Below are 142,479 nucleotides of genomic sequence, written 5' to 3' on the forward strand. Positions count from 1 at the left end.
GAAAAACATGTCCACAAGACTCGACTTAATGGCATTTTGGTCATGAATGAACCTGATAACATCTAATTATCTTGTGAAAATCTCAGACATCGCTCCGTTTGATTTTCAGAAACGTTGGCTTGGATATCAACTGGTTTGATATTCAATTACAACTGCATGGTTTTGGTTTTGTTTTGCCCAAGGTATGCCGCTCAACGTTATGCCCTCCTTACCTCTGCTGCTAATATTCTCCATGAAATATGGTCATCGAGAAGCGACGCTAGGAAACTAAATTTGTTTTATTATACGGTGTTTAGTCTGCCAATTGAAAGGCCACGTGCAAGAACGTCCCCTAGATTTTTTGGCCATTTTGAAAGTGTTCAAAAATAGCTGAATTTTGGCATGTAGGCTTCGTTGTACCTGAGAAACATTGCTCCAAATTTTTTTTGGCTGGGGCGCTCTTCGTTCTCGAGAAATAACGTATGCAAAAAGCTCAGTTTTCCAAGCGGCATCTTTTGGAGATCTTTTGTTGAACAAAAAACAAAAGAAACATTATTTTGTTGAACAGCAAACAGGCAGACTGTTTATAGTGTATTCCACTGAATCTTAGCTGTCTTAAAGTCAAAGGAAAATAGTATATAGAGCGGAAATCTGGGAACAGATTGTTTACATCGGTTATTGTGACGTAAACACAACACGTGAATCGATCGAGCGGCAAACGAAATACTATCGAACGAAAAAGAGGTGTGCCGCATTAGAGCTCTGTCAACTAATATCTTAAGCATTGTGTTAAAGTACCTTGTGTGCCTGCCTGGTGGTTGAGAGGCATCATAAAGCCTCGATAAACCCGTAAGTCATCAGCACGTTTTAAAGAATCAAAATGTGTTTTGAAACTTCGAAGGTAGCTGATATACCGTAATTGTGTTATTGGCATTCGAAGTCAGATCGAGCCAGGCAGCAAAGTCCAAGAGCAGTTCTTGCCCAAGAAAAATACCCTCTCACGAGTTGTGACCCATTTGCCAAGCGTTGCTAGTGTCAAAGTTTGGAAAGCGAGAACTGGTTTTTGAGTGATAAAATTTGTCTTGTATCGACCGCCATGTTTTCCCGTGCACGAGGTGTAAAGACCCTTTCCGGCATGCATTGCGATCACATTCTGCGCGAGTTTCTCGAACTGGTAACTAGATTGTTTCGGCTTTTTTCATTTAAAGATAATAATGGCCAACAAGTAGCGATCGATTGTAACATAGATCTGTGATCCAGGTTGCATTGATTTTGTTTCATATCGGCATGATTTGTAGTGTTTTGAACTTCTGGGATCAGCGGACATGCAGATGTATGGAGACCCGTACATTGCGCAGAAGGGTTAATTTGTTAATCTGTTAGGCGGTGCGTGACATAAAGCTACGATCGCGTTGGTCGAAAAATATGTATTTATCTCGTGATTTTTAGCCATTTAAGACGTTGCTGTATTTGGAAAAGTGCTTATTTGATGTTTATTTGTTCAGTGCAGATAATCATTGTCCCAGATAACCAAAGTAAGTTCCAGATGTTAACACTATTTTCCGGCCGCCATATTTTACCTATTTAAACCTGAAATCAACATTTTTGAGCTTATACGTTGCGTGATATTAACATTTTGCTGTTTTCTAAGTGAAATCAACGTCCTTTCCGTCACGCGTTACGTGAAATCAACATTTTTACCTATTTAGACCTGAAATTAACAATTTTTAGCTTATTCTCGGTTTTCACCAGTCATGTGATCAAAACTAAAAATCGTAACCATTCAATAAATAAATTCAAGAATCTGGAATATGATAGATGATTGCTATATAAACAACCTCGCCAAGAATCAGGTTTCTGCTGTTTTTCATTCGCCCGTTATTCGCAGAAGTGTGTCATCCAAATTTATAGAGCTTTGTATGGAGACGCCATGTTTGTGCCCTTCGGAGGGGCACAAACATGGCGACCGTAAAATAACAAAAACATCCGTCATTGAGTTTTGCTATTGAAACGAAAATTTTTACTCTAGTTCTCCGACACATTGAAATAAATGCTTCTTCTAGTGCAAGCACCGTTTATTTAACAAAAACTAAAGCGATAACTCGTCTTTTGACCTACGCGACAGTCTTTTCTGGCCGCCATTTTCATGTCACGCAACGCAAAAGCTTGGAGTGCTCTGTTACAAAAAGAAGAACTCTGTCGAGCTAAAACATTGTCAAACGTCACGTTCCTACAGGGTCTTTTATCTGAAACTAAAACCTCAGAAGGAAGGATAATTTCTAATTTTGGAATATGACTACGTCACATGAAAACCAAGAATACGTTGCGTGAAATTAACATTTTGCTGTTTTTTAAGTGAAATCAACATCCTTGCCGTCACGCGTTAACATGAAATCAGCATTTTTACCTATTTAGACCTGAAATTAACAATTTTTAGCTTCTAAGTTGCATGAAATTTACATTTTGCTGTTTTCTAAGTGAAATCAACACCCTTGCCGTCACGCGTTAACGTGAAATCAGCATTTTTACCTATTTAGACCTGAGATCAACAATTTTTAGCTGATAAGTTGCGTGAAATTAACATTTTGCTGTTTTCTAAGTGAAATCAACATTTTTGCCTATTTAGACCTGAAATCAACATTTTTGAGCTTATACGCTGCATGAAATTAACATTTTGCTGTTTTCTAAGTGAAATCAACATCCTTGCCGTCACGCGTTAACGTGAAATCAGCATTTTTACCTATTTAGACCTGAAATTAACATTTTTGAGCTTATACGCTGTGTGAAATTAACATTTTGCTGTTTTCTAAGTGAAATCAACATCCTTGCCGTCACGCATTAACATGAAATCAGCATTTTTACCTATTTAGACCTGAAATCAACATTTTTGAGTTTATACGCTGCGTAAAATTGACATTTTGCTGTTTTCTAAGTGAAATCAACATCCCTACCATCATGGGTTAACATGAAATCGACATTTAAACCTTTTTTGACCTAAAATCAACATTTTTGAGCTTTTACATTGCGTAAAATTGACATTTTGCTGCTTTCTAAGAGAAATCAACATCCTTGCCGTCGCACGTTAACATGAGTCAACATTTTAAGCACTTTTGACCTGAAATCAACAAATTTGAGCTTATATAAGCTGCGTGAAATTGACATTTTGCTGGTTTCTAGGAAAAATCAAAGTCCTTGCGGTCGTGGCAGGCCGATGCTTTGTTATAATAAACCGAGGCGAGACTTCGACTTATAACAAAGGCTTGGCTTGGCTATTATAACAAAGGATCGGCTCTGTTTATCATAACAAAGGCCCAGCTTCGTTTATTTGAAGGACTCGGCGGGAAAAGGGCATCAGGTATTTTAATCAAAGGTGAACTTTGTCGAAAACGCTCCAACTTTCGCATGCAGTTTTGTTCATGTATGTTAAGCAATGTCCCGTAGTTTTCGCGCTAAAGTTTGCTTCGTTCTCGAGATATTGCGTATGCAATAAACCACTCGGTTTTTCCAACTTGTGTGCCTTTTTTGCATACGTTATTTCTCGAGAATGAAAAGCAACCCAGCGAAAAAAACTTCAGAGCAATGTTTCTCAGGTGAAACGAAGCCCACATGCCAAAATTCAGCTAGTTTTAAGCACTTTCAAAAATGGCCGAAAAATCTAGGGGACGTTCTTGCACGCAGCCTTTCAATTACGTTGTCAACTGTTTTTTTTTCGAGAAGTACAAAGTTTTATAATTGATACTAATCGCTTTTCAGTGGCCACTGTTTGATTGTTAAAATAATTGCGTTCGACATTTAAGGTCCGGTAATACAGGCAACATTTTTCTTCAACTTGTCTCGCAACATTGTTGCATTGCAAGTTGAAACACTCTTGCGTGTATTACCACTTTTGTGACCAACTTGTCTCGCAGCAAATGAAGTGTTGCAAATTTGTGGAATCCTGGGCATATGATTGGTCAGTTGTGTGTAAACAAAGATTGCGGCTGCTCAACTCTTTCTTTGTCAGAAGAGAGCACTTGCCGCTCTCTGTTTGGGCCTTTTGCTCGGTGAAGACGAGGAAAGGCCTCGAAAACGAAAGCGAAAAGTTTACATGCAACAATGGATTTCCCGGAGAGAGGAGAGGGGCGTTTTTCACCAGTTAATTAGAGAGCTTGAAGTAGGGGATGTCCTGGTATACAAAGAGTTTTTCCGTATGACGAAAGAGCAATTTTCTTTTCTGTTGGGAAAAGTATCCCCTCTGATCCAAAAGAAGGAGCAACCACCGCCTATCAATGCTGTCCAGGCGACAATCCAGCCAGATGAACACCTAGCTGTAACGCTACGGTATTTGGCAACGGGAGAAACGTATCATTCCCTCAAGTACTTGTTCAGAATTTCACGCCAAACAATTTCTTCAATCATGTCAGAAACAAGCCGTGCCCTGTACAAGGTAGGCAGCTCTTAAAATCTTCTATTTACTTATATAACAACATCGAAATTTACATACTTGACATACATTTTAATGTCCTATACTACAGGTACTCATTCCAGAATATCTAAAAGTACCAAACACAGAAAGTGGAGGACACAGTGGCAGACAAATTTAAGGCAAGATGGAATTTTCCGAATGGTATCGGAGCTATAGACAGGAAACATGTCATCGTTCAGCAGCCATCTAATTCTGGCTCACATTATTATGATTACAAAGGGAACAACAGCATTGTTCTCCTTGCTGTATTTGGGCCTGACTACCAGTGCCTTTGGGTGAGTGCTGGGACAAATGGTCATTCGCCAGACTCTGCCATATGGCAAAATTGTGACCTGAAAAAAGCACTGAGTTCATGTCAAAACACTTTGAATTTACCAAAGTCAAGACCCTTGCCAGGGAGGGCAATGCCAGTACCCTATGCCCTGACAGGACACAATGCCTTTGCCTTAACAAGATTTTTGATGAAGTCTTTCCCGCTTACAGGATTGTCAAGAGCACAGAGGATTTTCAATTACAGGTTGTCACGCATGCGGAGAATCTCAGAGAATTGTTTTGGTATCATCGCGAACAGATGGAGGGTATTTCGTGCTCCAATTCTCCTGCCTCTCGACACAGTCGTCGACTTGATTTTGGTAGCACTGGTGCTGCATAATTTTCTAAGGTAGGGCTATAAAATCAAGCGTTACAAACCATATTCCTTTGTTGTGTATATCAGTAGCTCAAAATGAAAACTACTGAATGCTACCCAAAATAGAATTTATAAGCAGTGCATCAGATTGCATTTATGTACTGTACCTAAAAACAATTTTTTTTTTTCTAGATGACCAATATATACAATCACAAGCTTACGAAAGCCACTACATGTACACCATTTTTTTAATCTGATGCATCGAAGGGAATTTAATAGCACATGGTGACATCAAATCTCTTAGCCGATCAACGTTCAGTTCAATCATGCAGACTTCATCTTGTGCAGTCTGGTTATATCATACACACCATTTTCATTATTTGTTAACAGCCTGCATATCATGATCATCAGAGTTAGTTGACAAACAAAGAATCATGATTGCTCAATTACATAAATACATAAATATATGCTAAATTTAAAATACGAATTATGCCCTCAAATTTTCCCTTCAGAATAAATGGACTGACAGATCAGGAGGATGAGGAAGGCAACGTGATCCCTGGGCCTTGGAGGTGCAACAGCAGTGAGCTGTCATCATGATTTGACTATCATCCCAATACAGCAACAATTATTCAACTGAAGCTAGGGCAATATAGAGAAGAGTACATGCATTATTTCATGAAGGAGGGAGCAGTGCCATGGCAGTGGAGACTGTGTGGAGAGGGCACTGTTTGAGCTGGTGTGAATCAAGTTTAGTTACATTTCCTATGTACAATGAAAGCCACTAAGCCATGAACACAACATTTTTCAGAATTATGTTTATTGTTTTGCAACCAATCTGATGTGAGATGAAAGGCTTGGAGTAGACGTGCTGTCTGGCAGTGCCTGATCATGTCTACTCAAGCTTAAAGTGTTTATGACAGATGTTTTTTATCTTCATAATGGTATCTATATGGGATACTGACATGAAAATCAAAAAAGTTGGATTCAGTTTTTTCATTCACTGCATTTAGTCATTGTCCTCCAAAAGAGTCCAATTTCACTTCTGGTTGGATCAGATAAAACACGAGGTGGAGGACTGGGACTATTCTGTCTGTAATGTCAAAAAAAGAATGCTTTTCCCTGATTTTCCTGTTTCTCTTGTCATGTTATTTGTTTCAGTGGGAAAGATAGCTGAAAATGGTCTAAAGATGTGTCATGTATGGCTGCAGCAATGTGAAAGACAACAAGGAAATTATTTTCTTTTCTATTATTGTTGTTATGACATCACGGGCTGACTAGTCCCAGGTTCCCACCTCGCGCAGTTTCTGACCCAACCGTAAGTGAAATTTCATTCTTTTGGATGACTAAAATGCAGTGAATAAAAAACTATATCAAATTGTCTTTCGATTTTCTTGTCATGATCCCATGTAGATTCCTTCAAGAAAATGATAAAATATATCTGTTAACATAAGCTCTGAAATAAAATCTAATCAATTTGTGGTGGTTACAACTTGTGGTTTCATCTCACATCTGATTGGTCGTGAACCTACATTCCAGAAAACTTAAAGCAAAAAAACCATTGCTCAATGCTGACTTGATTGACCATGCATTTGATTAGAGCTAGTATGAACAAATATCAAAATTGAAAATTATATGTATATGAAAGTGGCGGATCTAGGGGAGGGACCCAGGGCACCCCCACCCCCAAACGGCGGAACATTTTTTCAATAGCGGGGCCTTTCCTTATCTCAGGGTCTGGACTAGTACTTAAGCCCCCCTCCCTACCTCAATGTCTGGATCTGCCACTGTATGAAATTCACAGGTTCTTTTCATAGTGCCCTCTGTAACTGGCAGTCTTGTTTGCCAGAGAATTGAATTTTTAGGGACAATATTGTGAGTTTCTTATATTGATAATTTTGTCTAAAAATGTTGTGTCTTGTGGTTTCCATTTTATGGTGTATAAAGAAATAACATTTTCTGTGAGTTCATAATAATTTTGGAAGATTAGATTTGAGCATTTCATATAGCACATCTTTGTGTTTAACAGATTTAATGCACTTGTCATTGGCTTTCCCCTGAGGGGCAGAGGCCATTATGTGCTGGCACTGGAACTTTGTGGGGACTCTCAAAATTCCAGGTGGTGGAAAAATGCAGATACCTTGCTTGCTTGCATCAAAGCAAACAAGTGGATAAATCTAAGGATCCAGAGGACCGCTGAAAGGTGTTGTCTTTGGAACAATCAATTGAACAAACTGTATTGTTATACCTCCCAACTCAAGCACGTTTTTCAGTAGGAGAGCATGTCACATGTCATGGGTCAAAACTCACTAACTCCCTAGGAAAACAAAAACTTTCGCCTTGCACGTGATCAGGTTGTGCTCCTTGAAACCGCAGCAAATTTGTGAGCCAGTCGGCATCAAGCAAATGATTGCTTCGCATTTTTTCCTATTTTTGAGTTGGGAGATATAACAAAACAAAACAAAAACAAAACTGTGGACCGCAATGTGAGGCTCTCGGGGAAACAAAACTCAACATTTCCCTTGGGGCCAGTCGTTAAGTGCTTAATAATTTATTGGACTTATATTGCTCTATTATTATTTATTCTGAGAGCCTACCATGTGACCTACAAATAACTGGCTAATAATAATGGTCTGCTCACGCCCATTAGCTAATTTGCTGCAAATAGTATTGTGCTCATGCATAGTTGTGTCCACGTCCAATAAAAAATGGCAAGAAAAGGGCAGATCACTTTCCTAATTATGAACAACAAACTTGGTGATTGAATGATAAAACAATTATTGGACGAGTTTGAGCAAAACTGTTGTGATCAATTTGTCAGTGTCATTGTCAATTTTCTGCTCTCCACTAACAAATCACAATATTTTGGTCAAACTCGTCCAATAATTGTTAATTGTTGCCACCAGCAGGGTTATTGACCAGGGCCCCCCTCAGCAAAGAAGCTGATGACAAGTAAATTATATAGGTAAATTTGTAAAGTCCAGCTCATTTTGCTGAATGATTTCCATCAATCTCACACGGTTCATGTCAATAACTTCATCAAGACATTTAGATTCATGACAAACAGTGTGTTCGCTATCTGCACAGAAATGCATAATGATATTGATATTTGATGTTCAGGAAATTACAAATTTGTGGCTAGAACCACAATTTTTATCTTTCACAGTTTCATACATAATATAGACTGTATTATAAAGACACCATTTCAAGCCCTTTTCCAGGCACCTTGTTGTTTTAACTATTTTTCCATTCCAAAAGGCAGATGGAAAGATACAAATTAATAATTAGATCATGCTGTAAATAAGTCAAAATTTATTGTGTTAATTTATAACATTTGTGTTGTACAGCAAATCTTTCACATGACTTAATTAGGAGTGTTGAGTACATATATGTGTACCATTTGAACAGGTACCAATGACTATAAATCATTTGATACATAACTTTTGCTGATCTGCAAGACTTTTGGAAGCAATACATATTGTAAAATACTTCAAGAGACCATAATAATTTACTCAATTAACTGTAACTTATTACAAATGAGACCTTTAAGGTCCTTATAAGCATGTACCATTTCAATAAGGTAACCATATGTCTTACAGGAAATGGACTTCACATCATGCTATTTATAAAGGTATTAAAGTATGGTTTCATAAAAAAAAGGACCAGAATAATTTATTTAATTAACTGTATAACTTATTTGAAATGAGATTTTTAAGATCCTCATAAGTATCAGTGTACCATTTTAAAAAGGTATATATAATGAAATAAAATTTTTTAAAGAGGAGTGTATATTTGTAACCATATATCTTTTAGGAAATGGACATAATTTACATCATGCCATTTTAAAAAAGTATGAAGGAATACATACAAATATGTTTTAATAAAATGTCAGTAATAATTTTTCTACTAGAAATGACCTCATTTTGAAGGGTACATTTCTTCAGTATTTAAATGTCTGGCTTATTAGCTAGGGCACTCAACAGGAAAATCAGCTCAAGAGACCCAAAGTTATGACTACGAGAACGAAGACATGCTAAATTGCTCTTACAAGAGATGTTAACCTCCATGTTAATTAATCCCAGACAGTGCTGAAAAAATTAAGTTGACTACAAAAGGTTAAAAGTGTCAGTGAAGAAAATTAAAATTTAGTGACAACAGAAGGTTAAACTTTGTTTTTGTTTTTTTTTACATATTCTAATAACTTAAAGTAAACGAAAAAATGGACTGTGGACTGAGGACTGCTTGCAGATACAGGTGTGGATTGTGGAGTAAAGCATTCCATTTCCAAATCAAAAATTACATCGTTGATTCTTTTCTTAGCAATAGCCAGGTGGCAACCAGAAAACTGTCGTAATGTAGACTTGAGCGATTTTACAATGGTACTGATGGAATCGTTACGATTTTCCACATTTGGCTGACCAATTGCAAGTGGCAAAGGGGTCTGCCGGCATTTTATGGCTTCTTTGTAAAGATCCAGTTTTACCTTATTCAATAATAATAACAATAATTAACAATTACTTACCAAAGTGAAGGTGAAGAGTGAAATAGGAAGAGTTATTTAAGGACGCTCTTCGTTTTGCCTAAATTACAATAAAGTAAACGTCTATAGCTACCTCTTCAACATCTTTCGCCTTCTCAGCTTTAATTTTCTTTGCCGGTCTCTCATTTTCTGTAGGATCAAGTGTTGAAACAGCAGGGTCGACGTCGTCACTTCCCTTGATAAACATCAAAGATTTTAAATATTTCCACTGCGATGTGTACACGACGTCCGCACCGGTTCCACTGACCTTGCTGTCTTCTTTTTTGACCTCGGTTAAAAATGGTCTTAAGCACATTCCACCGATTTTTAATGTCGTCGTGGCTTCTACCAGTGAGAAGCTCGGAAAGCTTTGTGTAGCTCAGTTCCTTCAAGTTTCTGTTTTGGTAGGATGAGAGCCTGTAATTCCATAGGATGTCATTTTGTTTATGGTACTCTATCAACTGCTCTGTCTCGTTCTCCGTCCGCTCACTTTCTTCTTTTGCCCTTAGCGAACGAAGAACATCTTCTTTCATATAACTTAACGTTTCGAAGAACTTCCACCTGGACTTCTGGTCGTCACTTTCCTTCTTAATTTCCCGTGCCAACGAAGTCCTCGCCGTGTGAAGCTGTCGTTTCAGATAGGCCGGCGACAAGTTGAATTTTTGTGAGAGTTCCTCCAGGCATTTTTCCTCTTGCTGCTTGTTTTGCTGCTTGTTTTTTGAAGGGACATAGGAGGTGTCCCAAAGGCTACGATAGCCCTCGAGTTCTTTGTATAGGGCAAATTTCTGACTTCCTGAGAGTTTCTGGTCTACTTCAACAGCTTCTATCTCGTCTTCTCCATCCGCCATGTTTTTTATTAAAATTTGCCGCGAAGCCGCGCTCCGCTGACAGCCAATCACAAGCGTTGAATTCAAACTTGCTGCGAGGCAAGGAGAAGCTTCAGTGGTAATACGAGCAACAAAACTAAAATTTGTTGCAGAAAGTAGAACTCAAGTCTACTTTTCGCCACACGTCGCCTCAACTTGCAACACTATATTTTGCTGCGAGACAAGTTGGTCACGCACGTGGTAATACGCGCAACAGAGGATTTCAACTTGCAATACAACAATGTTGCGAGACAAGTTGAAGAAAAATGCTGCCCGTATTACCGGACCTTTAGGAGAACGGAACATAAACTCAACGCGCAATAGAACTGGGCATGAAAGCCTGAGCGAAAAAAACAACTCGATTTTTGGTAGATCGGGTTGGCTCCCGGATACGGAAATACGTATCTTGGTACGTTTGGCGCACATGGCCTCGGTCTGATGCATTGCCTCGCTTTGGTTTACCCAGACGTCGTGTGTTTCCATGTGCTTTTCTTCGTTCATTGTCCTACGCGGGAATCTTCGCAGTTTTCCCCAAGGTTAATGGAGTTGTGTTGATTTATTCGAACTACTATTAGCTAAAATGGCTTAAGGTACTTATCTGAACACCAGAAAGCTGTGTAGTGTCGTATTTTCTCCGAAACTGCGTTGGTAACACACGGATTTGTGATCTGTCAAGTCAGCTGCTTTCCTCGGCGATTCAACTTCTCTGTGGGAATAATCGAGAATAAAGGCTCGACTGTAATAGCTCGAATAAAGCGTGGTTCACACTAGCGACATAACGACATAAAGAAAAGATCAGTTTTATCTTTATGTCGTTATATTCATGCTGTTATGTTGCTACATGTTCACACTACAAACATAACGTCCTTTTTACGTCGAGATAACGTCCTTTTTATGTCGTTCGTGACGATGTCGTTATGTCGCTAGTGTGAACCAGGCTTATCAGCGCAACTTCACTAACCTTGTGAAAGACTGCGAAGATTCCAATGTAGCACAACAAACGACGTAAAGGAAATGGAAATACACACCGCTCAAGGAACTTCACTGCACGTAAGCTAATGGGTGTACATATAAGGTAAAAACGGTCATATTTGGAAATAAAGTGCAATATACTGTTATTCTTTTCTATAGTTATACACAATACGTAACCTTACTAAATGATGCGCCAATAAAATGATGCCAATAAATGACACAAAAGTTAAACAATTCCCCTAAAAATACACAACTCGGCAAACCCTGGAAGGGAAATGACATAAATGGGCTTAAATATGCGCTGCTGTTAAGGGTAAGCTTTTCAAGCAGTCTACTGTGGGTATAGGAATCAGGATTTTGGTGAACAATGGGGAATCTTGATATAGAAAGAATTGGAGTTTCTGATTTTTTATTAAGTTTATTTAAATAGCCAAATTTATGGTATGTAATTTTAATAGGGAAGGTATTTCTGGTACTCAACCTACAATCAGATGTCCAAATACCAACTGAATATCCTCTGTTTTAACCCAAAAATTTCATGTTCCCAGCAACACATCCCGTTGACAAATTCCCAGAGTTCCCCTTCCCCCCGGGTATCGAACGCACTTCACTTGTCTCTGATTACCACTAGTATATCTCTATATATCTAAGTTTAACTCGTTTTCAGTGCAATTGTTGTGTTGTTCAGTTTATGTGTGTGTTTGTGTGAGAGCCTGAATAAATGAAGTGAAAATTGTAATATTGTAATCCCCCTTGATAAGCCTACAATCGTGGACAATAGTCTTGGGACAAATTTGCACTTTTGGCGCTTTTGCGCACACGCCAGACGCGAATACAACTTCACCTGCCTAACCTCGCCCCACGCCACACATACAATGTTGAAAACTAGTATCTGCAATTTCTCCTAGTTTTCAACATTGTATTGGGTGGGGAGGGGACACAACATCGCGATTTTAAAAGGACAGCGCGCTTTTTTCAAACTTCTGTCGTGAAACACGGGAAAATGCGTTCGACAGAACGCAGTTCTAATCGCGTAATGCATAAAAATTCGAGATCTGTGTATCTATCTATCAATCTATCTATCGGGGGACACCAATTTGCCCCCCCCCCCCCCGCCCCAAAAAAAACGAAAAAAAAGTCTTCAGGGGCGAATGATGTCATGTCCATGTGCTGTCTTTCGAGTGTTGTGCAATATCATGATTTCGGACTTTCAGGTGTCGAGGAAGCTTATTGTGGACTGCAGCGGATAGTGAAGTTGTTTATTTAAAGTTCGAAGTCAGTGTTAATGGCATTTAAAAACCTTGTAGACATGTCTTCACGAAATGTGTACGACTTTTCGAGGCAGCCTACTGAAGACTAGCGGATAAGTTGTAACGTTTACGCTGCTTTCTGCTGAATAAATCAAAGGAAGAAATGAGTTTCACTTCGCTGGCCCAGATTTCTGTGCGCAAACTATGTAACGTAAACTCAACGAAAGTGTTTACATAGGATATGAGTTCAACACTCACAGGGTTGCTTTGGTACACCAACATGTCCTCCGTTTCATTGTTTCGGAAGTGAAAATGCCCTGTAGCTGTTACCCCAAAGCCAAGGCGATTCAAAGTCGTGTTCGTAAACAAAATAATTGCCCTAGTTTTGGTACTAAAAGCACGTCGTCTCGCATACCGACGGAACAAACATGGTTGGTATCGATTTACACGGTCAGTATAAAACACGCGCTGCGGACTGCAGACTACGGACTACAAACTGGGTATAAAACACAGACTTATGTAGAAAACGCGGACTAAGCATTACGGACTGGGCATAAAACGCACGCGGACTCAGGTATAAAATGGGGACTGCGGACTAAATGCGTCCTCCCGACTGCAGTCCTTGTTTTTTTACTGACCGGTCGTAACTAATATTACACAATACATGTATAAACGAGAACAAACCCTCTCGTATGCAGGTGCTTTGCGAGCAATTCATTTGTTTCCGCCCCTGCTGAAGGGAGACCAATTCCACGCCTACCTAACAACTCAGGCACAAAATTTTCTCCCTAGAATTTTCGTTTTTTTAACAAACCAAGCCTACCAAAACTCGAACGCACCCTTCAATCTACGATTACTACTAGTTCATTATGTTACATAAGTATCCCAAGGACTTTTGTCCACGATTGTATGTGCTTTAGGGGAAAACAATATCAATCATGTTTACATTTGAAAGAAAAAAAAATGCTTCGGAGTGTAAGTCGTGGATTTAAAAAACAGTCGATTTTTTTAAGGTCGCTAAGTTTTAGTCTAAACTCGGTAAAATGTTGCGCTGATTTTCATCTTTGTGGTTTTGAGGTATGTCATTAAGTCAGAGAATGTTCACTCTGCAAACATAACGACATAATGTCCTTATGTCGGTGCACCTGTATCGTACAACTCATAGTTTGGAAGCCGTTAAAGCCTGATTTTTTTTTTTTTCAGACTTAGTTTCCGCAACCGCTATGGCGCTTTGTTCTCCACACTGACTGAAATAAGATTGACTTTCTTTATTATGCTCCTTCTCTCAGTACGGCTTACCTCATCTCATTAAGTTTTTGCCAAGTTTCTCCTAGCTGCCAATCGATCTTATCAGCATGGCTTGGTCACTATTGTCGACTTTTCTGCTAAAGGTTATCTCTAGTTTATATTCTTCATCGGGTTTATGTTTAATTTCAAGCACTTTCGTAGCACAAGTACATTGCATTGCAGCGCTATCTCGAATTAGGCTAGCTGACAAATACGCGGGAATTTTGGAAACAAATTCGCAGGAGAGTATGCGATACAATTTCCATTCAAAAAGATTTAGCCTTGAAGGCTGATTATGGATACTAAATACATAATTAAATCGATAAATTAGCGAAGAGAAAATTTATACATCAATACTCAACACTCGATAAAAGGAACAACTGTGGCTTACTTAGCCACAACCCTAAAAAGATGGGGTTAACAAGTTTGTTTCACTTTTACTCAAATATGCTTTCCTACCTGTAACTGTGTAACTGAAACTTGGGATTGTATAGCTGTAGTTGTAAACCAAAAAGGTTATTTTATGAACTACAGTGTAAAGCAGTCTTCTACTTCTGGAAATGTTTTTTAGTGGTAAATACAAGTGAAGTTCTTACTATTAATGGAGACCTCATACATAACGTATGCATGGAATAAAAAGCATTTGAACCCGCTTTCAGTGTTACGTGCATAGACGACGTCTTTCAACATGCCGTCTTTTGACATGCTATGTAACCTTGCCTACGTCCAAAACGTAAGCACAACGGACTTCTTTCACGGTCCAGCTCGAATTTTGGTGATGAAAGATGGGTTTAATTGACGTCAAACTAAGTTAAGGAGTATCAAGAAGTCATTCCAGGAGAACTAAATCGACTGTTTTGAATGATTGTACCTTGCGAATATTAACTAGTGAGACAATCTCAGATAATGCGGAGTGCAATGTATAGCTCTGGCACGATAGTCACACATGTCGTATTTACTTTGGTACCTAGGGCTTTTCCCCTTGCAGAATAGGGAGTTTTAGCAAACCACGACGGCGACGGCGACGAGAGTGTCACCAAACAATTAGCAGAATAATGGCTGTGCACGTGCGTTTTGAATCTTGGTACTTTTCTTTGCCGTCCTCTGTAAAACAACAACGTGAAATGACTAAATTCTACGTATTTTGGAGAACGCGAACCGCAATGGCTAATTTTTCGTATCTTCTTTTGGAATTGAACGATGTCGGTGCATGTTTAGCCTGAGCAAGTTTTTAGACCGATAGGCGTACTGAACTGATTTACACAGTTGCGATATTCGAAGGTAGAATATTAATTCATTTTTTACAAGGCGTCGTCCCCGCCGTCATTGCTAAAACTCCCTAATATGATCAGACCGAAACCTTGATAAGACGTGATCTTGTCACAATCTTAGCAGTGCGTACGTTTCATGTCTTTACTTTCATTCGATGTTCAACAATAACTTACAATTGCTGTTTGTCAAGACCGCTTTCAAATTTTACGCTGGTGTTTAACGTTGATTTTGTTCATTTCAAAATTAGTAGCAAATGTGACAATTTTACTTTTCACGCCAACGTTTGTTACTCGATACTTTTGTTTTCCTCGCAAAGGTATGTAACATAAAACCCTTGTTTTCTCGAAAACTTAAGAGATAAATGGAAGAAAGTAAATATCTTATGAGGAAATGGAACAAAGTTAAATATCTTATGAGGAAATGGAAGAAAGTAAATATCTTGTGAGGAAATGGAAGAACGATTGTGTTTCATTCAAAACGCAAATTTTCTTTTCACCGATAAACAAGAAGTAATTTAATCATCAAATAGTCACGAAATACCACGTTCTTATACAGTTTCCACCTCAGTGATATTGATTATTAGTATAATTTCCAGAGGTGAATATAACAATTGGACATTCTGATTGGTCGAAAAGCTCATCATATGACGCTATATTCACCCCGCTAGAGCTTGGTTACTAAGCTCGCCATTTTTGCTATCTCGGCAAGTAAACATGGCACACAGTTGCTGAATTAAGTTTTCATTTATTCGAAAGACACCACTCCAAGTCCAGGATATTTGAAAGGATGGATAATTTTTGAAATGACTGCTGCCGCCCTTGGACCAAAAATCTTTTCAAGAACTCGTATTCAAGACTTTTAAGAATCGTAAACGCAGTGGTTGCGTCGATTTCCAGCAGGTCAGATCGACTGACCGAAATTTATTTTTCTACACACTAAAGTTACTCATTTTTAGGCGATGATGACAACTGTGAATGAAGTCAACAAAGATGAAAAAAAGGTACGGGATGAATTTATTTTTCGTCGTGTTTCGCTCGTTTGTTTTACTGTCGAACTCCATGAGTAAATTGATTGACAATGTAGGCAGGTAGGCAGGCAGGCAGTTGTTGAACTCGGGGCTACCGAGAACAACATCAGCTAGCGGTTAGAACGGGATTTGAACCTGGGACCTACGGATTTCAAATCCGGCGCTCTCAGCACTCGGCCACGCTGCCTCCACAGCGACAATCGATGTACATGTAACTACTGCTGCATACGTGTATGCACAATTGCGTCTTTGTTTTTTGGTTTTATGTTTTAGTCCGTTATTTTGTAGTTCTTGATATTGGCCTCTCAAAATTGTACTAAAACAATTATTCACCTCAGGCTCAGTGAACATTGGAGAATATTCACCAATGTTCACTTCGCCTTTGGCGAATAATTGTTAAATACAACTGAGAAGCGTTAGCGTTTCAACAAGAAGTATTGAAGGTCTGCGCTACTCGGTTGACCGAGATTATGTATCCTACATCGGTAAACGAGTCCATTCAAAGACTGATTAAATTAATTTACGCTTTCATTACGTGTCACGGAATTTGCAGCAATATTTGAACACTTCCCTGGTTTCTTTTGTCACAATTTACAATTACAAGTTTTAATGCCACTGAATCGGGAAAGTTAGGCTAGATATGAACTTTTTGGTCTCTTTCATAGAGACAATTGAAAGGGAAATAAATAAGCCGCTGGGGAGAAGCAAAACGTTTCCATTCTTACTTTGAACTCTGGCAAAGTTTGATGATACAAAGATGATATTTGTTGAGCCGAGATAGGGGTAATTCTAAAAGATACTCAGTCACAGTAGCGTTTTTTGCGCTAAGACGGGAGAAGTGACGTTACCCGAAAAAAAAACTGCTGTCCTCGATCATATCACACGACATATAAAACACCACGTGGCTCTGGGAATGAAGACGGAGTATGTGTGATCTCAAATGAAATGCATCTTTCACCTAATATATAGTCGGCACGAACGCAAACTAATCTGCGCATGCGTTTAGGGAAAATTGGTTTTGTTGTAAAGAGAATAGTACCACAAGGAGGACAAGGGGTTTCCGAAACCAAATAAATAGCTTTGTGATATTATGATTACAGTAAGGTAGGCGTCGCACGTCTTAACGTAGTGCACACAGACAACTACCCTCCCCATCCACTTTCTTGCTTGAGGACTAGGTAAATGATAATTAAACAAATATTAAAGTTTACACCCTGTTATCTAATTGCCTCATTACCTTATTGCCAATGCGGACATCAACCCCCAAACCATCCCAATAGTGCACTCTGCACTAAAAAGCAATACCGGCCCAATTCTACAGAAAGTCACTCTTGAGAACCGATGGACCACATTAACATCGTTTGAATAGGCTTCTTTCCATATATTAACATTCAGTTTGGGAGTGAGGCCTAGAGAACACAAGCAAAAGAAATTGAATGAGCGTGTTTATTCATTTCTTTTGTTTCTGTCCTCTAGACCTCGCTATCAAGCTGAATTTTAATATATAGAAAGTAGCCTATTTTCCCGTAAATTGGGAAACATGCACAGTCCACAATCTTCTTCAACCATTTTAGGCCAATAATTATCATTTATTTGTCATTTCTTTTGCTAATAACCGGAAATATTGCCAGTTTCACAGTTAAACGTTCTTTCAGCCGTTTATGTAGCATGTCGAAAAATGGACGAAAGATGTCGCCTCTGCACGTAACACTGCAAGCGGGTGTAATAGTATAATAATGTACGGTATAACTTGTAATGGTGTATTATTCTCCTGCAGGAACCCGACAGTCTTCCTACTGCACAAACATGCTTTTTTCAGCTACGTCTGCCAAGTTACACAAGCTCCGACAAACTGGCAGACAAGCTAAGATATGCCATTAACAACTGCCGATCTATTGACCTCGACAATTACATGCTTATCAGAAACAATGCTGAAGAAGAAAGAGATCACGAGGATGAGTTTTAGATGACACCTCAGCATCTAATATCGCTGAATAATAAGGATATTGACGAAAGAGGAAAAATCATTTTTTACAAGTGCTCTCCTGTACACAAAAACTAAACCTCCGCTGTATTTTAGGAAATATGCTGTTTTCATTCATTTTGTGACCCTTTCAAGAAGCTTGTGCATATTACAAAAATAATTTTCGTGCAAAATAAAGCCTCTAACTCCTTGTCACCTTTATTCTATTGACTCTCTGTGCTCCAGCTTCTATCCCTCCAACCAGGTGCCTACACTAAAATATAGATGGGTTATTTCAGTCATAGTGTGAATACGCGGGTTGACGAAAATCGACGAAGCAGTGTGTTTTATGTATTGGAGGAAATGGTTAAAATGTACTGCATTCGTATAGAAAACGAGATGAGATAGGAATACCAACTGTCTCGAAACTGGCGCTTGAAATTGCACGAAATATCAACTGTATATAACTATAAGGTGAGCTACGCAAATGAATAGACCATGAGTGGTTGAAAATTTCATTTTATTTAAAAATAGGTTTCATATTTCTACTGCTAACAGAGTGCTTACAGCTTGCATTCTGAATGTGTTGAATAACCACTGATTAAATTTCCTCACTCTAGGCAATTGGCGGCAGGAAAAATCTGGATCTAAGTTATTTGAAACTCCTTTAATTTGCGCTCGAACGGGGAGCTTTCGGTGGTCCGCCCTTTTCTTCAGGTCTTTGACTTTTGAATAGAAGGTAGCCAGGTGTATTGATGGTTATTCATTGCCAAATTTAATGGTAGAGGGTATCTTACGAGGAACTTGTATCGTACTTATTCAGGCTTGTTGCAGTAGTATAGAGCGCACCGAATTAACCCCTTTTTTACTGTGGTTTCTCATTAATCTGCTGTGGTATCGCTGTGGAATAAATTAACTTGATCTAAAATTGCTGTGGAATACATTAACGGGAGTGATGTCATAGGCTATTGTCTATTGTCGTGCTGAGGATGATGTCATGTTCTATCTTAGGCTTAGTGACAGGTTCTGAACCGGTTTGACAGGTTTATCAATGATGTCATGTTCTATTTTTATCTTACGGCAGTCATGGTCGGTATTACCGGTTTGACTGGTTTTTGAAGTTATTTTTGGATACATTTTCCTTAAGCCTATGAAAGCGTGATCGCTACAAAGCGATGGATTTCGATACCATTCTTTTTTTTTTTTTTTTACTTTTTTTTATTTTTCGTATTCCGCTTAGTCGTAAGGAATATTAAAATTGCAGTGGTTTCTCATTAACTGATTTATCCAGACTAACCAGTCCCAAAAACTGGTTTCTTCAGAATGCCACATTGAACTCGCATGGACTTGCCCCATTGTTTTGACAAAACCTTCAACACTGATTGGTTATTTGAGAATCTATTATGTTTCCAAAATAAAAGCGCGCTTCCATTCGGTCAAGTCATTCTTGTCACAAACTCGAGTAAATAATCTTTTTGAGCGGATAGCGTGCAAACATGCAAGTCGAATCCACATCTAAACCTATGTTAACCGTGGACGAAGTTGAGCAAATCCAACGCAAGAAAGTAGCCACAATTATTGGTCATGCTTTCTAACTTACCTATACCGCGTTCTATGACAAGCTCATTCCTCAAGAGAAAGTAAATCGATGATATGGCTGCGCTATTCATCACCCAGGCCAAAGGGAACACTCTCGCTTGATGATTGATAATGAAGACGCGTGGTACTATTTTCATGATGAAACCCGTGAGCAAATAGATCTTGATATCGTGATGAAGACTGTGAAAAGTGTTTGCAACACTCTGGGGTTGAAGATTAGCCAGACATGGGAAAGTCATCTGACGCAGTTGCCTAAGTTGCCTTGGACCACAATCTTTCTCACTTCTTTGGAACTGGAACATTATGATCAAGAAATGAAAGAACGCGTATTGCATGCTCTTTATTATGGTCCTTGTGGCCTCAAAACGAACGATTTCAGTAGTGTGGAAATCCACAAAGATGATAACGCTGAAGAATTTATAAACGTTGACCCGACAGAAGTGAAATGTCCTGAGAACATTATCAGAAAAAAAGAAAAACCATTGGACCTTGATTATGTAAGTAATGAAATTCAAAGTAAATTTTATTTTTGAAATAATAAAGTGTGTTCGTGACGTGACCTTAAGTCAGTGTGTGCTTGACGCTATTCGAGTTAACATGGGTCTAACGCTCTCTATACTTCGAATCTATTTTTACCGATATCGCCTCATAGCGAGAAATCTAACTACACCTTCAAATGAAATAACTTCTATTAGAGAGAAATTTTGTGAACTTCCAGGATCGATGCTAGACAAGTTGAAAGCTCTCCATTCGGAAGTCTTTTCAAAAATCAATTGGGGCCGATTGGTGGTCTTTTTAAATTTCGTGGAAACATTAGGATTGACCGAGGAAGAAAGGGAACAATTTGATTTCCTCGTTCCCACCCTATGTCAGATTCGAGAGTAGCTATATAAATGAAACATGGGAAAAATTTCATTCGAGCTTCTACCTTGGTAGTAAACACAACTGTGATGGGTTGTTGCCCACCTTCGTCCTCGATCGGATTTGAACGGATCTTTAATCGCATCATCCGCTGTGTTTTAGCCTGTTGCGGCGGTAAAGTCATCGTGAAAAACTCCGAGTTTTGTGTTGGAGAAAACACTGGCCAGCATTTATCTGGATCCAAGTCATCCCGCAAGTTTCGGTGGTTTGGATGCTGTGTGCAGAGCAGTCAAAGAGAAGGGGAAAACTAAAATTTCTCGCAAACAAGTTGAAAATTGGTTGAGTCAACAAGACGTTTACACCCTCCATAAACCTGCCCGAAGACATCACAAACGAAGTTGAGTGATTGTTCCTGGCATAGACGCACAATTTCGGCGCTGTATTCGAATGGCTCGATGGAAAACTAAGTTTGATTATTTGATCGAATGTCAGATAACGATCTGCACGTGAAGTTGAACTAGCGTTGAATAGATTATAGCCTGCTGTAAAAATATTTTTAATTATTTAAGTATTAACTTGTACTGGAAAAAACTTTTTCCAGGAAATGCATTTGAACTGTTAGCGACACTTAGAATTCAATTTCTGATCGCCAACACTTGTAACAAATAGCTCTTGACACAATAAAGTTTTGACCAGCGGCCCCGCAAGACAGCGCGCGCGTCGCCAAATGTTTTTAAATTTTGTGTTTGTATTTGTTTACACTGTCATCAGAGCTCGAGCAGTCCGAACTAGTTTAGACAAGAAACTCAATGCCGAAGAGTTTTTATTTCTATCTCATGGGGAAACTAATTCTTCATGAGAAAGCGAGTAAACGCATATCTTTGTATTGACATAATGAATTGAATAAAGAAATCACACTCGTGTACCCATATTTTTAGGTCTGATTAAGGAGTTCGAACGCCACTACCTTGGTTTTCAGTGAAGAACGAAATCTGGGAATGAGGGACAGTCACGTGATTAAATTGACGGCGAACGACTGGAAGGAATGGATTACTCTTCTTAGTTGCTAACCTTCACTCATTGCAGTCACTTTCATTTTTCGTTCTTTTTTCCTTTTTTTTCGTTATGTTTTTGTTTTGTTTTTATTTTGCGAGCTGCTACCAATTCATTTTTGTTTGATTTCATTTTTAAAATAAAATTTAATTTTACATATTGTTCGTATAATTATTATAATCATTCGATGTTTCGGAATGAAAATAATATTTCAGTAACGGGTTGTCTAATGGGTTAATCGTGGACGGCGAAATTTCGAACTTTACATTGTTCAAATGTAAGAGGGTCTTAATGGGGTAGTGGCTTTTACGGCTAACGGTTACATTTTTGGCCCTTTTACGGCTAACGGTTAATTTTTTCCCGTTACGGTTAACTGAAATGTTAATAATTGATTTCCATTATTTTACATTATTGCGTTCGACAGAACGCAGTTCTAATCGCGTAATGCACAAAATTTGGAGATCTAATCTATCGGAGGACACCAATTTGGCCCCCCCAAAAAACAAATTCTTCAGGGGCGAATGGTGTCATGTCCATGTTCGTCCATGTGCTTTCTTTCGAGTGTTGCGCAATATTGCGGACCGGTTTCGAGTGTCGAGGAAGCTTATTGTGGACTGTAACGGATACTGAAGTTGCTTATTTAAAGTTCAAAGTCAGTGTTAATAGCATTTGAAAACCTTGTAGACATGTCTTCACGAAATGTGTGCGACTTTTCGAAGCAGCTTGTTGAAGACTGTCGCGGATATTCATAAGTTGTTTATTTAAGTTCGAAGTCAGAGTTAATGGCATTTAAAAACCTTTCAGACATGTCTTCACGAAATGTGTACGACTTTTCGTACGAACAGAAAGCTGTAGTTTGGCTGCTTGCTGTGAACTCTCTTCTCTTCGACCGAAACCAATGCTGCTTTCTGCTGAATAAATCAAAGGATGAAATGAATTTCACTTCGCTGCCTAGATTGGCTGGCTGGCTGGATATACAATACGCGATTAGAACTGCGTTCTGTCGAACGCAATTAACTCTTGTAACAGTGTAACACAGTGTATGATCAAAGACTAGCATAGTACTAGGATATTTAAAAGATAATAACGCTGTGGTACATTCTGTTGATGGTGACATATTTTACGCAGTGATTCACCTACAACTTCATGCATGATGACGCATCGATGACGAGGTGTGATAAGGGATTGTGACAAAAAAGCACAAAGTTTTAGTTTAAATTCATGTTTGGATGAAAAGGAATAGATCGCAGCATATATGGAATTAGCGTGTTCTACGGTTTTCGTTTGTTTTACTGATTATTCTACAAGCTTTAGGAGCGACGATTTCTCTTCATTTACTAATTCGGCCAAGGAGGCGAGACTACTAAGAAATCACATACTAAGTTTAAAAAATTAATCGTCCAGATTTACAAACTTTCACATACTGCATTAAGAACAAAAGCAAGAGTTGTGAAAGCGTGTGAAACTCAGGCACAATTTCCTTCTCGTCGTTTTACAGGTAAATCAGAGCAAAACATAACCACTAATCTTTCACACTGGAGCCTACGCGAAAAGGACGACGGCTCGATGTCCTCGTGTTGTTCGTGGCGCAACGCACTCTGGTAAAAAGTAGCGCAGCGCACTCTGGTTCAATGCAACGCATTCTGGTAAAAAGTGATGAATTCGAGAATTCATACCACATTCTATATATTCTTCTTAAATCCTGATTATGAGTCAATCAATGCATCCTGATTATGAGTCAATCAATGCATCACTCTGGAATAATCACTTAGCTTTAGAACGACATCGCTGAACAACGTTAAAGGAGTTTCAACTGAACCTTTTAGACGTAAAAAGCCCTTTAAGTGTCCCCTTATTACAGGTTTCGTGCAACAAAATGGCTTCATATTGGTGTCCGCTGAATGCAGGTTTATTTTACAGTAAATGTGGGAAGGAAATTTTGAGACTTCAGCTGGTGTCCACTTAATAGAGGATGTCCACTTAAGGTCATTCCTCACATTTGCGTCGCGCATCCTTATTGCGGATAATTTATGGCGTCATTAGCGCGCGCTCGTGCACGCGCATATTGAAAACATGACGGATTTGCCCTGATATTGAGCTCTGTCAGTTGAAAAATGGCTCTGGCTCACCAACGAGCACGGGCACCCCAATTTTTTTTCCAGTCATTGTAATCAACTAATCATAAGCTTTGCGTGAGAAAAGACTGATCTAATTTCTATCACTGAAAATTGAATAAATAAGAAAAATAGAAGATACACTGTGGTCTTTACTATTTTGTAGTCGGTAACCACATCAAGAAAATTGGTTCAAATTTTTAATCAAGGATTTAGCTTTCTGTCTGAACCAAACTTAAGATGTTTATTTGTGTCCGACACAATGTATTGACTGTAGTTTAATGCGTGTTCTTATGAGTCTGGGCTCACAAAGATTTTACAATTACTAGGGATGCGTTCTTATAATAAGCATTAAATAATGCCAAAATGAGGCATTTTCAATGCCTCATTGCTCCTTAATGAGCATGGGCACGCCCCTTTTTTTATTTCAAAATTGAAGTTATCATATGGCAAATATTCAGTGGACAAAGTTTGAACAAAAATCTACCGTCACTTTTATTTCAGAGGAATTACCTTAATATGGGGTCCTCTTAATACAGGTTTCACGGTATTACAACACGGGGTATTCGTATTTGGTAACCCACCCATGCATGAACCCCGCCGAACAGGGCTTAACTTTGTTGAGCGGACAAGACACGTTGGATAAGTTTTTTTCGCTCAAAGGTAACAAAGAAAGAAAAAAAATCACTGATATCGCCTGGGAAAATAAAGAACGAAAAAAATAGGAATGAAAATGAGAATCCGATTATGCTTGCTTTGCTGATCGGACAAGAAACCCTACTTTCTTTATACAGTCGAACCCTTATTAAGCGGCCACCTATTAAACGGCCACCCCTATTAGGCGGTCAGTAATCAAAGTCCAGATGAGGTTTTTTCTATTGTTTTTACCTCCATTAAGCGGCCAGCCCCTTTTAAGCGGCTACTATCCATTTCCCCGAGGGTTGCCGTTTAATAGCGGTTGAACTGTAATTGACTCGGACATAACCTGAATTTCAGCCACCTCCTCCGCTCGCTGAGTCACTCGGGGAGGGAGACGTCGTCTCTCTCCCCGAGTGACTCATCGAGCGGAGGAGGCGGCTGAAATTCAGGCTAACTCGGACGAGGATCACCAATAACTTCATGTTTTCAACGGTATAACGTCTCCTCGTGTATCCTCTTAAATTGTCATGCAACGGTAGCGAGATTGAGCAAATAACTTCACAGAAACTACTTGGGGTAAAATTAGACAATCACTTGAGTTTTGCTGAACACATAGATGACATTTGTAAAAAAGTGTCACAACGTATTGCGGTGCTGAAGAAGATTAAGCGTAACCTGCCTCTCGCTGAGGGTAAGCCTTATTTCAACGCCTTGATCAAGCCGATAATGTTGTATGGCTCATGTGCATGGTGCACATGGTCAGAAGAGAACGTTAACCGCGTATCCAAGCTGCAAAAGCGAGCAGCTCGAGTAATCTTGGATGCGGATATCGGTGAAAGAAGCGAGATGCTTCTCAGACGACTTGATTGGCTGCCACTTAAGGAAGAATGAAACCTTAAAAGGACTAGTTTAATATTTAGGCGCATCAAAGATGAAAATAATTGTCCGAGCTATATAACAGAACTTTTAACGAGAAACTCAGACCGACACACCAGAACCAGTCGCTATGGAAAATATAACTTAGTGTACCCCTCTTATAACAGAGAAACGGAAGGGGGGCGAACTTTCCAAGCCAATGGAGCAAAACTATGGAACAGCATCCCTTTAGACATTCGCAAGAAAGACTCCATTGGCTCCTTTAAATCTTTTGTTAGAAAATATTTTTTGTCCAAAAACTCTTAGCTTAGTTTTTAGTTGCGCATATCTAGATTTAGATTTTTTAAATTTTTAATTTTTATCATATCTTTCAATTTTAGCTGTATTCTATTTTGTAATTTTTACTATCTTATAAGTGTAAATAGTTTTTTATTTTTAACTTAGGATAGAGGGCCACTGGTTCGTCAGTTTTTTACTGTTATGTGTTACGCTCTGTAAATAAAGTTGTTACTTACTTACTTACTTACTTACTTACTTACTTACTTACTTACTTACTTACTTACTTACTTACTTACTTACTTACTTACTTACTTACTTACTTACTTACTTACTCACTTACTCTTACCGTTGCGTTTTGCCAGTGGGCTTTAACTTTAACTATAACTTTAACTAAGCCTACGGATTAAAACCTCAAGTCAGTGGCATCAAAATTGTCACTGTTTTACAGACGATCCATTTTCAAGTTGAGTGGCTCATAGCCACTTTGATTGTCGAATGCAGTCAGAGTGAAAAACCAGTTCAAAGAATCGGAAATAACGAAAGGAGAGAACAGAATGACTTAGCAGATTGACACGAAAGCCCCTCAAAAAAGCTAGAGGGACGGAAAACATTGTCAAAGTGGCTGTGGAACCACGAGCCGCAGGCGAGTGGTTCCGCAGTAAACTTTGACAATGTTATGACGCAATTTATCATCAATAAGAGGACAGACGCATAAAAAATTGACGTCAAGGATGCTAGTAGCTCCCAGGGCCTTCGGGTCTACAAAGGGTGCGGGTGGTTATGGGTAACTTTGGTGTCTCTTCGGTGCGCGGGTATTTTAACTACGTACAGCTTTTGTGCCCCTGGGAAAACGGAGAAACTCGGACAAAAAACGCTGAAATGATGTTTGACGAAGAACAGGTGTTCAAAGGATTGTTGGCTTGGTTTTCGGCAAGTGTACCTACAAGGCTGCGGTCTCAATGGGGTAAGCCGCGACCGAACCTTACCGTCTAACTTAACTTTTAAGCTGTAAGTTGTTCAATGCAAGACCAGTTTTGATTGTAGATTTACTTTTGAACAATTTTTAATTGAAGGATTCCTTAGTGATCAACGAATGTTGTAAATATTTAGTAAAGTCGCGTATTTATAGCTTTTGGCGCCGCTGTTGGGTTTTTCAGTTGCAAGCGTCATTCCACCTTGTGAAAAATTTATGATACTGGACGAATTTAGCTACTGAATGCTTATATTTGATATTGTTTGCAAGAGGTTGTTATGCATTTTATAGCGCTTGTTCATTCACTGTTCAATATCAGTTCATACTCTGTAGACAACAACTGTTATTTTCAGCAGATTTCCTGTGTGCCGACGTGCACCACAGGTCACGCAAGCGTAATATAAGAGTTTGTCGGAGAACTGTGGCCCAAATATGGAGATCAGGAGTTGACATTAAATTTGTTCAATGTATGGGTAATTAATTTAAAGACTCTTTATAACAGAGCCTTAGTGAAGTGTACATTCTGATTGGCTAATATGCTTGATCCATTTGCCTGGGGGGGTTGCATGCTGATATCAGTTTGTTTATTTGTACTTTTTCTCAGCAATTTTCTTTATCGATGGTGACACTTTTTAAAACATAATTCTTATTTTTTCTTCTCCTAAAACAGGAAAAAAATTAATAATTCTTCCAGAGATGAGGAAGATTATTTCTTTGAGCTGAGTTATTATTATTATTATTTCAAAATTTTGAGCTCAAGTTTTTTGCCGGGCCTCCACCTAAGAGATTTGCTAACTTATGCGAGCAGGGGTTCAATCAGCTGGTTGAACAAAGGCATTTGGCACTCAGAGACGGACCAAAAAACAACAAACTGGTCTGTATCAACCTTTCAAGGTTACTAATGTGTAGCAGGAATTTTAGAGAGAATTTTTCAGCGATTTAGCGACAATAAAATTCAGTACAAGCTTTCATTGTAAAACTTTTCTGGTGTTAAAAGCCATTTGAATGCTTTCGGTGAGCAAAACTTGTACACGAGAATTTTAACAAACTTCTGTTTTAACTGTAGTCTTGCATACAGAATCCTTCTGTTCCAAAAACTTTAAAGATAATAGTTTCTCTGAGCTTTAATAAAGGAAGTTTTGTCAAATATTGGTAGCCTCTGATGAATTATTTAACTTAAGTTCCTGGGTTTCAGTTTTGCTCGATCGCTCGACTTGATCGATCGTAAATTGAACTCTTGAAATTGAAGAAACAGCAGCTCGAAGGAACAACTGCATTGTACACAAATATAAGCTCACATCTCTGACATTTTCCTTAAAGCATCAGTCTTCTGTTCATTTAAGCTTATTTTACCGAAGAATGAAAGTGACAGAGATCATTTTTAAAAGCCATTCATGTGTTCAAGTTCAGCCTTAGACGTGCAACTCATCAATCGACAAAGTGGAAAGGAAAACGAAACCCACAAACCTGCTATTGAATAAGAGCATCTCAAACAGCTCAAAGCCAGGGGTGTTTGTTTGCTTTCTTGTCCACTCTTGCTTTTAAGAAATGTCTGGTTCCATATTGTTCTTTTCCTTTGCTGAAAAGGCCGTAAAGGACAGAGAGCTCAGCCACCAAAAGCTTCAACCATGTGCAGTTTGTTTTCAATTTTTTGGAAGACTGATCTGAAATTAAGCTAACTAACTTTTGAGAAACGCTTTTACCAACTGCAAGTTTCGTTTGTTGTCAGCTTGATATTTAGGTTAACCAAGCAGTTTGAAGTTGTTTGTTTGCCCAAGATTGAGAAAATGTAAACTATAAACTCGCCGTGATCCAAGAAAAATTTTGATTTGTCCCTTTGTCAGATTTTTGAATGAACATTTGTGTATGGTTTATGGCACTTTTGACTTCATGTAAGCCAGATGAGATTCAATATATACTATCTCAATAGTCTCAATGTTATAAAAGAAATGGTAAACATGCAGTGTGCAACTATCGAGTCATGGATGCACTTGGGAGGTTTGCTAAGCACTCAAGAAGCTAGAGTCGCACTCGGCTATCATCTTCTGCGACTCTTATGCTTCTCTCATGCTTAGCAACCTCCTGCATGCATCCATAACTCGATAGTTGCATGCTGCATGCTTACCATTTCTTAATTAACATTCAATGATGTCATTTTTTTTTATCTTGGAGAGTTTAAACAAGATTTGAGTGAATTTTGATAAATTTATCCTACGGTGTTATAATAAGAGACAAGGTAGGAAACTTTGGCTAGTTTGATGGCAAAACACTCTTTGGAAACAAGTCAAATTTGCACACAAAAATAGCATTTACTCATACTATTTCTCGCTGAACTTACAATGTAAGGCCTGTAGTTTCTCTCTCTGCAGTCCAATAAAGTACATGTTCAGGTTTCACCATGTTAGCTGGGCAAAAAGTTGAAATATGAAGGCCAAAATAGCGACAACTTGACACCACTAAGTTGATCAGTTTTCTGTCATCACCGCTCAGCTGAGACTGGGAATGTGGTCAATTATCACCTCATGTGTGGAGGGCAAGAAATTTTTGATCCTACAAACTATGCCTCACACGTCTGCTGGTCAGGATAACTTTTGTCGTGGCTGTTTTCTCTTTTTGTGCCAATCATACGACATGATGGCGAAAGCCCTCCAAAATTAAAAAAGTACGTGAAAGGGCCACCCAAAAGTTTTTTAGCCGCAACAAAGATGTTGTCAACTCTGAAGCGGCTTGCTGTGGCCAAGGAGCGTTAGAAATTTCATACCTCTATACAAGTGTAGCAGAACTTTTGCCACAAACCAGTGGGAATTTGGTCATGGCCAGGTGTGTATGATTGAATTAATTAGTTGAAGTGATAATTATTGTTGCACAGATTTGACAAAGACCGTTAAAATCACTCCAATTACCCGTAGAGTTTCCCAAAACTCACCATCGTGTTGTTTGAGTTATTGTAATTAAAATAACATTAAATTTTTCAAAATAGATATATATTGTCTTGAGTATGTCAATTTGAAATATATTGTAGCTGAAAATAGGAAGGGATTTATTTTTAATTTCAATTACAAATGTTTAAATTAACAATTTTACCACAATTGCTACTAATCTTGCAATTGGATTGGCTAATTTGCTGTTGTCGATAAGAGTCCAGACAGCACTGCGCCTCTTGAGTCCACAACATTTTGACCACTGTGATGAGGCATACTTGTTATCGATAAGAGTACAGACAATGCTAAACCACATTCGATTTGTTGACTTCATGAAGGTTCACCAAAAAAGGGCCTTAAAAAAAAAAAAAATAGGTCAAATAAAAAAAAATTAGAAATTTAGTGCAGTACAGAAGGCAAAAATGTCAGTTTTCTTGTGAATATATTTTGGTTATGATTCCCCAGACGATTTTGTGCTTGTCAACATCATAACCATGATTTTTGGACAAGTATTGTTAAGGTTATTATTCAAGAGATGATGCCCACAAGCTTTCAGGCACCACCACTATGATATAATAGGTTGCACAATTGGGGTGATGATTCCACAGATGGTTTGATGAAGTCTTGCAACATCAAGGCTTTGATTCCATATACTTACATAATTTGCTGATCATTTCATGAAGCCTGGGTAAACCAGGGGTATGATTCCCCAAGCACATAAGTTGAACACTAGAGTCATAATAGGTGATTCATTAGAATGAATTCCTGTACCATTATGGTAGCCTGTAAATGCAGACGTATTTTCGGCTGTCAACTAAACCAGAATTTTTGGTCGACAAAGATGAAATTTTAGCCCTATTGGTGACCGTACCGTTCACAATTGCGAGCCTTTTAACAATGTATCTATAAACTAAATTTTATGGATGGACAATAACATGGTGTTGGTGAAATGTCGGGACATCATGTCCAATCATAATGTGACATTGGCCGAACATATTTAAAATTTGGTCAGACAATGTCCGTTGACCGACTGTTATTTCCAGCCCTGCTTATGTTTATGCTTATGCTCTCTATGCGCGCAGGACAGGGCTTAAGGTGGCTGAACACAGTTTTTGATTCCTGTGTTTCATTCACCTTTTTCTCTAAAACCCTTGATCCTTTGGTCGCCAAAAATGGCAGCAAGCAAGTTAACAACACAACCTTCCATTTTTTGGGTTAAAGTGATGTATGTGCTGTTGCCATGGCAACATGATTAAATATAAACAGGCCTTTAAAATCGGTTTTGTTTATTTGCAGAAAATCTAGTCATTAGGTTTTCTTTGTAATTTGCGTGCAACAACCTTGTAACAATGCTCACAAGCTAACACTATTTTAATAACAATTAAACCGAGAAATCTTTAATTATCCCTTGTTGAAGGTTCACTGGAATATCTAGAATTTCCTTTGTTAAAGTTGAAATTTTATTCAATACTCCAGTTACTTATAACTTATATATGACATTCTAATGAGTTGTTCTCAAGAAATAGTCGTATTTCCGAGAAAACTATTGTGCATTTAATCACACTAATTTGACTTAATACGCATGTGCTGCATTTAACTGGGTTCTTTTGGTAACAAAGAAAAAGCTGAGAATTGCTGGGTTATTTGCATTGTTAACTTTTCTAACATACCTTTGTAGTAAAAGACTAAAACCATCAATACACTGTGTTCAATTATGAAGAAATATAGTACAGATAGCACAGACATTGAGCAAATAAAATGATCGCTGTATTGACACCAAGTTTTTTTTTGCAATCCTTGTGCGCATGCTGAATTGCATTAGCAAGAGCGTGCACAAAAACTGTATTCGGCCACCTTAAGGGAGCTTAAAACCACATGGCGGAATTAGAAATGCATTTTGCTCATTAAAATAAGAAGAATCTTAAGAAGTTCATCGTCAGTGTTGAGAGGACAAAGACATAATCCCCGACTCAAATCTGCTGCCTGTTCATTCTTTTGAGTTAAGGTTTTTAGGGATAATTTAGTTTATTCTTTATCTTTATTCCATCAAGCAAGATTTGTATTTTCATTGTTTTTCCCTTTTCTTTAAAAAGGGAAAATTGCCAGTAAGCATTCTAATGTTTTATTTTAAAAATTAAAAAAAAGCTCCATTCAGTGTGGCTTGCATCATCTTTAACTGAGGTTTGTTGAGTTTCTTTTGGAATTTGTTTTGATCCCATCAGCATGTTTTGTTCACTGACACAGACAGGTTTCCCTTCACTGCTGCTATGTGATTCTAGCTGCAAAGTACTCTCAGTTTTAATTCTGTTTCTCTCTACTTGCTGAACTCAGTTGGCCATGGTTAAAATTTTGAATGTCACACCATTCAAGTGTAATGCCAATGAGCAAAAAAATGCAATTGTAGAACAATTTGAAGGCAACAAGCACATTTAACCCATGTTTTTTTGACAAAGTGGTTGAGATCAGCATCAACAAGCATGGTAGTAAGCACCATAATGATACCAATTTGTAGGCAATGTTTTAGTGCTGTATCTATTTTTCAAATTCTATTTCTATGCCTCAGACACTGCTGCCTGCATGGTAGTAAAAAATAGCCAGTGACTTTGGTCATTTACAAAATGCGACCTTAGACTGAAAAATGTGCACTTAGCTTAATATCCATTAAATGGCCTAAAATAGAGGGATAGTAATGGGATAATAAATGAATAGTAAACGCCTTTAAAAAGCATTGAAAAATTTGACTGGAAGCGTTAAAACCGCTGGCAAAAATTTTGGAATGGATAACTTGAAGCGTTCAAACAGTTAGCTCATGTGTTTAACAGGTGACTTCAAGCATTTGAACGGTTAGCCAAACTTTTTGAACGGTCAACTTCTCGATCAAAGGGTCACTGACTTAGCACGTGGTCACCAAAATAGCCAAAAATTTATGGAACTATAAGCTCTTGAAAGCAATAGGAACGATTCTAATTAATCATCAGTAAACTGGATAGATGATATAATTCAAAGCAAGGAATAACTACTTATGGTTGGAAATTGTCTGTATGTCGAATTGTCAAGAAAACAAAAACACAATTCTGTCCATGTTTGGTTAATAGAAGTCATCATCGTATGCAATGCCAATCCAGAAACATTTGTGACCAAACTCTGTTGAATCGTGACCTCCAGTCACAAATAATTTTTGGAGAAACATGATTTACTATCAATAAAATGCTACAAACGGTAGACGATAAAGCTTGTTCAAGAGTGCAAACACACTCATACCACAACACCATTGTTGCATGCAATTTACATGTGATGTGAGTAAAAAACTTCCTGGATAGGGAAATAAATCGGACGACGACTGACATACATTTATAATAAATAATAATAATAAAATATTTATATAGCACCAATATCCTAAAAGTTCAAAAGCGCTTTACAGTTTGAAATATTAAAAACACTAAAGACAAATAAAGTAAAAATAAAAAAATGTCGCTAAAAAGTTATAAAAATGCTTTCTTAAAAAGGAACGTTTTTAGTTTATGTTTAAAAAGGGATTTCAAGCTAGCAACATACTGTCCATGACCTCAGTATGATTCAACACAAAATAGAATGCAGGAGACTGATTACCGGAAAGGTACATGTATGTTTGTTATAATATAATTCTAACTTGAAACGAAGCGGCACATTGCATACCGTAGTTTTACATGAATTCACATGACCCAAACACAGCTGTTCTTGTTTTCATTTGATCACCACTTTTTCATTTTGATGTCTTTGTTTTCAGTAAAAGAAGGAAACAAAAATATGTACTAAGGCAAGCTAACTTTGAAAACTCAACCTGCAACGAAACATAAGACATAAGACAGTTGTAAATTGAGCGTTCGCGAACGTGGTGCCAACTTGATTTATTTACATGCATACCATGGCTTTCTGCTCGGTTTGACAAGTTTTTTAAATACCGTTCTGTCTGTCTTCCGAACTCTGTAGCTTCTGGTTAACATTGTCTTTGGCTGTTTCAACAGTAAGCTTAAAATGTTCATTAAGGCATTTGTAATGCAGAGTGCACTATTGGGATGGTTTAGGGGGCTGCTGTTTGGTCAGGCACTAACGCTGTAACACAATAAGGTGTAAACTTTAATGTTTGTTTAATTAATTAATTTCAATTAATTAATTAGCATTGTGGTAAGGGGGTGGGCTAGGTACCTCTGTTTACTACATAAAACATATTATGCTTACATTGCTTTTAAGATAGCATCACAAACCTATATATGTTTTTGCAAATCTCTTGCTATCCTAGTGGTGCTTAAGTACAAAAATCAATTTGCTCGAAATGCATGCACAGATAACTTAGCCTTCAGTGTCCAGTTCTGGCCCTCTCTCTGTCACGCAATACTACCGTTGCGTTGCTTGACAGAGAGAGGGCCAGAACTGGACTATTTTGACTGGGGATAGCAGCTGTATTTCAGGTAATGTCAGTTCTCACTTTTTTGGTGCAAATAATGCTGACTGCATATCATCTGGAATCACCCCTAGCTCAATTAAAAAAATTTAGTCTGCTATTTTAGAACTATTGCGTGTTTGCCAGGGCTCAAATAAAGAATGCTTCTCCTTAGCGGCTTGTCTATTTCCTCTCCTATGAAGGGAGCAAAAAGTTCATATTCCCACGTTAGTTACATATAAAACTAATAAATTTGTGACACAAAAAACTTCACAAATATTGCCACAGACTCCGTGGCACTTAATAAAACTGCCAATTAATTTCATCAGTCTTTGAGGTGACTCTCTCACCGATGTAGGATATAATTTCGACCATGTAATGATCTCTACCTTGAGAACTTCTCGCTGAAACGCTCCTCAGTTGTATTAATCGATAGCATTGTATTTTAGTTTGATGTGAATAAGAACGAACTATTCCGTGACTGGACATGACTCTTTGACAATAAGATTAGTTCTTGTTTTTCTGTGAACTGAAAACTTGCATTTGGAGTAAAACAAAATCATTCCTCTTCGATTTTTCATGAGATGTTTAGCTTTATTCCATTTGTCTCCAGCAGTAAGTAAAAAAATACAGATCTTTCTTATATTTTTGAGGAAACAAGGGTATCATGTTGCATGGCTCGGCAAGGAAAACAAAAGTATCAAGTTATGTACATTGGAGTGAAAAATAAAATTTTCATATTTGCCACTTCTGCATATTATTGAATTTAAAATGACTGAAACTCAGTGTAAAACATCACAATAAAATTCAAAGCTGTCTTGACAAACGGTAATTGTAAGTTATTTTTGGGCCTTGAAAGAAAATACAAACATGAAACTTACACAATGCTAAGATTATGTCTTATCAAGTTTTTGTCTGCTCATAATCTGCAAGGGGAAAAGGCCTAGTTGACTACCAAGGGAGAGAATGGCAGGGGTGAGGACCTATGTGACTACTGTATCAAAGCCGTAAATTACACTCTGCACTATCTGAGATTGTCTCACTAGTTATAATGGTTCCAAGACTTTCTTTTAGAATACGGGATATGCTTCCAGATATGCTTCTCGCTAAAATGGATTACAAGATTTCTTTACAAATTGTTTTGCTGTTAAAATGGATGCTTGGATTTTTTAACGGATTGCTTTTGCCATTTAAACAGATGCTTGGACTTTTTAACAGATTGCTTTTGCTGTTTTACAGTCAAGCTTACAAAACCGTGAACACCGAAAAAATATGTCTGGAATGTTTGTTTTGTCATAACCAATCATGAGTGAGATATTCAACCACAGAAACAGACGAGTTTCCATCAGTCACTGAACAAATTTGCTTCGTTTCAAAAGGTCTCAAAATAAATCAGCTATTTTGGTTATACAAGAAATTAGATAATTGCTGTTAAAGGCTATTTAAACATTAGTGAAGAGGGTTTGGGCTATTTTCAACGTGAAAAAACTATTTTCACAAACCAATGTGTGGGGCCAAAACGACTGGTAGCCGTTGAATCACCCAAGTGCGAATGATCCAAATTATTGCTTTCATTATTAGTTAGTTTGATTCATTATTTTGATAACGGCAAAAAGTGACGGGTGATATGAGATACACCTGTAAGGCATTGTCACTTAGGGGTGGCCTAGGAATATCTTGCATGCCTCACTCGTTTGCATACTTTGCTTTCCAATGTGTCATTATTTCCCTGCAGCTATCTAGTTCTTTATCACTGCCATTGTTGCATCTTTGTCCAGTTATTTAGTTAGTTCATAGCCGTTAGTTAAGTTGGCTTTTAACATTTAGTGGTTATTGGCTTCATAGTTTACTTTAATTTAAGACATTTCCACACTGTTGCAATGTTCCTGAAATATTCATTGGTAAGTTAACCAGGGGCCCGTTCCTCGAATACCCCGGAAACTTTTTGAGCCTGTAAAGCATTTTTAGTTCATCTGTATCTGAAAAAAGAGAGGTGTATACACCTGAAACTTCTTGTATGAAGAAAACCTCTGTTCATTTTAAGAATATGTGAATAAAAGAGTTCAGTAATCATAAGGTTTGAGATTTTGCTACGTCTTTCTGGGTACGAAAACTTTTTGGGACCTTCAAGAAAGGGGCCCTAGGTCTCTTGATGGTGATCCACTATGGGAGTAAAGTACTGTTCAACATTTTAGTACAGTAACTTTATTTCCAATTGTAGTAATGAATGGAGGAATCCAAAGCAATCACTTTGATGATGCAGACTACATTTTCAGCAGCAATGCCTCTTCAAAAGACACCTTAAGGTATTTGTAGGAATGCATTGGACACATTATGTATTTGTTGTTATTTAATATTATTATTGTTAGTCCTTTCTTTAGGATAAAAACGAGATATAAAGTTTACAGATGTTTCAATCTCACTGACATCATTTTCAAGTTTTAAAAAGCAATAAAAATATGTAAATATGCACTAAACATTACAAAATGTGAGTGATAAAAACTATAATACAAAAGGCTAGGTAAGACAATAGGACTAAACACTACAAAAGATACAATAAGTGTGAAATATGAAATACTCTGCGCTATGATAATAATTTTGAGTGGATGAAGTCAGACTGCTTGTTCAAAGTTGGCTTTAGTTCTTTTATTAAAAGCATCCCATAAATTAAGCAGTCAAATTTGCTCTGGTACATGTACTTTCGTAAGATCTTAAATCTAAGATCTGCAATCATGGATAAAAGTCTTAGGACAAATTTGCACTTTTGGTGCTTTTGCGCACACGCCAGACGCAAATACTACTTCACCTGCCTAACCTCGCCCCCCACCCCTCATACAATGTTGAAAACTACTAACTGCAATTTCCCCTGATTTTCAACATTGTATTGGGTGAGAAGGGGGAACAGTAACGCGTTTTGAAAAGGAAAGCAGCGCTTTTTTCAAACTTCAGTAGTAAAACACAGATAGTTAACTTACATAAGTGTCCCAAGGACTTTTGTCCACGATCATGGACAAAAGTCTTGGGACAAATTTGCACTTTTGGTGCTTTTGCGCACACGCCAGACGCGAATACTACTTCACCTGCCTAACCTCGCCCCCCATCCCCATACAATGTTGAAAACTACTAACTGCAATTTCTCCTGATTTTCAACATTGTATTGGGTGGGAAGGGGGAACAGTAACGCGTTTTTAAAAGGAAAGCAGCGCTTTTTTCAAACTTCAGTAGTAAAACACAGATAATTAGTTAACTTACATAAGTGTCCCAAGGACTTTTGTCCACAATCATGGACAAAAGTCTTGGGACAAATTTGCACTTTTGGTGCTTTTGCGCACACGCCAGACGCGAATACTACTTCACCTGCCTAACCTCGCCCCCCACCCCCCATACAATGTTGAAAACTACTAGCTGCAATTTCTCTTGATTTTCAACATTGTATTGGGTGGGAAGGGGGAACAGTACCATGTTTTTAAAAGGAAAGCAGGCCTTTTTTCAAACTTCAGTGGTAAAACACAGATAATTTGTTAAATTACATAAGTGTCCCAAGGACTTTTGTCCATGATTGTATGTCACTTGGGTTCCTCCCATGCTGCTCATTGACATGTTTCCCGATCGCACACCCCTTATGTTCCTCAATTTACATTGAGACAGGTGTTGGCATGTGTAGCTGACATAATCCACATCACACAGATTACACCTGAAATGGTATACAACGGATTGTTGATTCACTATAGGGGTTTAGAACTTTTCTCTTGGCTTGATGTTGGATCCAATCTTTCGGCTTGTGTACATGGGATGGAATCGTGCTTTTAAGCTTTCATCTAACTGACAACTGTTCCACCTGGAATGTGAATGTCTCATGGAGGCTTTCTCTCAACTTCGGCACCCAGTCCTACTCTTGCAATCAACAATCAGTGAGTTGCTGTTAAAGTTTCAGGAGATTTAAGATCCAAACAGATGTGTGATGAGAAGAAATCACCTGTGAGAACCTTCGAGTGATAATATTATTTGAAAATTCTCTCAAAATTGAACTGGCCTTTAGGCGAGTGCAATTTGAAAGAATTTTCAAATATCATGGGTAGTGTAAATTCTTAATTGGTCAAGCTTTCATACGATTACTCATTTATTATTAATATGCGCGAGAAAGTTATGAAAGTACGCGTGTTAATTTGCACTGCATTGCAAATTGAAAATTAAGGATGAATTGGCCTGCTCTCAGCCAATCACAACGACCTAATTTTCTCAGTCATATAATAAGTTGCAAAATTGTAAAATTAAACGAGAGTTACCTGTAAGTCCTGGTTTGATTGAGATTCTACCGTAGCATTTGCAGGAATGAGGACGTCACATCCCACCCATTACCCTACTGTACCCTTACACATTTTGCTGGTGACCTCCCATTCCTGCACGGTCAAAGCCACACAAAACCACTTTTAAGACTGAGCTTGGATACCGCACATGACCTTCTCATTCCTGCAAATGCTACGGTACAATCTCAATCAAACCATGACTTGCAGGTAAGTCTTATTTAATTTTACAATTCTACCTTGCATTTGCATTCAATCAGAGGTCATGTGAGACTTAAAAGCTAGAAGCCACATAAAACTTGAGCAACTGATATTTAAATGGCATACTGAGTGTAAGGAACCCAAGTAGCTGGCACGTGGTGCGTGTTGAGATCGTTGAGCATCAACTGCACGATGTAGAACAATTAGACAGGCTTTACTTGATCAGCGTTTATTAAGGTTGACTTGCCCAAATATTATACACATGTGGTGAAAGCTACAGAGTAGATTACAATATATAATTAAAAGAGAGCTAAAATTTACAAGATCTACAAAGGCATGGTAAAAGCAAAAACAAAAAGGTGAATATAAACGAGTAGAACTTGCGTCCAGTACTGCGTTAAAGGCTGAAAAGGAAAAGGTAACTCCAATGCTCCAACGGTACTCTGATAGTTACGTGTAAGGACTGACTACTAATAAACTCCAATGACTTCTTTCTCCTATGATAACGTAACTCCGACTGGCTAAAATCAAAAGTGGCGTTCCTTATCATGTGGGAAACAAAGGGCGTTCAATGGTGAAATGTCGCCAAACAGGAAGCATATGGCTAACAGGTGTTCTATCCAAGAAAAGAGAATTGACTGATAATTGAAAGGAAACTTAGGTAATTAAAAACCGACCGCGATAGCCTAAACAAAACTGGCAAAGACTTATCTCCTAATGATCTACATAAAGGACTATTCATGACAGTTTACATAGCATTCATGACACTGAGTATTTAATGGTTATTCTTACCAGGTGCACCGAACATGCATGGCACATAATGTAATTTATAACAAAAACTCAGTCACAACATCTGTGGCAAACATATACTTAGTACATATGAAATAGAGAGGAAGTAATTCTAGGCTAGTGCTACTGAGAACAGCCTCTCCAAAGTTTTGGTGACTTTCACTTCTAATTGGACGATCATAAAACTTAGCAAAAGTTGAGTCAAGGCACCACCCAGCAGCGTTCATGATCTCTTAAATGGGGTCATTAGGGGCTTAAGCTGCAGAGGTGGCTGTGCCTCAAGTACTATGGGGTTTAAAAACTGTGGTATTTAGGATGTTTGCATGAAAATTATCCAGTTGACAGATTAAAATTTTACTGCCGTCAGATAAGAGTTACTTGTGTCAGAAATGCAAAAAAATTGGGGGTCACCGATTTCACTTCAGAGATAAAGCGTGTTGAAAACTACCCTGAGTTTGAAAAATTGGCACACAGGGTTTATAGTTAAAAATATTGAAGGTGAGTCAGCGAAGGCAAACGATCTTAGTCATATTTTGTAGAAGTTGGTCTGTTGCGTAAATAATTTCAAATGTTACCAACATTTTCACAAAACTTAACCCTTCAAAAGGCATTTGAAACCATTGCACAGATAAACAAAGAGCTAAAAAGAACAGAATTCGATGGTGCATTTTTCAGGCTATCACAACTCTAGCTTCTTGAGTGCTTAGCAAACCTCCCAAGTGCATCCATAACTCAATAGTGTACGCTATGGTGTTTACCATTGTTTTATAACATAACATTGAGACATTGGAACAACAGAAGTCCTTTTATTGAGCTACATCACACAAAAATGTTCGTGTAGCCTTACATGACAAGAGAAAACAAGCACGCGAAAATTTATTCATGACAACCGACTGCACACCAGTAACTCGACAAAGTTTCATCTTCATACAACTGTGAAGACAATTTCGCAATTCTGGCAGAAGAACGTCGGCCATTACTTTGGAAACAATGTCTGTCAAAAGATTTGCTTTGTAAACATCAGCACACACGTCAGTAGCGTACACCCATGGGCAAATAGTAGACGCTAAATTATTTTTTATTACTTAGTGCGCTCTCATGCATGACATGGCATGTGAATTTGCGTGCGCAGTAAGGATGTGTAGAAACCATTAGCGCAGAAGTCCTTAATTCCCGCAGCTTTCATGGTTTGTTTAATCCACCATGAGATGGTGTCTTTAGAGGCTGGTCCATGTGGTGCTTTATAACAAATCAGCAGTTGCTTTGTTCCCTTTCTAAGTGGGGCAGTCCTTTTGGTATAAGCTTGTAATAACTCAACAACACAAAGTCTTTTGCCCAAGTTGAAACTCCAAAGTACAACAGGAAGTAAGTGTCTGTTGTGGCCCCTTTAGCACTGGTTTGTTTCAACAGAGATGATTTGTGGAATGCATATATTCCAGGTGATATGAACATTTCCTCCAGAGAGAGTTTCTGTAAAGTCCGAGTTCTCTGCAGGGATGCATATTCACAGTTGTCCAGTCGTCCATCTGATGGAACCACTCTATCTTGTGAACTTCTTGTTGCCTTGCCTGAAGACAAACATAGGCACAGAAGGTGTGCAAGAGTTATTTTTTTGTGTGAAGTGTCAGAGATAGGAGCATTCATGGTACAGTAATGATTTGGTTAATTTGACATTTTTTCTTTGGTTGGGATGTTACATCAGTCATGGTAAGATAGCTAAATAGTAAGCCATAAAATGTTTGACTGAACAAACTACAGTAATCTGACATGTCTCCAGATTAATGTAGATACCATCTTATTTTCTAACAGGCAATTTGATTCGTTCTTTGATACAACCCGGTGTGACACACGTACATGCATAACTCCCTCACTCACCGATCACATAACCCTTCCAACCCCCAAGAGGAATTTTTGCGCAAAAATACTCAAGTTAATTTAGGGACTTTTTTGCATTTTATACGAGACGTAAGTTTACCTTTTCACACAACACAACACAACACAACTTCACCGAAAATAGAAAGAAAGAGAAAAAACCTCTGACACGTTGAAAGTCTGATTGAATTAAATTGCACTTTAACTTGGTGCCGTGCAGTCTTCGAAGAACATTTGAACAGTTTTCATACTTTTTACCTTAAAAAATATCGGACTGAAATGAATGTCATCAAATAAAACTATCAAACTACTACTGCAGAGACGTAAAAACCGTCCAGAAATGAAAGCTTTTTTGTTTAATATCCTGGAAACAATAGCCAATAACTTGTCAGCTCTAATTGAATTTACTCCCATATAAAAAACAAAAGTGTTAAGTTACCATATGTTACTAAAGATAGCAAACATCTCGTGGGAAAGAGTGGTGATGATTCATCCACTCCAATTGAATTTACTCCCTTGTGAAAAACAAGAGTGTCACATTACACTTAGTAACTAAAAAACAAAAATATCTTGTTATATTTGCATGCAACAAGAACAAAACAATCGTTACCCACACTTACTAATGTAAACATTAGAACTGTTTCAAATCTAAAGTTTTGTCCCCTCTAAAACATGTCCTAAGAACTAGAAGCAATGATTTGTGACCTCTAATTGAATTTACTCCTTGTGAAAAACAAAAGTATCAAGTTACCTTTAACTAAAAATAAAAATATCTCTTTGCATTTGCATACTACGAACTCACGAACTGTTTCAAACCTCAAGGCTCATCTCATTCATTTAACTAAAATCCTCAGCCTAACCCACAGAAAATGTCAAAGTAAACCCAATATATGAATACTTCCTCCTCTTTTATAGAAGAATGAATACGGCCGTTCTGAACTTTATCGGGATCAGATCTTCTCACATACCATTTACCTTTACAACAAGAAATTTGATTGGCTGTTTATAGTAGATCCAATCTGATTGGTGTGACATACATACAATGTACATCTCTCTCACTCACTCACTCACTCACTCACCCATTGACCCATAACATACTTGAGCCGCCGACTAAGAGGTATTTTTTTGTAAAAAAATAACTCAAAAATAGAAAGAAAGGAAAAAACCTCTCTGACACGTTGAAAGTCTGATTTAATTAAATGCACTTTAACTTGACGCCACGCAGTCTTCAAAGAACATTTGAACAGTTCTCATACTTTTTACCTTTAAAATATCGGACTAAACTGAATGTCATCAAATAAAACTATTAAACTGCTACTGCAGATGTAAAAACCGTCCAGAAATGAAAGATTCTTTTTTGTTTAATATCCTGGGAACAATAGCCGATAACTTGTAAGCTCTAATTGAATTTACTCCCATATGAAAAACAAAAGTGTTGAGTTACCATTTGTAACTAAAAATAGCAAACATCTTGTGGGAACAAGTGGTGACGATTCGCCAGCTCTAATTGAATTTACTACCTTGTGAAAAACAAGAGTGTCAAATTACCCATTGTAACAAAAATAAAAATGTCTCATTATATGCATGCAATAAGAACAAAACAATCGTTACCTGCACTTACTATTGTAAACGTTAGAAATGCTTCAAATCTAAATAGTCTCGTCTCCTCTAAAACATGTCCTAAGAACTAGAACCGACGATTCGTGACCTCTAATTGAATTAACTCCTTTTGAAAAACAAAAGTATCAAGTTACCCTTTGTAATTAAAAATAAAAATATCTCGTGCCATTTGCCTACTTCTAACTCATGAACTGTTTCAAAACTCAAGACTCATCTCGTTCATAACTAGCCACCATTACACTGAAAATTATGCACTCTAAAACAACCCAATGTATGTATGTAACTGTCACACTCTCCTCCAAACCGGACTAAAAATCACAAACCGGCAACATACACGTCACTCTTTATTTTTCAACCACCAAAGTCCTTGTGTTTACAGATACCTTGTGTTTCTCACATACCATTTACCTGTACAACAAGAAATTTGATTGGCTGTTCATAGTAGATCCAATCTGATTGGTGTGACATACATACATCTCTCACTCACTCACTCAACATATTTAGGTGTAGAAATGACTTCATCCGGTCGCTACACCTATGCAAGAGAAATTCTCAGCAAAAAAGCCGCAAAAGTTCTCTTGATAATAAAAGATCCTTTTCTAACTCAGATTCAACAACTATTACGATTAAGAACAAACTTTTCGATGCCCTTGTTAAACCCGTGTTACTTTATGCATGTGAAATTTGGGGACCAGAACTATTGTCGTACAGAACGCATTTTGATAAAAGCCCAATTGAACAAGTCCACATTAAGTTCTGTAAACAAACACTAAACATCCCATGATATACAGAAAATATTGCCTGCAGGGCAGAGCTTGGGAGGTACCCTTTAAGCATTGATATAAACACCTCAATCTTTAGCTATTGGCAAAGATTGAAGCATTCTTGTAGCAACGTTTTGTTACGTGAAGCATTTCAATATGCAACAACTTCTACACCTTTCTTTGATGTTACAATTAATGAAGAGATCACTAGGGGGTATCAAGTAACAGAATCAACAGAACCAGTAACACGGCAACACATCAAGAACGGTCGATTAAAAATAAACAAAAATCTTAGAAATCAGTATTCACAAAACTGGCTTGAGACTAAGAACAGTTCATCAACAACTTCAAGGGAAAAATTTACCCACAAGGAAGTTAAAAAGAGTTATCAATTTGAAAATTACCCGAAAACGGTTACAAACTCAGCACACAGAATTAGCCTGACAAGGCTTAGGTTAGGATGTCACGCATTATGAATGCAAACTGGAAAATATGAAAATAAAGGAGATCAATCCCAGTAGAGGAAAGAACATGCTTAGTATGCAAAGAAAATTGCGTAGAACACGAACAGCATTTCTTGATGTATTGCCAGGGGTACGCTACCATAAGAGTTGAGCTCCATTCTCACATTTTAAACAAAGATGCACTTTACGCAAATCTGAGCGATAACGAGAGAACTAAGTAGTTACTTAGAGCTGACAATAGAGTTACATCAAAAATAATAGGTAAATATATCAACTTAATGTTTAAAAAAAGAAAAGAGATTCTCAACTTACAAACGAAATGAGCATTAGAAGTTTTATTTAATTTTATTTGAATTATAAAAGAATCAAGTGAATGTTATTTCTTATTGTACTAGTTAATGTTAAACCTTTATTGTAAACAGACCAATACCTCCCTTTGGAGAGTAAGGCACAATAAAGATATACTATACTATATTATACTATGCTCACTCACTCACTCACTCACTCACTCACTCACCCATTGACCCGTCCATAACGTACCTGACGCGCCGACTAAGAGGTATTTTTTTTACAAAAAAATAACTCAAAAACGTAGCCTGCTTTATGTGACTCAGCACCGTTAGATCAAGTTCGAATACTAGGTTGTGAATAAGATTGAAGCGACTCTGCTTGCAGGGTGGCTGCGAAAGATCTTCAGAGAGAAATCGAGGTTTTTTTATTATGAATTACAAACTCACAACATGTAAACCTTGGGATTCAATTTGAGGTCGCTTATGCGAAACAGCAACGTAACATCAAAAACCGTGTTCTTATCATTTCCAAGCTTGAAATAAGTACACGTAGCTACTTTTGGATGTTCTTCACCAAAAAATGGCTTGAACAAGAAAAGAAAAAGACCAGTGGCTTGAAAAAACAAATGAAAAAAAAAGCTGATGGATCCCGGAATCTAACTCGGGTCCACGAGATTGGAACACAGGTGCTAACCATAGTAACACGTAAGAAACCTGGCTTTAAGACGGAAGTACTTCAGCCTTATCTCAAATTGGCTAACAAATATATGACATATAGTTTCTCAAACTGCAAACTTCTCGGATGCTGACTTTTAATGTGGCTAGTACACAGTTGACAGAGGGCCCTATTTGACCTTTTTCCAGTTAAATTCACCATACAATTGTAGTGCTAATTGATTTTTTTGTTGATTCAAATGACCTCAAAATCAAACTGTACAAATGCGATTATGTTGCAATGATTCAATCTACTATAACTAAACATATAAAGCTTTTTGCAAGAGCCTTGTGTGACTTTGCAATATGATAGCTCATCAGCCTATTCAAGTGTCAAAGTGTATCAGCTTGAAACAAGCCTGAATGTTTGTCTGTGGGCAAAATTTTAATGCTCCGAGTGGATTTCAGCTCTTGAAGTTCTAGCTAGTTCTCCTCGCTTCCACTATGTGGGATTCATCTTCCAATGCAACTTATGTTTCTTCACTGTTATTTGTGTAACATGGAGAGTTTGTCCTGAAGAGCAGGATTTTCTCACGGTGGATTCCACGCCTGTGGTTGAAACTTACAGTCTGGGGTAATGATGAGCTTTTTAGAGGCTAGCAAGACTGTGGTGTTCTGTATTAGAGACTTTTGTGACAAATGCTATGGTGGTGTGAGTGAAACTGCTTTGATTTCCAAAATTTAATTTTAACCCTTCAGTAGTAGCACCATCGATATGTAGAGCGGATTGCCTCTTGTCAATCTCTACTTAACTTCAAAGCGGAAATTTACAATGGCAGCCTCCAGCAACTTCACCTCTGTCATCAAAAACGTTCCCAATGCGTATTACAAAAGCAAACATTTGGTCTTATTTACAGTAAACTGTTAATTTAAGATTAGAATTGTGTGTTAGAAATGTTAAATGAACTATACCCAGGAAGCAAACAAAACAAGTTTCCATTTTTAGTGCAATAATTGCAGTCACATAGACCTTGACCCATAAATGTAAAACGATACATGTGCCTGCAATATTGACTAATACGGTGATTTCAGGAGCTTTATCTACTGGTCAGCGGAATTACTCCAAAAAGTTTACAGATGATGGAAGGACATCAATTCCATATCATTTGCATAATCTGCACCACAACTAAAACCCTATAGATTGCTTATGCAATCTCTGGGTTAACAAGCCAAATACAAGCAGGAAGAGCAAAAGCATTCCTTTCAGCCCTCATGAGAGTCAAAGAGGCCTTGGTTTTCATTTGAACCTGGTTTTTCTGTGTCCGCTGACAGCTGCAACTACAGACATGATGTACTGGGAGACTGGTAACATGAAAATAACAAAAAGGTAAACTTACCATTTACATGCTGTTCTGTTGCAACCCCTAGGATTTCACAGTAACGATCGTTTCCGGTACTGTGTTGTTACTGTGATTCAGAAATAATGAAACCAAAAAACCATTTGCCATGCAGACCTTCAGCCTTGCTGATCAGAAAAGTTTTTTTTTCTTTTCTAATTCTCAGCAAGAAGAGTAATTCCTTTGATTAGCACTCCGATCATATATGAAACTGAAACGTCGTTCTGCCATATTGTATCCATCCCAAAGTTCATTGCATGGTATGTGAATGGGCAAGTAAAATTTTGCCAGGGCAAGTATGTCATCTGGCATTCTTGCCTGGCTGAGAACTTGGAGGAAAAACCAACATCAAGCCTGCAAATAATTTTTGTTCGTAAGCAGGTCATTTGTCAGGCCAAGGAGAAGTTTTGACCTGACAAAAAGCCAGTCTGGTCAGAAAATTTTTTTCTTTAGAAACTAAAAATAAGAGACATTTGAGACATTTTCGTATTTCGATGTAGACCCTTCGCCAAAATGTTGGTTGCAAATTCAAATGGCTTAAAAGTAAAGTCAACTGAGTGTAAAATCGATACTAGCACCAGAAAGGAGACCTTTACATTAAGTCAGGTATTGTTTGACCTGTTGAAAATTGACAAATTCAGAAACGTTTGTACCTCTAGTTTTCCATCACTCACTTGATCACATGTGTATTCTGTATTTTCCCGCATATCAAGTTTCCCGCGTAGACAGCTTGTCAGTATGAAAACTCTCTCACAATAACATTCAGAGACTTGAAAATTGGCTGAAATGAATTCTTTGACTTTTTCTGAAGGCTAGTTTCCCTTGAAAATTTTTGGGGTCAATTGAATTTAAAAAAATTGTGTAGTTAGATAAAATTCAAATTGGAAGTGGTCGTGACTACAAAGTGTGACTAATTTGTGCGTTCACGCCTCTCACAAAAACATGCCTGTGGCGCGGAAACTAATTCAAAATATATTGAACCACAGATGTAAAAAAGAAACGATAAAGAGCTATAAAACGGATTTTTGATCATATTAACTGGAAATACAATAGGTTTCGTTTTCAAGGTTTTAAAGTTTTTGAAAGCGATTGCATTCAGATAAACGAAACATGAGAATTTGGGTCGTGTATCCAATTTGCATAATATTTTAGTTAGGTCAAATTACAACTGAAAATTAATTCCACAACACTTGCAGATAATAAACAACATATTAGACCTCAGATTTAAGTAGTTTTCCAGACGAATGTAATTTAGACTAAATGGGGCTTCACAATCTTTCAAGAAACCACCACAAAATGCGTAAATTAACACGTAGCCTGAATAGTGGTGCTGATGTGGCGTGTTTACAATTCGAGTTGACATTTGAGACAACGCATTGCATGTGATAAAATTGTTTCTCAGAAATGGAATAAAACGAAACTGATAACAAAGCTTCAAATTTCTCCACCAAATTGTTGTAACTAAAGAACAGCTCTGTAGATTTGGCATCAAAGACAACAGTGAATGCCTATATTGTGGAGAACAAGATTCGATAGATCATACCTTTTCAGACTGTCTTTTTACTGAAGATTTCTTGTCAAAAGTGGTGCAATGGTTCAACAACTGTAATAACTCTTCTTTCAAACCGTCAAATCAAGAATATTTATTTGGGGATTTTTCCAATCCTGCCAATAAAGAACTACTGAAAAAATTTAACTACACCATGCTGTTTGTTTGCTATTTTATCTATACAAATAAGTTACACAATAATTCTCTTCTCATCACAGATTTTTTCAGCAAAACCTCCTCTAAGTACAGGCTAGAAAATTTGGATTAAAATTTACATGCAATGATGCCCCAGCTTTGGTCTACTCTGGTTTAAGTCATTATGATTATTATTAAATCTCTTTATTTTTATTTACTATGGCTTATAAATGTATTAATTTTGCTACTGTTAAAATTGTAGTTTATCGCATTGTACTGTATATAGGTCTATGTGTATCAATAAAGAATGTATTTCACAAAAAAAAAAATTCCACACTGCGTCCATTGTCGCACCGCAATAAGATTGGGGATAAATTTGGCGATCCGACAACGGTCACAGTGTGAGACTGGAGGGTGGGTGGGGAAAACAAATCTAGCGTTGAATCCCCGGACCTCCCCACAAGCACCAATCGTCCTGTTCCTGCACGATCCCCGCACCATGCGGCAGTTGAGCCAAAGTGATAATTTTTTCATGTGTACTGATCTTCTATGCATTGCGTTAATGTATGCAGTGTGAATAGTAAAGTATTCCACACTGCGTCCATTGTCGCACTGCAATAAGATTGAGAATAAATTTGGCTCCCGTTCCTTATAGTGTCACTCAGTTTGTTCTAGTCAACCAGGCTAACAATGGACTCCTCCCCAGTACTAATCATTACCTATTAAAGGAGACCATCGTTAGATTCTCCAAGAAGTCAGCTCCCAAACCAAGTCATAACTCCCCAAAACTAAACCGAAACTCAGCTCTCCAAGTCCGGTAAAGGGAGTATTCGCCTAGCCTCACAGATGCTCTTTTTCGTAAGATCTCTTCCCGCGGTTGACTGCAGGGAATGCACATGCAAACCGTTTCAGCTGGTTAATATCTTGCCATGAACAGGATGGTTCCGTACCGATGTTTGAGGCCAGCCGAGCAGAGGCTCCAGCCGGATTTAAGACTTTCGCTAACTGCATGTAGTATAGGGCAGTGTGACGCCCAGTCCAACCAACATGATCCATGATCTTGGCCAGATCCACACCTGTGAGAGCTAGAGTTATTTCAGGACTAAGCGACTGCGAAACATTTTACCAAGGAGCTTGGCAAGGTGATGGAATCTTCAGCCTCGTATTCCTTCTGCATCTCCGCTAAAATTTCATTCTCACTTTCACTATCACTTTCATTACACTCTTGGGCAATTTTTTCCACGAGGGTTTGGCAATCCTCATTGTCAGAGGCATTTTGCTCGCTCGTGGAGCTTGAGCATTCCTTGGTGGTTTTTTTGGCGGGAGCATTACTTTGAGGTTCTGGATCAAATGTATCAACGTCATCTGCAATCAACTGTCGATCAATACCCTCAATTGACCCTCGATCGATATCTTGGTCAACCCTTGATCGACTCTCAACCACACTTTACCGACATGTTAAGTGATAAATGGTTGACACTCGACCGGTAACAGGCGACAGACGGTTGAGTGCCAACTGAATCATATGTTGTCCTGCGTCACTGACCATCCAAATTTTAGCCAGAAAACTAGTTCATCATTTATAAACGGTGTAAATAATTTATTATTACATGTATATCTCTCAGTTGCTATGCGTGCTGTTAATGATCAATTGAGCTGGCCATACTCTACTGTACAGCCCACTAAATTTATAGCTCAATGTTTTTGTCCCTCGGGTTTTGTCCCCAAAATCTCTCCTTATTTATCGCCAAATGTTCTTAACTTTTATGGGAAACAAAAGTTTAAAACCTTATTTTCTTTAAAGTTTGTATTAAAACGTGCTAATGACTCGACAACAATTTCAAATTGAATCATTTTGAAACTGATCCACGTAACTAAAACTCTTTATTTTCTCAAACCTGTCAGACACACAGAACAGATATAATCGATATGGCAGTCGATACATTAATAACCTCTGTACTGTAAGTTAGGGATCCTCATTTTTTTTCCCGTCAATTTATAAATCAAAGGGGTAAAAACTCTCTCCATAACTCATGTTACAGACTTGTAACTCGGTTAACAGGAGGCATAATAGTCGAGAGTGATGAACTGATCACATCAATAAATGATAACAGTACAAAATTGTTACAAGAAGCGAAAAGATACCATGTGTATGTTGCATGCGTATTGCTCCTTATTTCAGAGTTTGAGATGTAATTTTTGGACATGGTAATACACTTAACTCTCAAAAAGCGAATTATCAAATAATGAACAATGTGGAAATGAAAACCATTATTGCTGATAGAAAAAAAGTACTTTCAACATACATATACACATATATTTATCACAAATTTAAGGTGGCTCGATCAGATTTTTGAGTAACGATACCGTTCAACTTTGAGCAACTAGAGCACCATCATTATCTATCCAACAGCAAATCAAACGTTGTTGGTGTGCTGGAGAAAGGTGAAAATTTCAAACGGGGTACATTTCACCAGAATCTGAGTTACCATAGCAACAAAATGACACCATACCCCATTTTATGTATGACCAAATAACTTGCCATCAGGGATAATTTTGGAGATACGACATTGGGATCTCAGATCTGTTATAGTTGTCTTAACAATGACAAAATTTTAAAAAAATCTAGAAGAGTGTTTTCGAGAGAATTGCGAGTGAAGTTTCAAGATGTCAAAATATAACAAAAGCGAAGCTGTTTTAAATGTTATTGCAAACTATGTCCATAAGACTTGACTAAATGGTATTCTGGTCTTAAAAGAATCTTATAACATCTAATTACTTGGCCCCAGTTGCTCAAAGTTTCTATAACGCTATCCATGGGATAAATCGCTATCCAGTGGATAAGTGTTAACAAAACAAACCACACTATCCACTGGATGGTGATTTATCTGGTGGATAGTGTTATCCACCTTTTGAACAACCTGGGCCTGGAGTGAAACTCGCAGAGAAATTGCTCCATTTGACTTTCAGAAACATTGGTTTGAATATCAAATGGTGTGGGGTGTTATTTTGCTTTTTATCAAAAATTGCCCCAAAAATTGTTAAATTGGGCAGGAGTTAACAAACACTTGATGAATTTAGGCTAGGCCTTCAATGAGATTAATCCATTTTCAACATAATCCTGGAGTTTCAGATTAATTGAAACATTAATTTTTAAGACCACTAATTTTCAGCATCAACTCAGGAAAATATTGTGCTGATTTTCACCCATGTTGTTTAATTTGTTGTCTTCACTATAGTTGAAGGGGTGAGTGCAAAACCATGCTAAGTGATGATTTGGGTGAAAAAAAAAATTTCTCAAAAGTGCCTGAATTTTTGGATGTGGTCTTTAATGTAATAGAAAAACATGGTCCTGTACTCTTGTCGCTGGTTTTTGCTTCGTTTTCGTGATATAATGTATGCAAAAAAACTTGGCTTCCTCTGGTGGTGTCTTGAGGTGTTTACGTGTTGGAAAGTCAGCATCTGACCGCAAAGATATTTTTTCTCACTTAACGAACACTGAAATGTTGATTTCACGTCAACTTGCAACCGCAAAGATGTTGATTTCACTTCAAAAACAGCGAAATGTTGATTTCACGAGAACACGTAAGCTTGAAGATGTCGATTTCACTTTAAACACAGCAAAATGTGGATTTCACAAGGACAGGTTAACTCAAAGATGTTGATTTCATGAGAATGCTTAAGCTCAAAGATGTTGATCTCACTTCACAAACACTAAAATGTTGATTTCAGGAGAACGGGGTGACCACAAAGAGATGCTCATTTCACTTAAAGAAAACAGTGGTACTATAATCAAATTTTTACCCCTTGATTTTCTGGGTGTATCATGTAGGATTCCATAAAAGAAGAAAAACGCTGTTTACTGTTTGCAAATATCTGCATTAGTTCCGGATGTGTAAAATATGCAAATGAGATGACTGATGACGTCATACACTCAACCCAATACTATATCTAGTACATAAATAGAGCTATCTTGGCCAATTTGCAGTGCAGACCATTGAAACTTGATAGGCTAATAGTTCTACAGGAAACACACCTATGGCTATAAAAAATTCCTCTTACTTATATTGCTATTTACCAGGCTTCTAAAGCTACGAAAACATCCACTGCGCGTGATCGCAATGCATGCCATGAAGCTTTTCTACAACTCACGCGTGGGAAACGTGGCAGTCGATACAAGACATATTTAATCACTCTAAAATCAGTGCTCGCTTTCCTGACAACGGCAACCCTTGGCAAATGGGCCACAACTCATGAGAGGATTGTTTTCTTGGGGAAGAACTGCTCTTGGACTTTGCTGCCTGGATTGATCTGACTCCAAACACCGATACCTCAATTTTATTAGTTGTTCGAACATCAGAAAGCACGTTTTGTTTCTTTAAAACGTGCTGATGACCTATGGATTTATCAAGGCTTTATGATGCCTCTCAACCACCAGGCAGGCAGGAATGCAGGTACTTTAAAAAGTACACTTCAATTGTTAGTTGACACACAGGGGACCCAAACACTGCATCAGCAGTAAAAATATATGTACCGTTATTTACTTGTGTTCCTGTGTCTTTTTTAGTTGTTTAGAAGGGATTTGAATGAAGCGAAGGCAGTTTACATTTCGAATATTATCTTGTCTGCCGCTTTGTAATTTATGACATCACGTCTCAATTTTCCATTATCGTCGTTAACTATTAACTCTCATTGGAGGAGAGAAAGGAGAAAAGAGACAAGGAATGAAACAAAAATGAGGCCAGTTTTATTTTGGTGCCTGATTCTGTTGTTGCTATCTCTAATCTATCTCTAATTCTCTTGTTGCTCTTGTTGCTGTCGCTAAAACTTACTGAGATTTATGTGCTGGAAATTAACACAGGTGGACCTCAATAGAAAAGTTTGTCTTTTTCCCAGGCCACCGGGTTTAATACAAATCTCCAAAGATGGCAGCCTGGTGGTTGATAGCTTCACTCTTGCTTTTGTTTCTGTATGTACAAAACATAGCAGTTCCTCCAGGCTTTAACAACTTTCTTGACTCAATACACTAACATCAGTGACTCTGATTTAGATGAGGTCATGCGTGATGTGGCAGCCTCCTACCCAAACTCTGACCATCACAGCTTAATCCGATGGAGGATGGTGAAACACGGAGCTATAGATGGTTACTCCAGACTTATAACTCGTGTATTGCTCTGTTAACAATTATTGAGCAGGTAGCATTTTTGTACTGTTCCTCACAGTGAAAGCTCGCTACCGCATCCCATTGCATGTAAGGAGGCAAAAACGTTGATGTTGCAAGATATAATGGAAAAAATGTTGATGTTGCAAGATATATATAGAAGTGCACGGGCTGGACTGAGGCAGGCATATTGCCAGTCTTAGCGTTCATAACCAACAAATAGAAAGACTATGGCAAGAAGTATTTGTTCATGTTTTACAACTCTGCTATTCTATATTCTATTCCTTTAAGATAACTTTGAGCTCGATTGTTTGTCTGATATAGATTTGTTTGCACTGCACTATGTTTTCGTACCAATCATCAACAGCGCTGTAGCTGGATTTGTTGAAGCTTACAGTTGCCATGATCTCTGCACCGAACAGAGGGGGACACCTTTAATGATATGGACCAATGGCATCATTTCCTCGTCACATGCAAGTGACACCGCCATACAAGATTTTGTCAGTGGTAATATAGACTCGTTTGGAGAAGATCCAGAGGGGCCCGAATCTAATGAATTTCATCATTGACCCTTTTCATAAATGGCTGCCAATTTAAAATTCTTTTGTGTGTATTCAAATTAGCCTCACTAAACTTGTTTGGGAGTTAACTTAATTTAATTACTTAATTTTAATCGTGGAACACCTGGAAACTAGCGAACAGCTAAGTGTGTACTTGTCCACGTTAAATAAAGTATGTCTATGTCTTGGGAGTAAAAATTCTTTGGAATTATCAACTCAAGAACGAGGTTAGTCAGGCTAATTTTAATACTTACAAAAGAATTTATAATTGGCAGCCATTTATGAAAAGGGTCTATGGTGACATACAAATTCCAATCACAGAAGGAAGTGAGGAAGGGCACCAAGAGTTACATCTCCAGGACCCTCTTCAGTCAAGTCCCAACTATGGAATTGATGTGTATCTTCGAGTGCATGACCTAATTAGAAGGCTTGCAACTTGTGATAGTTAGGCTACCTTATATCGTGCTAGTATGTTGTTTTTAGTGCAGAGTGCACCTTTGGAATGGTTTGGGGGTTGAGGTCGCTAAAGCACTCTGACAATAAGGCACTTAAAGGCAATATTGCACTATGGCCATAAGGTGTAAACTGTAATGTTTGTTTAATTAATTAATTAGGCTTGCAGCAAGGGGGGGTAGGATGGGGTAGGTACTTGTGAGCACTAAGTAAAATGTGTGGTGCATGTACCTACTTTACTTCTTTGATCACTTAAAAAAGCTATATATTTGTTTCAGAAAGCCCCTTGCTCTCCTTGTGGTACTTTTCTCTTTAGAACAAAACCAACATTTGATCTAAATGCATGTGCAGATTAATAAGCGTTAGTGTCAACTACATAATATTATCAGGTGGAAAATACATTTCATACAAGATCACACACTAACGTTGAGTGCTTTTCCATGTGGTAGAACCCTAAAAAGTCATACGCATGCGTTTAAGCATCGTTAGCACGATACAAGGATGTTACTGTGACTGCATGTCTTTTGGAATTACACCTAACTTTGTTCAAGAAATATCATGTATTGTTTCCAAGCTACACTAGTGCGATTTCATCTTTAAATTGTCTCTATCAAATAGACCAAAATGTTCATACCCACAGCCAAAACTCTCCCCAGTAAGTGGCATTAAAACTTGTCAAATTGAACAAAAAACCCAGGAAACTGCTCAAATATTGCTGCAGACTCTGTGGCACCTACTGAAAGCATAAATTTTATCAGTCTCTGAGGGCACTCGTTCACCAATGAAGGATGTAATCTTGGTCAAGTAGGGCTGTTTACTTTCAATACCTCTCGTTGAAACGTTCCTCAGTTGTATTAATCAATATCAGTGTGTATTTTAAATTTAAGTGGTGTTATTGTTAACGCCAAAGGTGGCAACAGAACATGGTGTTCCATGACAATTTGATAATTAGATTAGTTCCTGTTTATCGGTCAAAAGAAAATTTGCATTTTAAATAATACATATCGTTCCTCTTCCATTTCTTCATCCGACATTCAACTTTCTTCCATTTATCTCCAGCTGTGAAAAGAACATTAGCACATCTTCGGGGTGGTTTCGAGAAAACAAGAGTTTTAGGTTACATAGCTTTGCGAAGAAAACAAAAGTATCAAGTTACAAACGTTTTCGTGAAGAGTAAAATTGTCACGTTCTATCATCTAATTTAAAATGAGCAAAAATCAACGTAAAACACTACAGTAAAATTCGAGAGCTGTCTTGACAAATGGTAATTAATTGTAAGTTATTCTCGAATTGTGAAAGAAAATACACACATCAAACATACGCACTGCTAAGATTATGTCTCATCATAATCCTTAGCTGACTAGCAAGGTCAGTACAAACCAGGAGTGAATAGCAGGGGTTTTATAGGAACTGTGTCATGAGTACTGCGTCAGAGCCTTACATTACACTCTGCACTATCTGAGACTGTCTCACTAGTTGCTGCTGTTATAAGGTGCATGTATTATCCAGGGTCGTCAAATTTTATATATTTGGGTTAGCCTTATCTATGAAAGTGCTTGCACCGACTTTTGATATTTTTGGCCCATTCTTTTATCGTTGAAGTTTAACTCTAAAATGACCTTGTTAGCAATGCTGGTATTTGGTGAAAGAATACCCTTACTTTCACAACTGAAGAAATGTACTGTTGATGCTAAAAAAGTACACAGGGAAGCTTCTTAATGCCTTCTCTATTGCACTGAATTTCATTCCTTTGTTGAATTGCATACATGCAACAGACACTTGCTGCAGTCACGTAGAATTCTAATCCCAAGTAGTGGAGTGGGGAAGAGCACCCGTGTGCGTAAAAATCATACTTTTTCTCACCGCTGTGTCAGGTCTCCTTGAGGTAGTTTTCAAGCTCGCATGTGGTTTACCCCATGCAACTATCCTTAAATGAGGGACTGCTTTTAGCATAAGTTATGCATGAACCGCTTAGAGAAAGTCAAAAATACATGTATTTATGGTATTTAACCATCCAGCCAATGGTTTTGCCCTTTGAATAACTTCTCTTTACCATATTTCGCATGAGATGAGTAAATGACAGCGTGGAAACATTCATTTGATCGCAGGTTACTGCAGTATGGTGTTGACTTTTATGGATGTATACTCCCCATTGTTTCAATCGTATTAAAGGTATTCTGATTTTTTTTTTTTTTGGTAGATTTTTTTTATTAACAATATCTTTATTACCTTTACAATATGTACAAATAATACTTACAATACACCAGAACACAGCAAAAGAAAAGAAGAATTCAGTTACATTCACTACTATAACTTGCAAAAAGTTGCGTTATATCCTACAAAGTTCAAAGAAAAGTAATATACAGCTCTAAGTTACAAACTTCTTGTTGATTGAAGGTTTCCATTTATTGTAGTAACGTTCAGTTGAATTAGTCCTTGTTGATATTTGTTTTTCGATTGTGACCTTGTTTATCACTATTGTTAGATAAATACTGAATTTGTTTGGACTTATCTGAAACCTAGCCTGTTGTATTATTTTGACTTGCTTGCTGTAAAACATACCTGTATCTAAAGGAGTTTGATTTAAACATGTAATATATGCAAGTGACTTGAAAAGTGTTTTGTCGCTTCTATACTTAAAAGGAAAGCACATACAAAGCAATAACAACAAGATGACACCTATTTTGTAAAACAGTCCCGAGGGAGTGTTGTCATCAGCAGGTGTATGCAAATTCGACTCTACTTAAGTTGTTTAGAGTTATATATGAAAACTATACAATGCTCTTTTTGTTAATAAAGGAAACTGTAGATTAAAAATTTTAAGAGAAAAATGAGGAATAAAACTTAAGGGTTAAAGTATAGTTCAAGAGGCAGAAATTGACTTACGTTGTGATTTCAGTCACCATGGGGGGCTCTCTTTTAATCAATAACTTTGGAATCAAATCCAAGTGCTCTGGCTTTTTTCATTGCTTTGATCAAAGTGCAACGTCCTGCTGAATGGCCTTAGCGTAGTCTTGTGTGATGTAAGCATCCTGATAGGTTGTGGAATTTTTCAGATCTTTTTTCCTCTCTGTCTCCACGACACACAAATCTCGCAATAATTGACCATGTTTTTCCAACTACAGGCTTTCCCACTCTGTGAACGGCATGGAATCTGACATTAGTGACATCTATTTTCAGATCATTTTGTAGTAGGTTAATGATCATTCCTTTGCAATCTTCTCCGCGATCTTCTGGTAGATTCATGAATTTCAAGTTTTCGCGACTCGTGTAAAGTAATTGTCTAAGGAAATGTTGTTTTCTTTTTCCACATTAAGAAGCAGCATTGTTTTCTGCAATTCAGACTTTAGCTCGTCAATTTTCCTTTGTTGAGAGTCTTTGACGTCTTTGAGGGCTCTCAGCTCGGCGGTATGATCATTGATATGCTCCCAAACTTGCTCCAGAGACCTTTCAATGCCACTAATGGTCGCTTTCAGACCATCCAAGTTCTCTTTTATTTCATGGCGAAAGCAATCTGTGTCTGTCTGGAGTTGTTTTATTTTGTTCTCCAGTCTATCACCCAAAGATTGGATTGAATCGACAATTTGTTTGAGGACATCATCAAGGGGAACGCTATGTTCTTTTCCGACCTCATGTTTTTTGTTTGTTGGCATTGCCGCCATCTTGGGTTTCGTCTGGTCTGTTGACATTGTCTATAAGAGAAAGACCTTTCTCCTCTCTTCTTGCTTTTTTTCTTCATTTAAGGAAAGACATTAGCCAATTTTTGAAGGTTTAGTGTGTTGTGAACGACATTTTTGTTTGAGAGCCGAATAATCTGGCTATATTCTAGAAGCTCTCATAAACATGACCCTCCGCCATTATCCCGGTCGTGCATTCAGTGTGTCCTTACATAGTTTCGTAACGTTTTTGTTACCATTCAACAAAACTAAATGTACATCTGTATTAAAATAGGAGCTTGAAATGTTCAAAGTCACACAGACCTTTACATTTGAGGCAAGGCTCTTTAACGTTTGCAGTCGAGATACAAAGAGCGACATGAAAAACTGAAGAGGAAAGCATTGCTAAGAGTTTGAATCTGAAAATGTAATCATTGTATAAATTCAGAGCTGACAGCAATTAAGCCCGATGGATGTCTCAATGTTGGTTAATCCATAGAGTAAATTAACAGGATAAGTATGTAGTGTCCTATGATTCTATTATGTTTTATGAAATGTAGAGAGCCTGATCACAGTTTTGATGGTCATTGTCATAACACTGTGCAATCCCAATTTGCTTTGCTAGTGCAGAAATTGGCAAGAAAGTATGTTGTGTCACGGCATGAATGTAGACAAAAATTTCCTAAGTGGCCTCAAAATGGTTGTTTATGGAGAACAAAGCCGATGAAACTTTTCATGTGACTTACACTTAGCTTTATTTGATGGCTGGCCGGGAAGACATTGATCGCACTTAATGTGTCTCTAAATGGAGATTCTGTCTTGTGAAAAGCTGCATTTTTTCATTTTTTGTCCTGTCTTTGACAACCTTATGAATGAGTTACTGGACTATCATAGTTATTCTGGGTGGTTGTGGGTCTTCTATGTTTGCTATTGTTTTTCAATTTTAAAACAAATCAAAATTTAAATTTTTGACATTTTTAATATTGTTAAACATTAACGTAATTAACAGAATGGTTCCAGTCCACAGCCCTTCCCCGTTTTCCAGCTGGCCCTTGGAGAGGCCCTAGCAACGAGGTTAAAGCCATGAAACACTTTGTATTGGTTTTCTTAGGTGGTTTCTATTGTTGTGGATCATTGTGACGGCCATCGAATAAAGCTAAGTGTAAGTCACATGACAAGTTTCATTGGCTTTGTTCTCCATAAACATCCATCTTGAGGCCACTTAAGGAAATTTATGTCTACATTTGTGCAATGCAAAGCAAACTGGGACTGCACAGTGTTATGACAATGACGACGACCATCAAGATTGTGATCAGGCTCTCTACATTTCATAACACATAATAAAAGCATAGGACACCGCATACTAATCCTTTTAATTTACCCTATGGATTAACCCAACATCGATCGCACTTAAGCTGAATGGAGATTCTGTCTCGTGAAAAGCTGCATTTTTTCATTTTTTTGTCCTTTGTGGATTGTTGTGGGTCATTGTGGGGTCGTTGTGGATCGTTGTTGGTCTTTCTGGGTTTTAGTTAGTATGCTTTTTTATGGAAATAACACTATTTCAACCAACTTATTACGTACGGAATTAACATTTTAATCTAGAGGAATTGTCTTGGTGTTATAAACTTTTGCGTTTTTAAGTTGCCAGATATATAAACAACAGAAATTCGGATAGCACAAATGTATTGCTAGAGAAGGCTTATTGAATATATCCAAGTTACCATTTTAAATAAACACGATCTTAAAATTGTTTACCTATTGAATATTGTTATGCTTTGACAGCTTAATAATAATACTAACACTAACAATAATATTAACAATAATAATAATAGTAGTATATAGGGGATTAACCAAGTACCGTTTTCGCAGAGGGAGCTTTATTTCACCGTTTCGCAGCCCCCACCATCAAGTCCAGCCCTCACAAGCTCGGGCCGGTTGAACCTGGGGCTATGAAAAGGTGAAATTCAGCTCCCTCTTTGAAACAGTATTTGGTTAATCCCCTATATACTACTTACAACAGGGAAGGGAGAGACACACCAATTGGAAACAAGCGAGCCCGTTGTTATACCGCCCGAGCCGGGATGACTCAAGCGCCAAACAAATGTGGGTGGCTGATGCGGGGCGGGAAAGAAAGCTGCGGACTTTCTGAGGCAATTCAAAACCTCCCTCCAGAGCTTCGCGAGATGATTCTGAAGGAGTACCTCGCGATAAAAATTAATGAAAAAAAGGAAATGGGGTGGGGCAAGGTTCACAAGAGTATCTTAAAACTTCCGTTCTGCGAATTCAAGCAGCAAATTGTCACAATGGTAATTTGCGTCGAATACCCGAACTGTTATTTCGAGGGTTGCTGTTTCCCCTGTTTCAAAAGTGAGAGAACTGTCCATAATCCCTCGGTAAGGTCGCCGAAGGAGCCAAAACTTCTCATAGAAGCCGGTCCCGATTACAAGAATTTTTTGGAAATATGTTCGTGGAACGGTTACGATTGGCACAAGTGGTTCCTTTTTGGCGGGGAGCGTTATTATTAAAAAACCTCATCCGCCTCAACCATCGCAGTGACGACTTCGTGCATAATATCGTGAGCCTGCTTTTGCCACTCAGGTGTGAAATATTCATCCAAAAGAAACGCAACCAAGTGGAAGCAGACAATCATGTTCTTATTACATGGAAATAAAACCGTCTGTTTCTAAAACTTAGTTCGAAGCGGGAGGGTTTGTGATTTTTTTTATCATCTCCGCTTCAACTCTGCCGCGGATGTCTTTCTCCAGTTTCTGGACATCAACCTCGGCAAGCCCTCTCTTTGATGGTTGACGAAACATCCTTGCTCGGACCTGGTCTTTCAGAAAGTTGTACTGCTGAAACTCTGAAAGGATGGTGTCAAACTCGTGGGAAGACACCTCGTTGTTCAAAATGTTTGATAGAAGTCTGTTGACGGTATCCCGCTTGGCAATGGCGAGCGTGGTGATCTCTTGATGCTGCTTTATTTTCGAGTTGAGCTTTTTGCTGGCGACAATCAGCGCCGACGAAATGAGAGCGAAGCATCCACCAGCGCCGCCAAGAGGAACGGCTGCCCGCAGGCCAACCACAGACAGAGCGGAGCCAAAACTCGCGCTGGAAAACGCTGCCAAGAGAACGCTGGAGCCGGCAGCGCCCCAATTAACAAACTTTCTCGTGCGTTTGTATTTTTTGGCAACGAGGCAATAGTGGTTGACCTCACCGGCCAAAGTGTTGGAAATCTTGTTGACCTTCTGCAAGCGGAAATTTTGAGAAGGCTCCGCCAGCACAGGATATAGAGGGTCGGCAGGCAGCGCGCTTGGTGGCAACAGATTTGCTGAAGACATCGCATATATAGAAATTTAATTTAACTCTAATTCAAAAAGAAGTGGGAAGCCCTTGAAATCAAGGAGTTCGCCATTTTCATCTTTGACACTATTGGTGATGCTATTTATGAACTTGTCTGTAGAACAGTCTCGCAAAACCTGTTGCAGAGAAACCTGGTAGCTCACCTTTTCATAAGGATTCCCTTTCACATCAAACAAGGCTAATACATCTGACCTTTTGCCATTGAACAGATTCTTTTGTTTGTCGATCAAATTACAATGAATAAAATATGTCGTTGGAGATCTAAGCCTTTTTATGAGGGTTATACGATTCAACTTTCGCCCAATACCAAACAAATTGGCTAAATCGCGATCAAGTTTAATCAGTTTTGCCCCCAAATTTCTTATTAAAAGCTGGCCAATAGGTTGATTTATTGCTGTTTCCAACTTATAATTATATTTGCCGAACAGACCTTCTATTTCTTTTGCAATTCGTTCTAAACTGTAATGCCCTGGGAGTACTTTACTGATTGATACAGCATTGTCTTTGTCTTTATCTCCCAAGGAGGCCGAACCTTCTCTTTTCAAAGTGTCCCAGCTTTTGTACAAACTGCAAGATATGAGTTTCATGAAATGCACTTTCGGTATCGGTTCTTCAAACTGGATTGTCCCTCCGTTATGTTGCGTGACAATAGTGAGAACAACCATTTTTATATTCAACAAATAAAATTGTGTTCAAATAAGATGGCCAATTTGTGGAATGGTCCTGCGTTAAAAAAAGCGGAGACGGCGAAGAAAAAGGCGTGGACAAACTCTTTAAACTGCTTCCCCAAATCGGACAAAAGCCAGTTCGTTTCGCAAGGAAGCGTTGACGAGAAAAATAACGTGACTGCAGAGGTGTTTTTCAAAGAAAGCGAAGACTCTTTTCAAAGCGTCTTCGGCTCAGATAGAAAACATTGGAGCACCGAAATGAAAGAAGCATTCGGTTTGGGAGACAGTGGTCGTTTTCCTCATCAATTGACGCCCCTCGGTTTAAAAGTTTCATTGGCCATCCCTGTGGTACTTTTCGACGGCAAAGCGCCAAGCTTGAAGAAAATATTCGTCGATGCAATCCAAATATACGTCACTCCTGACCAATATTTCACAACAAAATTCCGAGAAATATTTCAATACACCAAACTCAAACACACGTCTGGAACCAAATCAAAACACTGGTTAGGAGGGCCTGACATGAAATATTGGCCGCAGCAGCTCAACTTCACGGTTTTCTGCGCGACACAGGGATGCGGGGTTTCTCGCGAAATCTTTGACAGCGGGATGAATCTCCCCCCCGCAGATAAGAGCTTTCTACAAATTCCACGTGTATTTCACGGTCAGGCGTATTTTGTACCAGCTAGGAGGTGTTCAGAGCATAAGCACTTTGCCCAGAGACCCGACGTTCAACCAGATGAATAATCATTATGACATCGCTTCATACAAAAGGATATGCGGTGAGTTCGGCATAGACCCCTCAAGCGACTTTACGTTTAGTTCAGGTGCAAATAGTGGTTTGGGGGTGTTGTATGTTAAGCCTTGGGGGGAATCGCCAACAAAAACAGACTATAAGTATCCTGATTGGAACAAGTTTAGCGACGAAGGTTGTGAAAGAAAAAATAAAACGGAGCACATGGATATGACAAAGTTTTACACTGGTGATAAGTTCGGGCTTGTGATTGATATGTGCTCCATGGTTAACCAAGAAATGCACAGCAGCGGCACCAGATTGTGAACAGTACGGACGGTATCCAGCTGGAAATTGAGCAGAAAGCCAAAGGCTCAGGCGACGTGAAATGCCACATATTCATCATCGCTGACACCCAGTTCAACATTATGGACAGACAGATGGAATCTGTACAGGGGAGAATATGAACATGGACCCAAGCAAGATACCCTTCAACGCTCTCATTATGGGGCCAACAAATTCAGGTAAATTGAGGTTCGTGGTGGACCAGCTCTACGGCCCTTTCCGCTTCAAGTTCGACTACATCGTGCTTATCTGCCCGATGTTCACGCACAACAAGACCTACCACCGGCTTGGCGAAAACGATCCAAGAATGGCTGTGATAGTCTGCGAGCAGTACGCCGTGGAAAAGTGGTTGAAGCTCATGAGATGGCTTTCCGACGGCACCAACACGCTCATAATCCTTGACGACTGCGTGGCCTCCAAAGATGTGAAAGGGCGTACAGATGAGCTGGTGAATCTCACCTTTTCTGCCCGCCATATGGGAATCAGCGTTTGGGTGCTGGCCCAGAAGTTGACCGGCATTACATCTTCCTTCCGGGAGAACGTGGCAGCGATCGTCCTCTTTTACACCCCCTTGGCCAGGACAACGAAAGCCATCTTCGATGATTATGCCGGCGAACTCTCCCCGGACGAGTACAAAGGTCTGGTTTCAAAGCTGAAAGAGCGAAAGTTCTCTTGTGATCTCGCTTTGCCACCCCTACGGGGTAAAGTTGTTTTGAATAAAAAATGAAAGCTGTATATAGCCTTGCAATGGGTGAAGACGTTGCGTTAGCAGAAGTTATGAACCTTCAAACTGAGCCCAAGCCGAGTGGTCCAGCAGGCAGCCTTGTTCCAACCGCCCCCGGACCCGACATTCCTGCTCTTCGCGAGCAGCTGGCCGTGCTGGTGTCCACAGGCAAAGCCAAAGAGGCCATCGGAGTGCAGCTAACCCACAAGCAGGTGAAGCGCCTGAGTGACAAAGAGGTCGAGAAATACACCAAACGGTACCAGACGTACGTGGGCTCCAAGACAACGGAAAGCCTGATCAACAGCTTTATTTTTCTTGCAACCAAAGTGGTCGGAATGACTGTCAAAATCAAAGACATCGACGCTTATCAGAAAGAACTCAGAAACAACTACATCTTGAACAAAGAGCTCTCCAATCTGGCCGGCAACCTTGCTTTGAAGTGCGGCCGGTTTCTTGCTGCAGCCAACACAGTGTTCATCACCACTACACATGTTGATTTCAGTCCACAGTTGCTGGAGCAGAGCCATCCTTCTTGTGATGAACACGGCTATCCGCTTGAGGGCGTTGATGAAGTACCCGGCTCAGATACTTCAGAATAACTGGCCAGCATTCATTAACAACTGCTGAGGGAGTGCTGGCAAATTGTAAACAATTAAACTTTTTTCATTTGCTTTGAATACGGCTCGCTTCAGAATGTCAACCGAACAATCTGAGAGCGCGCCTGCCGTCACAGTGCCTCAGGTCGAGACCCAGGCAGCGCCTGCCGCCAATATCACACAGCAAGCGACAACCACAAATCCAACCACGCAGCGCGTGAAAAATCCAAAGCGTGTGGCTGCTGGCAAAGCGACATCTGAAAGAATGCGGCTGGCACGGGAACAACAGAAGAAAGATGCCGAGGCTTATAGGGCTCTCGGGGAAAACAAGGCGAAAGCCACCACAGAGCCCCCTGAGCCAGCCCCCACTACAGAAGGGGAAAGCGCAAAGAGCAGCGGCCTCAGCATCAACCAATGGATTCCTATTGGCGGCATTGGCGTTTCACTGCTCGGGATTTATTACAAACGGGAGGAGCTCAAGGCTACGGCCAATGCTGCATTTGACAAAATTAAAACGCCGAAGCCCATGCCTGAGCCCGCGCATGTTGAACCCGCTAGCGAGACACAGCGAAAAGGATTAAGAAAAATGTATTAAACTTTCGCGTGTAAAGTATATCGTGATGCCAAAACTTCACATTGCGTATAGTCTCTTCAATACAGCCGCAATTTTCGGAATTGGGGTCTTATGATACGACTTCAACAAAAAGGTTTATGAAAGTCTCCCATCTTCTCGACATAATGTGGTGTGAAACGGCCGAAGAAGCAGAGGCAAGAAGAAAGAAAGAGAGAAAGAAACAAGAAGAAAGAAGAATACAAGAAGAGCTGAAAAGACTTGGAGAGAAGAAAAGGATAGAAGAAGAATAGACAGATTAATTTTGTTTTAAACTTTCGTTCTTTACTTATATCAAAAGCGCCATGTCCGACAACAAGCTTGTCAAGACCATCATTGAGGCCGCAACTCTCACGGGATTAGCCGCAGACATCGGCTGGGCCGCAAAAAAGGTTGTGAAAGAGAATTTCACTTCTGATCCAAGCAGCAGCCCGATGAATTACGTGAAGTTCACCGCCGTCATGGTGGGCAGCATTGCGCTCAAAAAGTACCTCGAGGACCAAAAAATCCTCCCCGACAGCATCTGAAATTTTTCGATATGAATAAAAAAGTATCTTATTATACTTGCGCCATGGCAAGTATTGCAAGCATCATCAGGGATTTCGTCGATACATGTCTTTCAGAAGATGCTGAAGAAAACTGAAAGAGCCTCGATGAAGGAGCCGAAAAGTACCTAGGGTTTATCAAGAAATTATTTGAAGGCCGTGAGTTGTTTTCAACCGCAGTTGGGCTGATCAACCCTGAAGCAAGGGAGACTTTCGAAAAGAAGTTCAATGAAGAACTCGAGGAGTATTTCACCGCCAAAGAAAAATACAAGACCGAACCCAAAAAACTTCTCGACTGGTTCATGGCCGCTTCTTTAGGCGAAAGTCAGTAAGAACCTCCAGACACAGTCTGAAACCAATAATTTATTTGGAAAAAGCCACCAATAATATATAACCATGGCAAGTATCGCGATTATGATTGGTGGGGCTGTCTTGAATACCACGGCTTTTATCGGAGGTAATTATCTGGCGAGGGTGCTTGGCGGGGCGACAAAGCTGCGCTTGAAGAAAAAAGCGCCACGACAAAGCTCTCGAAGATTATCAAGCGGCTTACGCCAAATACACGCGCGACTGAACACAACTTCTCGACCGGATCGCGACCAATGCCCAAGAAAAGGACCAGGCCAAGCAGAACTTCACCAACACCGACTATGCCTTCAAACTCTACAACCAGGCACATCCTGACGAACAGATGGTACCCCCCAAAGAGCCCAAGTTCTCAGATTTCTATCAGCCAAGCAACCAGCAGAAAAAGGGTGAACTCATGTTCGTAGGCACCGGGGCACTCGCTCTGGGCTATGCGGCCTTCCAGTTCCTTTAAATTTTCAGCGTTCTCTGCGCAGAATATTTTTCGTGTTGAAGAAAAAAAAGATCATTGTATACCATGGACTCTTTGCAGAAGTCTTGTTACGCTTCCATATTGAAAGCAAACCCAAAAGCAAATGAACTTTTGGGTTTCGAAAATTTCGAAAATTTCAAAGAAACTTGGTGGGGTTTGCAAAAATTATTGGAATTACCTGAGTTTAATGAACTTTATTATGTGCGCTCCAAAATCAATGGAGTACATTTCGGAAAACCTTGATAAGATTGTTAAAGGCAAAGACATTGAGTTCTTCGAAAATTTTACGGATGTCACTTACGCGCATGACACTTGCGCGGATGAAATGATAAGCTTCTTAAAACAAGCTGTGGAAAAGTTACAAGAAAACACAGCTGCAGATTGCTGAGACTTTCGGCTCTCGGTGTGGTTCCTTTAAACCTTTTTACACCTTACTTATATGGACGCCAAACTCGTAAAGATATACTACGGCCCCGGGGGCTACTGGAAAGGAATCGCCGAGACCGCCAAGGTACCTGAAGAAACTGCAAAAAAGTGGCTGATCAGGCAAGCGCTCTGGCAGATATTCCTCCCTGCGCCGAAGCGAATTCCTCTGCCGAAACTCGATGTTCCAACACCCAACAAGGTCCATCAGGCGGACCTTCTTTTTCTGCCACATGACAAGCTCCCTTGTGGCCGCAAAGTTTTCAAATACGTGCTGACCATTGTTGACGTGGCCAGCCGCTACAAAGAGGCCAAACCCCTGACTTCCAAAAATTTTGATGAGGTCACCCAGGCCTTTCAGAAGATTTACAAGCGCAGGCCTCTCAAATGGCCTGAAATGCTGCAGGTTGACCCCGCTGTCACAAAAGAGATGGACAAGCACAAAACCTTTATCCGGCACGGGCGCGTTGACATTCACCGCGACCAGGCCATTGTTGAACGTTTCAACCGCACTCTGGCTGAGCGCTTGTTTGGCCACCAGTACGCAGTGGAAATGCGACTCCCTGAGGGCAAGCGGTCCATGGCCTGGGTGAAAAGACTTCCTGAAGTTGTTTTGGCTCTGAACAACGAGGTAACGAGCCTTATTGACAAGAAACCCGCCGTCGCCATCAAAGAAAAATCTCTTTATGCAAGGCCGTCGACACCTTACTCGAGGCCTGTCGGAAAAAGCGAAAAAATCCTCCCCTCTCTTGTCCAGGTTCATTATCTCTACCAGCCTGGCGAGCTTTAAGGGGGCGTGAAAAGAGCCACAGACCCAATCTGGTCTTTGAAAGTTTACAGCATTGAAAGATCTTTTTCCAAACCGGATCAACCCGTTCTCTACTATCTGCGCGACGGGCCCAAGCGCGGCTTCGTGCGTGAAGAGCTGCTGGTTGTTCCTCTGAACACTACTCTTCCTCTGGCTGATGTGAACTAGATGTGATATTCGATTGGTTCAGTGTGTATCCCATCGGGCAGCACCCACCGCTTGTTGTAATAAGCGCTCACCCCAGCTTCTCCTGCTCATAAGTGACGATCAGACCATCCCGCATCCTGAAGCCCCGGTTGGTTGCCATATCTTTGCTGCCTTCCAACGCTTCCTTGAACCGCTGCCACGTGATGTCATTCTGCTTCTTTGACATCCCCTTCGTGCTAAACTTCTTTTTGCGCCCTCTCCTTCATCAACATAATAACACTTCGAGCAGAGCACGATCATCCGGCTACCCTCACAATCAAGCTTGAAGAGACCTGGGGTGTGGCCGCTCCACTTGTCCCAAGACAGCCACTGATTTTTTTCCACCTCAAATTCTTGCTTCAGCTCTGGCCAGACAATGTCTTCGAGCCACTCGCCCGAGATCACCATGTAGTTGCTGTCAGTGTCCATCTGGATCAGCTCGAAATCTCTTCTGTCGACATACTTATCGAAAAAGTTGTAGTAGAATTCCAACATCCGCAGCATCACCAGCTGATAGACGGCGATTCCTATCTGCAACGGCCGCCTGATCGTGATCCGGGGCTTGCGGCTTTCCAGCTCGTTGGCCTCCCCGATCTCGTCGAGGTCTTTGAAATATGCACTCTGCAGCACTCTGTAAACAACCTTCTCATCTTTCGTGTATATCACGTTCATTTGCCACTCCAGAGCTTCTATCAGTTTCCCGTACGCACTCTTTCCGAGCAGTTTGAACACTTCGGTGAGCAGCACCTTGCTTCTGTCCACGTCTCCTGTCCGGCGTGCCTCCGTCACCTGCTCCACGAACCAGGTGAAGATCTTGCCCGGTTCGTAGTCGATTGTTCTGGAAACCCTCGTGACAACCGCTCCATGGTTCACGTACCACCGCAGCAGAGGGGCGTACACCAGCATCCGTTGTGCGGACAGAGCGCCTACAAGCTTTCTCCCGTCTCCACGCTGTCTGCCTGTTCTTGCCAAGTAGTCTTCCATATGTTTCGGCACAGCTTCGGCAGGAACCCTTTTGTTGTAAAAGAAAGGGTACATCTCCTCGAACATTGGCCGCAAACGCTCTGGGATCTCTATGCGGACTTCAGCAAAGCCAAACCACTCTCCAGCTTTCAACCGGCGAATCAGAACTTCGGCCACTTCCGCTTGGCGGTCATCGTCGTAATGTACGACCTTCTCCTTCCCACAAGGCATTTCTCTGAGCACGGTCGAGAGATAGAGAGCGCTGGCGTCGAAACCAAGAATCTTTTTGCAAAGATGCGGTACTTTGAACTGATGAGACCTTATCCTTGTGACACCGGCCTCATGCTGTCTTGTGAAAACCAGGCTCAGTCCGCCAACAACCGCCCCTTTGAGCATTTCGTAAGCCTCCTTGCTTGGGCTGTAAAGGTGTGCGCCGTGCTCGATTGCCCCTCGGAGCAAATAATGCAAACTCACCCCTGGCAGGCTCACTGCGTCTTTCAGAATGTCGATTCCTCTCTCGGTGTAGAAGCTTTTCATCTTTTCCAGCACCTCGAGGCCGGGAGCGACATCAAGATTATTGTAATAGCGCAGCCAGTCTGCGAAGATCCGCATCCCCTTTTCTTTGAACAGCCGCTTGCACTCCTCCCACTCCTTCCGCGTGAGAACGTATCTGCCCTTCAGCTTTGAATACCAGGCCTCCTATTCAGGGAGCCCAGGGAAATCAATCTTTTCGGGCGCGTCAAACCATTCGTAAGGGAACCAGGATTTCTCGGACTCACTTCCGTAGGCTTTCACCCATTTCGCGTAGCTCGTGCCCGGGCCCAGATAGTTAATGATATCGAGGAAACGGGCCCCCAGGTGAGCAGGAACATGATTTTGTTCCCCTTCTTGGCCACTTTGACTTTTTTTGATACTTCGGCGAGAGTGCTGGCGAAGTGGTTTTTGATCAGATTCAGGTCGTACAAGCCTGACTTGAAGCCCATGACAGGGACCTGGTTGCACCATTCATTAATTTTTTGCTGCTGGTCTTTTGTCAGCAGGTGGATGTCTTCTGGCACAAACTCCGCTCTCACCTGGTCCTGGATGTTTTTCTCGCGTCTCTCCAGCTCTTTCAGGAACTTGCGGACCAGCTCCACAGGGTTTCTTTCCCAGATGTGGGTGGGCTCTCTTTCAAGAGTGTCCCTGACGCTCACTGAGATCAGCACGTGCGTGTTTTCTATCGTTAACGCCCCTGTTGGCTCTTTCTGATAGTTTTTGTCGCCATACGCCTCGAAATCGTACAAGATCGCGTGCTGGTAAGTTTTAGTTTGCTTCCTCGGGAGTTCCCCCTTAAGAGGCCCAACTTCGCAAGACCAGGCCTCGATAACTTTGTCGCCTCTCTTTCGCAGAAATGCGGTACGGTTCACTGTGGCTTGGTACATTTGTCAGGGTGTTTTACCGTTTGTTATGACCTCCTGTCGGTTAGGATAACATTTTGGGCATCCGTGGAAGGGGCAGCCGTGGTATTGTAATACCGTCCTCATTTCCTGGTGGTACCCATCGACAGGAGAAGACTTCATTTTCCCGCCTTCTCAAGGAAGCCATCTCTCGCCCCCGTGCCCGCACATCGCGTGGTGGATGTGTGTCCCCCGCCACTTCGCTTACCGCTCCAGCCACAGAATCGCTTGTTTCGATGCTGAGCCTTTTGGGTATATCACTTTCTCGAAAGCTGTCTGGGGCGCTTCAACTTTTGTCCCCGGGCAAAAGATTACCGTTTTTCCCACACTGCAGGTTTGGTGATGCCGTTGTGGATGACATGCTTGTGTGAACCTCTGCCCACAATGCGTGCATGCATAGGTTTTTGCCAGCTTTGCAATATCTTTTATCAAGAAAGCATGGCCTTCGTAGACACCTATCGTCAAAATCTTTTTGAGTTTGGGGTTCGGGTTTATTCTGAGGTGCCAAACCACTTCTCCGTTTTCCAGACGCTCAGGCTCATAGACATGATTTCCAAGCCAAGATGCGACGGGGAAGCCCTCATGCAGATGGGCTTCAACCTTTTCCAACTCATCAAGAGAAGTTTTTGCAAAGTTTTCTGGAATGGTCTTGAGTTTGTACAAACTCTTAGCGAGACTTCGGGCTTCTTTTGTGCAACGGTCTGTGCGCGCCCCTCGGTGCACAGCAATGGACCGCCATAGGCACAGGTTGTAGTTATACACGTGCAAAGATACCATTGCCCAGCTATGGGCAAGGTTGCGCAGCCAGTCAGGCAAAGGCCCTGTTCCCACCAACGGCTTCCTGTCAATCACAACCTTCAGGTCCATGTTGAAAAAGGCTGGTAAGGCTTCGGAAGTAGTGGCTTTTGCAGACACGCCTGCGTTTCCTGAGAAATTGGTTCTTCCAGCACGTTCTGGAGAACCTTTCTTACCGCTGGCGCATTTTCTGCAAAAAGTTGGTCGAAATAACGCAATACTGCGGGATCTATTTTTGCGAGTTCTTCTTCCAGTCTTTCTTGGTTGTTGGAAGCCATAGTTCCTTGTGTTATAACCCAAGGTTTCATTTCTCTAACTGTTGTTTTTTTTTCTTTCAGCTCAAGCAAAACAAGTTCAAAAAATTTTTTTGCTTTTTCTCACTTGCGGATAAGACATTGTTTTAGCGCGTTACCGCCCCAGGGCTTGCAGAGACGGTAGTCGCACAGAAGACCAACTCCGCAAACTCTGCAAGGCTCTGGCATTTTCATTCCTTTTTTCAGCTGGTAGTTGTGCTGCCCGCAATACGCCCCGTAACAGCGCTTTCCGCAGCTTTCTTTCCGGCCCCGCATCAGCCACCCGCACTTGTTTGGCACTCAAGTCATCCCGGCTCGGGCGGTATAACAACGGGCTCGCTTGTTTCCAATTGGTGTGTCTCTCCCTTCCCTGTTGTAAGTAGTATATAGGGGATTAACCAAATACTGTTTCAAAGAGGGAGCTGAATTTCACCTTTTCGCAGCCCCCAGGTTCAACCGGCCCGAGCTGGTGAGGGCCGGACTTGATGGTGGGGGCTGCGAAACGGTGAAATAAAGCTCCCTCTGCGAAAACGGTATTTGGTTAATCCCCTATATACTACTATAATAACAATAATAATATTAATATTGCATAAAACGTACAACAGTTTTTAAAGACATGTTTCGGCATGCTTATGCCATCTTCAGTTTAATAGAGTGACTAATGATACGTGACACAAGTTATATACTACAAAATATGAATAAATTATTTACAATATGCATTACAAAACAGTGGAAACGGAAATTACAGAGTTAAAAAGGTGTTGAAGTGATGTAACTGTTTGTTAAGGTCAGGTTTGTTCTTACTAATATAAAAGGCTTCTTTAAGTTTAAGATCAATAGAGCTATTCGCTGAGTCTAAGATGCGAAAACAAGGTGTGTACATGCCCCTGCATGAAGAAAATTGAGAAAGATGTTTAAAAATATGCGAGTTTTTATCGCTTACTGTATGTTCTTTAATCCTGGTAGAAAAATGGCGACTGGTTTCACCAATATAACAGGAATTACATCCCGCACAAGTAAATTGATAAACTACCATGGATTTTAGAGCATCAGGAGTACGATCTTTAAAACTGAACATATTCTTGATTTTGAAAGAAGTAAAAACTAATTTGATATTAAGATCCGTTTCACAAAAACGTTTAAGTAATTGCCGTAGTTTGAGTTCCGTTATTCTAGAGTACTGGCCGATAAAAGGAAGCTTAAAATAGCGTATATTGTTTTCATCATTAACGTTGCGGCTTTTTTGATCAGAAGGCTTGTTAAGATACCGCTTGAAGGTTTTTTCAATGATGTGTGAAGGAAACGAGTTACGTTTTAGAGTGTCCGAAAGCTTGATAAGATCGTTTTCAAAACCGGAAGAAGTGTTGTTGATTTTATAAGTTCGGTCAATGAGAGTATGGACAAGGCCAATTTTATAGCGAAACGGAGTGAAACTAAAAAAATTTGTTAAGAGACCAGTGTAGGTTTTTTTATGAAAAACTGAAAAAACGCAGTCATGCAAAGAGTTGTCAATCAGAACATCCAAAAAGGAAAGTTTACCGTCATTCTGTTTCTCGAAAGTAAATTTGATGTTGGGATGTTGAGAATTGATGAATTCAAAGAAAGACATGGCATCCCGCTCATTTTTAAAGACGCAAAAAGTATCGTCAACATAACGCCTATAGAGTAAGATGTCGGCCTTGTTAAAATTATTTAGCCATGTTTCTTCGTGAAATCCAAGAAAAAGATTAGCTAAAATAGGTGCTAAAGGGGAGCCCATAGCTACCCCATCGACTTGATCATAAAATTTACCATTGAAAAGAAAATGAGTCTCAGATGTGGCAAATGAAAACAATTTCTTAAGGTCGGGTTTTTTGATGGAAAATTTGGGATGATGTTTCAAAATAAGGTCAACGGCAATATCGATAGTTTCATTTAGCGGAATGTTTGTAAAAAGGCTTTCAACATCGAAGGAAATAAGGAACTTGTTGTTAAAATCGAAACTCCTGAGCTCTTCAACAAAAGAAAAGGAATCCTTAACCGAATATTTATCAGGCAAAAGCGGAACAAGAAGAGAACTTAAGTACTTAGCTAAATTATAATTGTAAGCTCCAATAGAGGATACAATGGGTCTAAGAGGTGGTTGCCTATGATTATCACGTTTCTTATGTAATTTCGGAAGGCCATAGAATTTTGCTGGTTGTGAACCCTTAGGAAATATGTTGCAATAGGTATCATCATCGATAGAACGCTTTTTCTTAAGTTGAGTAATAAAACGTTTAAGCCTGCCTTCTCTTAATAAAGTAGGATCGTTATCTAAAAGTTTAAACTTAGTCTTATCATTAAGTATATTAAAACAAGAATCTAAATAAACGGTACGGTCTAAAATAACTACGCCATTACCTTTGTCGGGTTGTGCTTTGCCTTTTATATTAGTAAGAACAAACCTGACCTTAACAAACAGTTACATCACTTCAACACCTTTTTAACTCTGTAATTTCCGTTTCCACTGTTTTGTAATGCATATTGTAAATAATTTATTCATATTTTGTAGTATATAACTTGTGTCACGTATCATTAGTCACTCTATTAAACTGAAGATGGCATAAGCATGCCGAAACATGTCTTTAAAAACTGTTGTACGTTTTATGCAATATTTATCATTATTGCTAGTATTACGACCTTATGGAAATAATATTAATAAATATAACACAACTTTCCGTAAAATGATAATGGTTAGTGCACTTTACATCATAAAAAGCTTAACTGTGATTGGAAGAAATGATATTTTCCAGGTGTGAAAAAGTTGTTGTGAGAAATAACCAATCAATGACTTGGCATTAGAACCACCTGCCATGAGGCAGTCCAGCGAATGGGACTCTGAAGATGGCTTTCAAGGTGGTTGAGAAAAACATTGTCGTTCCTGCTTTGAAAACATCGCTTGTCCTTTAGGTTGTGCAGTTTAGCTGCTTGTATTCAGCAAGCACACAAAAATACTGTTTAAAGAAAGCGCAACATCACCACTAGATCACCGCTAGCATCGATCGACACTCGATGGCATGTCTGAGAAAATTAGTTGACTATTGACAGAGTGTCAACTGCAATGTGAGTTGAGTACCGTATTGGTTGATGATCGATCAAGGGTATCGATCAAAACTTGACCATAGGTGCCGCTAGTACCCATGATCCGGGGTTCCTGGCTGGTATGTTTGCCCTTGCTTTTGCCTTTCCCCTTCATGGAAGGCTTAGTATAGGCTTAGGCTTAGTGTAGGCTTAGGCTTAGTATAGCCAAAGAAAGAAGCTTTACTTGAGCAAGCAGCCCAGAAGGATTTGTGCTACTCATGGCCATCATGTTTATATCTTTTGTTTCACCAGTTCGTAAGATTTTGTCTTCTTCATCGAGGCTTAAACCTGGCAAATCCAGGTCCTCAATGTTCATTCCTGCTTCTGTTTCTGACCTGGTTCAGCTAATATGAAAGAAAACATTCAGGAAACTTGTTGATATTGTTCCACTTTTGGTAATCTGACTTGATCGCTCAGACACCAAACTCATGCATACTGAGCTCAGATACTGCATGCTTGCTATTTTAATGTGACCTCCGATTGTATGCAAATGTGAGGTACATGTAGAATCAGAACAGATATCCATCCTCTTGTCACACATCTGTGCAAGTGTAATCTCAACCTCGTTCCCAGGGTCTTTCATCTTCCTGGAGCGAGAGAATAGTGAATCGATAATGCATCGTATACCATCTCAGGTGTAATCTGTTTGATGCGGATTATGTCAGCTACACATACTGACACCTGTATCAACATTTTGAGGATCTTAAGGGGTTTGTGATCGGGAAACACATGAGAGAGCAACATGGGAGGGACCCAAGTGATGTAGATCTTAGATTTAAGATCTTACAGAAGTGCCAGAGCAAATTTGACTGCTTAATTTATGAGACGCTTTATATCAAAGAACTAAAGCCAGCATTGAACAAGCAGTCTGATTCCATTTAGACAAGGTTATTTTTATAGCGCAGAGTATTTTCTACTTTGCACTAATTGTCTTAAATCTAGCCTTTGTACTTTAGTTTTTATCACATGTTTTGTAATGCTTAGTGCATATTTATATGGTTAGCCAAATGTTGCAAAATTCAACAACTTGGACCTTCATATTCAACAACTTATATTTATGTTCAACAACATATATTTATATTCAACATTTTATATTTATATTCAACGATATGCATTTTCTTTCAACTTCAACCCAAATCATTTTCATTCAACAAAAATATTTGTTCAACTTCAACCAAAAATAATTTCATTCAACAAAAATATTTGTTCAACTTCAACCAAAAATAATTTCATTCAACAACAATATTTGTTCAACTTCAACCACAATTATTTTTATTCAACGATAAAGTTCCCGGACATTCAAAATATCGTCATTCAACAAAATTCCCCGTCATACCCCCTGAACTACCCCGAACGCTGTCACAAATCCCTAGTGTTTTGGGTACCCAAAACACTGAAAGCGTAAAACTGATGCAAGTGAAATCATCCACAATTCTGCTTAAAACCCATTTATCTTCTTACGAAGCTTTGTCTCAATAAATTAAAGCGTTCTTTAGCTTGATATAAACACAATACGTCTCTGAAAATAGTCGCAATTCATAACAGACTGTCTGATCCGAGTCTGCAGTTATAACGACATATAAAACTGAATTCACGCACCAAAGATCCTTGTATGAACATGCGCTTGGTGCCTATCGATAACCCTTGAAATGCACGTTATTTAAAACGAGAAAGGCGCTTTCTAAACTTCCGATAGTGCGGCGATTAAAATCAATATGCGAACGAACGGCCGTCACACAATATGCAAGTCTCAAGCTGTGACTGACCTCTGTATGTGTTGCCTGTCGGAAATAAACTCTGGCTTAGACTTCTTTGTCGCTCTTTCCTTCACCATCCCTCCTAGTATATGTAGATTTTGCCGGAATATATAAGATGAAGATATAAAAGGTTTGCTTTGCCTTGTAATCCTCGGTCGATTTGGCTACCCTGAATTAAAGAAACGATAACAAACAAGCATATTGGAAAGGGATACCCATATATCACCAGGGATTTAAGTATCCCACTTTCCCAGTGTTCAAAGGACTTAGTCTTGTCTACTTTATTTGCATTTTTTAAGGAAAGAGCGAGAAATAAACAAGTCTAAGACTTTCCCTGTATCCAAGGATTAGCCTTGTCTATACTTTATTTATATTTATTTTGGTTTTGTCTCTCAAGCAAAAAAACTTATTTAATGGCATAGAGAACTGTTCGCTGGCAAAATCTACGTACACTAGGAGGGATGGTCAAGGAAAGAGCAACAAACAAGTCTAAGCCAGAGTTTATTTCCGACGGGCAACACATACAGAGGTCGGTCACAGCTTGAGACTTGCATATTGTGTGACGGCCGTTCGTTCGCATATTGATTTTAATCGCCGCACTGTCGGAAGTTTAGAAAGCGCCTTTCTCGTTTTAAATAACGTGCATTTCAAGGGTTATCGATAGGCACCAAGCGCATGTTCATACAAGGATCTTTGACGCGTGAATTCGGTTTTATATGTCGTTATAACTGCGGACTCAGATCAGACAGTCTGTTATGAATTGCGACTATTTTCAGAGACGTATTGTGTTTATATCAAGCTAAAGAACGCTTTAATTTATTGAGACAAAGCTTTGTAAGAAGATAAATGGGTTTTGAGCAGAATTGTGGATGATTTCACTTGCATCAGTTTTACGCTTTCAGTGTTTTGGGTACCCAAAACACTAGGGATTTGTGACAGCGTTCGGGGTAGTTCAGGGGGTGGGACAGGGAATTTTGTTGAATGACGATATTTTGAATGTCCGGGAACTTTATCGTTGAATAAAAATAATTGTGGTTGAAATTGAACAAATATTGTTGTTGAATGAAATTATTTTTGGTTGAAGTTGAACAAATATTTTTGTTGAATGAAAATAATCTGGGTTGAAGTTGAACGAATATTGTTGTTGAATGAAATTATTTTCGGTTGAAGTTGAACAAATATTTTTGTTGAATGAAAATAATTTGGGTTGAAGTTGAAAGAAAATGCGTATCGTTGAATATAAATATAAAATGTTGAATATAAATATATGTTGTTGAACATAAATATAAGTTGTTGAATATGAAGGTCCAAGTTGTTGAATTTTGCAACATTTGGCTAACCATGTATTTACATATTTTTATCGCTTTTCAATTTCTCATGTCGTATTTTACTCATATATACGAAAAATTTTAATCACTTTTTTAAACTTAAAAATGATCTTAGCGAGATCGAAACGCCATTTGATTTTATCTCTAGTTTTATCCTGAAATGTGTTTCAAAGAAACTACTTATTAGTATTCCTTTTTTGCTGGTTTATTATAATGATAATGAGCTGCGTAATAATAGCCGTTATGATAAGCTATATTTGTCATGTCATCCTCAGCCCAGTGTGGAAATTTGAATATTTTGTTTAACACATGTCCTGGGAATTTTCTAAATGTAGCTTTAAAAGTACATGTATTAAAGTTCAGGCAGCATTTTAAATTCACAATCATGTTTGAACATTAAAGTTTTAATGATTTAGGCAAGGCAGTTTTAACGCCAGACAGTTCATTTACTCAACTTAACTCTTCAAATAATTTGTATTCCTCTATTTTGTCTGCAGAATTTTTGATTCAGAGACATATCAGAAGGAGGAGCTAACCATTTTTCATTCTTCATTAATTGAGGATGCTCTCACAAATGGCAAGAGTTTTTTAAGTGGCAAACATGCAGGAACTTATATTCTAATTCATCCTGCATATCAGAAAGGTAAAACGTTTTTACTGGGAAAATTGATGTGAAGCAACTGAATCAATTTTTTATGATTTTCACCGTGTCAGCAATCACAGTAACCATCACTTCCAATCTAGTGTTTTGTCCAGAAATATGTGAAACATTTAACAGGGTAGTTTTAAATTGTTGAAGTTCTACTTAATCCTTAATTAAAAAAACAGAGAAACCTTTTTCCCCCCTACATTGTAACACATACCAGTACTTGAAGTATAAACCTTAGAACAGATGAGATCTTTCCACTCAGCATACATCGTATTTTAAGAAGTGACGTTGGGGCAACCCTAAAGGCCGGAAAGTCATAATTGTGGAAAATCTCCGGAAATCCTAAAAGATGGAATGACAGAAAATCACCCGAAATCCTAAAGGACAGAATGAGGGAAGTCACCCGAAATCCCGCTCTAAAAGGCTAATGCTAAAAGCCACAGATCTGGGAAAAATTGCCTCCCTCCTTCCCCCAGTCCTCCCCAAAAAAGAGTTAAATAATAATTTCTTGTTAATGTGAAGAATTTGTTTTCCTTTACATTTCAAATAATGAGCACTGATTCTCAATAGCATTTGCAGAGTGATACAATCCAGCTTCTCTATGTAAGTGACATTAAGCTCACCCAGCCCCTTTTTGAGTGCAGTTTTTTTCTGCATGAATACAAATTCTGTGGAAATTAAATCAATACCCAAAAAGGCATCTTTGCTCAATGAGTAAATTTGAAGGGCGTAGCTAAGGAGGGGGGGGGGTGCTGGGGTGCTTGTGACCCCCTCTTTTGTGAGCCTTTTTTAAGCAAACAACCTACAACAGATGGTGAAAACAACATGACAATCTGGTGAGTTCCCTCACTTTGACACAGTGTGACCCCCCCCCCCCCTTAAAATATCCTGGCTATGCCCCTGAATTTTTGGGAAAATAAATTATGCTACAGTTGCTTACTCTAAAGTGAAAATAATGTTGACCTAAAATTAATTGGAAATAATCTCAACAGGAACTGGGTTTATCACGAACTGTCAATGTAAACCGTGTTCACAAAAGTTGATGTTTTGTTACCAAACCTTAACAATGAATGACTTTTAGGGAAAAACTATGCACCAGTTGCTTACGCAAAAAAAACTGAGGTGTTTCTAATAAGATTTCTTTTCTGCCACTGTAAATCAAACCAAGCTGAGTTTGGGCATTTAATGTAATTATGGCCCGTGGCCATGATTGCAAGTAATGAACAGGCTACCGTAAACTGAACTCGCCTCTTAAAGGCTGAAGATGGACATCATCCATCACCTCCTTGTCAGCTTCCGTTGCTTCTACCAACGGATAATATTTTTTGCTGAGGGCATTGTGAATGTAAGACAACTTTGGGTGATAATGCACTGGCTCTGGCTTGATGGACATCCTAACAGCTTATTAACTCCTCATTGTGATTAGGGATTGGCCAGTCATGCAAGAACAAAGTCCGAAGGTGGTGGAGGAACTACATGTGTCATGAGTTGGTTTCGGTGATGTAGGAACTCTCTCTGTGTACTCACCAGTCAAATGCTTGGTTTGAAAGATGCAATTTTATTGCTACACAGGAATCAGTGCTCAGTAGTTGAAATCTAAGACAGGATTTATAGTTCCGTCTTTTAAGATTTGGTGTGACTTTCCACTGTTCTGACTTTGGGTGACTTTCGGTCATTCCATCTTTTAGGATTCCGGGTGATTTTCTGCCATTCCGTCATTCTGCCTTTTAGGATTTTGGGAGATATTCTGCCGTTCTATCATTTCACTGTTCTGTCCTTCTGGCTTTTAGGGTTGCCCGTGACATTGGCATTTTTGGGTAGTCAGTCATACTTTGCTTTTGTAAAACACTTGTTTCCATCACTCATTCACACTCATATTTAGGGCCTGCTTCATGATAATGTACACGTCACTCAGTGCTGAAAGCTGTGTGGGATGATTTTCAGTTTTCTTGTGCACCTTTATAGCAGATCTCTGTCTCTGAAAATTTCATTATCCTTCCTTTGTCACTCTGTAGGGGACACACACACCTTCAGTTGCTCCTTTATTTCAGGGAGGATCTCAAACAAGTCATTGCACTACTGAATAGTTAAGAAGGGCTTTTACAAATGCAAGGAATCAGGTTATTTTAGTTGAGCAAGGAAATAATTTTCAACAAAGATATTATTTTTAGTATTTCTTTTAAATGAGATTACAGTCATTCAACTCTCTCTGAGCAGACACCACTGTAAGTTAGGCATCTTTCCAGAGCTAGAAATAAAGTTTTTTATCAAGGAGACAGCTGGCAACTACAGTAATACCAAAAGTTTGGTTGCCAGATTGTAATTTTTGGTCACCATTTATTATTTTTTTTCACTGATTTTTTTTCTTCTTCAGTATTTTCCTCATGTACACAATCTTCAACATAATTATAAGTTTATGTTCAAAGAAGCTTGTATGATCTGGTAAAATTTTAAAGAATAACACCTAAAAACATCATTGCAAAATAATGATCAATATGAAAGCTACTTCAGTTACGCTTTCGGTGTTTCCTCTTCTCCCTCATCTTGTTTCACATCTGTGTAATGTTTGGCAATAAGCTACATGGACCTTTGTCAAGAGACATACTGGAATTTGTCCCCTGCTCTGCCACATTGTTTGCAGTCATACCAGACTCTGTGCATGCATTGTTTAGTGAGCCCACAATACCTCTTAATAAAGAAGCTGCTGAATCAAACATGGTGCTTTAGTCAGTGATTGAACAATGGTGGGTTTGTTTTGGTAAATCTATTTGCATGAATCATATCTTTCACCCCTTATTTAGTATGCTGGACAAAACTGTTCTGGATTGACATTTTACAGCAAAAAATTAAAATAAACATAGTGACACAAATAATGTTGTGATTGTCTTAAACTTTACTAAATTCTACACATGGAAACTTATTTTTATATGGATCACGCATGGAAGGCTTGTGTTACACCTTGTCCAAATTTGGTAACTGAGTCACAAAAGTATTCAAAATTGTGTGATTTCTGAGAAAAATGAGTCACATTTGCAGTGTTGTTTTGCGAAGGAACTCTTTACATGGCGGTGGATTTTTTGGTCACAATTTTGACAAGAAAGCATGAGAAAGACTTACAACTTATTTGGCCACTGAAATACAATATGATCGTAGAACTCAAGTCTTCAAACTGCTCTTGCCACTAGAGCGGTCTTGCGCCTGTTTTGAAGATGGCTGCCTTTTATCATGCTTTGTACAAGCCACAATTGCACAAAATACTGCTGTGTTAAGGTGTTGTCAGCTGAGAACATCAGGCACTGCTATTTGTGCTTTTTGGAAAATTAACGGACCTGTTTCTGGGCCCACTTACCAGTAGCTTGCCATTTTCTCGGATTTTCTTGCATAACAGCTTGGAATAACTTTGTTTGGTTTGCTTTGTGGCCCTTCAGTAATAGCATCACCATGTGAATCTTTAATTCTCTAAACTGCTGATGTATCACAGGATCATTATAGTGCTGTTTTTAATGGATTATCGCTCCCTCGTCATGCCATCTCGTCAAATTCATGAAGATATCCACAAGCACATAACGATGTTCTTCGCACAACAACACTGGTCTAACACTAATATCTTGGAACTCGCGCAATTTTCCATACCTTTGTGATTCAGTCCACAAATTTAGATACACTTAATGCAAGCCTTCATTGCGTGATCTATATGAAAATAATTTTCCATGTGTGGAATTTAATAAGGTTTAAGACAATCAAAAAATCATTTGCATCAACTTGCTTGTGTTAATTATTTGTTTTAAAATGTCAATCCAGAACAGTTTTGCCCAGCGTACTAGTGAGGTCAATTTTCTGATGAGGTTAAAAGGTTGACAGAATTAAGAAAAGGTGAGTCACCAACTGGTGACGAGTTTTTAATATCTGGCCGCCAACACTCAATTTTTGGTTGCATTGGCAACCAATGAGTCACAATTTCGAGCCCCGCCTTCTAAGAGAGTGATGTCTTGTCCAGGCCAAACTACTTGTATTCTTCTGTAACGTACTTGTATCTCTCTATTAAGGAAGACATTTCTTCAAGCTGGACAGCAAATGCTTTTTAGCAAAATTCAGGTTAAAAATAGATCAGTGAAGGTCGAGGTACACAAGACCTCAAGATTCTTGTTCAGATGTTCTCTGTTCCTGGCTAATGTTCGTGACACTCCTGTTCATCTACATTCCCTTACCTGATGGTGTTTTTTTTTCCTTGTCTCCCTTGCAATGGGCTTTACTTGCACTGCAGCATCTGTTGTGTACATCATGCACCTTCCTGTTGCTGGTTTTAGGGCACCAGGCACCTGACCTTACACCCTCATAATATGAAATGGCAGTCCTGCAACGAGCCCATTGTTAATAGGGATTTGACTAATAAGTGATGCTTTATCAGACAGGGCTATCATTATTTTGAGTCTACTGTTGTCTTAGTCCTCACACCCATAACAAACTTGTTACTTTGTGTGGTGAATGTATCATCAATAGGCAATTCAAGGGTCCATCAAGCTTACTAAGCCATAACACTGGTACTATGGGTTACAGCCTTTAATACCAGCTCTGTGAGATGCTGACCATGATAAGGGCATTATTTTTCTAGACCTGTGGGCACCTGTCTCCAACCCCTCCCCTCTGGCCATACATAACCCATTTTGAGACACCATGTTTCAAGGGTTGATGAACCATTCATGACCTTCAAGAATAAATAACAGTTGATGGATCCATTTTGTTTAAAAGGATTCAGAATGTGGTATTATTGACAATAATATTACTGCAAAAATAAAGAGAAAAGTTACATTAAAATTATTGCCGACATTCTATAACCTTAAATCTGAAAGTAAACCTACAGTGAAATCTCAAATCAATAGTTCTCTTGAGTTTTTGAACCTCCAAATTTTTAAAAGTAGTTTCCATCGTCCTATGTTGGTTGAAAAATTGAGATTTCATTGTGAGTAGTCACTTTTTGTTGTTTCTTTTAGAAATTGAAAGTTTTCATAAGGAGCAATGCTTGCAAAGTAATGTGAAACTCACCAAAAATGAAGATGGCACAGAAAGTTATCCTAATACATGTAGGAGTTACAGAGACAAGGTAAACAGTTTCTCATTACCAGTTTATTGTGATACTTCGCATCAATTTTTACTCAGACAATTGCTACCTAAAACAAAGAGAATTAAAAGGAAGCGTGAGCTTATAAGTCATGTCTGAACAGCACAGCATTCATTCATAATCTGAAATGGAAATTAATGCTTCATATCGTTCAGTAATCGTTCAATGAGACATATAATAGTGTATCGACCTCCATATTCTTCGTTGCATCCGGTTTCTGCCTCTGTTTTCTTTGATGAATTCTCTCAGTTTTTAGAGAATGTTGTTATGTGTCCCGAGGTTCTTGTTATCTCTGGAGACTTCAACCTTCATTTAGATGACCTCCGTGACAATGATACCAAGAAATTTATGGATTTACTGGAAACGTTCAGTCTTTTGCAACACGTATCCGGCCCAACCCATCTATCGGGTCATACCTTGGATCTAATTATTACTCGTTCGTCGGATGATGTTGTTCTTGCTTCTCCTAAAGCCACTTTTCCCATCTCTGATCACTTTATTATTCAGTGCCCTATTGGTTTCCCGTGACCAGCTTTATCTTGCAAAGAACTGACTTTTCGTAAACTCAAAAATATTGATATTGCCGAATTCTCAGCTGATATTGCCTCTTCTATGCTTTGTGCAAGCGTACACTGGGACAACATTGATGCCCTCTCCGACTGCTTTAACACGACCCTTAATGACATTTTGGACAAGCATGCCCCGCTTAGGACAATGATTATAAAAAATCGTCCAAAGATCCCGTGGTTTAATGATGACATTAAACAACTCAAGCGTAAACGTCGTCGCCTTGAAAAGAAAGCCTTGAAAACTGACCTCGCTGGAGACTGGAATAATTACCATAGAGTTCGTAATCAGTACTCTGCATCTCTTAAATCTGCACGTGTGAATTATTACTCTAACCTAATTGATCAGTGTGCGGGTGACTCTCGCAAGCTATTTCGTGTGGTTAATTCTTTGTCCAGGGAGCCACTTGAGATGGCTCTTCCAGAGCACGATGATCCCACTAAGCTTACAAACGAATTTGGCACCTTTTTCCTCAAAAAAATTGAAACCATAAAGGAAAATCTTGACAAGTTTCAAGTTCAAGTGCCTCAACTTGTTCCTGTCACTCCGAAGGAGAATCTGGAGAATTTTTCTTCGTTATCATTAGGAGAAGTGTGTAAGATTGTTCGAGAATCCTCTAATGCCTCTTGTCGATTGGATCCTCTTCCTACATGGCTCGTGAAGTCCTGTCTTGATGTATTAGCACCCTCTATCACTGAGATGGTTAATCTCTCTCTTCTCAGTGGTTCCGTTCCAGAAAATTGGAGAACCGCTGTTGTCATCCCTCTATTGAAAAAACCTGGACTTGATTTGGTCTACAAGAATTTCCGTCCAGTCAGTAATCTACCATTCATTTCCAAGGTAGTGGAAAAGGCTGCACTTCAACAACTTCTTGCCCACTGTGAGAAAAATACCCCTCTTCCTAAATTCCAGTCCGGCTTCCGTAAGTATCACTCGACAGAGACTGCTCTATTGAAGGTTCAAAACGACATCTTAATGAGTATGGATAATAAGCAAGTGACACTTCTCGTACTTCTGGACCTAAGTGCTGCTTTTGATACCATTGAACATTGCATTCTTCTTAATATTTTGCAACAGGATTTTGGAGTCGTCGGAACTGCTTTAAATTGGTTTGACTCATTTCTGTCTGGTCGCAAACAACGTATTCTTGTCGGTGATAAGACTTCTGACGACTTCAATCTGAACTGTGGAGTCCCCCAGGGCAGTTGTATGGGCCCTATTTTATTTACTCTCTACGTCTCCCATCTCTTTAACATTATTTCACAGCACCTCCCTTCCATCCATGGTTATGCTGACGACACCCAGATTTACCTTTCCTTCTGACCTTGTTCTATCCATTCGGAATTTAACGCTGTCTCTGTCATTGAAAAGTGCATCGCTGATGTCCGCTCTTGGTTTATTGGTAATCGTCTAATGATCAATGACGCGAAAACTGAATTTCTAATTATTGGCTCCCGTCAACAACTTGAAAAAACATCTATTGATTCTATTATCATTGGCGACACTGTCATTAAACCGTTAGAAAGCGTCCGGAACCTTGGGGCCTGGTTCGATGCTCATATGTGAATGAATGTTCACATTGGCAAGATTTGTAGCAAGGCTTTTCGCGGACTATACAACATAAGACGGATCAGAAAATTCCTTACCGCGCAATCCACAAAGACACTGATCCACGCCTTTGTATCTTTGCACCTTGATTACTGCAATGCACTTCTATTTGGTCTACCTAAATACCAGATTGATCGTTTACAGAAAGTTCAGAATGCCACGGCTAGAATGATTTTTCGGATTGCGAAATTTGATCATATCACACCCGCTCTTATCGACTTACATTGGCTCCCAGTATCGTTTAGAGTTCAGTTTAAATTGCTTCTTCTTGTTTACAAGGCACTACACAACCAAAGTCCTTCCTACATAAATGATCTTTTATCCCTGAAACCAGCTACTAATTACGCTCTTCGTTCGTCTGCAAAATCTCTTCTGGTTGTTCCAAAAGTCAACTGCTCTACACTTGGGGATCGGGCCTTTGCTCATGCTGCACCTGTTTTATGGAACTCGCTGCCATTAACTATAAGAACAAGTAGCAGCCTCGCCATTTTCAAAAAGCAACTGAAAACATTTCTTTTTAAGAAAGCTTTTGACTTGTGGAAATAGTTTTAAAGTTTAGCATAGTTGTTGTAATAGTTTTAAAGTTTAGTGATTTCCATTTATTCATTTATTTTAACTTAATGTAAAGCGCTTTTGAGTATGTTTGTATAGTTCTAGCGCTATACAAGTCTATTATTATTATTATTATTATATTAATCTAGTCAGTAATCTGATTGTTTTTGTGTCTAGTGCTTTTGCACTAGACACATGTAAAAGCGGTAAAACAGATAGCTTAAACTACTTCATATACAGGAAAATATGACATCATGCCCTAATAGTTTCTACGAAGTCTCCTCTTGTGATAAATTTCATGAAGAAGACTACAAGTGAAAATGCGTAAGCAAATCGATATGTCACCGTTATTCGTCAGTCTGCTGGAGCAGGGTCCGAGCAGTCAAAGCAAATATTTGGACTAATCCTCTTGCAATGAATATTGCCCTCACAGAATCTTTGTACTACAAAAATTAGCGTCATCGAATGAAATTGTCTGAGCAGTGTGCATGTGGGTCTGAGTTGAAATGTTCGAGAAGAAAGGGGTGAATATTTTTGCTTTAGGCAGTTTATTAGCGTCACTAAATCCGAGATTAACATCATTACAAACACTACACCCCTTCAAGACACGTGGTTCTGTGTTGAAGTATTTGCGAAGAGAGAGGTCAAGACATATTTTGCTTTCACGCTGTTTCACTGAAGGAGTCAGGAGGAGGGTATTGCATGTGGTGAGTAAACCAGTGCTTTCTATCTTTTATTGACCTTTATCATGTTTTTCTTCAGAGGTACTTTTTTACTATGCCATGGCTTTCGAAGTACTCTTCAATGTGGAAGACTGAAATGCTTTAAAAAATGCCTTCCAGTTTTAGATCGATCTTGGGCCCCATTGAGGACAAACTGGATATCCATATTTACTCTCCATGCCTTAAGACGAGTAACATAATTGTTGATCCTTATTTCATTTGGTGGTAATGTTAAAAATATGGTTGGAGAGTTTAATACTGATTTTATAGCCAATTTATAGTTATTTTCAGCAGTTCCTCAAATGTTACACATTCACCTTCTTTCAAATCATTTAATTGTTTTAGTTTTCCAAGTGACTTTGTGTTGTTTTATGTTGTGGAGGTGTATCATTCTCTAAAGAATAAAGTATTTCAGTTGCTCTCATAGGTGGTTGTGAGTAATGAAATCAACATTCATTCTTTTGATTTCTTTCTACAGGTATGAGAATGCTGGTGAATCTGCCTGTTAACCAGCTTGTGCAGTTCCGGGTCATTAACTGGCAATTGACAACAAATAATGTTATCAATAAGCTCTGTAACAATAGCATCATCATCGTTTTAGTAGGAAATTGTGCAGCACTGCTGGATAGTTCAGAAGCATGCACTTTATAAAATTATATTATTATCATTATCATTATTATTATCATTATCATTATCATTATTATTATCATTATCACTATCATGATCATTATCATGATCATTATCATTATTATTATTATTATTAACGTCATCAACTCAAAATACTGGTGCATTTTCTAGCCATATAAGCATGTGAATGTGAGGTGAACCTTGTTGCTGGTATTCCACCCTGTAGAATAAGTCAGAAATGTTTCCTAATGCTAGTGCTTCACCATTTTCTCTGACATGCCTGTTTCCATATGTATATATGTTAGTTCATTTTGGGACATATTCATGCTGTGGCACCTGGGAAAATTTAGTGGGGGCGAGGGAAAATAACAATGAAATAAAAAATCAATGAAGTATAAAAGTGGCAGAACGAAACACCTGATTCTCCACTTTGCATAAAAAATATTATCTTCATATGTATATATTTAAGTTCATTTTGGGACATGTTTGTCAGTATGGCATCTAGAAAAAATTAGTGAGGGCAAGGGAAAATGACGAAATAAAAAAGCACAAAGTATAAAAGTGGGAGAAAGAAACACCTGATATTTCACTTTGCATAAAAAATTTTCAATGACCTTGAGCTGTTATTGATAAAACCATTTCTTACACCTGCATGGAGCAAACAACACTACAATGCTTTTAAGGCTTTTCAACCCCAAAATAATAATGAATAATAACAAAATACAAACATATGTTTAGAACCCACAATTACATTAACCACGAGAAATTTCTCAGGGCAAAACAATATCTGCATGTAAACCATCAATTCCCAGTATCCACCCTGCACTAGACATATGTTCGCATTGCAGACCTATTTTTAAAAGATACTGGAAGATTTCTGCTTGATTCGATCTGAGTACAATGCCAACGAGTAAAATTGACATCTTGATACCTGAGTGCAGCATCAATTCATGAGTAAGATTGATAATTCTTTCTACATACTAAATAAATCATTGACAAAACTGATTCTTACTTGATACTGAGTGCAGCATAAATGAATAAGATTAATTCCTAATTAAAATTGATCAGCTGACTGAAGTAAAAGCTAATAAGAAGTAAGATTGATTCCTGCTTAATACTGAATAAAACATCAAAAAGTAAGTCTTTATTTTTATAAATGTGCTATACTTCAAAATGTCTAGGTTAGATTTATATGCAGGATTTTAATGTGGAGTAATATAGTTGTTTTGTTGTGTCCATTTATTTAATATTTGATGGAGGCCAACTGTTTTTGCATCTACATTTGGCACACTATTCACAACAATCCCATTCCTGCTCAGTTGAAATAGGGTATGGAAATAATAATTGACTTGCATTTGTGTTACATATTCAGAGTCCCCATCAATGCATGGGTGTGCGTCTTATCCACACAAAAAATGAAAAGGATGCACAGTTTTTTGGCAAAGTGCATCCTTGGGATCCAGGAAAAAAGCTCCGACTAGTTGGGAAACTGGGTCTGGAGGGCCCTGCCCAAATATCTCTGCGTTCATCATGGCATGTCCTTTGAGGCACCATTTTGTCATTTGTCAGATCATGTCTACACAAAAGCATTTATTCGATATTTTCCAGCCTTCAACATTGAGTAAACCTGAAAAAAGGAAACTTGAAAGTGATACAGATTAGGGGGGGGGGATGATACCCAGGCGAAGAAATGCAAATTTTGTCCTAAATGGCTGGTAAAAATTAGGGATAAGAAAGAACAATGTTTCAGTGACATGACACCATTTTCAAGTTCAAATGCAAAAAGATAAACTGTCAGAAAATTCACTCAAGATTAACATACTTCGTAATTACATATGAAATGTCACGCATTCCAAATAGGTTTGCTTGGATTGAGTCTGACTGGACATTGAGAGATGGTGTTAATTCTCTAATTAGCAGCATTTCATGCACTAAACAATTGAACTTATTCAAGCACTTCCTGAGAACAGAAAAATGTCTGTACACGTCTTTTGGAGCAATAAAGTGTTTGTTATTGAAGTGTTTGCCAGTGGAAGAAGACTGTTTAGTGTGTTGAGCCATGCGTTGGCAGTACACATAACTTACAAAACTTGCATCGCTCAAGTCACATTGAGATTTATAAATTACGCGTTGTTGGTTAACAATAGGTGGTTTAATCCCGTGCACTTTTAGCTCTCACTGGATCTTATCACTAACAAAAACGAGTTGAATGACAGTGTGGGTCTTCAAGCTCAGGTCTTTCAGCTGTTTATGGACCAAGTCTGCAGAATCCTGGTCTTTGAAGGGCAAGACTATTCAAACTGTTGGGTTCTCTCTTTGGGCAGGTCTTGGTTGCAGGTCTTCAACTTTAGAGGCAATAAACGACTTGACTGTCGAGTTGATAAGGTGCTGTGGATATTTCAGCCGGGAGAAAACTGCTGTCAGATGGTCACATTCTTCAGAAAAATACGACCAGCACGATGTTGAGCAATATACACGGTCAAGCATGGTTTTCAAAAGTCCTCGTTTATATCACATGTCAACATGGCTCTGGTAGTGGAGCAAAAGACCTGTGTTAGTAGGTTTTATGTAGACTTTGGATTCCTAGAAAAGGAAGCAGACCATTACTCTCTCTTTCCATGGTGAACTTCACTGATGAGTGGCGGTTGGTGAGCACTTGAAGAAAGGTAGCTGCTGATGCTGTGTCAGGCATTATAGTTTAAGTGTTGTCAACATATCTCTTATAAAATGAAGGCATTTTACCTTCACAAACCAGAGTTTCTTCAATGGCTCCCATGAAGACATAAGCGAGTAGTGGCCTGAGTGGAGAGCCCATGGCAACGCCATCAGTCTGTTCGTAAAGTTGTCCATTGAACTGGAACAGTTGGTCTTTGGTGGATGCTTTGAGAAGATCTACTCGGTCTATTTTGCCGAGGTTCAACTGGTGTGTTTCATTGAACCAGTTATTCACAAATGCTTTATCATCGAGTATCTGTATTGTTTCCTCTAAGGACTCGTTGGTAAATAGCAAGGAAACATCATACGACACTAGAATATCACCAGTATTGATCTGCAGTTGACAAATTTCGTCCGCAAACTCAAAAAACGTCAGTTATGGTGTACTGGTTATAGGATAAAGGCTGTGATTTCTCCTCTAACCATTTTGCCAATCCATAGTTGTACGTCTGTGTGGCAGATAGGATGGGAGGCATAGCTAGGCATTCTTTATGGGTCTTGGGCAACCCATACAAGTGTGCTAGCCAGGAGCCTGTGGGTCGCACAGAATCAGCTGTCGACTTTGGTAGAATTCTATGGGCAATGGATTCCAGCTCTTTCTCCTTTTGGAGGAGTGGGAGGTAATGTTTAGGTGGTCTGCCTCTAGTCTTCAGCCTCTCTGGATCAACCACTCTAAATTTAGTTGCGTCATTTATGGATGCCTCTGATAACAAGCATAGATTTTCTGGCTTATCCATGACAACTACCCCTGAACCTTTGTCTGGTTTTGTGATGACAATATCATCTTGTCGTTTCAACTGGGTCATGGCTTTAAGGAGTGATTTGGGGGGCTTAGGGCCTCTTCAGTGGATTTAGTTAAGTGCTACAGTTTGTAGGGTTGCAGCAGAAAGATCTTTGAGGTCTTCAGGTTGGGCTCGAGCCTCCAGTATGCTTTTTCGAAGCTGGCCTTTACTTAGGTGGAGGATACCCGTTGCGGGAAGGCAAATTTCAAGCCACGACGTAGGACCAGTTCTTGAAAGAAAGATAATTCATACGATGAGATGTTTAGTATGTGCTCATTGACGTCCATCTCCTTGTTCTTGCCTTCCCTCAACGTGTATCCTCCACCGAAGTAAAGGCAGTTTATATTTTTGCATTTGAACTTGAAAATGGTGTCCTGATGTCACCGAAACATTACTCTTTCTTATCACTAATTGTTACTTGTTTATGCTTTACAAAACCTTTGCTTTTAAAATATAATTTGACCGAAAAACAAAATAACAAAGTGCAAAGTTTGTCTCAATGCCTATGGCTGTAATTCTAAACCACCACAAAATTTCGTGCATGGAGCAAATAGTTTTGAGTGCTCATCTAAGGCTCCTTTTATGTGGTCTCAGGTACCTGAGACAACCCACCCCTGAGGTAACTTTATTAAGCATTTTTATGAGAAAATGGTTTCCCTACAGGCTGAGTCAAAGTTGACCCTGCATGATCATTCATAACCCTTAGGTGCACTAACCCTTATTGAATAATCAAATGTACAAATATCCATCTTTTTTTGAGTTTCCCTTAGTCATTTCCCTTAGTTTCCCTTAGTCATTACCTGTGTGGTGCTCTTCTATGGGGCTCTTTACAAAGGTGCGGTTCTTCCCAGACCAGTAAACACCAAAGATTGCAAGAGTTCGCACTGTGGATCTGATAAGAGTTTGTCTGATTACGTTTGTTGCAAGATTGTTATTGAACACTCAAGCCTCAAAATAGTATGACTAGATGTACCTCGACCTCGCATCGAATAGCGGAGCCTTGATTACATGTCGTTTTTGCCAAAGACTACAAGTTTAGTTCAGCATGACGAAGTCTGAACACTTGAAACGCTCCCAGAAGCAGGCTTTTAGCCAGGATTCCATGAGTGGCCATCCACTAACAAATATGGGGCCAAAGGTCCCACCCTGCCAGGAGGTTTGGTGGTATCCCCCCCCCCCCCCCAGGAAATTTAAAAAAATTGTGCATTTTCCGGGATATTCAGCCAATAAGTGTATTGATTGGCTTTGAATGTTAATGCATCATTTTCATTGCCAAAAACCTAAAATCAGGGGGTGGGGGGGGGAGGCTGGCAGCTATCTTTGATCTCACTGCTTTTCTGGTTTCTATGATCACGCCAGAAAAGAAATCTGTCAGTCATTTGAGAACTGTAGCAAGCATGTGTAAAATGCGAACATGACATGAGAGAACCACAACATGTTTTGCTGCCATTTCTGTCCAGGATTTGCCTTCAATTGTATCATTTTTTATTCGCTCTTAGTACTCTTTAGCAACAGCTCTGAGACAATCAGGTCTAAGGGAATGAAGGGACAACTTTGTGTCAGATTAGCAACAAGTTTCAGCCTGACATTTTCCAGCTGAGCATGGTGAATTTCACATTCTTGGTTGCTGTATCAGGAAGATAACTATTGTAGGCTGCTTTTATTTTGCTGCAGAAATTTTAAAGGTCATTACCTCCAATCTTCACACTGACATAAGAGAAGTTTTCCTTGCAATTATTCTTCTCTAATTTCTGTTGAAAATAGCGAAGCCTCCGAATGTAAGCTTAAGTCTTTTAAATATTTCCAAACTGTTCAGAGTTGGATATTTAAACTTGAGCTTATGTTAAATAAGCTTTTCCATCTACAGTTTTATCCATCTTAATTTACTTATGAAACACCACATTTATGTTATGATTTAATTCCCTGTGATATGTTGAGTTTGAAGACTTTCTACAAGTGATTTAAATCATGAAACTTGAAGGCAGTTACAAAGCACTCAACAAGATTTGCATGTTTCAATAATGCAGTGATAGTAAAGGTTTTGGAAACTTCCATTCCTTACTGTTCAGTACCAGTTTGAAGTCTCAAAATAAATTTGAAAGCATTTTCCTGCTTGAGCCTCTGCATGGGAATGCCCAAAATGGAATTGCTGGGCACAGACTCAATGTGAACTTTTATTATGTTGAGGTATTTCATTTACAAGCTTAAAATTTACAATTTCTTGGGCTGTGGAAATAAAGAAAGCAGCTTCTGCTCACATGCTTAACCTTTGGCATAATTTGTACTGGTGATAAACATCAGTATTATTTGTGTGGTGGAAGAAAACTCTGTCATACTTCTGGATATCAAAATAGGGCTGCCATACACTCATCTGCAAAGGGAGATATGAAATAGACCCAGAGAAGGCAAATGAGCCATGTTACCTGCATGTGTGTGCTAGCTAGTGATGAGGTAGACAGGCAAAATGACCATTTATCAAGAAAATTGACTGTAGCTTGGACAAACCTGAGTCAACAGAACCTCCACAATGTTGAATTAGGTCAATTTTGATACTTGGCTCCAAGGCTTTGGAGAATATTAAGAAGTTGTATCAAGTGCAAGGGATATTTGTTTTATTTCTTAAAGGCATCGAGATGAGTAAGGATTAAGCACATCGAATTTGGCCTAAAGTGCATGTTGCCAATCAGAAGCTAGTTCCTTTAATGAAAGGACAATAATTAAATAAGACAATAAGAAAGGCTAACATAAAGTCAGATGAATCCAGTCTTTAATTATAGTACTTGCCTCAAATGGCAATTCTTGGTGCAATAGAGGACCATAAACTGTTTGAAAACCTTTTCAGAGGCAGCAAAACAACATTGTTCCAGGGACTAATTAGATCAGGAAAGGGCAACAAAATGAAGTAGTGAAGTCAAACATCCTGTGCAATCTCTATCACAACTACTTGATGGGGCCCTAATTATTTAAACAGTCAAGTCTGGAAGATCAAAACAAATGTCTGAGGATAATTATGAAGAAACAAAAACAAAAATTATTAGTATCAAATATGGACCAAAGAGATGGTGATGATTCTCAATTTTGCAGATGGAACTATCCACTATTCACTTTGGTAAATAACGCCAGATGCTTTCTCTGAAACTGCAACAGACCTCTTGTAGTAATAAGTTATTAGGTGACAGGCAAAATCCTCAACCTAACGTAACAGAAAAGCGCCATACCTACTGTTCTCATCATAAAACATGCTATAACTCTGTATATTTAACTCTGTCAGTTAATTCAGTGCAAACAGAAGGGTCGCGGCACTGCATAAAATGGAAATCCTTACTAACATGGAATCCAGAAATACAGAAATACTTCAGATTATCCCATCGATATTACACCACTACACAAAAAATGCTCGAAAGAAATGTTACACCGTGATTACTGCAATCTGGCTCACACCGAAATAAACATCCACATTGCTTCATAGTGGAGTTCCTGCTCACATGTTTACAGTGCAATATTTATCCCTGCTCCCTCAAAATGCCCAGAATTTAGATGTAGGGCAACTAGAACTTTTCCTTAGATGTTTGAACGTGCAACAAGCAAAACGTTTACAACACTTTACAAATGCTTTCCGCTCATGGAAGTCTGCCTTGATTCTAATTCCCACGAATCGATAATAAATTTGTTTCCCATATACACCAAATGGAGAAACCTCATAAAAATCCCACCACCATATATGGAACTACACATTATTTCAAGTCATTAGACATAACTTTACATCACTAAAGGACACTAGACATCAACGTACATCATTTCACATTATTAGACACTGTTCACTATCAACAGGCATCATAATCCATCACCACATGTGATTCACCCTCAGTAGACATCATTTACCATAACTTAGCATCCTTCACCATCACTAGACATCACTCACCATCACTAGTCATCATTCAACATCACTAGACATAATTCAGCATCACTAGTCATCATTCAACATTACAAGACATCATCCACCATCACTAGACATCATTCACCATCACTAGATGTAATTCACCATCACTAGACGTAATTCAGCATCACTAGTCATCATACAACATCACAAGACATCATTCACCATCACTAGCTAGCTAGCTAGATAGATAGATAGATAGATAGATAGAAAACTTTATTTAACCACGGTGACTGATCAAAAAATTACAAAACATTGCACTTTTGTTCTTCCCAAAAGCTGTGAAATAATTACAACTAGGATCTTTTTTTTAAATATATAAATACAAGTTTACATCAATATATTAAATATGATATGTTAAGTATGTATAAATAAATCTTGATTACAAGTCTAAAAGTTGATAGAGAGATTGAGAGATTCTAATTTCTGTTTAAAAGCTCTCATGGATTTTTCGTATTTCATTTCATCTGGTAATACATTCCAGATGAAATTACTAGACGTTATTCATCATCACTAGACATCATTCACCATCACTAGACATCATTCACCATTACTAGACATCATTCACCATCACTTCCTTGGCTTATGGTACTTCCCGAAACGAAACGAAACGGTACTTTGCAAAATGGTACTTTGCGAAATGGTACTTTGCGAAACGGTACTTTGCGAAACGGTACTTTGTGAATAGTTACTTTGCGAAATGGTACTTTGCGAAATGGTACGTTGCGAAACGAAAATATTGTAAAAATATTGAATGGGGCAAATAAACATTGATTGCAAAACAGGTATAAGTCGACCCAGGTTTGCGTGATGCCTGACAGGAAATGAAGAGTCTTTTCTAATTTAAGCATGAAGTTAGAAATACCGGCAACTGATGAGATCCACATGGAGGATCGAAACCATGATCTTGCCTGAACTAAGCCGAACAATGGCATATAAAACACGCAAAAGACAGTCAGCAGGACTTGGGCGTAAACAGCTACATTTGAATCATGTGGTGCCAGAACAACCAAAGGAGGATCAAACCTATACATAGAGCAAGAGAAACATAAGCTCGATCAGATAGCTGCAAGAAACATAAGAATGTCTCTAGACAAACGTATAGCTTTCTCAAAGTAAAGCTACGGCGTCTCCAAAGGAAATCGTACAGAGCAAATATGATATCCGGGATAAGGATCTACCTACTGTGCTTGCAAACAGTTCTAATCAAAGCCGGGTGCGGCGTCACAATGTAGAATGCAAGTAAGCAACGCGTTCACGGTAAATTTCATATTTTGTCCCTCAAAAGCAAATTCCTGAAATGAAACTAATTCCTTGAAATAAGCCTAAACAATGCATAAACACATGGCGAATTACAGAGGTGTCAAACTCAACGAGTCGCCATGCAGATAACAGCGGAAACCAGAGGGTCCACAATAGGGTTCTCAGATCCCGCTTTCCCACCCATTTTTTCCTGCTAATCCCGCCATTCCGCCCTTTTATGCTGGAAATCCCGATCCCGCCCACTTTTCAAAGACGTTTCTGCGTTAATTATTAACTTATTAATTTAATAATTAATTTAATTATTAACACAGAAACTTTTTAAAAATAGGCATCGCATAAAAGATCACAAAAGAATATAATGGCTAGCAGATAAGTAAGAACAAATCATTATAACGTTTCTTTCTGTAAACGGTTTACTGTTTTTTCTTTTGTCCACGTATCAGTGAAAGAAATGATTGTTCAATCCCAGATTCAAGAGATGGCCCGCAAACACAATTGACAGTTCCTTTCAAAGTTTTCAGTGTCTTCACTTTCCTTTAAATCTGGGCTCAGAACTTTTCTTTCCGAATGGAGGCATTCCTGCTCGCAAATCCTTTTCGTAATATATGGTGACGCAATTCGTAATGTTACATACTTCGTTCAGTAAATCACTATCACCGCCATTCGGTGTGGCCATCCTGCACAAAACAAGGCAAGCGCTCTGGAAAAGGTCAAAAGACTAGAAACACTAGAAAGGATCGGGAGGCCAAGATTGCAGACGCAAGCGTCAAAAATGTTGGAAATGGACAGATGTCATTGATGTCGGAGGTCAACACAAATGATTGCAATAGGACTCAAAGACCTCATACAGTTTCATGATACTAACATGGTCAAGCGATAATGGATACGTTTGAGAGAACCTGACAGGGTACAGAGCTGTTGCTATTCATTACTTGAAACCTGACGCAGCTATATGCACAAAAGGTTCGTTTCTGCCAGCTTGTGGTTTTTGCGCTGGTCAATAACAATTTATGTGGTCACGTAAGAATTGAAATCCCATATCCCACTCTGTTCCCCTTGCGAATCCTGCATCCCAACCCCATAAAAACACAAAATCCCACTCTCGCTAGTAATTGTAACTCCCGCTTCCCGCCTCCGTTTTCTGCTCAAATCCCAAATATCACCACGAATAAAAGCCAAATCCCGCATCCCACCAAAGCTATTGGAAACCCTCAAACCATGCAGACCTATGAGTTATAAAAATTTGCCATAGCACGATCTAGCAGCTCAACTCCACTTAAAATTCCTCCTTATTACACAACATGACGTGCCTTCATGAACACAAGTGAAGCGACAAGAAAGGTCAAGTGACCGAACAGAGAACAGCAAATCTACAAATGTCATGAACCGTAGAAGTCATTTAGGCTAGTCAACCCCATTTTACACAGATTATACGCATTTTTGAGTGGTCTGCGTTTCGTTTTCCAGGTGTCTGTTTGAGAGATCTGTGTTCAGCTAATTAAAAGAGCTGCTTACCATTTATGCAAATTTCTTAACTAAAATGCCGCACCGACTGTTCTATTCTATGGATAACTTCGTGCTTAAATTAGAAAAGACTCTTCATTTCCTGTCAGGCACCACGCAAACCTGGGTTGACTTACACCTGTTTTGCAATCAATGTTTATTTGCCCCATTCAATATTTTTACAATATTTTCGTTTCGCAAAGTACCGTAAGCCAACATCCTTCACTATTACTAGACGTAAATCAGCATCTCTAGAGATAATTCACCATCACTAGACATAATTTACCATCACTAGACGTAATTCACCGTCACTAGACGTAATTCAGCATCACTAGTCATCATTTAACAGCACAAGACATCATTCACCATCATTAGACGTAATTCACCATCACTAGACATAATTCACCATCACTCGACATCAATCACCATCACTAGACATCATTCACCATCACTAGACATCATTCACCATCACTAGGCATCATTCAACATCACTAGACGTCATTCACCATCACTACACATCACTCACCATCTCTAGATGTAATTCAGCATCTGTAGACATATTACTTACCATCACTAGACGCCATTCACCATCACTAGACGTAATTCACCATCACTAGACGTCATTCACCATCACTAGACATCACTCACCACTTGATGTAATTCAGCATCACTAGTCATCATTCAACATCACAAGACATCATTCACCATCACTTGACATCATTTACCACCACTAGAAGTAATTCACCATCACTAGACATCATTCACCATCAATAGACATCATTCACGATTACATGTACTAGACGTAATTCACCATCACTAGACATCACTCACCATCACTAGATGTAATTCAGCATCTCTAGACATAATTCACCATTACTAGACATAATTTATCATCACTATATGTAATTCACCATCACTAGGCATCATTCACCATCACTAGACGTAATTCACCATCACTAGACATAATTCACCATCATTAGACGTAATTCAGTATCAGTAGTCATCATTCAACAGCACAAGACATCATTCACCGTCACTAAACACAATTCATCATCAGTAGACATAATTTACTATCACTATATGTAATTCACCATCACTAGACATCATTTACCATCACTAGACATCATTCACCATCACTAAACGTAATTCACCATCACTAGACATCAAGCACCATCACTAGGCATCATTCACCATAACTAGACATAATTCACCATCACTAGGCATCCATTCAACATCACTAGCCATCATTCACCATCACTAGACGTCATTCACCATCACTAGACATCATTTACCATCACTAGACATCACTCACCATCACTAGACATAATTTACCATCACTAGACATCAATCACCATCACTAGACAATATTCACCATTACTAGACATAATTCAGTATCTCTAGACAATTCACCATCACTAGACATCATTCACCATCACTAGACGTAATTCACCATCACTAGACATCAATCACTATCACTAGACAATGTAATATTCACCATTACTAGACATAATTCAGTATCTCTAGACATAATTCACCATCACTAGATGATATTCAACATCACTGGACATTATTCACCATAACTAGACATCATTCACCATCACTAGGAATCATTTAACATCAGTAGACATCATTCACCGTCACTAGATGTCCTTGACCATCACTAGATGTCATTTACCATCACTAGACATCATTTACCATCGCTAGACGTCATTCCACGTCACTAAACTTCATTCACCATCACTAAAAGTCTTTCACGATCACTAGATGTCATTCACCATCACAAGACGTCACTCACGATCACCATCGCTAGACGTCATTCACCGTCACTGGACGTCATTCGGCGTCACTAGACATCATTCACCATCACAAGACATCATCTTCCATCACTAGACGTCATTCACCAAATTCAAAATGTAAAATCCGCATAGCTGCCTTCCCTATAGAATATGAACACTCCCAAGGTAAATAATACTCTCACCATCATCGACATCATCTGGCATTTGGTGTGCCGGCACTGCGTATTGATAATTCTAAATGTCGCATTTTTCTGAAAGCAAAAGAAGAATTTCTACTCAAATTAATAAGAAGAGTGGTGCTTGTACAATTGAAGGAATGCTAGAGCTCTTTGAACAGTAAAACAAAAGAGTATGTTGACACAAACACGTACACTCTTATGCATTATTCGGCGCAACTTAAGAATAATATTTCTCTTCAAATGCAAGTAAACTTTATAATAATAAAACAAATAAAAAAGCCTTGACTGTACTTTGTTCTTTTATAAAGCACTCAAGGAAGTGACGAGGGCACTCAACAACAACAACAACAATTTTTTTCAGTATTGCCATATAAGTACATGGTATTACCCATTATAAATGTAATTACAATAGTAATAGAAATATATGTGTATGTATATTTATATGTTTCATCAAATTCCAAGAGACTGTCTGAAACCATACATAAATGAACATAAGCAGCTATTAGTTGACATATATGATAGGTAATTTAGGGATGAACCGTTTGGTAATAATACTGGGTCGGTGTCTTGTGTATCAAGCAGGAAAGGGATTTCATTTAAATAGATTGAAAACCATTGGAGAAAGGTTGCAGCCTTGTCTGACACCATTACGGTAATCAAAGAATTTACTTCTTTGGAAACCGTGTTTAATGGATCATTCTGTTTTGGAATAGAGAGCATTAATCATGCAGGTCATAACATGTTCCTCCAATTTTGTATCTGAGTAATTTGCAAAGTAAACTGTCATGCCATACTGAATCAAAGGCCTTTTTAAAACCTATGAAACCGGTGTAAAGTTTGCATTTGGTTGTATGAGTGAGGTATTTATCAATTAGAGTTCTAAGGGCGTAGTTATGGTCAGTCGTGCAATGATTTAACACAAAGGCAATTTGAGCTTTGTGTAAGATATTGTGGTCCCCTAGAAAATTTTTCAGTCGGTTATTGAGGACAGCACCGAAAAGTTTTCCTAGGCAGTGACGTATTTATACATATGCCACTATAATTTGCTGGGTCTTGTTTGTCTCCAGATTTGAATATGGGAGTTATTACACCCTCGCACCAACGTTGTGGAAAGTACCCATTGGTAAGGATATGGTTAAACAGTTTGCAGATTCCGGACTTTAAGTGGGGCTGAGAGCTGGTTTTGCGCATTTCATTTTGTATTCTGTCAGGACCAGGGGCTTTTCCAGGTTTTAAAGTTTTATTGTAGTTTCAATTTCTTCGAGAGAAATAGGGTCATTTAGATAGATTTGATCATCTTTCTGTTGTTCTAAGGCTGAGTTGTTGTTCAGAACAGACAGGTTGAATTTAGATAATATTGAAGGTTTTGATTTTGAATGCAAATTTTCAAAATGATCATATATAGTTTGTTAGTGGTTGTTTCCAGCATACCCTTTGTAACATTTTTATCAGTTTCATTTAGTGATTTCAAATAGCTCCAAAGTGCGTGCTTTCCTTTGTGTTTAATTAGGTTGTCGATTTTTGAGTTATGTAGTTTGATTTTCTTGAATTTGATAAGTTTTTTAATTTTTTTGCAAACCATATGGTAACCCTGCCTAAGAGTTTCATCATAAGGATTTCTATGTTTTTTTATTAGATAGCTTGGTCAAAGTCTTCCTCAGTTGGAAACATTCTTGGGCAAACCATTTCTTTGAGTGTTGTTCTTTACAAGCCTTCTTTTGGCAGTTTAATTTGAGAGAACTTGAAGGTATTTCATTTAGTAGATCAGTGAATGTTTGAGCGGCCAGATTAATTCCGTCTCTTGTATGGTCAAAAGGCATTTGTTTGAACATTAGAGGACGTGATTGGAATTCATCTGAAAGAATTGTAGGAAAAACAGTCACCTGCGGCTCGTGTTACAACCACTCTCTACAAAAGAGGCAGGGCATTAAAAAATATACTCATACGAGCTTAACTATAAAGGTCAAACTAGCATCCCCCAAAACCGCGTGGACTCTTAAAATTTTCTTTTAGTTTTGCATTACAACAAAAGAAATTTATTGCTGGTCATCCACTCACGCAAATCTAAGATCATGAATGATGATGATCATGATGGTGAATGATGATGATCATGATGGTGCATGATGGCAAATAGTGTCTTGTGATGATGAATGATGTCCAGTAATGGTGAATTATGTCAAGTGATGGTGAAGAATGTCTACTTATGGTAAATGATGTCTTAACTGATGGTCAATGATGTCTTAAGTGACGGGGAATTATGTCTAGTGATAGTGAATGACATCTAGTGATGGTAAATGATATCTAGTGATGGTCAAAAACGCCTGATGATGGTGAATGACACATAGTGACAGTGAATGATGTCTAGTGATGGTGAATGATGTCTAGTGATGGTGAATTACGTCCAGTGATGGTTAATTACGTCTAGTGATGGTGAGTAATGTCTAGTGATGGGAAATGATGTCTAGTGATGGTAAATTATGTGTGATGATGGTGAATATCGTCTAGTGATGGAGAATTATGTCTGGTGATCGTGAAAGACGAAGTGATGGTGAATAACGTTTAGTGATGCTGAATGACACCTAGTGATGGTAAATGATGTCTAGTGATGGTGAATAATGTCTAGTGATGGAGAAGGACGTCTAGTGATGGTAAATGATGTCTGGTGATGTTGAATGATGTCTAGTGATGGTGAGTGATGTCTAGTGATGGTGAATTATGTCTAGTGATACTGAATTACGTCTAGTGATGGTAAATGATGTCTAGTGATGGTGAATTATGTCTAGTGACCGTGAATGATGTCTAGTGATGGTGAATTACATCTAGTGATGGCGAATTACGTCTAGTGATGGTGAATTACGCCTAGTGATGGTGAATTACGTCTAGTGATGGTGAATGACACACAATCCTCCTACAAGAAGCTGCTGGCCAGCAACATTGTTTTGAATTTAACTTTGCCTAAATTACATTTAGCCGCATTAGTATTTCTCAAACTCAGTAATTCATCAAGTTAAAACAAAGAAAATCACTACTGTGAAGGAGGTTGGATACCCGGTCTTAATTAGCATAGATTTTGATGATTTTATTTCACTGTTTACTGCGTAGTTTTTATTTCAGTTGATAAAATAATATCAAATGCTTGAGACAGTGTTTCATTGGCTATCCAAACACTTCAAATTTCATCAATTTCATCTAGTGGGATATTTTCATTTGAACTCATATGACTGGTTACTGATTGTTGACATGGATCAATGGTCTGCTGTTTATGAAGGACATCTGCTTGAGTCATGAATGTCAGGAGGGTCTCTTCTGTGATACGTTGGGTTCCAGCTGAAGCCTTTACTGTTCTTTTAACAGACTTCTGTAGCTGTTCCCATAACCAAAGTCGGGTGCAGCAGGTCGGTTAAAGTGCCACAACACTCCATGTTGTGGAGAAATCCAAGATTGGCTGGGCATCTTGCATTTCTCTCTCTGCTCCAGCAAAGTTTATTCCATCGTCAGAGCAATTGTGCACTACTATCCCCCAGCTTCTTTGACACCATCCTTTCCATTGCACAGCTCTCGAGGGTAAATTGTGAAGACTATGCTGGACCACTTCTATTTTTTCCATCCACACCTCACAAAGACTGAAAATACTGTTGCCAGTACCATGACGAATAAAGACATTTTGAAGAAATTTACATAAACCAATCTGTTTTTGTGTACAAAATCTTCAGTGGCTTCTGTGCACCTTCCTCTGAGCTATAATGTAATAAAGGTTCACTACTCCTCGTGCTACAGGCCAGCTGTTTACTGTCGTTTTTAATTTTGAATTTATGCTACACATGTAAGTGAAAGGCAGTGAATTTCCCTTCATTAATGGTATCGTTGCACAGAGTGAAGTGCCACGACTCCATGAAAAACCTCTTGTGGTAGCTGGTCACACATCGTTCGAGGATCTGGGTGTCTCTTGAGTGAATGTTGGGACACATGGATGCAGCATGTTGTTTGATCACCACTTGCGCAGCCTGGATCATGTTGAGCTCCATGTGAGCTTCACGAGCACTTGGTCCCCCTGATGCAGCTGAATGAGCAGTCACAACACCTTGCTTTTTATATGATTCCTTGGATTCAGTTGATCGTTGGTCGGTACTTGGGCTCTCAATATTTGACCGAATGCTATTTCCAGACTAAAGGTTGGATCAATGTTAAATTTTCAGAGGATGTGACCCATACAATCAGATGCACCCTTCATGAAAGAAAGCACCACAAACCCCAGTAGCCCCTCTTGTAACTGTCTGGTTTAGTCTTGTTTTTCAGGCACCTCTTTAATAGCCTGTCAGGAAACCCATTCGCTTTCGAATCAGTTAAAACTTAGTTCAGGGTGTGTAGGTAGTATGTTGGTTCTGTTAAGGAGTATTTCACCTGTGGCACAACTTCAAATAATACGAGCTCCTTCCTCATTGTCAGCAATCTGTCAGCTAAGCATGAACTCTTCAACTCGATTGAGTTCTGTACAGTATACTGGTTATCCTCTTGTAAGGTTAGGAGATTGGCCCAAAGTAATCTTCTCTAGTATGTAGTAAGGAAGAATAAAGAGTAACCAAGTCTATGGTTGTTGATAAGGCAGCCATGATGGGTGTTCAGAGTTGTGCCTTTCTCCATGTTTTAGATATTTTGACATGTTTTAGATGTTGACACACTTCCTATAACTTGCAGATCAAAATTTCACTTTGCTGGTTCCAAAACAAATTTGTCTTGACGTTTTGACTGTATTAGTGTGTCAATAATTAACTGTGAAGTTGTTGCAGTGACCTTGTGTTTAGTAAGACTGCGGATTGTTTACTTGTTGTTCTGAGAACTACACGCTAGCTTTGAGCATCACATTGTTGCTTATTTTGTTTGCAGTGCCCCGCATGGTGACTTGCATTTGCTATTCATACATGAGTCAGAAAATTTTGTTATATTGAGTCAGGGTAGTTTGCATAGTCCCAGCATACTATGCAAATGACTCACTTGACGACACTTGGAATTTTTACCAAGCTAAACTCATGCAAATGTTACACAAATAGGGAGTGGAGACTGGAAATACAACGACATCTGCAATGACTGAAACTGTGTCAAAATTCGTACAGGACTGTTTATGAGAGTCTAGACTTTCATACAATTTTGATGTTGCCACTTCCTCAAATACTATCTTTTTTAAGCACTGTAAGAAATATTTTTTTTGCAAATGTTCAACCTACAGTGTACTTTGAAGTCAAGTGTCAGTAAATAGATCTGAACGTAACCAGAGGTTGCATGACATGTACGAATAGCCACTGTGTATTTTGTTTTCAATAGGAGGTCATCTCTAGCAATCTTGGTGAATAGTGGTATTAAGTGTATTTACCTGGGCTGGCTCAATAAAGCAGGAGAATCCTAAAAGTATATAGAGTTACAAAATGAAATAGGTAAGAATCTTAAAATATGAAGATGGAAATAGAAAGGTGTAGCAAATACCTCAAACAAACTATAATGAGGATCTTATGAAACAATCTTCTTTGTGTGAAAGCTCACTTAAATGTTACTTCGTGTGATTCTTTGCAGTTTGAAAGCTTTATCAGACAGCAACAGATTATGGAAGAAGTCCCATCAGATGAATGGGATTTTGGAGATGATTCAAATCTACACAAAAAAGACTTCACTGATGCAAGGAAACAATGTAAAGCAATTGTGCAGTCTGAGAGAAGTAATGAAATGTTGCATGATTCATTACCAATGAATTTAAATCCAGCTGCTTTGAAACGACTGCGGGCTGAACACCCACCAAACAGGGAACAAGAACTGGCATTATTGAAATATGCCAGAAATGGAGCAAGTAATTGTTGTCTCAGTGAAAGCGAGAGAAAAAGTTTCTGTGAAAACCATTCTCAGAACCTGATGGACCATGAAAGAGAGCAGGATTTGTATTGTGGTGAATATCAAAGAAAATTGGAGTCAGCTGGTTTTGAAGGTGTTGAGGAAAGAGAGAGCCTTTTAAGTGACTCTCAGAAAGCTACATGGGAGACTCCAAAAAGCCACTCCCTGTCAAAGTTTCTTGGTAGTATGGACGATGGTAAGTTTGACAAAAGAAAGGCCTTCCAAGTTGATGGACAGATGGTATTTTTGTTGGATGGGAAGCCTTTACTTTTACATTATACTGATTAGGCATATGTCAGGTGTAACCAGGTTACAGAGCCAAACAAACGAGTTGCAGAACCTGCAAGCCATGATATGCCTATAACTGTAGTTATGCTATAAAGATGTTTTAGTAGCAGGTGGTAAAATAAGTCACAACGTAAATATTTTGAGATTACAATTAGGCCCTGTTGACATCCCAAATACCAGACCCTTGCTTAACAGGGCTTCAAGTATCCAGATATTTCATACATTTTTTAGCTTCCCCCGCATTTTCCCTATAATCCCTATTAAAAAATTATTGTAAAATGAAAAGGGAAAAATTATTTCTAAACTCATTAACTTAGTGCTGGTGGATGTAATACCAGCAGTGAATTTCCTGGAGCAAGCAAAAGAGTGACCTGGTAAGTGCAGTACAAATGTATACCAAAGGGTAAGGAGTTATGGACCTTGAGATGGAGCCTCCCCATTTAAAAAGATCTTTAAATTATTGTTTAGTGGAAAAAGGCAATTATTAGAAAACAGTGCCAAGGGATTGAGTGAGTGCCAATGCAAGTTTCCATTTGTATTTTGAATCAAAATGGGTATATCATTATCCTCAACAGTATAAAGCAGCTTCACAGAGAGACACAAACTAATAATGAAAACATACATTTAACTTTTATGTTTGCCCCTTCCCTTGTACCTTGTGATATTTGTAGCGAAATTCTGAAAACATCCCTCTCCCTCCCCCCCAAAAAACAAAATTCAAATATATAAAAATCACTTTTTTATCTTGAAAATGATCTCAGAGACATCAAAACATTGTTTTTTATGCCTAGCCTTTATCTTAAAATGTGTTTTCAAGAAACTGCTTAATCAGAAAAAAATGTTCAAGGAAAAATGAACAGGAAAAATCAACAACAAATAAACCATTTTTTCAGAAGAGCGACTATATGTATATGAATTTCTTACCAGTACAACAACATACGAAATATAATTGGAGAGAGGATTTCTTGAATTAGTAAAATTGATGTACTTTAGTGAAATTTTCTGTTTAATTTTTGTAAACCTCTTACAGAATGCAGTCTTTGGTTACTGGTTCAATTTACTGTCAAGAAATAAAATCACACCAGAGTGGCTTCATATCTTTATTGTAATTTCCATTATCAGTAGCGAAATCACACTTGGACAGGTCCACTGATAGTCTCTTATGTGTACGTTAAACATGGGAAAAGCAGGTTACATCATGTAAATCATGGCATAATGTATGCCTGTGTGGGGTGTATATGTCTCAGGGGGTATTACCACCTAAGAAAAAAACACAATTTATGTCATCATTTTAATGACTGACACATTCACTAAAATTAAACATCAATTGAGAACTTTAGAGACCTCCATCATGTCACAAAAAGACCAACAACTTGACAAATGTAAAACAGTAAAATGTTCATTAGTAAAGACCTGACAAAAGGGTTTCAGAGCAAAAGTAAAAACAAATGAAGTGTTATCTTGACAGAAAAAAAATATGTATTGTTTAACAAGAGAAACTGAAGAGAAATTATTATAAATGCTTGTTGTTTGTATTTCTCTTTGGGTATTTGCTCATTTACCACCTTAATAAGCAAGATATAATGTATAATCTTCACCTCTGCTTTAAAGTTTTCAAACCTACAGTTTGTTTTCATATTTAGAGGGGTTCATAAAATTTTCAAGCACACCACCCACCCCCCTCAGCACCGATTCCTACTCTCCCATAGCCAGAATCCCATTTCAACCCCTCAACATTTCCAAATACAATCAACACAATTTTTGAGTTATTTTTTTGTACAAAAATACCTCTTAGTCGGCGCGTCGGGTATGTTATGGACGGGTCAATGGATGAGTGAGAGAGTGAGTGAGTGAGTGAGTGAGTGAGTGAGTGAGTGACTGAGTGAGTGACTGAGTGAGTGACTGAGTGAGTGACTGAGTGAGTGAGTGACTGAGTGAGTGAGTGACTGAGTGAGTGAGTGACTGAGTGAGTAACTGAGTGAGTGACTGAGTGACTGAGTGACTGACTGAGTGACTGACTGAGTGACTGAGTGACTGACTGAGTGAGTGAGTGAGTGACTGAGTGACTGAGTGACTGAGTGAGTGAGTGAGGAGGAGTAGTAGTAGTAGTAGTAGTAGTGGTGGTGGTGGTGGTGGTGGTGGTAGTGGTGGTGGTGGTGGTAGTGGTAGTGGTAGTGGTAGTGGTAGTGGTAGTGGTAGTGGTAGTGGTAGTGGTAGTGGTAGTGGTAGTGGTAGTGGTAGTGGTAGTGGTAGTAGTAGATCTTTATTGCGCCTTACTCTCCAAAGGGAGGTATTGGTCTGTTTACAATAAAGGTTTAACATTAACTAGTACAATAAGAAATAACATTCACTTGATTCTTTTATAATTCAAATAAAATTAAATAAAAATTCTAATGCTCATTTCTTTTGTAAGTTGAGAATCTCTTTTCTTTTTTTAAACATTAAGTTGATATATTTACCTATTATTTTTGATGTAACTCTATTGTCAGCTCTAAGTAAGTACTTAGTTCTCTCGTTATCGCTCAGATTTGCGTAAAGTGCATCTTTGTTTGAAATGTGAGAATGGAGCTCAACTCTTATGGTAGCGTACCCCTGGGCAATACATCAAGAAATGCTGTTCGTGTTATACGCAATTTTCTTTGCATACTAAGCATGTTCTTTCCTCTACTGGGATTGATGCTCCTTTATAGTGAGTGAGTGAGTGAGTGAGTGAGTGAGTGAGAGTGAGTGAGAGTGAGTGAGAGTGAGTGAGTGAGTGAGTGAGTGAGTGAGTGAGTGAGTGAGTGAGTGAGTGAGTGAGTGAGTGAGTGAGTGAGTGAGTGAGTGAGTGAGTGACTGAGTGACTGAGTGACTGAGTGAGTGACTGAGTGACTGAGTGAGTGAGCGAGCGATGTATGTATGTCACATCAATCAGATTGGATCTACTATAAACAGCCAATCAAATTTCTTGTTGTAAAGGTAAATGGTATGTGAGAAGATTTGATCCCGATAGAGTTCAGAACGGCCATATTTATTCTTCTATAAAAGAGGAGGAAGTATTCATATATTGGGTTTACTTCGACATTTTTTGTGGGTTAGGCTGAGGATTTTAGTTAAATGAACGAGATGAGTCTTGAGGTTTGAAACAGTTCGTGAGTTAGTAGTATGCAAATGCAACGAGATATTTTTATTTTTAGTTACAAAGGTAATTTGATACTTTTGTTTTTCATAAGGAGTAAATTCAATTAGAGGTCACGACCCGTCGCTTCCAGTTCTTAGGACATGTTTAGAGGGGACAAGACTATAGATTTGAAACAGTTCTAACGTTTACAATAGTAAGTGCGGGTAACGATTGTTTTGTTCTTGTTGCATGCAAATATAACGAGATATTTTTGTTTTTCAGTTACGAAGTGTAATTTGACACTGTTGTTTTTCGCAAGGGAGTAAATTCAATAAGAGCAGACGAATCGTCACCACTCTTTCCCACGAGATGTTTGCTATCTTTAGTAACAAATGGTAACTTAACACTTTTGTTTTTTATATAGGAGTAAATTCAATTAGAGCTGACAAGTTATCGGCTATTGTTTCCAGGATATTAAACAGAAAAGAAGCTTTCATTTCTGAACAGTTTTTACATCTCTGCAGTAGCAGTTTAATAGTTTTATTTGATGACATTCATTTCAGTTTGATATTTTTAAAGGTAAAAAGTATGAAAACTGTTCATGTTCTTTGAAGACTGCACGGCACCAAGTTAAAATGTCAGAGGTTTTTCCTCTTTCTTTCTATTTTCGGTGAAGTTGTGTTGTGTTGGGTTGTGTAAAAAGGTAAACTTACGACTCGTATAAAATGCAAAGTCTCTAAATTAACTTGAGTATTTTGGAGCAAAAATTCCTCTTGGGGGTTGGAGGGGTTATGTGATCGGTGAGTGAGGGAGTTATGCATGTGCGCGTGTCACACCAATCACAGTGCGGGTTGTATCAAAGAACGAATCAAATTGCCTGTTAGAAAATAAGATGGTATCTACATTAATCTGGAGACGTGTCAGATTACTGTAGTTTGTTCAGTCAAACATTTTATGGCTTACTATTTAGCTATCTTACCATGACTGACGTAACCATCGCAACCAAAAAAACTTGTCAAATTAACCAAATCATTAGTGTACCATGAATGCTCCAATTTGCGACACTTCACACCAAAAATACCTCTTGCACTCCCTTCGTGCCTATGTTTTTTTTATTCTGTACTGACTTATATTCATCTTCACTCGGCCATGAAAGCAATGGTGGCAAATTTCCTTATATTTCTTGGTCTAATTTATTATTGCCATCAGATTCCCACTTCCCTTTTGACGTTATTAAATTGGTTTGAAAAATAAACTAACGGTAGTTTAACAAATTAAAGCAGAGGCAAACATTGATCCAGAAAATTACTATAATTTTGGTATGAAAGATAGCAAAGTATAACTTACTAAATTAATATTGCATCTTTTCTATTGTAAAGACAGTGCAACTACTAAATAAATAGATTGACCACAAAAATAAAACACTGTCATGACTTTAGCAACACGGGTCAGTGAGGATATTGCCAGTTTTGCTTTTGCCACCAACCACTCTGCTTAAAAACTACATGGAAAATAATGACAAAAGCAATAACAAAACCAGTATTTAAATAAAGTCTACGAGTCCTCAGCTTCTACGTTCGCTATGAATGATCAACTGAAAGGTTTGAAGTGTAAATGGAGGAGCGCTTAGCAAATGATCAAGGGCTAGGTTTATTGGCTCAGTTGAGCTGCGGACAGAAATGTATGAACGCAGGCTGAGCTTGTTGCTAGCAGAAAAAGATCATATGAAAATTTCCTACTTTGAAAAAAAAACCTTTTGAAAGTGCTTCTTTGTTTACAATTTTTTATGATTCCAACGTGATTGAAGGAAGTTTTGCGCGGACTAAAATGTCCTTGAGTGATTTTTCCTTCTTGTAAGATACAATCGGTGGCTGGTTAAAGATATGTGCAAGTTTAGGCTGCCGTTGAATGATATGCCAGTGTTTCATGAGAATGTTTTTAAGATTCGGTGTGGCCGGATTATAAGTGGTAAAAAACGGTAAAATTTCTTTCGCCTTCTTTGTTTTGTTACGAAGAGCTTCTATTCTGTTTGAGAACTGAACTTCAGTCAAGATTTTATGAACGAGCGCCGTGGGATAGCCTCTGTTACAGAGTCTTTGCTCAAAATCTTGTTTGCATTTATTAAAATTCTCTTTGACTGAGTTGGTTCTTAAAAGACGTAATGCTTCTCCTTTGATAAAACCCTTTTTAGTATTGCACGGGTGGCAGGATAAGAAGGGTGTATACTGAAAACTTTCAGTGGGTTTGAAGTGGGTTTGTGAATCGAGAATTTTGAGAGTTGAAAGGCGAGGTCCTTGGAGCACCTCTGTGTCGAGAAAAACAGCGCGTTCGGATGACATTTCACAAGTAAATCATAGGGTGGAACGAGTTAGCGAAGTTAACAAAAATGGAGACTTCTTCCATTGGAATGTTCCACAAAGAAAATATGTCATCGATAAACCTCTTCCAAACAAAGGGTTTCAGTGGGCTAGCCGCTAGCAGTCGTTTTTCAAGGTCTGCCAGGAAAATAACGGAGAAAGCGACCGCCATTTTAGTTCCCATCGCAATGCCGTGAGTTTGTGCGAAGTGTTTGTCATTAAACTTGAAGGAGTTTTCTTCAAGCATGAGCCACATTAAATTCCCGTAAATCGCTTGTCGGGATAGGTAATTTCTGCTCATAGTGATCTTCGTAATAGCGGCAAACAATGTCAATTCCTTCTTCTTGAGGAATGTTGGTGTATAGAGAACTAACGTCAAGGGTAGCTGGTATCACATTGTCTGGAATTTGCGTGTTTTCAATAAAATTGATGAAGTCGGTAGTGTCTTTTATATAGGACTCTTGTTTTATTGCAATAGGTTGTAGTAGTGAGTCTACAAAACTAGAAATACGCTCTGTTGGACCACTGCTTCCAGAAACGATTGGTTTGCCGACTGGTGTTTTCTTATGAATTTTAGTCAGCGTGTCAAATTCTGGTATACGTGGTTGTTTAAGACCGATTGTTAACTATTTGTGGGTCATTAGGTCGATGTGTCCCGAACGGTGTAGTTTATTAACCATTTCTTTTACTTTTCGGGCGGTGTCTTGCACAATGGGAGATGGAAGAGGCTTGTAAAACTTATCATTAGATAATTGTTGTAAGCCTTCATCTATTTTTTGTGCAGTATCGAGGATGACCGTTGTTGTTCCTTTATCAGCTTTTTTAAGGTTAATTTTGTTGTTGTGTTTTAGTGCGCTGATAGCATTTCTTTCGTCCGCTGAAATGTTATCAATTTGAGGGCGGAAAACTGCTGAAGCAAGTTCGAGTTTGGTTTCTTCCAAGTAATTTTCTAGAGCAACCGAGTTTTGAACGGGTGGTTGCCAGGTTGACTTGACTTGGAAGGGATGGGCAGAAGTTTTCCACTTATATGCGAACATGTATTTTAAGCGCATTGTTCTAGCAAAAATATCGAAATCCTTTAACAAGGATTTGTTTGAGCTAGGAACTGGAGGGGTTGGTATAAATTTAAGGCCTCTCGAAAGAAGTTTAACCTCGTCGTTTGAAAGAGCTTGGTTTGAAAGATTCTTAATGTATCTTTTGTTTTGCGCTCTAGTGTTATGGGTTAAGAGTTTATTGAGACTGTTTCGTCTGAGGGAGCGTTTTTTGTGACTCGTTGGAACGTATCGTTTGGGGTGAGTAGATTTAGAGTCAAAGAAAGACACACCAGTGTAAGGTTCAACTCTGTCTTTATTTACATTCATTGATTCGCTTAGTTGACAAAACATTTTCTGTAGCTCGGATAACTGAGCCTGCATGGAAGCGAAATTACAAGTTTGTTGAACATTGTGCGTTTTGTGAATTCTGGAGAACTGGATGGTCTAAATAGTATGTGGGAGACTCCCAGAATATTTGCAGGGATGTATAACTATCTCTTGGCAGGTATTCATTAGACACTAACACTACTAACATGATTGAGTTTGGAAAATAAATGTATTTTTTAAAGTTATGATATTTTGAAATATTCCCCTTTACAACAAGAAAGTTGATTGGCTGTTTATAGTAGATCCAATCTGATTGGTGTGACATACATACATCTCTCACTTACTCACTCACTCTCTCACTCACTCATCCATTGACCCGTCCATAACATACCCGACGCGCCGACTAAGAGGTATCTTTTCTTTACAAAAAAATAACTCAAAAAAAGCGTGCCTCTGACTGAACTCGAGAACGGAGTTTATCACACTGGCAATGCTAGAACGCATGCGTCTTACATGTTATGTTCTACCACAAGGGAAAGCACTCAACTTTCGTGGGTAGTCCCGTATGAATTGTGTCTTTCACCTAACATATAGTCGACTTTGACCCTAACTAATTTGCACATGCGTTTGGAGCAAATTGCTTTTGTTCTTAAGAGAATGGCACCACAAGGATAGCATAAGATTTGCAAAACCATATATATTTTTGTCATGTTATCAAAGAAAGCAACGTAATATGACATGTTTTTGCGAAATGCGCTCAGGTACCTACCCCACCCAGCTCCCCTTCCTACAAGGCTAATTGATTAATTGAAAGTAATTAATTAAACAAACATTAAAGTTTGCACCTTATTGTGTTAGGGCCTTATTACATTAGTGCCTTAGCGAACAGCAACCCCCTAAACCATCCCAATAGTGCACTCTGCACTAAAAAGGGCGTGGGCGGGATGTTTTCTGCCTCCCAGCCTTCAGGTAGTTATAGCTGGGTGTGCGAGTGTCAGAGTTTCTCTACATCTGCCGGCCTGGCTTCTGTGCTTCGGCCATATCGTTTAGATGTTTTGATAAGTCATTCCCAAACAGCTTTGTAGAGGGCTTAATGTCCTCTTTGCATAACCTTGTGTAAGGGGGGTTGAGGTCGGGCTTAATCAGCTCTCGTCGTTTCATATTAAGTTTATGATTGGCATTGGCCACAAAGGCAATGCTTCTCTGAGTCAGAGCAAGCCGATTTCTTCGCCACGTGAGAGTCGCTCGGGTCGAGCACAGTATTTAAAGTGGCAGAAAAATTTAGTTGTGTGAAGTGTTTGTAATCGAAATAAAACGACACGAAGTCAGCAATCACAGCACAACCGCCATGCTTTAATCAACAACAACGTTTACATGTGGTTCCCGGATGTAGGCTAGTTCCCAGTATACCACATTGTGCATTGCTCGTGTTCGAGTCTTCCTTTTCTGCCTCCTCGTCTGATTCAGGACGAAGGAGAACGTCTTCTTTAAGACTGGTGAGCGTCGCCGTCTACGTTTCTGAAGCTTTGATCAATTGTACCAAAGTGTTGTTAAGACCTTTGAGGATCACCGCTATGCTGTTCTGTGAAGATTGATCCACGGCACCGTTCGTGCACTGAACATCGGATTCCAAATCAGGTGTAGTCATTATAGGTGTTTTCAACCAGTGATCTTCCTTCGAACAAACGTGAAAGTAGAAATGGAGGATTTTCTTCGCGTAAATAGTCACCGTGTTAAACCGATTTGCGCGCGAAAAGCACTGGTTATGGGCATGTGTCTAGCGATCTCATGGGAGCCTTGGGGCGGTGATGACGAGATAAAATTTTCCTACTGTGACATGTGAACAGTACATGTTTTAGTACATGTGAACATGTACTAAACCCAGGAAAACCAGAATAGCAGCGTATCGCTAACCACTAACTGTTCACGGCTTCCAGATAAAAACTAGCTGTTACCTGTCGAAAATTATACTGAAATCCAGCTGTAAACATGTACCTGCAGACGGCGTAGTGCGCGTGCAAAACAATTCCGAGAGGCACAAATGTTTTACTTACTAGGGAGGTGACAGGAAAAAATGTAACGGGTACCGTAAAAGTATTTTTAAAAAATGAATAACTTAAAACGTGTGGTTACCCCTACACGTGATTGGTTTCTGGTTGAGAGGAAAAGCTATCTAGACTGTATTTTAGCTGAAACAGAGGAAGGTTGTCAGAGACGCTGAAAGCGCTGTTGCAAAGATTTTGTCATTAAGGTATCATGGTAGGTGGATTTTTACGAAAAATGCGAAAAATCTTTTTTTGGCTGTTCAAATTGAGAAGACTGAGACAAATATTTTGCAAAAAGAATGGGGGAAAGGGCTCTTACTTTTTAAGTTAAAGCAAAAAAACTATTTTTGAATATTACTAACCCCTTACAGGGCGTTGACACCTAATTAAAATTCACCGCCAGTTGTCACAAGTAACGCGAATTGTGGTGTGATATTTCATTTGTGCACGCGAACTGTTCTTGATCTGGTTGTTTCATCGCAAGTTGGCTTTCGTTCTTGTCAAATTTTCTTTATGTCAGGACGAAAGATTCTTGCCCATTTTCGTCTTCTAAGAGGCGAAAATCTGGAGGAACCCACAGGTTCAGCGTCTAACAACATCTTTGGCTCTGAGCGACCTTGGGTCGCACTGTAACCAAGAAGAATGGTTGAAGGAACTCGAGGACACTAGTCCCGCCAATGAAGCTAAAGGACAAAATACAACAAGTGCTAGTCGCACGAAATTGTTGTAGAACGGACGCGATTCCGAAACTTCCACAACGAAAGAGTCAAGCGCAAATGTAGATGTTGACAATGTAGACCTCGAGATTTCCTCTTTTTCATGCTTTTTGGCTTCACGAGGCATGGTTTCAAAAAATGTCTGGAGAACGAAGGAGCCTAAACTTACGCAACATAATACCAATACCGCCGACGAAATCTTTTAAGTAAAAGATCACGGCAGTTTAACGTGTAGTTTGTCCCTTCTCGGCGACTTCACTGCGACGCGGGTTTCCGCCCCAGAATATTAGTCGTCTGTTTATTTCAAGTTGTCATAACGCATTGTTGTGGTAAACTGACCCATGCCGACATCTGTCAGCGCGGAGGGGATTTTTAACACCTATTCATACAAATCTCATAAAAGGTTTTTCGTGTTTTTCTCGATGAAATAAAACTGCATATAAGGATGAACATTTTTAGTTCGTTTACGCGCGTCTTCCTATGGAATTGGCTGAAAATCGGCAGGTATGTTCTAGGATACCTCCTTCGAAAAACCGTGTCGGGCTTTGTTTAATTTCGCTTCCGTTTCAAAGTTATGGCCTCTTTTGTAGAAGGAAACGTCTGCATTAAAAATATCAAAGTTTAGGAGGGTGTAGAGAAAAAACCAAACCACATCTGGAAAGTCGCAGACACGATTTTTGAGGGTGATGTGTGACAAAACATTTCCGATGTAAATCGCGCCGCTCCGATAATTCACGCGCGGAAGCGAACCAGTTTAAGCGAAGCAGTGTTTCTGGGTATTTCTTTTAATATCACTGCGACAATAACTTTTTAGAAAATTTCAAAGATATGATTGTATTCTATAACTATTAAGCTTTCAGAAAATGTACAGGTTGATGGGGTTTCCTTTCAAAGCGCCAGCGTAAGAACGCGATTTCCAAACACTGTCAATCCACCTACCATGATACCTTAAAAACATACCAAAAATTGTTTTTATGTTACCTTTTACCAAGTAGTTTTAAAATCTTTATGTGTTTCCTTGTAAAGCGAATTCTAAGAGAATTTGTGAAGAAATATCCTTTCCTTCTTTTTTCAAAAAATGCTAATGTCAGCATTTTGCTGAGATTCAAGGCTTATTATCTCGAAAAAATGCGAGGCTACCCCCCCCCCCCCTTTTTGTTTTTCTTTGTGGATACCAATAGCCCTTGCAAAGATCTACTTTTTCTACATGGTCCTAGTCTGACGCAAAACCTTTGTATTTAGTAGGCACTGTCCTTATAGGGACCTTTAGATTGGACTACGAGTACGAGTTTCGAATTTCATACCAGTGACGTTTCCAGAGCTGTCGCAGTACAAGTTGGTTTAGGTGAGGTTTAGGTAGAGAGGGCAGGGTACAGGATGAGATGGGTATGTGACATGATAATGTGAAGTTCGCAAACTACAATGGAATTGAAAAGTCCTCATACTCACACTCAAATCTAAAGTCATCTAATCTCACAGTATAGACATATTGAGAACAGGATGAGGGCTGCTTTTAGATAACTAGCCTTTGTGTATAATTAAAAATTGTATGTGTCCATTCCTCTTCTCAGGCTTTGTTCATATTGATGACATCAAACTACCAGAGAGTCCTATATATGACTTCATTCCAAATCAGAATGAGTGTCAAGTGGAACCAAAATGATTGAGAGTATATCAGACCCTGTGCTGGTAATGTGTTCTTTTTAAGTTTTCTCCTTCGAAAGTTGTTACAATACCCGACGAACCAATGATGCTGTTGTTTGGTGATTTATGAAAGGGATATTTTCTGATTTTGAAAAATATTACGCATTTCCGGGAACAAATGTTTTGATGCAGTGGTGATTAAAGTTTGTGTTTGCTCTATTAAAAGTTTGTGTTTTGTATTTTTCTCCTTATCGACAAAATAAGTACTTGCTGAACTTCCCACCACTACTACTACTACTACTACTACTACTAGTTTCCATCTCAGCAATAAATTGTGAAGATATTAAATAAAGAATACCATGTGGTCAATTTTACGATTTTTTACTGGACTTTAAAGAGTTATTAAGGCGGCTCAAAACAGTTTCCAGCACTTTCCAAGACTTTTGGAAAGAGGTCAATATAACCACTCTTTATCAGTTGATGCTGCAATCGTGGTATCAAACAACTGCCCAGTCATTGGTGAACACGTTGTTATCATTTTCGTGACACAATAGGTTACCATAGCAACGGCATGACCTGCTAAAAACACCCTTAATTATAGCTCTAGGGGTTTATAATTTAAAAACGGCGCAGTGATTGTTTTTTATATTATCAAATTTTGATAAGCAGGATAAGACCCACCTTTTGCAAAGTTTAAATAAATTCTGTACATAGGGTTCAGAGCCACCTTAAATTTTCAAAATTTTAAGGTGGCTCTGGCCCTTTGTCATCATGCACTGCACGCATGTCGCATTGGTTTTGTTGGCCACTGTATTTTCTATGGCATGGTGTAACGCTCTCTCATGGAATACCATGGAATACCCCATGCGCACGAGCCTTAAGGCTCGTGTGTATACCGAGAAAATCAAAGGAGCTCGCACGCGTGGGATATTCCAGGTTATACCACTCGAAAGCGTTGCATAACTAGTAATGTTTGGCTATTTCAGCAGACCTCATGCTTTGTTCTGTTTGTTATTTGAATTTTCGTGTAGCAAGGAGGAGTTTACACGATCGCAGTAAATTTTCTTGTTGTACACTATCTGGCAATGGCAGTCTGGTATGATAAACGACAGACACCAAGTAGTAATGTAGTAGTAGTAGTTATGTTGAAGTCTGAAAAAGTACATGAACTGTTAAATAATCAAGTTGCTGCTATCGTTTCCTTATTCATATTTTAATGATGACAAGTTGTAGTTTAAATATTGCTGCTCATTTTACATACAGAATGAATCTGGCAGCGGCACCGACTAACAGATTCAATTCATTATTAGGGTCTAAGAGGGTACACATGAATCTTGCATTGCATTCGCAATCAAACTTGAGCTGTTATATTGGCTACATCTATCATACATAATCTTTCTTACAGTGAAACTGATTTCACATGTGTTATGACCTGACCTGATAAAACAATCATGCAGTTGTTAAATTGGATTAGCAAAGTTGGCAACAGAATAAGAATGCGCTAATCCTTGACTCGACATGTCAGACGTGCCTATTACTTTTTGTTTATCCGTGAAATGATAATTAGCGTTTTGAGCAAAAAAAAATCGTTCTTCCTTTTTTCACCGGATATTTAACATTATACCATTTATCTCCAGCAATGAGGAAGAAACACATCGCCCTATCTGGAGGAACCCACAGGTTCAGCGTCTAACAACATCTTTGGCTCTGAGCGACCTTGGGTCGCACTGTAACCAAGAAGAATGGTTGAAGGAACTCGAGGACACTAGTCCCGCCAATGAAGCTAAAGGACAAAATACAACAAGTGCTAGTCGCACGAAATTGTTGTAGAACGGACGCGATTCCGAAACTTCCACAACGAAAGAGTCAAGCGCAAATGTAGATGTTGACAATGTAGACCTCGAGATTTCCTCTTTTTCATGCTTTTTGGCTTCACGAGGCATGGTTTCAAAAAATGTCTGGAGAACGAAGGAGCCTAAACTTACGCAACATAATACCAATACCGCCGACGAAATCTTTTAAGTAAAAGATCACGGCAGTTTAACGTGTAGTTTGTCCCTTCTCGGCGACTTCACTGCGACGCGGGTTTCCGCCCCAGAATATTAGTCGTCTGTTTATTTCAAGTTGTCATAACGCATTGTTGTGGTAAACTGACCCATGCCGACATCTGTCAGCGCGGAGGGGATTTTTAACACCTATTCATACAAATCTCATAAAAGGTTTTTCGTGTTTTTCTCGATGAAATAAAACTGCATATAAGGATGAACATTTTTAGTTCGTTTACGCGCGTCTTCCTATGGAATTGGCTGAAAATCGGCAGGTATGTTCTAGGATACCTCCTTCGAAAAACCGTGTCGGGCTTTGTTTAATTTCGCTTCCGTTTCAAAGTTATGGCCTCTTTTGTAGAAGGAAACGTCTGCATTAAAAATATCAAAGTTTAGGAGGGTGTAGAGAAAAAACCAAACCACATCTGGAAAGTCGCAGACACGATTTTTGAGGGTGATGTGTGACAAAACATTTCCGATGTAAATCGCGCCGCTCCGATAATTCACGCGCGAAACACATCGCTCTATTTTTCGAGAAAACAAGAGTGTCGTGTTGTATACCTTTAGAAGGAAAACAAAAGTATTCAGTCAAAGTTGGCGTGAAAAGTAAAATTGTCTTGCCAGCAATGATCGTAGTTTTTTTCGGTTTTAATAGTCCACGTAACCACTTCAAATTAACGATATCGATATCATTTAAACGAGAAGACATTACAGAAGATTAACAGTGTTACCTAACTTGTGAGACTTGAAACAACCAGACACATGATAAATTGTATAAATTTTATGACACCCTTCCCAACGCCTGAGAGTTTTTCTGGGTGACAAAAAGTCAGTTACACAAAAGGTTTTGTCACTTTGTGAGAGACGTAAGTTAACATTTTTGAACCGCGCAAGGAATCTGTTTCAAAACGAAAGAACCACTGTGTGGCCTCAAAGTCTAATTTAATTAATTTGCGATTTACCTTGACGCCATGGAGTCTTCAGGAATATTTGTGTGAGAATATTTGTGTTGGATTTCCCACACTTTGTCAACGCTAGTGATATTTATTTATTCATTCATTCATTCATTTATTTACTTACTTACTTATTTATTTATTTATTTAGTTGTCCGCGAGAGCAAAGCGCTTGTCACGTGGTTTCTACTTGGCGCGTAGACTGGGTTCCACTAGCAAAAGGTTGGGTGTTTTTGTGTGGCGGCCATTAGTGTGATTACTCTTACCGGGTGTTATTTTTTGGCGAATTTGACTTGTTTTTGAGATTCGAAGGGAGTCTTAGGCCTTATGTCTTAGTGTTTTTCAGACACTCGCTGCCGTATTTATTTTTGACGCGCCATTTATTATAAGGTGGGTCAACATTCGCTTTCTGTGTATGCGCGAAATAGCCCTGTTCACGGTTAATTTTTCTCATTTGCATTACAATGTAATCCAACGTGGATGCGAGGCAATTTCGGGCTAAAACTACAAAATAGCCCGAAATTGCCTCACATACATGCTAGATTTTATTGTAAATGCAAATGAGCAAAGGTAACCGCGAAAAGGGCTATTCTTGGATGAATAAGGAACAATCAATCAATCATACCACAGGTGGTCCAGACGTTGAATACGATTAATACGTGACATTATGCTGTTGGGGATTGCGTTACAATTTTAGCTGTTTATAAGACAATGTATGAGAATGCTTCGAAAATTACTCTAAATGCTACGTGTAGAAAATAATTTGAATAAAATGGCTTACCTTGTGTTTGCATTGCGTTATTTTGATGTCTCTGGGTTCCTGGAGGTGGTTTAGAGCCATTTAGGCGAGTTTTACTTTCTGGCGGTTTGCTTCCCCTGTTAAAAGAGAAACGATCGTTTCTCTTTAGGGGAAGCAAACCGCCAGAAAGTAAAACTCGCCTAAATGGCTCTAAACCACCTCCAGGAACCCAGAGACATCAAAATAACGCAATGCAAACACAAGGTCAGCCATTTTATTCAAATTATTTTCTACACGTAGCATTTAGAGTAATTTTCGAAGCATTCTCATACATTGTCTTATAAACAGCTAAAATTGTAACGCAATCGCCAACAGCATAATGTCACGTATTAATCGTATTCAACGTCTGGGCCGCCTGTGATCATACAACAATCATACAAAGTTCCAGTTCCCGGACAGAACTTTCTGCAATTACGTATTTGGAACCAGCGTGTTCCCTACTGACTTGCAAGTAGAATCAAAAACAATTCGGCTCATGCAAGTCAATTTTGACACAGGGAGCAGGCACAGTGTCGAATATGTAAAGCCGGCGAGTGTGTATATATTTTTTAATTACTAGATAAATGAAAAATAGTTTCAGGCGAGAGAAAATCTTCGTTTGAATGAAAATTATTTTACGTGGACATCCAGGAACACTGAAAGTTTTTTGATAACTTAGTAGATTTACTAGTCGAATTCTTTTTAATAATACTAATACATTTCATTTTAGCGGAGCCCAAGTGTATTTCTGCCAGAAAATTTGACTTTCCACGGGGATTCTAATAGTTGGATTTGTTCATTAAAAATTCTGGCGAGGGCTTCGATCGTTTTTGCTGTAGAAATATATACGGCTTCTTTTTGCGTATAGTTTCTACAGCTTTGATACATTGATGTCGAGTTTGATTTTATACAGTGCAAAAATATTGAAATTTTGAGAAATAAACAGGGCGTTTTCGTGCCGAACACGGCTATATTTAGACGCGGAAAGAAATTTGATCGGGGAAGATTTTGATCACTTGCTAGGTAACCACTGCACGTAACGTAATCAACAAAACAACGCTATAATTTGTTATTTTTGGCAAGCTTTGTCCAAACACTTGATTATACCCATGTGCCTAAAACTTACTCCTTGTTTACAAATCGTTTAAATCAAAAATTTAGTCGCTGGATGGTTTGCCGGCTATCTCTTGCCCGAGAGTAAAATGTACTTGTCCCAGACGAGCGGACGGGGGTTTCTTTGAGCCCTCAACTTGCTATCAAACTTTCTGGAATATAAGTTCAAATTTTCAAATTTTCAGATTTCAGTTTATGTGTAATATATGTGGCAAAACACTAGTACAAACGCCAGAATATATCACTTCCTACGCGTTACTCTGCATGACTTGTGACGAGACAAAAGCGGTAACGCAGACAAGGAAACCAGGTCACGTGACATGTCGTAGAAAGCTCATCCTAACTAATCCTGCTCTAATCCTAGCTCGAATCCTGGCTCGAATCCTGGCTCGAATCCTCGCTCGGATCCTGGCTCGAAGTTTAGGTATCCTCGATCCAGAATCACAACCAAAAACTAAACCGTCTTGTGTGCACTCGCTTTTCGATGATGTCTGTAACTGACTCCAGGCGCGATTACCACAAGTTGAGAATTACAAATTGAAGGACGTCGAAGCACTGAAGAAGAGCACTAGACTTCGTGTTGATTCCAACGATTATCTTTATTACAATGATCCAATGCTCAAAACCGTTAAGCGACACGAAATGACAAAGCCGAACAATAATTGGATATGATAAACACACGAACGCAGGAAAAGGCAAAAACGACTAACGCTGTGTCTCTATGTCCGGCAGCCGGACAGGTTTTTCAAAATACTCCGTGTCCGGCGGTCAAAACTATTTTTTAAAAATTCCAGTTAATAATGTCAAATCCTTGTTTATATGGCTGAATACTAATTTTGGTGAGCCCGGCACCTGGTATATCGGGATTTATAACGTAGACTATTATAAAATAACCGCCAGTCGAAACGTTTGAATAGCACTCTGGTTAGCCTAAAAAGCACTCCGGTTAGCCTAAATAGCTCTGCGGTTAGCCTGTTTATGGTTAGTTTTCAATAATGCTAAGGGCAACTCTTTAAATACTTAAAAATTCCGAAATTTGCCGGCTGGTTGCGGTGGCGCAGTGGTCATCAGTATCGCTTACCAGGCTAGCGACCTGGGTCCGATTCCTCTTGGGGTCTCCTGTCATATCGTTCATTTTACGTTGTTTAACTTTTGCAAAAAAAAATTTTAAGTCTCACTGCCGGATACGGAGAATTTTAAGAAAACTGTCCGGCTGTCGGACATGTAGCCACAGCGAACAACTAAATTACAAATAAACCGACGACATGAAACTAAGAAAGGTAAAAACATGCTTACCGATTGTCCTCTCTGTACGACTGAGTAGTTATAAACGCAGGATCCAAAAAACTTCGCAAAAAACGCAACAAGACGATCCGTTAGATCTTATCACTGCGCTTTTAAAATTTAACTGTTTGCTTAGCACAACAGTCGCAACGCAGTGCACATTCCAAAGTAGTCCTTGATGATTCTTTTCTCACTGTAGACATCACATCACTTGATCAACACAAACTCTATTATTGCACCATCAGTCGTAGCCGTTGTGAAATCTCCGATGACGTAATGGTCTCAATGTGGAACTTTCTTCGGGATATGTATGGACATGAACGATATGAACGATACGATAATAACACTATAAACAACAGCTTTCTTTCTTAAAAGTCATGATTAAATTTAATTGGTGTTTTTCACGAGTAAAGGGCTAGCAAAGTAGTCACACGAGTCACATAATTCAAGCCTTCCGTTATCCACGACTACCTTTAGTACGGTGGGTATTTCCCTACCAATGACGTAATCCTTACATGTTCTGACATGATCTTTTCTTGGCTTGCAAATATTTAATTTCCCTTCTGATCACCGAACTCGCTGCGATGACACAGCCAAAGAATTTACTTCATTTGCCTAAAACCATAAGAAATACTCGCAAAATTGCAAATAAATTGATGACCGTCGCTTCTGCCGAAATAAACTTGCAAAGTAAACTCGATGTTATTCGTCACGTAGCGAAAGTGAAAGCTGCAACGTCAGCGCATTCCATGGCTGACGTAATACCTTTCTTAGCGTATTTATTATTTCCCTTCGAATCCAACGCTTCGATAAAACCAAAAAATATATTTTACCCAAAGTAAAGAAAACAATATTCGTAACATTGTCCTTGTATTAATGTTTCAACAGCTTTTGGTGAGTAAACATCACAGGTTGCGTCATTCAAAATTTGGCCGAGTGGAAGTTTGGGTCTGGTCACCGACAAAAAAAAAAAACAAGAAGATCTGTTAGATCTTATAACCGCGCTTTTAAAATTTAACTGTTTGCTTAGCACTACAGTCGCAACGCAGTACACGTTCCAAAGCAGTCCTGGATGATTCTTTTGATACTGTAGACATCACATCACTTGATCAACACAAACTCTTTTATTGCACCATCAGTCGTAGCCGTTGTGAAATCTCCGATGACGTAATGGTCTTAATCTGGAACTTTCTTCGGGATATGTATGGGCATGAACGATATGAACGATACGACAATAACACTATAAACAACAGCTTTCTTTCTTAAAAGTCACGATTGAATTAAATTGGTTTTTCCCTTGAGTTAAGGGCTAGCAAAGAAGTCACACAAGTCACATAATTCAAGAATTGCGTTATCCACGGCTATCTTTAGTACGGTGGTTATTTCCCTACCAATGACGTAATCCTTGCACGTTCTGACGAGTTCTTTGCTTGCCTTGCAAATATTTAATTTTCCTTCCGACCTATGAACTCGCTGCAATGAAACAGCCAAAGAATTTACTTCATTTGCCTAAAACCACAAGAAATTCTCGCAAAATTACATATAAACAGGAGCCATAATCGGGGACGGAGACCGTAAGCGCGCCATTTCTAGTATTGGGGTTGTCCCCATGATATGGAACAATAATTCTATTTTTAGAACAAATTGCGCCATCGCCTGCGGCACACGCGCGTACATGCTGCGAGGATTTTTGCGGATGTCGCGCGGGGGAAATGGCGTCCGAAATTCCCGAAATTTTTCATGTTTTTGCCCACAACTCAACGCGTTTACGTCTGTTGGAATTTTGCTTAAGTATTTTCGTCGTGAGCTGCTCCAGTTTGAGTCAAGTAAGACTGTCGAATTTAGGTATGTTCCGCTGTAAGCTTACATATATCGCTCACCAAGTTGTGTTCCGACGGATGCTTCTTTTACATGAGCTGTACATTACTCCACTTTAAATTTCACATATGCTGAAGATTAACAGCTTTTCCATTACACAGCAAAAAACTAGCTGGATATATTTAGATATAGCAGAGCTTCAGGACTTCATAGTTTCCTAGCTCCTATTGCTACACGCTTGCGAGGAATTTGTCAGCCTATCGCGACCGAAAGTAAAACAAAATAATTGCTAGTTTGAGTTTCGCTTGAATTGTAAGCAACGCTTGATGTTTCATCAAGGCCCAATAACTTTACGTCCGTAGATACTGCTCAGTTTTATTCGTGTAAAGATCCAGTAAATTCTCTGTTGTCGATGAATGAGAGCGCCCGCCGATGCGTGTTTTGTACAGTCAGTAAACATGACAAATTGTACTTCCACCGCACTTTCGTGTGAAAGCGTACATCGAACTCAAACAATAACTCTATAGTTTTTAAATATGTTTAAGATTGATAAATGTTTGAGAACATATTAAAAGCTAAACTGAAAATATGTGAATAAAGCAGAAATAATCAGCAAAGTTACGATGACGCTTTCTTTAATCAACTTGGAATAACGATTTCGATTTTGTTGATCGAGTTATCAAAACTCCTTGTCTATTTTTGTTTTCGCAGTTAAAATTTCACTATGCTTATGTTGAAGAAAGACACATGATGTTAGTAGCCTTTTTTGCGTTCGTGAAATTTGTTTCAGCAGCTCAGCACAAAAGATAACGAAAGAAATCTTTGTCAAGATTTGTTGACAATTGAAAACACCGACTCGGACTTGAAAGTGCACGAACTGCACTATGCAAATGAGCTAATTGTACGCGTCAGACTTTCCTTTCAAAAACTTTTGCAAACTCACCAAACAAGCAGAAACAATAAGAAACCGTCAAAACAGGTTTTGGTTATGATGAATCATTATCTGAGAAACTCACAAATTAACTCGATACCAGAGTAGAGAGTTTTCTTGGTATATTCTTAAGTCAGAACAAACGCAAAAACATACGCGTAAGCTTACAACTAGCGTGAGCAGATCTTATTATTCATTCCCAGCGCGAGATTGAAGTCTTGTTTTCGACCCTGAAAAACCCACCTTTTCCGTTAGCTCAGAGCATAAAACTGCATATAAGCGCCCTGGTTCGTATTCCCTGCCTTATTCCCTGCCATCGCTGTGAAAAATACGCAAGAGAATCTCTCAACTCTCACCATTTGATCACGCAACGTGACAACATCCACGCGAGAGCCCCCGACATGTGCGTGAATCCGCGCGGATATATGACGTCAGGATGGCGCAATTTGTTCTAAAAATAGAAAAATTGTCCCATATCATAGGTACGCGCGAATCCCGAGACTTACGGTCTCCGTCCCCGATTATGGCTCCTGATATAAATTAATGAATGTCGCTTCTGGCGAAATAAACTTGCAAAGTAAACACGATCTTATTTGTCATGTAGCGAAAGTGAAAACTGCAACGTCAACGCATTCCACGGCTGACTTAATACCTTTTTTTTAGCGTATTTCTTATCCCCTTTAAATCCAACGCTTTTATAAATCGAAAAGAAAATATATTTTACCCACAAAAAAGAAAACAATATCCGTAAAATTGTCCGTGTATTTATGTTTTAGCAGCTTCTGGCGGAAAAACATCACACGTTACGTGACTCAAAATTTGGCCGAGCGGAGGTCTGCGTCTGGTCACCGACAAAAAAAAATAATAACAAGAAGATCTGTTAGATCTTATAACCGCGCTTTAAAAATTTAACTGTTTTCTTAGCACTACAGTCGCAACGCAGTGCTGTAGACATCACAGCACTTGATCAACGCAAACTGTATTATTGCACCATCAGTCGTAACCGGTGTGAAATCTCCGATGACGTAATAGTCTTAATCTGGAACTTTCTTCAGGATATGTATAGGCATGAAGATACGAACGCTATTAACAAGAGCTTTCTTTCTTGAAAGTGACGATTAAATTAAATTGTTTTTTCCCTTGAGTAAAGGGCTAGCAAAGAAGTCACACAAGTCACATAATTCAAGAATTGCGTTATCCACGGCTATCTTTAGTACGGTGGTTATTTCCCCACCAATGACGTAATCCTTGCACGTTCTGACGAGTTCTTTGCTTGCCTTGCAAATATTTAATTTTCCTTCCGACCTATGAACTCGCTGCGATGAAACACCCAAAGAATTTACTTCATTTGCCTAAAACCACAAGAAATTCTCGCAAAATTATAAATAAATTAATGAATGTCGCTTCTGGCGAAATAAACTTGCAAAGTAAACACGATCTTATTTGTCATGTAGCGAAACTGAAAACTGCGCCGTCAAAGCATTCCATGGCTGACGTAATACCTTTTTTTTAGCGTAATTATTATTCCCTTTAAATCCAACGCTTTGATAAAACGAAAAGAAAATACATTTTACCCACAAAAAAGAAAACAATATCCGTAAAATTGTCCGTATATTTATGTTTTAACAGCTTCTGGCGGAAAAACATCACACGTTGCGTGACTCAAAATTTGGCCGAGCGGAGGTCTGCGTCTGGTCACCGACAAAAAAAAAAATAACAAGAAGATCTGTTAGATCTTATAACCGCGCTTTTAAAATTTAACTGTTTTCTTAGCACTACAGTCGCAACGCAGTGTACATTCCAAAAGCAATCGTTGATGATTCATTGATTACTGTAGACACCACATTACTTGATCAACACAAACTCTATTATTGCACCATCAGTCGTAACCGGTGTGAAATCTCCGATGACGTAATAGTCTTAATCTGGAACTTTCTTCGGGATACGTATGGGCATGAAGATACGAACACTATTAACAACAGCTTTCTTTCTTAAAAATCACGATTAAATTAAATTGTTTTTTCCCTTGAGTAAAGGGCTAGCAAAGAAGTCACACAAGTCACATAATTCAAGAATTGCGTTATCCACGGCTATCTTTAGTACGGTGGTTATTTCCCTACCAATGACGTAATCCTTGCACGTTCTGACAAGTTCGTTGCTTGGCTTGTAAATATTTAATTTTCCTTCTGATCACCGAACTCGCTGCGATTAAACAGCCAAACAATTTACTTCATTTGCCTAAAACCACAAGAAATACTCGCAAAATTACAAATAAATTAATGAACGTCGCTTCTGGCGAAATAAACTTGCAAAGTAAACACGATCTTATTTGTCACGTAGCGAAAGTGAAAGCTGCAACGTCAACGCATTCCATGGCTGACGTAATACCTTTTTTTAGCGTGTTTATTATTCCCTTTAAATCCAACGCTTTGATAAAACGAAAAGAAAATATATTTTTTCCACAAAAAAGAAAACAATATCCGTAAAATTATCCGTGTATTTATGTTTTAACAGCTTCTGGCGGAAAAACATCACACGTTGCGTGACTCGGAATTTGGCCGAGCGGAGGTCTGCGTCTGGTCACCGACAAAAAAAAATAATAATAAACCACGGGTAAACCTAGAACCGCGCTCGGCCCATTGCCGCGCGGTTAATAATAAACCCCGGGTAAACCTAGAACCGCGCTCGGCCCATGGCCGCGCGGTTAAAAATAAAAAAATAAACCACGGGTAAACCATGAACCGCGCTCGGCCCATGGCCGCGCGGTTAACAAGAAGATCTGTTAGATCTTATAACCGCGCTTTTAAAATTTAACTGTTTTGGTAGCGCTACAGTTGCAATGCAATGCACATTCCAAAGCAGTCCTTGATGATTCTTTTCTTACTGTAGACATCACATCACTTGATCAACACAAACTCTATTATTGCACCATCAGTCGTAGCCGTTGTCTCCCATGACATAATGGTCTTAATTTGGAACTTTCTTCGGGATATGTATGGGCATGAAGATACGAACACTAAACTCTATCCCGACCGTAGATTGAAAACGTGACAGAAAATTGGCGTTACTTTCGATTCTCACCAAATTTGGACGGTGGGGTGATCTCATCATTAGCCAATTACAGGCTATTTTTCAGCTCTTTTTGTCATATCCCCGCCTCAGGAGAATTTTGTCAAGTTAGCTAAGTTAAAAGGTGAAAGTGAAGAATGATCGTCGCAGTTAATTTTCCAATTTAAGCAACTGGAAAGAAGAAGCCTGAAAAAAATCAGGGCTTCAACGGGATTCGAACCCGTGACCTCCGCGATACCGGTGCGATGCTCTACCAACTGAGCTACGAAGCCACACATTGGGGGCGAGGTCAATTAATTGAGTTCATATCTTCCCGTGAGGAGTGAAATGATCTAAAGTTTATATGAAATATTTCATATATGAACTGCGGTTATAGGTGAAAGTGAAGAATGATCGTCGCAGTTAATTTTCCAATTTAAGCAACTGGAAAGAAGAAGCCTGAAAATCGAATCCCATTGAAGCCCTGATTTTTTTTTTCAGGCTTCTTCTTTCCAGTTGCTTAAATTGGAAAATTAACTGCGAGATCATTCTTCACTTTCACCTATAACCGCAGTTCATATATGAAATATTTCATATAAACTTTACATCATTTCACTCCTCACGGGAAGATATCAACTCAATTAATTGACCTCGCTCCCAATGTGTGGCTTCGTAGCTCAGTTGGTAGAGCATCGCACCGGTATCGCGGAGGTCACGGGTTCGAATCCCGTTGAAGCCCTGATTTTTTTCAGGCTTCTTCTTTCCAGTTGCTTAAATTGGAAAATTAACTGCGACGATCATTCTTCACTTTCACCTATAAGTGCAGTTCATATATGAAATATTTCATATAAACTTTACATCTTAGCTAAGTTAGTATGCAAGCCACCGTAATGGCGGTCGCCGTCGGCGAAATGTTTATTTGCTCAAAATTGGGGCAAAATCTTTCGGAGATGGAAGTCAGGACATTTGTAAGGATACAGAAAGTAATTTGGGAGCAGTTGCTGGCTTCTAAGGCTGAATTTATCCAGAAGTAAGCTGTATTTTCGTTTTCGTGCCGAAAGCCACGCGGTGAAATATTATCGGCTTGTTATGCTCTCCTGTTCTGTTTTTTCTCTTGGTCTTTTTTGTAGCCCGCCGAGGCCAGTCTTTCGTCTAAATCAGTTGAAAAAAGTTCGAAAAAGATGTTCCCATTCAAGTTTAAGCTCTCAGGCGATAATTCTGGAGTTTTTTGGCCGAAACGTCGACTTTGTTATGTTCGTGTTTTTCGGTTGCTATGGGCGACCGTGGCTTCCTTTGTTAGGTCAAGTCTGGGAAGTGATGTGACAAAAAAAATTCTAATTAATTCTGGTTTTGTTCGATTTCGCTGAAATTTTAACGCGATAAAGCTGGATTGTTAAGGAATAGGTTTACTTTCTGCCGATGTGTGGTAGCCATTAACGCTAAAGTGATATATCGCTTCGAAGTGTGGGTTTTCGAGAGATTTTTTTGCAACGTGTGGGTTCGGCGTGATTTTGTAATCGGAGGTTTTTGTTGACCCGGAAGGAAAAAATATCCGGAAAAGGTCATTTCATCAACGATTCAAACGAATAAAAATATTTATATGTTCCGAGCTAAATTTCTGGTGAAAAAATATAATTTTTGACGAGCGCTGGGTTTTTAATTTTTTCCCGCGAAAGTCAGGACCTGAGATGAGTTAAAATAACAACAGCTTTCTTTCTGTAAACTCACGATTAAATTTAATTGTTTTTTCCCTTGAGTAAAGGGCTAGCAAAGAAGTCACGCGAGTCACACAATTCAAGAATTGCGTTATCCACAGCTATCTTTAGTATGGTGGTTATTTCCCTACCAATGACATAATCCTTGCGTGTTCTGGCAAGTCCTTTGCTTGGCTTGCAAATATTTAATTTTCCTTCCGATTTATGACCTCGCTGTGATGAAACAACCGAAGAATTTACTTCATTTGCCTAAAACCATAAGAAATACTCGCAAAATTGCAAATAAATTAATGACCGTCGCTTCTGGCGAAAAAAACTTGCAAAGTAAACACGATCTTATTTGTCACCTATCGAAAGTGAAAGCTGCAACTTCAACGCATTCCATGGCTGACGTAATACCTTTTTTAGCGTATTTATTATTCTGTTTGAATCCAACGCTTCGATAAAACCAAAAGAAGATATATTTTACCCACAACAAAGAAAACAATATCCGTAAAATTGTCCGTGTATTAATGTTTCAACAGCTTTTAGCGAATAAACATCACACGTTGCGTGACTCAAAATTTGGCCGAGAGGAAATTTAGGTGTGGTCACCAACAAAAAAACAAAATAATAATAAGCCAAGGGTAGATTGTAAACCGCGCTCGGCCCATGGCCGCGCGGTTAAAAAAAAAAAACCACGGGTAAACCATGAACCGCGCTCGGCCCATGGCCGCGCGGTTAAAAAATAAAAATAAATAAACCACGGGTAAACCATGAACCGCGCTCGGCCCATGGCCGCGCGGTTAAAAAAAATAAAAAAAAAAACCACGGGTGAACCAGGAACCGCGCTCGGCCCATGGCCGCGCGGTTAATAAAAAGTAAATAAACCACGGATAAACCATGAACCGCGCTCGGCCCATGGCCGCGCGGTCAATAAACTTCGCAAACGCAACAACAGATCATGCACACGGACGAATAGTAAAACTGAGACACGAGGTTCTGAAATATGATCTGCCGGAAACGTCACTAATAGGACGGGAGCCACGTCGACGGCATACCGGAAGTCAACCTCGTTCCCAGGGTCCTCTCTCTTCCTCCTTCGAGAAAGTAGCCTGGTTGCGGCTGGTCACGTGTCTACGTATGCCAACCAAAGCCGAACAGAGGGTGGGTCCTCAACTTAAATTTAGTCAACACTGTCTAGGGAGGTGAATGTTACGCTGCTATACAGACGTTATTTATTTGAAAGTGAAACAAGTTGTTTGTCAAAGATCCTGCCTTACCAATGCTTCGTCGCTATGATCTGAACTCCTATGAGTATGAGATGCTAATTGAGAGGGAACTTTACTTATTTTTCAGCGCATTTTTAAAAACCGTCAACGACCTGCTTCGGATTAGTTTAATCAGTTTTTCACAGCAAAAGAATTAAGTAACCGTCAAATTATCGACGGGATGCATTCAGCTAAATGAGAAGCTAGTTTCTTGGCCGAAAATTGGACTTACCGCTAAAACAGTTTCAAAACGAAAGCCGTTGGATTTTGCAAACGCGCGACCGATGTCGCTGTTGTCAAGTTCTTCATAGAATTTCTCACAGCAAGACAACCGAATGACCGTCAAACTGTCGATTGGATGAATTCGATCAAATTCAAAGCTAGTCTCTTGGCCCAAGACTGGACGTATCAAACTCTACACGAAGGCATCAATGTCTCCGTTGTGATTTTGCCGATCGAAAAATATAAGCTGCTTAATCAAGTTATTAGTATTCAGCACTCAGTCGTTGTTGATGTCAAGTTCTTCGTAATTTCATTTCGCCGCAAGAGAATGGAATGACCGTCAAACTGTCGATGGGAGTAATTCAATGAAATTCAAAACTACCTTTGTCGGCGAACAAACGACGTATTTAATTCTAAACGAATGAGTAAATACCTACGTTGTGATTTTGCCGAATGAAAAATGAAATTAAATTCACCGCGCGGTCCATTTATTGCTGTGGTCGTCATTTCCAAGTAAGTTCTTTGTCAATTATTTTCACCACCACAAATTCCAAAGAACGTCCAACTATCGATGGCAAAAATTCAGCCAAATGCAGGGCTAACCTTTAAGCCGAACTTTGATGCATTGAACTCCAATATCGAATTTTGTCAATGCCTTCGCTGTGAGTTCGGCCGAGGTTACAAATTCCACTCCCTACTGGGCTCAGTAGGTGAGCTCAGTGGAGACAAACTTTAACTGTCCTGCCCCTCCCTCCAATCATTTTTCTGGAATCTGCAAAAATCTAGCAGACACGTGACCAGCCGCAACCAGGGTACTTTCTCGAGGGAGGAAGAGAGAGGACCCTGGGAACGAGGTTGACCGGAAGTTAATTTTCTGTCCCAGTCATGCGCAGAACCTGAAAAGCTGATTGCAATCTGCCGTCGTCCTTACGTTGGCGACGCCACATTCACTGTTTTGACGTAGTGCGGACACCGTGATAATTCATCGCAAAGTTTTGAGTCCTTTTCCACTTCAAGTGAGTATCTCAGCATAGATTCCAAGGAACGTTTCAACGAGAAGACAGTATTACTCCGTGAACAGCGCTACTTAATTGAAACTTGCATTCGGGTAACCCGAAAACACTGAACCCGGTCCACGGACCCCCACTACGGACGGGGTCCGCGGACTACCCTACGGACCGGTCCATTGGCTACCTCTACGGACCCCCTCTACGGACCACCCCAAAATAGTCTAAAAATAATAAATCACTCGTGTCGATGAAATTCCGAGTGTTTAACTGTGCAAATGTAAGACTTGGTTTTTTAACACCTCCCCCCCCCCCCCCCCAAAAAAAAAAAAATGCCTAAAAGCTGTATTCAGCGTAAGGAAATGCTAATGGCAAAAACAAGAAAAGTTCTTACCTTCCATTCGTGACTCCATCTGCCTATGTAAGATGTGTTTTTAGGTCGTTTAAGCTTTTTTGTATGTGTAATTTCGCTGAGCAAATTGTGAAGCTTGGAACGAGTTCACGAACCTACGGGAGAATGGACTGAACAAATGGCAGAGAAGAATTAACACAAATTTCGAGGCTTCCCAGAGACTTCCCAGAGGTGTCCTGGAAGCTTCCCGGTTTTTCATATACTGTATGGCCACAGCAAAGGAAATGGCAATGTGTAGTGATATAAATTGCGCCCGAGCGTGAACCCAAGTCTGTTACATTTACACAATGTAACGTTCGAAATTTCGTCAACACTAGTTATCAATTAGACAACCCGTAACTGAAATATTTATTTATTATTTCTATTCTGTTTTGGGGGGTGGTCCGTAGAGGGGCTTCGTAGGGGTAGTCCGTGGACCGGTCCACAGGTAGTCTGCAGACCCGGTCCGTAGTGGGGGTCCGCGGACCGGGGATCAGTGTTTTCGGGTTACCCGTTGCATTCACAAACTGAAAAATTTTGCACAAACATAAATGGTTTTGGAGTGAATTCTTTTTTCGTGAACTGCACGGCGTAATGCAAAGGATATCGATGGGAGCCTGATGAATGCCATCACAGATGTTCCCGTCCTAGAATTCACCAAGTTACCGAGCGGCTAAGACTCATTTCATTCGAAATTTCACAAAATGCGAAAAGCAAAGCCCCCGGGGCAAAGCCTTGATAACATGTAAGTGTATGCCAAAGACTATGATTCTGCGGCTGATTATCGAATTCTGAACTTTTGAAACCCATCCACAAAATCCTGTGGGCTCAACCATAGTAAACGAAGCATTGGAATTGTCAGAATAAGGCCAATACAAGAATATCTCTATCTTAGAAATACAAAGATGCCCGTTCTAAAATCGAAATGAAATCTCCACACACGATTCACCTTAACTGGTGGCAATTTGATTGGTTGTTTATAGTAGCTCCATTCTGATTGGAGTGACATACATACATCTCTCACTCACTCACTCACTCACTCACTTACTTACTCACTCACTAATCACTCGCTCGCTCGCTCACTCACTCACTCACTCACTCATCCATTGACCCGCTCGAAACATACCCCAGACCCGTTGACTAAGAGGTATTTTTTTTTTACAAAAAAAATAACTCAGTAAACCGCATTAATCTATTTTATCCCAATTTCCGTTGTTTTATACGCGTATTTATACGGCCGTCACGCGACAAACAAGTCTAAGACGATGTATTTCCGACAGGCAACATACACAGAAGTCAGTCACAGCTTGAGACCTCCATATTGCGTGACGGCCGTTCGTTCGTATGTTGATTTTAATCGCCGCACTATCGGAGGTTTAGAAAGCGCTTTCCTCGTTTAAAATGACGTGCATTTCAAGGGTTATCGATAGGCGCCAAGCGCATGTTCATACAAGGAGCTTTGGCGCGTGAATTCGGCTTTGTATGTCGTTATAACTGCGGACTCGGATCAGACAGTCTGTTATGAATTGCGACGTACTATTTTCAGAGACATATTGGGTTTATATCAAGCTAACGAACGCTTTAATCTATTGAGACAAAGCTTCGTAAGAAGATAAATGGGCTTTGAGCAGAATTGTGAATGATTTCACTTGCATCAGTTTAACGCTTTCAGTGTTTTGGGTACCCAAAACACTAGGGATTTGTGACAGCGTTAGGGGGAGGGACGGGGAATTTTGTTAAATGACGATATTTTGAATGTCTGGGAACTTTCAAAACCTTTGTCATAAAATAAGGTATGTTATTAAATCACTATGCATGATTGAAGTTGAATAATTACTATTGTTGAATAAAAATAAATGTGGTTGAAGTTGAACAAATATTATTGTTGAATGAAATTATTTTCGGTTGAAGTTGAACAAATATTTTTGTTGAATGAAACGAATTTTGGTTGAAGTTGAAAGAAAATGCGTATTGTTGAATATAAATATAAAATGTTGAATATAAATATATGTTGTTGAACATAAATATAAGTTGTTGAATATGAAGGTGCAAGTTGTTGAATTTTGCAACATTTGGCTAACCATAAGCGGGAGCGAGGAGAACTAGATAGGACTTCACGAACTGAAATGCAACTCGAGCATTAAAATTTTGCCCACAGGCAAAAATTTTTGGGCTTGTTCAAGCTGATACAATTTGATTTAAATAGGCTGATGAGCTATAATATCGCAAAGTCACTCAACAGCTCTCGCGAAAAGCTTTATATATCTATTTGTTGTAGATTCAATCATCGCAACACGATCGCATGTGTACAGTTTGATTTTGAGGTCATTTCAATCAACAAAAAATCGATTCCCGCTACAATTGTACAGCGAATTTAACTGGAAAAAAGTTCAATTAGGACTCCTCTGTTCCCTGTGTACTAGCCACACTAAACGTCGGCATCCGAGAAGTTTGCAGTTTAAGAGGCTATATGTTGCATATTTGTTAGCTAATTCGCACATTCGCTAGCCAATTTGAGATAAGGTTTAAATACTGTGTCTTTCCCCCTTAAAGCAAGGTTTCTTACATGCTACTATGGTTAGCACCGACGTTCCAATCTAGTGGATCTGAGTTAGATTCCGGGACTCGTCGGCTTTTTCCGTTTGTTTTTTTTTTTTTTTTGAAGCCACTGGTCCTTTTCTTTTCTTGTTCAACCCTTTTTAGCGGAGCTTTGGCGGCCTAAAGGGCCACCAAGCGGAGCCCCATACTCGTATGGGAAAGAAAAGGAAACCCATGAGTTGATTTTCCAATGGTTATCGTGGCTAGCGGTATTTCTCGTGGGCGCGTACGCACGACGACGACGACGACGGAGTCGCGCAACATGGCGGCCATACTCTAAATAATAAGCTGGCAGGGACCTGCAACCTTGGTTTACCATGTACCTCTGATATTGGACATCCATGTTATGATTAATTCACACCTGTCAAAACAAGGTATCCGCTGACCAGTATCACGTGACCACAGAGCGGGCTCAAGTTTAAAGCTCACGTGTTTTTTTGAAGATGACCGCTGACCAAGTGCTGGTTTTCGATTGGATCGCGGGCTCGTATTAGGTTAACTTTTTGAAAAAAAGGGCCGGGTTGTTCGGAAGCCGATTAACGCTAACCCAGGATTAAAAGTTAACCGAATAATAACTTTATCTTCTATACAAATGTTTTTCGCTGCTTTGTGATTATTAAAACTCAAAACAGAAGGCCAAGCAATATACAGAAAACCTCACTGCAAAGTTACAAAACTCAAATCAAACTTCTACCTTATCCTGGATTAACTTAATCGGGCTCTGAACAACCCGGCCCAGGAGCTACGCTTTTAGGCTGGCTTAAAACGATATATTTGTGCAGAGTGCACTATTGGGATGGTTTTGGGGGCTGCCATCCGCTAAGGCACTATGGAACTAAGGAACTATGGAACTAAGGGATAAACTTTAATGTTTAATTAATTAAGTAATTAATTTCAATTAATTAATTAGTCTAGAGGCAAGGAAGTTGTGGGGTTGGGCTAGGAAAGGTACTTGTCTACTGTACGTAAAACATATTCCACCTACGCCGGCTGAGTGTGAACATCGCAAAGCTATATATCTGTTTCAGAAAACCCCTTGCTATCCTTATGGTACTATTCTCTTTAGAACAAAACCAATTTGCTCTATATGCATGCGCAGATTAGTTAATGTTTGTGTCTTCTATATATTTCCACTCGGTTTTGTTTTATATGTCATGTGATATGACCGAGGACAGCAGTATCAGCAGGGTCGGTTCAAAATTTTCAAACTACAATAGTGTGTTTGTCAGGGTTCAAAGAAAGAAGGGAAACGTATTGCTTCTCCTTAGCAGCTTTTTAGTTCTTGCTTTAATTGCGTCTGTAAGAGAGACCAAAACGTTCCCGAGTTAGTGACTTTGATACTCTTCAAATTGTAATTTTGTGACAATAGAAACCAGGAAAGTGCTCAAATATTGCTGCAGACGCCGTATGGTCCGTGCACGGTTTGCCCAATTGAATTTTTCAATTTTCCTGAAAAATGGAATAAGCAAATATTACTCAACTAAACTGTTTGTAGTCATTTTCAGCTGACCAAGAAAAATGTTAAATTAGAACAGGGTCAGTGAAAACGTATCATTTTTCCATTTTTCTAATTTTTTGGATAAATCTAAAAATTAGAAAAATCTTGTTTATGGTTAAAAACGATATTTTTGTCAATTTTCCATTTTTCCGTTTTCCTAATCAACTGAAAAAACGCAAAAATGGAATATACTTGTGGCCATTTTCTATTTTTTGATTTTTCCGCTTTTAATCAAAAACGAAAAAACAGAAAATTGACATCTAGTCTACTGAATTTTCTATTTTTCTATGTTTGGCAAAAAATGGAAAAATTGTAGTTGTCTCTATTTTTTGCTACATTTTCCATACTTTGGTAAATTGGAGAAATGTCATCGATCTTGTTGAGTTATTTTTTTGTAAAAAAAATACCTCTTAGTCGGCGCGTCGGGTATGTTACGGGTCAATGGGTGAGTGAGTGAGAGATGTATGTATGTCGCACCAATCAGATTGGATCTACTATAAACAGCCAATCAAATTTCTTGTTGTGAAGGTAGATAGTATGTGAGGAGATTTGATCCTGATGCAGTTCAGAACGACCATATTTATTCTTCTACAAAAGAGGAGGAATTATTCATGTATTGGGCTTATTTCGACATCTTCTGAGGCGAGGATTTTGTGGGCGGGTTTGATAAACATTAGCAATTGGATAATCAGTCAAAGAAACATAGTGTTTGAGATATAACTACGAGCATTCAATGAAGGGTGAGCTTTTCCCATTAGATAAAATCTTCAATTAAATGAGTCTCAGCCGCTCTGCTACTAGGTTTAAGATTTGAATGATGAGAACAATTGTATTTTAGGGGAGCGGAATGCACTACTGGCAATTTGATGAGGTTGCGACCAGGTTCAAATCGTTTGCATGTTGTATTGAAACCTAAATATTGCTGCAGAGTTCGTAGTAAGTGTTCCGGGCGTGTAGTTAATGTCAGCATCCATTGACAAGTTTCACTGGGAAAAGCGAAGAGACCACAATTAATTTGGTCAACAGAACAAAAAGATATTATTCTGTGACGATTTTACAATTATAATGGTTCTTGTTTACCACTGGAATGAGAAAATACGTTTGAAATGAAAATAAATCTTTTCTCTTCAATGTTATCAGGGTTTTCGCTTTTTCACATTAATAGCCAGCACGAATTGCAGTAGGAGAAAAAGGAAATTGTTTTCGCTCATGGTAACTTTAGTGAGGTATATGAAGTCTTGGGCGTTTTATTGTATTAAACACAAGGACTTTGGTAATTGAAAAATAAAGACTGACGTGTATGTTGCCGGTTTGTGATTTTTAGTCCGGTTTGGAGCGGAGTGTGACAGTTAGATACATATACTGGGTTGTTTTAGAGTGCATAATGTTCAGTGTAATGGTGGCTAGTTATGAACGAGATGAGTCTTGAGTTTTGAAGCAGTTCATGAGTTAGTAGTATGCAAATTGCACAAGATGTTTTTATTTTTAGTTAGAAAGGGTAACTTGATACTTTTGTTTTTCACAAGGAGTAAATTCAATTAGAGCTGACAAATCGTCACCACTTGTTCCCACGAGATGTTTGCTATTTTTAGTTACAAATGGTAACTTGACACTTTTGTTTTTCTCAAGGGAGTAAATTCAATTAGAGCTGACGAATCGTCACCACTTGTTCCCATGAAATGTTTGAACAAACAAAACAAGATATTGCTAGTTTTAGTTACAAATGATAACTTAACACTTGTTTTTGACTTATTTTTTTGGTAGAAGAATACCTCTTAGTCGGCGCGTCGGGTATGTTATGAACGGGTCAATGGATGAGTGAGTGAGAGATGTATGTATGTCACACCAATCAGATTGGATCTACTATAAACAGCCAATCAAATTTCTTGTTGCAAAGGTAAATGGTATGTGGGAAGATTTGATCCCGACACAATTTAGAACGACCATATTTATTCTTCTATAAAAGAGGAGGAAGTATTCATATATTGGGCTTACTTCGACATTTTCTGCGGGTTAGGCTGAGGATTTTAGTTACGAACGAGATGAGCCTTGAGGTTTGAAACAGTTCGTGAGGTCGTGGTATGAAAATGCAACGAGATATTTTTATTTTTAGCTACAAAGGTAACTTGATACTTTTGTTTTTCACAAGGAGTAAATTCAATTAGAGGTCACGAATCGTCGCTTCTAGTTCTTCGGACATGTTTTAGAGGAGACGAGACTATTTAGATTTGAAACAGTTCTAACGTTTACAATAGTAAGTGCAGGTTACGTTTGTTTTGTTCTTGTTGCATGCAAATATAACGAGATATTTTTGTTTTTTAGTTGCAAAGGGTAATCTGACACTCTTGTTTTTCACAAGGGAGTAAATTCAATTAGAGCTGACGAATCGTCACCACTTGTTCCCACGAGATGTTTGCTATCCTCAGTTACAAATGGTAACTTTGTTTTTTATATGGGAGTAAATTCAATTAGAGCTGACAAGATATCGGCTATTGTTCCCAGGATATTAAACAAAAAAAGCTTTCATTTCTGGACAGTTTTTACTTCTCTGTTGTAGCAGTTTATTTTTGTTAGATGGGCATTTTATGACATTCTTTTCAGTCCGATATTTAAGGTAAAAAGTATCAAAACTGCTCAAATGTTCTTTGAAGACTGCGTGGCACCAAGTTAAAGTGCAATTTAATTAAATCAGACTTTCAATGTGTCAGAGAGGTTTTTTTCTCTTTCTTTAAATTTTCGGTGAAGTAGTGTTGTTGTGTTGTGTTGTGTAAAAAGGGTAAACTTACGACTCGTATAAAATGCGAAAAGGTCTCTTAACTTGAGTATTTTTGAGCAAAAATTCCTCTTGGGGGTTGGCAGGGCTATGTGATCGGTGAGTGAGGGAGTTATGCATGTGCACGTGTCACACCAATCACAGTGTGGGTTTTATCAAAAGACGAATCAAAGAAAAAAATAAGATGGTATCTACATTAATCTGGAGATGTGTCAGATTACTGTAGTTTGTTCAGTCAAACATCTTATGACTTACTATTTAGCTATCTTACCATTACCGATGTAACATCGTATGTACATCATAAATTCCCAGTTTCTTTCTTGCTGTACACCACAACCAAAATAACTTGTCGAATTCACCAAATCATTACTGTAAACAGCTCCATGAATACTCCTATCTCCGAGACTTCACACACACACACACAAAAAAAGACTCTTGCACGCCTTGCGTGCCTATGTTTAAACATGCTGTTGTGATTTTAAATGTACACACAAACGATTTACTGAAATATCTAGCTTTTAATGGCCGTACACGGGCAAGCAGCGTCGAGGGTCCGTGCACGGTTCGGCCAATTCAATTTCTCAATTCTCTTACAAAATGAAATAAGCAATTATTACTCAACTAAACTGTTTGTTTTTACTTTCAGCTGACCAAGAAAAATGTTAAATTAGAAAAGTGTCTGTGAAAACGCATCATTTTTCCATTTTTCTAATTTTAAGACAAATCTAAAACTTAGAAAAATCTTGTTTATGGCCAAAAACGATATTTTTGTCCATTTTCCATTTTTCCGTTTTCCTAACCTATCGAAAAAACGCAAAAATGGAATATACTTGTGTGCATTTTTTGTTTTTCTATGTTTTCGTTTTCAATCAAAAACGAAAAAAAACAAAAAATTGAAATCTATTCCATTCAATTTTCTATTTTTTCATTTTTAGATCAAAACCTTAAAATTGGAAAATTGAAATTTGTTTCACTAGAATTCCTATTTTTCAATTTCTTCACAAAAATGGTAAAAGTTTAAAAAAATCCTGTGATTCTCGATGGTTTTGAATTTTAGTTCTTGTAACAATATCGATTTTGTTGAAAAACTGTTACTGATGTGTCGTCTCAAAATGCAATAGTAGAATGACACGTGACCTAAGGTTTTTCCCGCCAAGTTGAGATCCCGGTGAGTTATTAAAGTGCACGAGGAGGAGATCAGCTATGGATGTTCCCGTTCCCCGTGTGAGTTGTTGTTGTTGTTGTTATTTTTTCCTAAGTTGTGGATTGATTTTTTTCCTGGAAATTGCATTATACCTATCAATATTGTTACCACAGATTAGCCTAATTACCTGCTTTGATAAGAAATAACACGCAAACTGCGGTGATAAACATGACAATAAAACGCATGTTAAAAAACAAAGTTCATTTTGCTTTGACTGTGTCTGTATATCTGGCTTTCTGCTTGTGTTATTTCGCATGCTCTTCATGTGACCCTGAACTGCCAATACCATGTAAAACTCTCTGCCATGGTCGACTCGGACTAAGCAGACTCGGTCAAACATACCATGTCATAAAAGCGTTTCCCTGGTGACAGCAAAAAAGAAAGTGAGCCTAAAAAGCTTCTGTTTGCTTTAAAACAACTTAGTATAATTTTATATACCTTTTTTCTAAAATGGGAGCTAATTATATCGGGATGAAGATGATGAGATTATTTTTTCAAAGCCATAACCGATTTGCCAGTTATAAACGAACTATAGCCATCCACGGCTATGACCTCGGTGACGCCATAACGTACAAGCTTCTCGTTATGGTCAAGATGAAGTTTGTGTCCAAAGTATTCAGCGAAATATGGCACAGGATTGAGGTGACGAGTAATCGATGTCTGCCGTTCACGGTGTTGTTGGGGATTGACCCGTTTGAGTGCTCGTCCTACGCTGTTTTCTCCAAGGCGCGGGCCTGTTGCATGTGTGATATAGCCAGTCACTATTTTTCTTCCGTACGTTGTACCAACCTTTTGTATTTTGAAAAAAAGAACAATGGGTCTGACAAATGGACAGAAGATAGGGAATAGACACAGAGTGGGAGTGGGTTATCGAAATGGGTACCGTTGGGTAGCAGTGACGTTACAAAGGGAAGTAATTATTTTAAAAATATAGCGCAAGACAAAATAGAAAGAAGGTAAGTTACGGTTGTTCATCCAAAGACTGGACAAGCCCATGGACACCTCTCCCAAGTTCCAGGTAGAACCAAGCTTTATGAGAGTTAAACTGCATAATTTAATAGCGTAACGTCCAGAAACATAGTTCTCGTTAGTCTCACTGAAG

At 38.9% G+C, this 142,479-nt stretch overlaps 5 protein-coding genes and 4 pseudogenes across 11 annotated transcripts in view; 5 read left to right on the forward strand and 4 right to left on the reverse strand.

Annotated features, from left to right (window-relative positions):
- The window catches only part of LOC110067114 (putative E3 ubiquitin-protein ligase HERC1), a 302,388-nt gene extending 283,944 nt beyond the window's left edge, over positions 1–18,444 (forward strand). For 4 of the 5 annotated variants that reach the window (XM_089295095.1, XM_089295098.1, XM_089295096.1 and 1 more), the window contains one exon: positions 18,043–18,444. In XM_089295095.1, coding sequence (XP_089151221.1) covers positions 18,043–18,231 — 189 coding nt within the window. In that variant the 3' untranslated portion in view covers positions 18,232–18,444. Of the gene's footprint in view, positions 1–109; positions 183–18,042 lie in introns of all 5 variants that reach the window. The other variant, XM_089295099.1, reaches the window with a different exon arrangement.
- On the forward strand, positions 189–12,525 carry LOC149108139 (uncharacterized). 2 transcript variants are annotated; one of them, XM_089295108.1, is made up of 3 exons: positions 189–4,719; positions 4,928–5,105; positions 5,585–12,525. In XM_089295108.1, the coding sequence occupies exons 1-2, from the start codon at positions 4,610–4,612 to the stop codon at positions 5,094–5,096; spliced, it is 279 nt and encodes a 92-aa protein (XP_089151234.1). In that variant the 5' UTR covers positions 189–4,609; the 3' UTR covers positions 5,097–5,105; positions 5,585–12,525. The 2 variants fall into 2 exon arrangements, with proteins under 2 accessions (XP_089151234.1, XP_089151233.1); XM_089295107.1 differs by lacking the exon at positions 189–4,719 and having other exon boundaries at positions 4,726–5,105.
- Positions 9,241–10,578, reverse strand: LOC110067120 (uncharacterized). The gene has a single exon (XM_089295104.1). It carries the CDS (start codon positions 10,437–10,439, stop codon positions 9,780–9,782), a length of 660 nt encoding a protein of 219 aa, XP_089151230.1. The 5' UTR covers positions 10,440–10,578; the 3' UTR covers positions 9,241–9,779.
- A 7,323-nt stretch (positions 18,445–25,767) lies between the features above and the next one.
- LOC110067110 (uncharacterized) lies at positions 25,768–120,540 on the forward strand. 2 transcript variants are annotated; one of them, XM_089295227.1, is made up of 7 exons: positions 25,768–26,613; positions 36,185–36,269; positions 77,840–77,985; positions 82,983–83,092; positions 104,927–105,434; positions 116,677–116,794; positions 118,387–120,540. In XM_089295227.1, exons 1-6 carry the CDS (start codon positions 26,430–26,432, stop codon positions 116,766–116,768), a joined length of 1,125 nt encoding a protein of 374 aa, XP_089151353.1. In that variant the 5' UTR covers positions 25,768–26,429; the 3' UTR covers positions 116,769–116,794; positions 118,387–120,540. The 2 variants fall into 2 exon arrangements, with proteins under 2 accessions (XP_089151353.1, XP_020630061.1); XM_020774402.2 differs by lacking the exon at positions 118,387–120,540 and having other exon boundaries at positions 116,677–116,974.
- LOC149108140 (uncharacterized) lies at positions 41,494–44,871 on the forward strand (annotated as a pseudogene).
- Positions 64,353–66,355, forward strand: LOC149108141 (uncharacterized). The gene has a single exon (XM_089296213.1). The coding sequence runs from the start codon at positions 64,356–64,358 to the stop codon at positions 64,851–64,853; it is 498 nt and encodes a 165-aa protein (XP_089152339.1). The 5' UTR covers positions 64,353–64,355; the 3' UTR covers positions 64,854–66,355.
- Positions 88,990–90,638, reverse strand: LOC149108142 (uncharacterized; annotated as a pseudogene).
- On the reverse strand, positions 111,223–112,035 carry LOC149108143 (uncharacterized; annotated as a pseudogene).
- A 20,358-nt stretch (positions 120,541–140,898) lies between the features above and the next one.
- The window catches only part of LOC149108144 (uncharacterized), a 2,463-nt pseudogene continuing 882 nt past the window's right edge, over positions 140,899–142,479 (reverse strand).

The sequence above is a fragment of the Orbicella faveolata genome, unplaced genomic scaffold (genome assembly GCF_042242905.1).
Source record: "Orbicella faveolata isolate gen_17 unplaced genomic scaffold, um_ofav_v1 contig_26, whole genome shotgun sequence".
NCBI lineage: Eukaryota > Metazoa > Cnidaria > Anthozoa > Scleractinia > Merulinidae > Orbicella > Orbicella faveolata.

What these genes read in the sequence shown, in the direction of transcription:
- LOC110067110 (XM_089295227.1), top strand. Translation starts at nt 26,430, where the DNA reads ATGGGTAACTTTGGTGTCTCTTCGGTGCGCGGGTATTTTAACTACGTA. An exon ending in TCTTCAAAAGACACCTTAAG is followed by an intron (nt 36,270 to 77,839) that starts GTATTTGTAGGA and finishes TTTTGTCTGCAG; the next exon opens with AATTTTTGATTCAGAGACAT. An exon ending in TCTTGGTAGTATGGACGATG is followed by an intron (nt 105,435 to 116,676) that starts GTAAGTTTGACA and finishes TCCTCTTCTCAG; the next exon opens with GCTTTGTTCATATTGATGAC.
- LOC149108139 (XM_089295107.1), top strand. Translation starts at nt 4,849, where the DNA reads ATGCCAGTACCCTATGCCCTGACAGGACACAATGCCTTTGCCTTAACA. An exon ending in GTGCTGCATAATTTTCTAAG is followed by an intron (nt 5,106 to 5,584) that starts GTAGGGCTATAA and finishes TTTTCCCTTCAG; the next exon opens with AATAAATGGACTGACAGATC.
- LOC149108141 (XM_089296213.1), top strand. Translation starts at nt 64,356, where the DNA reads ATGTCAACCGAACAATCTGAGAGCGCGCCTGCCGTCACAGTGCCTCAG.
- LOC110067120 (XM_089295104.1), bottom strand. Translation starts at nt 10,439, where the DNA reads ATGGCGGATGGAGAAGACGAGATAGAAGCTGTTGAAGTAGACCAGAAA.